At 36.4% G+C, this 144,179-nt stretch overlaps 3 protein-coding genes, 1 long non-coding RNA gene and 2 pseudogenes across 5 annotated transcripts; 2 read left to right on the top strand and 4 right to left on the bottom strand.

Moving 5' to 3' along the window:
* Nucleotides 1–19,381: 19,381 nt before the first annotated feature.
* LOC147917508 (uncharacterized) lies at nucleotides 19,382–96,599 on the bottom strand. 2 transcript variants are annotated; one of them, XR_015550060.1, is made up of 4 exons: nucleotides 96,369–96,599; nucleotides 49,309–49,399; nucleotides 41,082–41,141; nucleotides 19,382–21,061 (listed from the first exon to the last, which is right to left on the bottom strand). It is a non-coding gene; the product is annotated as an uncharacterized LOC147917508 (long non-coding RNA). The 2 variants fall into 2 exon arrangements; XR_015550059.1 differs by lacking the exon at nucleotides 19,382–21,061 and adding an exon at nucleotides 34,218–34,611.
* Nucleotides 22,461–23,551, bottom strand: LOC101393105 (olfactory receptor 4F3/4F16/4F29-like). Its single transcript, XM_004421343.3, has one exon. The coding sequence runs from the start codon at nucleotides 23,412–23,414 to the stop codon at nucleotides 22,461–22,463; it is 954 nt and encodes a 317-aa protein (XP_004421400.3). The 5' UTR covers nucleotides 23,415–23,551.
* LOC101393349 (olfactory receptor 4F3/4F16/4F29-like) lies at nucleotides 37,535–38,492 on the bottom strand (annotated as a pseudogene).
* Nucleotides 68,084–69,567, bottom strand: LOC101393599 (olfactory receptor 4F3/4F16/4F29-like). The gene has a single exon (XM_004421344.3). It carries the CDS (start codon nucleotides 69,556–69,558, stop codon nucleotides 68,620–68,622), a length of 939 nt encoding a protein of 312 aa, XP_004421401.1. The 5' UTR covers nucleotides 69,559–69,567; the 3' UTR covers nucleotides 68,084–68,619.
* A 17,723-nt stretch (nucleotides 96,600–114,322) lies between the features above and the next one.
* On the top strand, nucleotides 114,323–116,670 carry LOC101392236 (olfactory receptor 4F3/4F16/4F29-like). The gene has a single exon (XM_087424557.1). The coding sequence runs from the start codon at nucleotides 114,542–114,544 to the stop codon at nucleotides 115,502–115,504; it is 963 nt and encodes a 320-aa protein (XP_087280683.1). The 5' UTR covers nucleotides 114,323–114,541; the 3' UTR covers nucleotides 115,505–116,670.
* Nucleotides 116,671–136,658: 19,988 nt separating this feature from the next.
* LOC101393857 (olfactory receptor 4F3/4F16/4F29-like) lies at nucleotides 136,659–137,708 on the top strand (annotated as a pseudogene).
* Nucleotides 137,709–144,179: the final 6,471 nt, after the last annotated feature.

Raw genomic sequence — 144,179 nt, forward strand, 5'->3', positions numbered from 1 at the left:
AAGACCAGAAGCAGATTTTGGTCCTGATTAGGAACTATTAATATCAAATATCAGAGTAGAGCTTAAGAAGAGCTCTAAAAGAATGATAGTGCCAAAATCACGTAAACAACATTCCTGATGAATTTAAAGTCCACCTAAAAAACAGATTTGCGTTTTTAAACTTAGCTGACGGAGAACCAGAAGAACTATAGACCGAAACCAGAAATGTTATTAAGGAAGAATGTGAAAATAACAATGCCTGAAGTAAAAAGAAAAGAAAAATTGAGATAGATGACAGAAGAAACAATAAAAATTGTTAAGGAGAGGTGAGAAGCAAAAGTAAAACGTTGACAAAATCAGGGTTAGAATCCTGAATGCAGTTTTTCAATGACTATCAAGTAGAGATAAAGAGAACTACTCTAATAGCCAATGCAAAGAGATAGAAGGAAACAAGAAAAAAGGAAGAGCAAGAAGTCTCTTCCAGAAGATTCAAGAAATCACAGGGAAATTTAAACTTATATTAGGAATGCTGTATGACCAATAGGGAAGCATGCTATCTGATCACAAGAAAATAAAGAGAAGGTGGAAACAGTATACTGAAGATCTACAGTATACTGAAGTACAGAAGAGACAAAAGGATGATGGAGTCCTTTGAAAAAGATTCATAAGAGGAAGAATTCATAACTCTAGAGAGCATAGTGAGAGCTGCCCTGAAAGTACTGAGAAGAAATAAGTCATCAGGGGTAGATGGGATGTTGATATAACTATGTCAAGCTGCAGAGACTGAATCTGTCAAATTCCTAACAAGGATATGCCAACAAATAAGGAAAACAAAACAATGGTCTACAGACAGGAAACACTCAATATACATCAGAATCCCAAAGAAAGGAGATGCCAAGAAGTGCAGTAATTATAGGACCATTGCTCTAATTTCCTATGCAAGTAAAGTGATGCTCAAGGTGCTGCAACAGAGGCTTTTACTTTATATGGAGCAAGAAATGTCTGATGTCAAAGCTCGATTTTGAAAAGGGGGAGGCACACAAGATCTAATTGTGATTTTTCATTGAGTACTGGAGTGCTCCAAAGAATTTCAGAAGAGGTTACTCTATGTTTTATAGACTACAGTAAAGCCTTTGATTGTGTGGATCAGGAAAAGCTATGGGCTGCTCTGAAAGAAATGGGCATGACTCAGTATTTGGTTGTCCTCATGTGTAACCTGTATTGTGGACAAAAAGCCACAGTCAGAACAGAATATGGAGAGACAGAATGGTTTCCTAAAGTCAACAGTGTCAGAGAAGTGTGCATTTTATCTCCTTATCTACTTAATCTGTATGCAGAACATATTATATAAAAAACTGGGTTAGACACAGATGAAAAGTGAAAATTGCTGGAAGAAATATCAACAATCTAAGATATGCAGATGACATCACCTTAGTGGCAGAAAGCAACAATGACTTGAAATGACTTCTGATGAAAGCGAAAGAATAAAGTCCCAAAGCAGGACTGCATTTGAACATCAAGAAGACAAAAATCATGACCAAGAAGAACCACACAACTTTAACGTAGACACAAGCAAGACTTTGAAATTCTTACAGATTCTGTTTACCTTGGTTTGGTCATCAATTTAAATGAAGACTGCAGCCAAGAAATGAAGGGAAGACTGAGACTCAGAAGGGCAGCACTGAAAGAATTAGGAAAGACCATCAAGTGTAAAGAGGTGTCGTTAGAGAATAAGGCCAAGATTATCCTCACCCTTGAATTCCCAATTACTATGTGTGGGTGAGAAAGCTGGACACTGAAGAAGGCTGACAGGAAAAAAATTGATTCGTTTGAAATGTGCTGTTGGAGGAAAGCTCTACAGATACCTGGTCTGCCAGAGAGATGAACAAACGGGTCCTAGAGAAAATTAAGCCTGAACTATGACTGGAAGCAAAAATGATAAAACTGAAGCTGCCCTACTTTGGACACATCATGTGAAGGGGGATTCTTTGGAAAAGACAATAATGCTGGGAAACGTAGAAGGCAACAGGAAAAGGGGAAGATGAAATATGAGATGGATAGACTTCATAAAGTAAGGCAGAGGCATGAGTCTACAGGAGCTCAGTAGGACTGTTGAAGACAGGACTTTGTGGACATCACTTCATAGAGTCACCAGCAGTTGGAGCTGACTTGACACACATAACAACACTACACGTATAAATATATACACACACATGAGCATTAACAGCTGCTAATAATAGAGGGGAAAGTCATAATTATGCCTTCTGATCACCTGTAATCTTACCAGAAATGAGGTCAAATGTGTTTGGTTAAACTTCTGGATGCAGCTGTCATTTGGATAAGATACAAAGGTCAGTGAAAATGTTGAACTGCACTGAGAATCTGCAACCTGCAAAATTCAGAGCATGGGAAATTAAGCGTCAAAGGCCAGTTTTTCAACAAATAAATTAGAAGGAAAAGGAAAAGTTTAGAGGGACATGTCTGTATTAGAAGAGATTTGAAAGACATGTCAAATGAAAAAAAAATGGGCAAGACAAGCTATAGTGTCTTGGCATGCTCATTTGGGAGTTAAAGTTGTAATAAAACTCAAGGAATCCTTACTATAACAGAATCATGGTTACCGTTAAGGCAAAAGGTGGTCATGATTTGGACAAGTCACAGAGAAGATTTCTGGGATGAGATAGGTGACATAGTTCTAAATCTCGACCTGGGTGATGATTACTTTATAAAAATTGATTAAGCTGTAAATTTGTTTTGTGCCATTTTCTGTATTAAGTTTTATTTTGCAATTAAAACATAATAAATGAATAAAATCAAAGTCAAAGCATGGTGAACGAGTGGCAGCACAAAACCTCCAACCTCTAACCATCCTTGTCTGGAGACCTATATCCAACTACCACTGATAGAGGCTACTCCTACCAGTGCACACATATTTTTTTTTTTTAAAGATTTTATTTATTTATTTTTCCCCCCAAAGCCCCAGTAGATAGTTGTGTGTCATAGCTGCACATCCTTCTAGTTGCTGTATGTGGGACGCGGCCTCAGCATGGCCCGAGAAGCAGCGCGTCGGTGCGAGCCCGGGATCCGAACCCGGGTCGCCAGCAGCGGAGCGCGCTCACTCAACCACTAAGCCACGGGGCCGGCCCTGCACACATATTTTTAATGCTAAAATACAATGAGCAGGGGAAACTTGGCTCCTCTGCCTCAGGGCATAAAGTAACTGCATCTTCAGGGATTCAGAACAGCTCAGAAAGTTTCAGTCTGTTGCATAATTCTCCCCTGTGCAAAGAGTTATACAAAATGTTGCCATTGTAAAGGCAGTTAATTAACAGCACTAATCGTGCTTGGGTAGTGACCAAGTGGAACTTCAGAGACTTGGTGTTGCCAGCCAGAAATCAGTCTGTTATGGGAATTGTCTCCTACAGTCATGTTGGTTTCCCCAGGATAACTAAAGGGAAGAGTGGTTAATGGGTCACTTGGGGGTGACATCTCTTTCTGTAAATTACCATTTCCTTCTTCTACTAAGATTATTTTTTGACCATGAAGCCAAAAGAAAGACCTTGAATAACAAGGAAAGCAAATAATAATTGAATAATAATAACGGGGTGGGGAAAATTGCACCAACAATTGCAGCACTGCAATTTCCCTCAGGCTTTGAATACCTTCTTCTAACAGTAAACTAAGGAGGTTCTGGTAGATCAACTCTTTCTGTATTCTAGCTTTGAGTTTAAGTTTGTAGTGAACCAAATAAAGTAAACTGTTATAGTCACTCCCAGCCATCTGAGCTAACATAATGGTTACAGAATCATTGCTTACTGCAATAATATCATTGAATGTGACCCAATTCAACATTATATTCCTTCCACCCTGATCCAACACCCTTAGGTTCCATTCCCATACATACGTTCCAGTTTTCTATTGATATAAATATGTAAAATATTGCAATTCTTTTGGTGTGTCTTACAACTTCTCATGAATCCCACTTTGTCCCTGACTCTTTGGAGTTTTCTGGGACTTGAGCCTGATTATAGGACTAGGAGCAATGTGAAGAGGTGGGGGCAGGAATTGAGGATTATCAGTAGACCCATGTATGGCAACCAACTCAGGAGAGACCATTATACTTTTTTCAGATAAGCAGAGACAAATCTCTTTAGATAGAGGAAGATTCCAACAGTACAGGAGGATTGGGAAAACTTAGGGATTGATTCAAGTTTCCTAGTTTTATTGGAACCTGCCAATATTCCCCATCTTGATTTTCAACATTTTACACCTTCTCAATCAATCCCATAAATTTAATTTAAGGGGTAGTATGAGGCTGTGAATTCAATTTGCCTTGTAACTCAGCAATCCACATATTAGAATTTTCGTTACCCCTAGAAGACATGACCCTGCAGTTACAAAAGTTAAAAGTTTCTTTTAGGGCAGTCTTAGAGACTTTTTGGTCCCTTACTTGATCTTGAAATGAGAATTTAAAGCCTTGAACTCATCATTGTCTTTCCCCAAGATCTCCAGTGCACCTATAAACAACCAACCAAACTCATTATCCTCCATAACTTTACTAAAATATTCTGACAGCAATTACTTGCCTTCTATGGACACTCAATTGCAAGTGTCTATAGGTGATAATTGATGTAATTGTTTTGCCGCTGCATGCTAGAGACTATCAGTATGCCCTTTATTGCTCACAACAGGGTCATTAATACTTTTAAATCTAACTTGATCAGAAAACTAATTTGAGATAAAATAAAAACATTATAGAGAACTATTTTTTTAACTTAGATATAATTAACATATAACATTATACTAGTTTTGGGTGTGCAATCTAATGATTCGATATCTGTATATATTGCAAAATGATCACCACAATAAGTCTAGTTAACATCCATCACCACACATAGTTACAATTTTTTTTCTTGTGATGAGAATTTTAAGGTCTACTCTCTTAGCAGCTTTTAAATATACAAGTATTATTAACATTTTGCCCACCACCTACCCTCCCACCCACTGCCTCTGGCAATCACTAATTTGTTTTGTGTATCTATGAGTTCATTTTTTTGTTTGCTTGTTTGTTAGATTCCACATATAAGTGAGATCATACAGTATTTGTCTTTCTCCATCTGACTTACTTCACTTAGATAATGTACTCGAGGTCCATCCATGTTGTCACAAATGGCAAGATTTCCTTCTTTTTTTATGGCTGAATAATATCCCATTGTACACATATACCACATTTTCTTTATCCATTCATCCATTTATGACACCATTCATTGATGGACACCACCACTGTTGTTGCTTCTATGTCTTGGCTATTTTGAATAATGCTGCAGTGAACAAGGGGGTGCATATATTTTTTATTAGTGTTTTTATTTCCTTCAGATAAATACCCAGAGGTGGAATTGCTGGATCACATGGTAGTTCTATTTGTAATTTTTTGAGGAATTTCCATACTGCTTTCCATAGCAGCTTCACAATTTGCATTCCCACCAACAATGCACAAAATTTCCCTTTTCTCCACATTCTCACCAACTCTTCTTATCTCTTACCTTTTTGATGATAAGTACATTCTAACAGTACAAGATGATATCATATCTCATTGTGGTTTTCCTTTGTATTTTACTGATGGTTAGTGATGTTGAACATCTTTTCGTGTACTTGTTGGCGTCTTTATATCTTCTTTGGGAAAATGTCTATTCAGATTCTCTGCTCATTTTTTTAATCAGATTATTTGGTTTTTTTTTCCTTTTTTTTTTTTTACTATTGAGTTCTATGGGTTCTTTATAAATTACAGATATGAACCCCTTATCAGATATATGACTTGCAAATATTTTCTCCCATTCTGTAGGTTACCTTTTCATTTTGTTGATTTTTTCTTTTGCTATAAAGAAGCTTTTTAGTTTGATGTAGCCTCACTAGTTTAATTTTTCTTTTGTTGCTTGTACTTTTGGTATCATATCCAGGAAATTTCTGCCAGGACCGATGTCAAAGAGCTTCTTTTCTATGTTTTCTTCTAGGAGTTTTATAGCTTCAGTGTTACATTTAAGTCTTTAATTTTTTGAGGTCTTTTTTGTACATGGTGTTAGATAGGAATCCAATATCATCTTTCTGCATGTGGTTCTCCTGTTTTCCCAGCACCATGTATTGAAGAGACTGTGACAATTTCCTTTATTTGGTTGACTACAAACTCAGAACAAAGCTAGAATACACAGAATGAGGATGATCTGTCAGAACCTCCTTAGTTTACTGTAGAAGAAGGTATTCAAAGGCTGAGGGAGATTGCAATGTTGGTCACTCATTTCCTTCCATGTTCCCCATGAAAAACCAGAGGACACTCCCTCCATCAAGGCTATAAAAATAAATTCATAGAGGGAGTTCTAGCATTCTGGAAAAGCTCTATGATTACTATTTGCTGTAGACTAGGAATGACAGGCAGCACTGCCTTTGAACTTGGCTTCCTGAATTCAAAAGGGATGATGAGACACTAGAGTGGCAGTGGCCAAGTGGTAGCATTTAATTGCCAGACATAAAGTGGGTGTGGTTATCATAATTGGCAACAGAACCAAAGCAGTAATTAAAATAATTTGACCTGATAACACCTTTTGCATTGAGTAATTAATCATAGTATCTATAGGTCTTAAATAAATGGGTGGCCTATTAAAGTCTTACTTGATTTGTATGAGCAGAAAATTTCTATACTTGGTGATCAGAAATGTGATTTAAATAAGAAAAATAGAGATTCACAGCATCTCAACAATGTCTGGATTTGAGCCAGTTAACAAATACAGAGCACTTTGAAAAAAAGAGGAGATTAGGTCTCCTTGAAGAAAGACCATAGTACATGACTAAACAATGTATACTGTAAATATTTCTCATAGATTTCCTTAAATCTATGATGATTTACCAGAGTGATTGTACATTGGGGAAGGAGAAATAACTAGACTTTTGGAAAATTACTGGACACTAGCTCTGAATTTATGCTAATTACTAGAGATTTGAAATACTGCTGTGGTCTACCATTCGGAAGGGGGGCTGACAGAGTTCAAGTGGTGAATGAAATTTTGCTTGGTTGTGTCTCAGAGTGGGCCCAGTGGGTCTCAACCCACTATGTGGTTGTTACAGGAGTTCTGGAATTCATAGTTGGAATAGACACACTCAGAAAATGAAAGAATCTCTGCATTAGTTCTCTGATACACGGAATATGAGCTGTTATAGTATCAGTAGCCTAGTATAAGCCACTAGAACTATCTCAACATACCAAGAGTAAGCTAGAAACAGTACCAAATTCCTGGAGAAATTTCAGAGACTAGTGACACCAACATAGACTTGAAAAATGCAGGGTTAGTGATTCCTACTGTATTCTTATTCACCTATTAGCTTGTGCAGAAGACAAATGGTTCTTGGAGAAAGACAGTTAAGCAAGCGGTGACTTACTTGCAGCTTCGGTTCCAGATGAATTTAATTGCCCTGATACCAGGTATACAGCTATTAATCTGGCAAATGGTTTTTTCTCTTATACCTGTTAGCAAGGATCATCATAAGCAGTTTGCTTTTAGCAGCCAGAGTCAAAAATTAACCTTCACTGTTCTATCTCAGAGTACACCAGCATTCCAAGTCCTCTGTCATAATCCAATTTGCAGGGAACTTCATTGCTTCTCCATTCCAAATAACTTCATAATGGCTCGCTATATTGTAAATATGTCAATTGGACCTGCTAAGCAGGAAGTAGTAACTACTCTAGATACCTTGGTAAGACATATATTTATGTCATAGGGTGGAAAATAAATCTCAAAAATATTCAGGGGGCTGTCATTTCAGTGAAATTTCTAAGGGTACAGTGGTCTGAGGATGGCCAAGATATCTTGTACAAAGTGGACAAGTTGCTGCATCTTGTACCAGTGTATCTACCACTAAGAAATAGGCACAATTCTCTGTGTCACTTAATATTTTGGAGGTAATCCTTCATTTTGGCATGATATTCAAATCTAACTACCAAGTAACCCAAAAGATTTCCAGTGGTGAATAAGGCCTAGAATCAGAGGCGGCTTTACAGGAGCCCCAGATGGCCTTGAAAGCTACACTGACACTTGGTGCATATGATCCAGAAAATACTATAGAGCATCCATGACATAGAGGGACATTGAATGTTGCCTTTGTAATGTATCTATAGGTGAATCACAACCCCAGACCTTTAGACTTTGGGAGCACACATATGCCATTTTCTGCAGACACTAAATCTACTTTTAGATACTAATCTACTTTTAGAAACTAATCTACTTTTCATAAAGAATTTTTGGCTTGCTTATGGGCCTCAGTAGAGATTGAACACTTGAATAAGTGTCACCAAGATACTGTGCAACCTGAGCTTTCCATCATGAACATGGCACTGCGATCCACCAAGCTATAAAATCGGATGTGCACGACAGCTCTCCCTAATCATATGGAAGTGGTACATACAAGATTGAACTGTCCCTAACATCTAACATCAAAACATCTAAAGTCTCTGGATCTCAGGTACAAATACTGGTATCTTTGTTTGTCATCCTCACAACTGAAATCATTTCCTTCCAAATTTAAGAAAGGTAATAAGCTAATAAATTAGTAATAGCTCTTTTATTAATTATTATTGTTAGTGGCCCATCAACTTTTTTTCCCCCATCAGGCAGAGCCCATAGAAGTTATGTTCTGTCTTTCACAAAGTGTTCTTTACACATCACTTAATCATAGCATTGGCATTACTCTACCAGCTTCTATCCCGAATGTAAAATAATCAAGCACCCATAAATCACCACCAGGAGGCATCCTACACTTAAAGTTTCCCAGTCATGATTATATAGGTTTGCTTAAGGATAACTTTAGCAAAAATAATATATATATATATGTATGTACTCTCCCAAATAAATATTATTCCTAATGATATATGGTTAAAGTTTGGGCCATCACATTTTGAAAACTATATCAGAAATTTCTTATCCTTGGTGACTTATAGAATAAGAACAATACAAGATCCAGTTTAAGTTATACTTGAACTGCCTCTGTATCCATCCCAACTTCTAATGATACTTCCTACCATGAAGTTGAGCATTGTTTACCAATTGAGTTTTTTGTTCGTGATCTTTTATTTAATAAACTTCATTTTTTATAACAGTTTTAGGTTCATATCAAAAGTGGGCAGAAAGCACACAGTTCCCATGTAATCCCCCAAAGACACACACAGGACCCCAAACTCCCCTACCATCAACATCTCATTCGATGTTTTATACAATCAATGAAGAACATTGACACATCATTATTAACCAAAGTGCATGGTTTACATTAGTGTTCACTCTTGGTGTTGTAGATTCTATAGGTTTCCACAAGTGTATAAATGACATGTATCCACCCTCATAGCATCATACAGAATAGTTGCACTGCCTAAAAAATGCCCTGTGCACCATCTATTGATCCCTCTTTCCTTTCCCCCAACCACTGATCTTTTTATTATCTCCATAGTTTTGCCTTTTCCAGAATGTCATATAGTTGGAATCATACAGTATGTAGCCTTTTCAGATTAGCTTATTTCACTTAGTAATATGCCTTTAAGGTTCTTCCATGTCTTTTTGTGGCTTGATAGTTCATTTCTTTTTAGCACTGAATCATATTCCATTGTATGCATATCCACAGTTTATGCATCCGCATATTGAAGGGCATCTTGGTTGCTTCCAGTTTTGGCAATTATGAATAAAATTGCTATAAACTTTCATGTGTGGGTTTTTGTGTGGATATAAGTTTTCAACTCATTTGGGAAAATACCAAGGAGCATGATTGCTGAATGGTATGTTATGAGTATGTTTAGTTTTGTAAGAAACTGCCAAACTGTCTTTGAAAGTGGCTGTATCTCTATGCATACTCACCAGCAATGAATGAGAGCTCCTCCTGCTCCACATCCTCACAAGCATTTGTGTACCAGTGTTTTGGATTTTATCCATTCTAATAAGTATGTAGTGGTATAGTATTGTTGTTTTGTTTTACAATTCCTTAATGATGAAGAATGGTGTTGAAAATCTTTTCACAATCATTTTTTAACATTTCCTGTCTCAAAATTTATTGTTTACTTTTTCAATCTCTATGGAGCTATAATTGGAATTAAATAATGTGTATATTTAAATTTTATAACATGACATTTTGATATACATATATATTGTGAAATGATTACCACAATCAAGCTGTTAATATATCCTTCACCTCACATAGTTATCTCTTTTTGTATGTGTGGTGAGAACACTTATGTTCTACTCACTCTCTTGGCAAATTTCATTTATACAATACAGTATCATTAACTGTAGTCACCCTGCCGTGCATTAGATCTCCAGATCTTATTCATCCTACATAACTTGAACTTTGCAACATTTGACCAACATCTGCCCATTTCCCCTGCCCCTCAGACTCTGGAAACCATTTTACTCTCTGCTTCTATGAGTTCAAAATTTTTAGATTCCACATATAAGTGAGATCATACAGTATTTGTCTTTCTGCGTCTGGCTTACTTCACTGAGCATAACATCCTCCTTGTTCATATATGTTGTCACAAATAACAGGGGATTTCCTTTGTTAAAGCTGGATGATATTCCATTGCATATGTGTGTGTATATAAATGTGACATATATATATATAGATAGATCACATTTTTGTTATCCATTTATCCATCAACAAACACTTAGGTTGTTTTCATATCTTGGCTGCTGTGAATAATGCTGCAATGAACAGGGGAATGCAGATATCTCTTCAAGATACTGATATGGTAGTTCTATTTTTAATTTTTTGAAGAACCTCCATACTGTTTTCCATGATGGCTGTACCAATTTACATTCTCACCGACAGTGTGCAAGTGTTTCTCTTTCTCCACGTTCTCACAAACATTCATTGTCTTTTGCCTTTTTGATAATAGCTGTTCTAACAAGTAGGAAGTGATATCTCATAGTGGTTTTGATTTGCATTTCCCTGGTGATTAGTGATGTTGAGCAACTTTTCATATACCTGTTGACCATTTGTAAGTCTTCTCTTGAGAAATGTGGATTGAAGTCCTTTGCCCATTATTTAATCAAGTTATTTATTTTCTTTCTGTTTAATTATAGGTATTCCTTATATATTTAGATGGATATTAACCCCTATTAGACTTATGGTTTGTAAATATATTTTTCTTATTCCCTGAATTACTTCTTCAGTCTGTTGATTGTTTTCTTTACTATGCAGAAGCTCTTTAGTTTGATACAATCCCACTCATCTATTTTTGATTTTATTGCTTGTGCTTTTAGTGTCATATTAAAAAAAATCATTGCCAAGAACAATGAAAAGAAGCTTTTCCCCTGTGTTTTCCTATAGTAGTTTTACAGTTTATGTTTAAATCTTTAATCCATTTTGAGTTTATTTTTATTTATGTTGTGAGATAAGGATACCATTTTATTCTTCTTCACATGGTATCTAAATTCTCAACACCATTTATTGGATAGACAATCTTTTCCAATTGTGTATTCTTGGTGGCTTTGCTGAAGATTAGTTGACCATGTATACATGGATTTATTTCTGAGCTCTCTATTCTGTTCAATTAGTCTATTTGTCTGTTTTTATGCCAATACCATACTGTTTTGATAACTACAGCTTTGTAATATTGTTTGAAATCAGGCAGTGTGATGCTTCTAGCTTTATTCTTCTTGCTTAAGATGGCTTTGGCTATTGGGGATCTTTTGTGATTCCATAGGAATTTTAGGATTGTTTGCTCTATTTCTGTGAAAAATGCTATTGGAATTTTGATAGGGATTGCAGTGAATGTAGATCACTTTGAGGAGTGTGATTTTTCCAATTCATGAACATAGGATATCTTTCCATTTATTTGTGTCTTCTTCAATTTTTTTCATCATCTTATAGTTTTTAGCGTACAGATCTTTCACCACCTTGGTTAAATTTATTCCTAGGTATTTTATATTTTTTGAAGCTCTTGTAAACAATTGTTATCTTGATTTCTTTTTCATATAGTTTTTTGTTAGTGTATAGAAATGCAACTTGTTCTTGTACGTTGATTTTGTATCTTGCAACTTTAGTGAATTCATTTATTACTTCTAAGAGTTTTTTGGTTGAGTCTCTAGGGATTTCTTATGTAACATCATGCCATCTGCAGAAACAGTTTTATTTCTTCCTTCCTGATTTGGATCCACTGTATTTCTTGTTCTTACCCAATTGCTCCAGCTAATACTTCCAGTACTATGTTGAATAATTGAGAGTGGGTGCCCTTTTCTTTTTCCTGATCTTAGAGGAAAAGCTTTAAGCTTTTCACCATTGAGTATGATGTTAACTGTACACTTGTCATAGATGCTCTTTACTATGTTAAGGTATATTCTTTCTATACCTAATTTGTTGATAGTCTTTATCATGAAACGATATTATATTTTGTCAAATGCTTTTTCTGTATTTATTGAGATGACTGTATGAATTTTATCCTTCATTCTGTTAATGTGATATATCATGATCATTTATTGATTTGCATATGTTGAACCGTCCTTGCATCCTAGAAATAAAACTACTTGATTGTGCTGTATGATCTTTTAATGTGCTGTTGAATTTGGTACGCTAGTATTATGTTGAAGATTTTTGCATTTATATCTGTCAGGAACATTGGCCTATAGCTTTCTTTTGGTGTAGTGGCATGGTCTAGCTTTGGTATCAGGGTAATGCTGCCCTAGTAAAATGAGTTTGGGCGTGTTCATTCCTCTTCAGTTTTTGGAAGAGTTTGAGAAGGAATGATGTTAATTCTTTAAATGTTTGGTAGAATTGACCATGAAGCCATCTGATCCAGGGCTTTCTCTTGTTGGAAAGTATTTGATTACTGATTTAATCTCCTTACTCATTAATGGTCAGTTCAGATTTTCTATTTCTACATGATTCAGTCTTGGTAGGTCATATGTTTCTAGGAATTTGTCCATTTTTTCCAGGTGACCCAATCTGTTGGCAAATGATTTTTAACAGCAATCATTATGATCCTTTGCATTTCTGTGGTATCATTTGTAATGTCTCTTTCATTTATAATTTTATTTATTTATGTATTCTCTTTTTTTTCTTATTAGTCTAACAATAATTTTCTCCATTTTGTTAATATTTTGAAGAAAACAGCTCTTAGTTTTGTTGATCTTTTCCACGATTTTTCTACTCTCTACTTCATTTATTTCTTTTTTTTTTTTTTTTTATAGCTGTTTTTATTTATTTATTTATTTTTTAAATTTTTGTTTATTGCAGTAACATTGGTTTATAACATTGTAAAAATTTCAGGTGTACATCATTGTACTTCTATTTCTGCATGGACCACATCATGTTCACCACCAAAATACTAATTACAACCCATCACCACACACATGCACCGAATTATCCCTTTCACCCACCTCCCTCCCCCCCTCCCCTCTGGCAATCTACTTCATTTATTTCTACTCTAATCTTTATTATTTCCTTCCTTTTGCTAACTTTGGGCTTGATTTTTTCTTCTTTTCCTAGTTCCTTGAGATGTGAAGTTAAGTTCTTAATTTGAAATCTTTCTTTTTTCTTATGTAGGCATTTATCACTATAAACTTCCATGGTAGAACTGTTGATGTTGTATTCTATAAGTTTTAATGTGTTGTGTTTTCTTTTTCAGATTTTTTTTTTTTGCCTCAATTTATTTTACTTCCCTTTTTATTGCTTTTAATTTCCCTTTTTATTTCTTCTCTGATCCATTGGTTGTTCAGGAGTGTGTTGTTTAATTTCCACATATTTGTGAATTTTCAAATTTTCCTTCTGTTATTGATTTCTAGTTTCATAGTATTGTGGTCAGAAAAGATACTTGAAATCATTTCAATCTCATTAGTTTTGTTAAGACTTGTTTGGGGCTTAACATATGATCTGTCCTCGAGAATGTTCTGTTCGCACTTGAGAAGAATGCGTATTGTTCTACAGTTGGATAGAAATTTCTGTATATGTCAGTTAGGTCCATTTTATATAATTGCTCAAATTCATTGTTTCTTTATTGACTTACATCTGAATGATCCACCCATTGTTGAGAATGGGGTATTGAAATCCCCTACCATTATTATATTTATACTTATTTCTCCCTTCAGATCTGTCAATATATGCTTTATACATTTATGTGCTCTGATGTCAGGTGCATATACATTTACAATTGTTATATCCTCTTAATGAATTGACCCCTTTATTCTAATATAATGACTTTCTTTGTCTCTTGTGACAATTTTTTATTTTAAGTCTATTCTGTCTGACATAAAAATAGCCACTCCTGTGTACTTGTTGTTAGCATTTACATGGAATATCTTTTTCCTTTCCTTCACTTTCAGCCTATGTGTGTCCTAAAAGCTAACAAGAGTTTCTTGTAGGCAAGATGTAGCTGGATCTCAGTTCTTTTCCATTCAGTTATTCTATATCTTTTGACAGTAGAATTTAATCCATTTATATTTAAAGTAATTATAGATAGCTGAGACATTATTTTTGTCATTTTGCTCATTGTTTTCTGATAGTTTTGTAGTTCCATTGTTGTATTGTTTTCTTTTTCTCCTATTATCTTCCTTTGTGATTGGATGATTTTTTTTTTTTTGTAGTGGTTTGCTTTGATTCTTTTCTTTTTATATTTTGTATATTTGCTACAGGATTTCTATTGTGTTTGCCATGAGGCTTACATAACATATCTTATAATTATAATAGAATATTTTAAGCTGATAACAACTTAACTTTGGTCACATACAAAAATTCTCCACTTTTAATTCTCCTTCCCCCCCAACACTTTATGTTATTAATTTCACAATTTACATCTTTTTATCTTGTGTTACCATTAAATTATTTTAGTTAACTATTATTATTAATTTTGCCTTTTATCTTTTATGATATGGTTGAAAGTGATTTATGTACCATCTTACAGTATTAGCATATTTTGTGTTTGACTATATATTTATCTTTACCAGTAAGTTGTATATATAAATATTTCTCATCTTGCTAAGTAGGGCCTTTTTGTTTCAGCTTGAAGAATTCTCTTTAGCATTTCTTGTAAGGCAGATCAAGAGGTGATGGACTCTCTCAACTTTTGTTTCTCTGGGAAAGTCTTTATCTCTCTTTCATTTTTTAAAGAAAGATTTGCCAGGTATAGTATTCTTGGTTGGCATGTTTTTCCTTTCAGCATTTTGAATATATCATCCCACTCTCTTCCGCCCTGCAAGGTTTCTGCTGAAAAATTTAACAAGAGTCTTATGAGGACTACTTTGCTTAAGATGAGTCACTTTTCTCTTACTCATTTCAAAATTATTTTTGTCTTTGTCTTTTGACAATGTGGTTATAATGTGTCTCACTGTAAATCTCTTTAATGTCAACCTATTTGGAGTCCTTGGGGCCTCATGATATTGGATATCCATTTTCTTCTGTAAATGTTGGAAGTTTTCAGGCATTGTTTGTTTAAATAGGCTTTCTTCCTCTTTCTTTCTGTGTCTTCTTGTTCTGGGGCTCCCATGATGCATATACATATTGGTTCACCTGATGGAGTCCCATAGTCCTTGAGGCTTTCTTCACTCTTTTTCATTCTTTTTCTCTTTGCTCCTCTGCCCAGATAAGTTCAAATGATCTTTCTTTGGGTTCATTGATTCTTTCTTCTGCTTGATTAAGTCTGCCGTTGAATCCCACTAGTGAATTTTTCAGCCCAGTGATTGTGTTCTTTAGCTCTAGTATTTCTGTTTGGTTCCTTCTTCTATCATACCTATCTCTTTGTTGGTATTCTCCTTTTGTTCTCCTTTGCTTTCATGATATCATTTAATTGTTTATCATGTTCTCTTGTAACTCACTGCACTTCTTTAAGATGATTATTTTGAATTTTTGCAGAAAATTCACAGACATCCACTTCTTTTGGATTGGTTGTGGAGATTTGTTTTCTTCTTTGGATTGTGTCCTGTTTTATGATTTTTTTATATTTCTTGTAGATTTGTTTTCTTGTCATACATTTGAAGAAGCAGCTTCCCCTCTTTGTCTTTATAGACTTGTTTTAACTGGGAGAGACCTTCACAAATCAGAAGTGCTCAATATGAAGCAAGATAAAGATCAATCCCTCAGAGCATGTGCTTTAAGGCCGGAGACAAGGCCCCTTTGCTTCCTGCCCCTCCCCCTGGCGTAAAAGCCTCAGCTCTGTGCTTTTGCTCAATCACATAGAACAATGCCAGCTGTAAGAGGACACCCAACCTTGTTCTTTTTTGCTAGCTGATCCAAAAGACTGAGCTCTTTCGGTTTTTTGGAACTTGGTATGAGTGTGATACAAATATTACCAAAGACACTCCGAATTTCTGGGGATTAGCCTCCCTCTGCTTTCTTCCCTCCTTCCTAGAGGAAAAGCCTCAGTTCTGTGCTTATTCTCAAACTTGCAGAGCAGTATCAGCTGTAAGTGAATGCCCTCCCCTTTCCTGTGTTCTGACTTATCCCAAAGGACCAGGCTCTGGAGGTTATTCACTGCACACTATGAGGCAAGATAGGAACCTGCTGTATTATGGACCATAAGACAAGTCTCCATAAATTTAAAAGTATTCAAATCATACAAAATATGTGATTGACTATAATGAAAATAAATTTAAATTAATAGCAGAATAATAGCTTGAAATTTTCCATAAGAATTTTAATAGATGTGTTAAAGAAATTAAAAGGAAAATTGGAAGGTATTCTGATCTGAATGAAAAGAAAACAGAATATATGAAAATGTATATAATGCAACTAAAGCAATGCTTAAAGGGAAATCAATAGAACTATATGTCTATACTGAAAAGAGTAAAAGTCTCAGATTAATGACTCTCATTCCTGTCTAAAGAAACTCGAAAAAGAAAGAAAATTAAAAACAAAGACAGGAGAAAAATATAAATTTAAACAATCAGAGCAGAAATTAATGAAATATAAAACATAAAAAATAGGGAAAAATCAATGAAATGAAAATCTGATTCTCTGAGAACATCAAAATAAGTTGGAAAACCTCTAGCCATGCTGATTAGATAAAAAAAAGAAAAGATACAAACGACCAATATCCAGAATGAGAGAGAGGAATATATTGCAGGCCTTACAGATATTTAATAAGAAATAAGGGAATATTAGGAACAATGTTTTCCAGTAAATTTGACAACATAAATGAATGTACAAATTTCTTGGAAGATGCAAACTACCAAAAGTAGAATTTGTAGTTGAAAACCTTCCCACAGAGAAAACTCCAGGTCCACATGACTTCCCTGGTGAATTCTACCCAAAATTTAAGAAAGAAATCATATAAGTTCTAAGAAATTCTTCCCATAAATTTAAAATGAGGAAATACAGGGATCTGCCCCATGGCATAGTGGTTAAGTTTGGCACACTCTGCTTCTGCAGCTTGGGTTCATGGATTCGGATCCCGGGCATAGACCTACACCACTCATCTGTCATGCTGTGGCAGGCATCCAACATACAAAGTGGAGGAAGATTGGCACAGATGTTAGCTCAGAGCTAATCTTCCTCAGCAAAAGAAAAATAAAAAGTAAAATGAAGAAATACATTCTAATCAGGCCAGCATTACCCTGATAACGAAACTTGAAAAAGCATTTTACAAAATCCAACATCCACTTCTGATTTTAAAAACTTTCAGCAAACTTACTAGAAAGGAACTTCCTCAGCCTAATAAAGGGCATCTATGAAAAACACATAGTTAGCATATGTTTTTCTCATAAGAGTAGGTACAAGTCACGGCTGTCCACTCTAACCACTTCCAGTTAGCATTGTACCATTTCATCTAGCAAGTGCAATAATGGGCAACAAAAATGAATAAAATGATCCATACTAGAATTAAAAGAAGTAAAATATCTTTATTAGCTGACAACATGGTCTGTGAAGAAAATCCTAATCTATAAAAGACTAGTAGAGGTAATAGGTTTTGCAAGCTTGCAGGATACATCAATAAACAAAAAATCTTCTATATTTCTATATACCAGCCAAAAACAATTGTAATTTGAAACAAAAAATACTGTTTAAAACAGCATCAAAAATGGAAATATTTAGGGATAAATCAAAAAATATATGCAAGACCTGTTCACTGAAAACTATAGAACTTTGCTTAAAGAAATTAAATGAGACATGCATAGATAGACATACTGTATTCATGGCTCACTCTCCACAAGGCACAAATACATTCGTCAGTTAAGAATTATGTTTCAGGTATGATAAGACTCAAACCAATATTTAATGCCTCAAAGTTCCTGAATTTAAAATAAACAAAAGGCTACAGCATGGTTAGTGAGAAGGCCTTATCATATAATTTATGAAATCTTCATGTAAATCACTAACTGTTTGCCTACTTTCTTCATTGCTGCCTTCATGTCTTTATTCCTGAATGTGTAGACGACTGGGTTTAAAAAAGGAGTGAGAGGGCCGGCCCCGTGGCTTTGCGGTGGTTAAGTGCACGAGCTCCGCTGCTGGCGACCCGGGTTCGGATCCGGGCGCTCACCGACGCCCCGCTTCTCCGGCCATGCTGAGGCCACGTCCCACATACAGCAACTAGAAGGCTGTGCAACTATGACATACAACTATCTACTGGGGCTTTGGGAGAAAAATAAATAAATAAATAAATAAAAAAGGAGTGAGAACAGCACCAGAGAGAGCAAGAAACTTGTCCATTTGGGAATTGGGATGTGGCCATGTATACACAACCACGGCTGGACCATAGAAAAAAAATACCACAGTGATGTGAACTGACAAAGTAAAGAGGGCCTTGGATGAACCACCTGAGGAATGTTTCCAAACAGTAAACAAGATGAATATGTAGGAGATGAGAAGTATAAACAAAGAACCAACACAGATAAACCCACTGTTGACAGTGACCATGACCTGCAATCTGTAGGTATCGGAACTGAACCAGCCCACTGAAGCGGAGCGCACTGAACTTAACCACTAGGCCCCTGGAGCTGGCCTTCCCATTTGCTTTGATTAGCATTTACATGGTCTATTTTCCTTCCTTTTACTTTTAAAATATATGTGTCTTTATATTTAAAGTAGGTTTCTTATAGATATATTTAGGTATTTTTTTCTAATCTAATAATACTTGTTTTCAATTAACATGTAGGCCTCTGTGTTTAATGAAATTAATGTGGTCATTTAGGTCTACCATTTTATCATTTATTTTCTGTTTGTCGCCTCTGGTTTTGTTCTCCTCTTTATCCTTTCCTGTTTCTTTTTGAATTATACAAATTTTTTTACGATTTGACAAATTTTTATATTGACTTTGTGGCTGTATTTCTTTGTTGTTATTGTTGTAGCTATTTAGTGGTTCTCCAGAGAGTACAATACACGTACATAGCCTTTCATAGTCTACTTAGATTTGATATTCTAGTTCAAGCAAAATGTAAAAGACCTACCATTTTGTTCTCAAGACCTTCCCACTTTATATTATGGCTGCTGCATGTATTCCATCTACAAATTCCATAATCTGAATATCCCTTATCTGAAAATCTCATGACTCAATGTTATAAATTTTATCTTTAATATTTATACATAGTTTGGAGTTCCTAAGAGAAGAAAAATAATCTCGTTATATTTACTGGGAGATTTACCATTCCTGTTCCTCCTGAATTTCCACTCTCTTCTGGCCTTTATGTTTTTTTCTGAGTAATCTGGTAATTTTTGTAACATTACTCTCTATGTAGTGTGTGTTTTCTCTCAGGCTGCTTTCAGTATTTTTCTTTGTAGTTTTGTGAAGCTTTATGAGAATGATTCTGGGCATGGCTTTCTTTGAGTATATTCTACTTGGTTTTTCTGAGCTTTTTGAGTCAATAAATTTATGTCTTTTAGTATATTTGGGAAGTTTTCAACCATTATTTTTTCAAACTTTTTTTTCTTTACTAATCTCTGTCTCTTCTCCTTCTGAGATTCTATAATAGGAATCTTAGACCTTTCCATACTGTCCCCAGAATGTTTCTCTGAGAAACATTCTTTTTTAAATACGTCTTTATAATCTCTGCTCTCTAGAATGAACAAGTTTAAGCTATGGTCTTCAGAATAGATCATTTCTATTGATTTATCTTTAAGTTTACTGTTTCTGGTTTTTTTTTCATCTCCATCTGTTATTGATCCCATCCTGTAAATTTTCATTACAAATATTGTATTTTGAAGTTATAAAATTTTCATATCATTCTTGTTTATAGTTTCTGTATCTCTGCCATGAACTTTCGAATTTCTATTTATTTAAGGCATCTTTACCTTTCTCATAAATCACAGTAATAACAGTTACTTTAAAGTATTTGTCTGTCAATTCCAGCATCTTGGTAATATTGGGGTTGGTATCTGTTGATGATTTTTTCCTTTTGGAATTGATCACATTTTCCTAATTCTTGTATGTCAAGTGATTTTAGATTTTATCTTGGACATTTTGAATATTATGTTGTGAGACTCTGGGTAATGTTAAAATCCTCTGGATAATTTTTTGTTGCTGATTGCTTCTTTTAGTAGGCAATAAATTAGGTTTAGACCATAAGTTCTCTCGTACCTTTGTTGGTAGTAGTTCCAATGTCAGTTCTGCTTTCAGAGCCTTTGCTATGCCACTTGGAGTCTGCCCCACTCATGTGACACTCATTGGTTAGCCGGGGACTTTGGTAGAAGTTTATACCATAGATAAGTTCACAAAGGTCTCGTTATGCTGCTTTGGGTCTGTCCTGTGCATGCACAGCTCAGGAACCAGCCCTGGATGTGTGCTGGTGCATAGACTGAATTAGGGGGTCTCTTTCTCCAGGTCTCTCATATCTAAGAATCTTCACACACTCTTCAATATGCAAGGCCCTTTTTCATCATCATCTGATCAGAAATATGAGGCTTCTTTTTCAGCTTTAGCTGCCTGACTTCTGAGCTATAGCTCCATAACTGGGTTCTCTCCTTTGGGTAACGTTGCAAGACAAAAGAGGCAGAAAAACAAAATTATGGGAATTTCCTTTACACTGTTCAGACCACAGGGCCCCTCTCTCAGTTCCTTTGTCCAAAAGGATGGGGTACCCCTCAGAGTTTTAGTTGTGTGCTCCACTGCCATAGTTCTTCAAGAAGAGCTGCCCTAGGATATAACAGAGAGAGAAAAGAGTGGGAAAAAAGAAAAAAGCTATTATTTCCCCCACTCTCCATCTTGCAGGGGTCACTTTTCCAAGTTCCCTGGTCAGAGAGCTTGGTTTTCTCTTAGGTTTTTCCCCTGCATCATGGCAACTATAGCTCTGCATTTGGGGTCTGTTCTCAAGTAAAAGCCATGAGAAAAAAGAGGGAAAGGATAAAAAAAAAAAAAAATCCTCACCCACTTAATTGTTGCTTATTCAAGTTTTAATACCCCTCTGCAATATGCCAGCTTTTCTTTACTTTCGTTTTTCTTGCCTCAGGTAGTTTCTTATATTTTTTCCATGATTGTTCAGACATAATTAAAGGGAAAAATATGCTGCGTTGGGCTTATAACATTTGGCCAGCATTGGAAATCTCACACTGGATTTTTACAAAGCAACCACAAAATCTTCTATAAGTTGTTTTGCAAATACATGATTCAACTCTCTCTCTAATTATAACTCTTCTGGGTCATACATTTTGGGCTGCTTCCACGTATTCCTAGAAACAACTCCAGATATACAGTAAGCAAACTGCTGTATATATAATAAGCAAATAAATAATTTTAAGGGACAGATGAATGAACGAAAGAATACATTACTGGTTCATGAATCTGCATATGTATGTGAACACAATGAAACCAGTGGGTGTCATTAGTTTAAGCTTTTCAAAATTCTTCCAAGAAGGGTTTATATTACCAACAGAAAAAATATTGAGTGATCATGAGGCAATTATCTAAGAGAAAGAATAGTGAGAAAAAGGGTAAGAAGGCTGAACACAATGAAGCAGGAGAGATTAGTACTTCTCTAGTCTGAAGTCAGATTGTTTTTAAAGATTCATCTTAAAGAAGAATCTAAATAGAAAATTTCCCTGTGGAACAAGATAACTACATCCCGCGAATCATAAAGAGAAAGTTGATGGCTTATAATAGGCCTGAAGAACTTGGATGAAATATGAGTGCTTTCCAGCTTGCCAAAGGTATAAGAAAATGAGCCATTATTGGTGAAAGTAAAGATTATCAATGACAAAGTGAGTAATTAGCATCTTGGTTACCTCAAGAGGCAGATTATGAGAAAATATATGGGTAAATTGAAAAACAACAATACAATGATAATCTTGAGAGAAAAGGAAAACAAAGAAACCAGCTAGAAAGAAATGACTATAATTAGTACATATATGTGCAACCGCATATGAATCAACATAAGTTTTGAATTAAGACGTTGTCTAAATCTTCATTCTTCTTAGGGAAGAGGAGCATTCTTGAGGCATGTGGTAACACTCCAATCAATTGCTGATGCACTAAAGAAGCCAATTCTAAAATTCCAGATACAGGAATGATGATCAGGATAAAGACCTTATAACATTATTTATGAAATCTTTCTAAAAATCGCTAATGGTCTGAAAAATCTCTTCATTGCTGTATTCATCTCTTTATTCCTGAATTTGTAGACCACTGGGTTTAAAAAAGGAGTGATAACAGCATCAGAGAGAGCAAGAAACTTGTCCATATGGGAATTGGGATGTGGCCATGTATAGACAAACATGGTTGGACCATAGAAAAAAAATACCACAGTGATGTGAGCTGACAAAGTGGAGAGGGCCTTGGATGAACCACCTGAGGAATGTTTCCAAAGAGTTAACAGGATGAATATGTAGGAGATGAGAAGTATAAAGAAAGAACCAACACAGATAAACCCACTGTTGACAGTGACCATGAACTGCAATTTGTAGGTATCTGTACAGGCCAGTCTGAGGAGTCGAGGAAGGTCACAGTAAAAGCTGTCCAATACATTAGGACCACAGAAGGGTAAGTTAACAATAAATGCTAGCTGGAACAGTGAGTGACTGATGCCAAGGGCCCAGGCAGCAGCCAGAAACAAAATGCACATTCGTGGGCTCATAATGGTCAGATAGTGAAGAGGCTTACATATGGCAACATATCTGTCAAAGGCCATGGCTATGAGAAGCACCATCTCCACACCACCAATGAAATGGATGAAGAAGATCTGAGCAATGCAGCCTCCAAAGGAGATGACTTTATGCTTTTTGAAAAGGTCGTAAATCGTCTTGGGTGAGGTGACAGAGCAGGCTCCCAAGTCAATGAAGGAGAGACTGGCCAATAAGAAATACATGGGGGAATGTAAATGAGGATCAGTGGTCACAGAAAACACAATGAGGATGTTTCCAGTCACGGTTGCCACATAGAGCACAGAGGAGAACACCAGGAGGAGAAGCTGGATCTCCCATGGATGGGTCAGTCCCAGAAACACAATCTCAGACACAACCGAGTGATTCCCTCCATCCATTGATCCAGCCAACATGGCCACTGCTGAAATTATGAGAACTAAGAAAATGAGGAGGCAATTGTGATTATGGAGATGACAATATGTGATAGAATTACTGATGTTTCAATGCTCACATTAGGAACGAAAAGCATATAGTTATCCAGTTCCATTGATCCAACCAATTGGGCTGCTGCTGAAATTCTGAGAACTAAGGAAATAAGAAATTGTGATTATTAAGGATGGTAAGAGTGTTAATTATTTATGCTGCACTGTTTATATTATGAATGAGAACTACCTGGTTATCCAATTCTTCATGCTTGTAAAACAATGATGATGATGATGATGATGATGATGATGATAATGATGATGATGATAATGGTGATATAAACACAACTCAAGAGATCATATCATGATTGGAACTATCAGCAAAAGCTCTCATATCCTAAAATTAATAGGAGAAATTGGCAAGAACAAAAGTTTCACAGGTTCCTGCAGCAAGAAACAGAATATGCAAACAATAAAGTATCCTTACTGGCAAAGGGAGAGAGACAGTAGGTAGAAATACATTTATTTAATTGCCCCCAATGGGAACCTAGACAGGTATACATATTATATCTTACCCTACTTTCCCATATCACCACACTTCATCTCTCTTTTATGGTTATTTTCATATTCTTCTCTCCATACAATTTACACTCAGAGAGTAGGGTTGGGGAAAAACTATGATTAATCGGTAGATCACCATCAAGGAGTGCGATTTTTCTGAAACATGAGATGGGGCTGAATTAAAGAGACACAAACTATAGAATAGGATGTAGAGTGAGATTAAGATAAATGAAGCTCAGGAATATGAAACATCAGAACCAGGCAGGAGTAGTAAAGAGGGAGTATATGAGCTTTATCAAAGACAGAATTTCATCCTTTTTCATCATGTCAGATCAGGTTCATTGTTTTTTTAAATCTTCCCATATTTTTATTATGGTAAAAAATGCACAACTTAAAATTTACCACATTAACCTTTTTTAAGTGTACAGTTCAGTATTGCTATTAAGTATATTCACATTGTTGGGAAACAGACCTCCAGAATTTTTTCACCTTGCAGATCTGAAACTCCATACCCATTAAACAAAAACTCTGTTCTCCCCCTCCCTCCAGCCCCAGGTAACCACCATTTTACTTTCTGTTTCTATGAGTTTGACTACTTCAGTACCTCATATAGTTGGCATCATATTTGTCTTTTTATGACTGGCTTATTTCACTTACCATAATATCCTCAAGCTTCGTCCACTGAATCTTCCCATTTTTTAAAAGTTCTATCAAAACTACACAGAACTTTCTACTGGCCACTCTACTAAATAAAGTTCCCTCTGGAGCCTACACCTGGCCCTGAAATAATTTTATCCAGGCTTAATATATGTAAAAATATGTGAGATTTCACACTAGTTTCTGCTAAAGCATAGGCCTATATCACCACAAGGAATGTGAAATACACCGGCAAATAGCTTCTGTTTGCCCATACATATTAAGGTGTTTATGGCTAGCACTTGGAATTGTTGAAATACTAAGTTTTTCTTCATCAGTGCCTCAGCCTCACCAACCCACTCCCTTTTTCTGCTCAATGGGGCCTCCATTCTTTTAAAGCATTCAGCTCTTTCTTTTATTATAACCAACTCTGGTATTAGATAGCATCATGCTTACTGTGTCTGAAATCCATGCAGGTGACAAATAAATGACAAACAATGGGATATATTGGAGTATATGAGAAAGCCATTTGGCATAAAACTAATTGGGCCTAAGCTTTTTTTCCCAAAAGGGCCTGATGTGGCCATCAATCATGCATTGTATATCTGTTTTAAGTATATACTATGTCCCAAAGACAAGAACAATACCCTTAAAGATAAAGTAACTTCCCCCATGTCTTCATTTCCTTAATGATAAGTATCTCTCCCTAAGCTAGGGATTGATTGCTGACCTGTTGTGACCACCCAGCTCGAGACCACCTACCTGCTGCAGTCCTGGAATTGCTGTGCCAGTAAAGCAATCTCTTGAGTATTGTAAAAGGGACATTCCAAGCATATGTGATACATGCTCTTTGACAGTGTATTACCACTCAGCATACCCCCACTTCTTTGGAGTGCTCCATAACTTTGTGAAAGGACTCTCCTGGGCTATATGCTCCTCAGATCTGGTTTATAATACTCACCTCAATTTTGATTTATAGATTGGCTATGAATTATTTGCATCAACACAGGTACATTGTATCTCCAAGATCATGCATAGTTTTTAGCTTGTAGCCCACTTTGAAATGAGAAGAATGTGAAACTTCAGTAACACTATACGAGGGCACCAGAGCTTTCTCCTTGGCTTGATCACATGCACCTAAAGCTGATACTAAAGGGTTTCTTCCCTTTAAGGTTTGAGTATGTTTGTCTGTTTAGGTGGAGAAGAGTTGGAGGGGATGGAGAGGATTCCATTGCTCTGTGTCCAAATATCCACCATAGTCAATTCCCTGTAGAGGGTGAACCCTCTAAACAGCTCCTGAGGTTTTATTCCCTTAGAAGGTGTGGAATGCAGAAGAACAGGTTTATTGACATTATTCTCCTTTTGCAGACCTAGCTCCAGAAATTTGAAGAATCTTCTCACAAAAACATGTCAAGTTGATGGTCTCATCTATTCTAACACATCCATCTGTCACCAAACTTCCAGAAGCTCCCACTGTGATCTGACCCCAATTCTTGCTCACCATTTCTGAGCTGAGACTCTATACTTAACTAATTCAAATGAGTTTTCTGTCACCACCTGAGCTACAGTCCATAGCCTCAAGATACACACATTCTATAACCTCAAGCTCTTTAGTCCTCAGAAATCTGTGAGCTTGGGCTGGAGAACAGGGAACTATTCATGCCCTTCATTGTCGAGGAAGAGACAGAATGAAGTGGACTGGTGGGATGAAATGCAGAGATGAATGACTGAGGCACCGGGGAAAGGGCCAGAAATACGCAGCAACTGATGAAAAAACATGAAGAGTTTTGTGTGGGGCAGCATAAACACCCAGTGGAATCATACCAATACTTTGATCTCAGAGATGGCCTGGTGCAGATTGATCATTATTCAGATGAAAAACCTGAAACTCAAAAATGTAAACTGATTGCTCACAGTCACACTAGAGACAGAACTGAGGACAAGAACTCAGGTCTCTGTATTCCTGATCCAGAAAGTATAGATCTTGTAGAAAATAGCCTAAGAAAGATGAGTAAAAATTCAAAATTAAAAATGTGATTTTCAGAGTTAAAACTGACACAAAACACCAGCATTTGCACAAACTACCTATTATTTACACTAAATTATTTTGCATGACAACAACTAAATACAAAAAAAAAGTGACCAATTAAATGTTAAAAGTAAACTATATACAGAAATGAGATTATTCATTGCTGCCATACTTTGAGGGCTCACTCTTCTTGTTTTGGTGCTCATTTGGAAGGACACAACACTGGTAAAATATTTGAAGGAATATTTGTAATCCCACCATCATTTCTGCCTCTCTATATTTTAATTTCCTCAAAAGGCCATAAAAGTTCTCAATTATTTTGTTAAGCTTTTCTTGACAGTGCCGTCCATAATGGTCAGGGTTTTATTTTTTTCTAACTTCTGTAAGTCACAGACTCAATAAACTTATTGGAAAGACATAAATTGCACATCTAATAGCTACAATATAAGGTAGTCTACAATATATGCCATACAAAGAGTAGAGAAACTTATTTGTTGAATGTGTTAGAAACAAGATCAAAGGAAGGACCAGTATTATCTAGTGAGGTCAAAGATTTCAGGAAGAGGATGGAATGTCATTTGTCCTTTTAAGATGTGTGGTAAACATCTTGATCTGTAATCTATAGAGTCTTCTGCTATTGACCATAATGCTTTAAAATTTTCATTTGTATATTACCCAAAGTTCATAAGTAGGTGTGAAAATCAGTAAATATTTCCAGAATGAGAGGTTGGTTAATAACCCCTCCACACTCCAGGAGCCATGACTGCGATGTTCTCCTCTCTCCACCACCTTTTCCAATAGATTCCACATGTAGACAAGGATATTTTCCGTCTCAAATTGATGGTAACCATAACTAATAGTCTCTATCCAGAGGCATCCCACCCTCTACAAGATATATCTGGCTTAAGGATAGGAGAAAACTTTCTACTGCAAACCTTCATCCAACACTCAACTTAATTTCATGAAGCTTGGCAATAATCTGAGAGGTAGAAAGGAATAGGGAAGAGAGAAAGTAGAAAGAAAGAATATGAAAATAGAGTGCAGGGGAGGAAGAGAATTCCTCTACCCTCTGGGTCCTTCTGGCTGGCCTAAGAATTAGATTGACATGAGACAGAATAACAGGAGAAAATCAAACAAAGATTTATAACATGTATACATGGGAGAGACCCAGGAAAACTGAATAACTCAGCCAGAATGGCCAAGCTGCCAGCTTAAATATCATCTTCAGCTAAAGACAAAGGAGGATGTTGGGGGTAGTGGTTTGGTCGAAAGGGAGGAATTCAATTCACATGGAAATGGAAAAGCAAATGTTTGGTAAATAGAACTTTGATGAGAACGGGCTTAGCAAGGACCCTCAGAGTCTATGGATACCCAGAGTTGTCTATGATGATGGCCTGTCCTGGGGACAGGCCTTTTATCTTAAATTCTTTTAGGTAGTTAGGGGGAAGGTCAAAGTTTCTTTCAGTCTTTTGTTATATCAAGGGAAAGAGACACATTTTGGGGTGGCCAATTTTGATCATCAGAAGACAAAGACACAAGGAAAGGAGAAATTAGAAGAGAAATGCACTATGATGATAAAAGGAGAAATTAGAAGAGAAAAGCGCTATGAGAGAGAAAAAAGAAAGCATACGAGGACAGAGGGAAGAAGTTCAGAAGAGTCCAGATAAAAGTAAAGAGGAAGATCCACCTCTTACCTCTAACCAAGTGATTCAGTTCAAAGAGGCAAAATCCTTCAGTACCTTCCCAGCCAGGCCCACACAATTTCTGTGAATATCACATGTGATAATGGACAGATTGCTTATTACAAGGCAATGCCTGTGTAAATCATCCATAAATTATACCTGCTACTCTGATTTGAGAAGCCTACAGTAGAGCTGTGAGAAGTTTGGGCTTTGAAGTCTATCAAGCCTGATTTTGAATCCAGGCTCCACTACTCACTTGCTATGTGAATATGGGAATGTGACTTAAGCTTTCTGAGCCTCAGTTTCCTCATTTGTAAAAGGAGATAACAATACTTCCCTTGGGAGGTGTAATAGGAACTAGATGATATTATACATGTAATATATTATGTATACATATATATATATGTAAAACATACATAGTGGGTACTAATGCATTACCTACCACATTGTGTCAGCACGGTAAGTGGTACTTAAGACAAAGTAAGGACCAGCAAGCTATATGTCCCAGTTCTCAGTTCCAAGTATTAAAAACTCTTTAATTCTAAATCCATTATTCTGAGATAATCAAGTGGAGCTGGTTTCAGGTTAGGTTTTCATGTCTGTGCTGAAGTCCAGTAGCTTGAAAGGCTTCATTGGGAGTATTTCTCATAGAATAATTTGCTCCTAAGTGGAGACATTGCTCAAGGCTTGCTTTGTGAGAAGTTTGTGCTCTGACAAATAAGTCAGACTGCACCATTTACCCCAACCACTCCTCTCCCAACAGCCAAAGCCGTGGATAAATTCTCACAGAAACTATTTTGAAGCATTTCTTGACCACCTCTGGTAAGACTGGTCATTCGCATCTGCATGGGGGAGGGGGTGCTTCACTGAATTTACAAGGGTTCTGCTCATCCAGGTAAAAATTTGTATGAAATTGCCTAGAAAGAGGAGGAAAACCCACAAATACCCACTTCTGAGGAAATAAGATTTTTGCTCCCAAACGACCATTTCTTTCAAGATCCACTGAGCATTCTTCAGCCATAGCTGTTGCTAACCCTGTACAAGTAGAACACACAGAGACAGTTCATGCATGTCAATCACTCAGTTATGGATGCAGATGGCAACTCAGGCCAACGTAGCCCTACTTCTGTTTATTCCTGTTCCACTATGCCTTCTTATATAATTTTCTGTTAATTAACATGTATTTACTGAATATGTATTCTGTGTTAGTTGCTTAAAGAGACAAGGCCTATCTAATATTTTAAGTCAACATCCAACAGGCATAGAAAGATCATAGTCACAGACTTAGTAATACTTGAGTCAAGTAGAAGGAGAAAACTGCAGCTGTGGTAATCAGAGAAGACAAAGTGGAATGTGGCATTGAGAAGAGCCTTTATAAATAGTGTATATTACAATATATAATGATAGAATTTGAAGGATTATTTCAAGCAGATGGTACAATATGAGAAATGAAGGGTAAGTTCAAGGTACTCTAGGACAATGGTGAAGAGTGCAGTTTGCCTGGAGAATGGAAACTGTTTAAGAGAAGAGTGGAAAATAAGATGAGAAAGAAAGTTGAGACTAGTTTTACCTGACCTCAGGCTCTTACTTAAGATGACTGAGCATTATTAATAAATAAAGGGAAGCAAAGACTCAGGAGTAAGGATTTAATGATGAGACCAGTGCTCAAGGAAGATGATTTATTTGTCAGTATGATGGATATCCTAGAGGGAAGGAACAAAAGAGAGAAGAAGCCCAATTAAGACTGGGCTTAAGATAATAAGATCATAATAAAAGTCATAAGATAATAATAAAAATCAGAGTGTATCTGACTTAAGAAAATATTCATCACAGGACCAAAAGCTTCTCTATCCTTAGAACAGAGAAACTGTTGCTCTCTGATTTCTTACTATTTTTATCCCCCTCACCTACCTGTTTTGCCAAGGGAACTAAGAGATCAGCATCACTAAAGATTCAGATATAGTCTCTCAAAAAATCAAACAGATCCTATTTAGGATCATTATAGACACACACAAATAGCTGTATAAAACGATGTCACAGTAAGCATGGAAGCTCATTACAGCCCCAGAGGGCGGTGACCAAGTGATGCTGCAGAGATCTGGGATTGCCAGACTGAGCACTTGGCCTGGGGAATTATCCCCCATGATCGTTTCGGTTTTCCCAGTGTAGTCAAGCAGAGAAGCTATTAATGAGAGGAAATAAGAGGTTTGTAATTTTCTTATGACAAAGAGACTTATTGCCATATTCTAGAACTATTTTGAATCTTTATTTTATAGTGACTGAATATGCATTCCACAGAAAAGTTTAAAGTGACTTTTTTTATTTGTAATCATTTTATGATAATCTGAATAGTACATATTCATCTCAAAAATGCGAAAATACAGAAAAGTATTTTTAAAATCTTGAGGACAGAATTTTTTGAGCTTTCTTTAAAAAGAAAGAACATTTTGGGGCTGGCTCGGGGCGCCTAGTGGTTAGGTTCGTGTGCTCCGCTTCAGCAGCCCAGGATTTGCAGGTTCCTATCTCGGGTGCGCACTTAAGCCCGGCGCAGCAAGCCATGCTGTGGCAGGAGTCCCACATATAAAATGAAGCAAGTTGGGCACAGATAGCCCAGGGCCAATCTGCCTCAGCAAAAGGAGGAAGATTGGCAACTGATGTTAGCTCAGAGCTAAAATTCCTCACCAAAAAAAAAAAAAAAAAAAAGAAAGAACATTTTAAAGTATGAAAATAAAGCGATTTTGGAAATCAATCCTTTTGCATATTATTTTATTGACTCCTCAGAACAGCTTTGCAGAGCAAGTATCGTTATCACTGCATAATTTCAATCTATGAATTAAACCAAATTATATAGCTAATAAAACTTGGTTCACCTTGAAACTCAGAACTGAAAACTTCTTTCTTGTTCTACTCTATGGCATACATCTTTGACACAAATTGTGTCAAAGTACAGGATAAAGATGCAATGTTGCCCATTTATTTTATAGGGCAAAATCAAAATATCAGGCAAGAACAACCACCACAAGAAAGAAAATTGTCTGCCACATCACTTTTGAAAATAGATACAGAATTATAGCTTTAGAGAGCAGAAGAAAAAATGTTTCCTCTTCTCTTCCTTCAAGGCCAAAGTAACAAGGATCTTACTAAACCCTTCCTTCATTCATTATAACCCTTCCCTCCTGTACACTCAAGAACCACTCTAGCTTTCCCTCTTTCTCTTCTATATCATCCTTGTTTCTCTATTTTATCATTTCCCTCAGCTTTCACCATGTGTTATATCTCCCATCTTACTAAAATCTCTTGATCTAGCCTCCCTTTCTGGCTACTGCTCCATTTCTCTAAAGACCTTTGCAGGAAAATTCCTCAAGTGTTGTCTCTGCTCTCTTTGTCTAATTCCTCTCCTCTTGTTTCTCTCAAATCCACTCCAATCAAAATTTTCCCCCACTACCCTCACTACAACTTGTCTTTTAGTTCTCCCATGACCTTCATATCTAAATCCAATGATCAATTCTCAGACCTCGTCTTTTAATCACAGTTATTTTCCTCCAATCTTCGCACACATTTTCTTCACTTGGGTTCCAAGGCACCACACTATCCTGATTTTTCTTCTATATCACTGGTAGCTCCTTCTTTGTTGCCATTCATAATTATTCACTCTCTTTCTGATCTCTTAATGTTTGAGAATACCAAGGGACAGGTCTTTAACCTCATGTCTTTTCTCTCTGTAGTCATCTCCAGGTTATCTCATTTAGCACCATGCCTTTAAACAACATCTTTGTGTCAATCTCTTGCTTACATTTCTACCCTGTACATCAGACTTGCTTATCCAGATGCCTACTTTATGTTACCATTTGGATATACAATAAACATCTTAGATGTCATGTACACAAAATTGAGCTCCTGCTCCTACCTGCTCCTCTATCTTAAAGGATAATAAACCCACCCTTCCAATTACTTAAGTCAAAAAACTTGGAGTCATTTCCCTCACACCCAATATCCCATTAATTGGCAAATTCTGTTAGCTAACCCTTCAAAATCTCACCAGATCTCACCATCTGCGTTGCTACTCACACCACCATCTCTGTCTTCCCTTAATTTCTGCAATACACTAACATCACTGCTTAGACCATTGCTCCACATTTCCCCAGACTATTCTTAGCAGGAAAACCAGATAGAAAAATAATTTGAAATGTAAGTGATATCATGTCACCTCTCTGTGCAGAATTCTCCAAGGGTCCCCCCTTCCTCAGAGTAAAAGCCAAATTCTTTACAATGGTCTACAGAATTCCACATGATTTGGCATCCCTTTACCTCATTGAATGTTCGCCTACTGTTCTCCCTCTTGTTTACACTGACAAAGTCATACTGGCCTTCTTGCTATTTCTTGAACACACCAGGCAATTTAGGCCTTTCTACTGGCTATACCCTCTGCCTTCCTCCCGATAGCTACTTTGCTAACTCACTCACCTATATTAAACCTTTGCTCAATGACACTTTCTCAATGATGCCTACCCTGACTACCATACTTAGAAGTGCAACCTACTCCCCCACCACTGGAGTTTCAGATTCATCTTAACCTACTCTATTATATTGCTACTGCACTCGTTTCTTTTTAACTTACTTTAAAACTTGCTGGTTAATTTTGCTTATTATTTATTCTCTGCATAACTCCACTAGAGTATAAGCTCTACAATGGTAGAAGCTTTTTTATATATTTTATTTACTGGTGTAGCCCAAAAACCTACAATAATGCCTAGCAATTAGTAGGCACTTGATGTTTGCTGCATGAATAAAAAATTGAGGAGAAAGAAAGGGGGTAGGAGGAAGGGAAGGGAGATAATCACTCTTGTGTTTCTTGTTTTGATGACTGGATAGATGATAGTGGAGGAAGACACGGTTTTCAGTGATGATCATGAGGACTGTTTTTAATCTATTCAGTCAAAGGTCATATGAGGCATTCAAAAGCAGATGTCAGAAGATATATCACCTATGAGTTTAGATCTCAGAAGGGACTAAGACAATATTTTATGTAATAATGTAGTATAAACAGGTTACAAATCAGAAGGGAAATGATTATTCACTAAATGGTGCTGAGAAAATTAATAAGCAAGTTTGAATAATTTAGATCCTCTCCTATTTTTTACACCAAAAATAATTTTCAGGTGAATAAACTATTTTACAAATACATATTCATGAATATGCATTAGGTATTGCAATGGAAAAGGGCTTCCTAAGAATAAAACTATGAAGTCACAATTAAAAAGCTTCATGGAGTTGGAGTCACAAAAACTACAACTTAATAATGCAGAATACTATAGCTAAAATCAAAAAGAAAACAAATTGGGGGAAACATTTTGAACACAAACATGATAATAAAGGAGTTAGTGTCGTTAACGTATATGTGGGACTGGTAAATCAATGTGACAAAACTAATATTCTACCTATCGGGATATGGAGGAAGAACTCTTCAGCAAAAGATATTAATTTCTATTTAAAATCAGAAAAAAACATATGTGATAAATTTTTTGCCTGCCCTGAATCACTTTCCCCTTGCACTGATGGCTGTCCCCTGCCTCCCCTATTTGGGAAATGCTCCTCCTCAAATTCATGTAGTTCTTTGGAGGCTGTCAACCTGATAACCTTGGATCCTGCCCACTCGGGTGGGTATGTGATCCAGACCTGGCCTATGAGAGACCTGGCATGGAGCTAAAACAATGCAAGTTAGGATCTTTTCACTGGGTTTTAATAAGGATGCTGGGAAAGAAAATTTTCCATTTTTGATGAGATTGCTCTGCTGGAATGATTTAACCTTGGAGTTATTTGCAGCCTCTCTCCTTACCATACATAGAGAAATCCATGTGCAAAAAAGAATATCAGACCAATGTACCGAGATAAAATAAGTTAAAAGATAGAGAATGAGGAGAATAAGACAGGGAGAAAAGAGCAAGAGAAAGGGAGTGAATGAGAGAGCAAAATCTAAACATGTGAAATTGAGTGAATCCCTGGAGTCCAGGGTTCTGGCTCCACTATTGGAACATCTCCGTAACCAGAGTCAACAAGTTCCTTTTTTAAAAATATTGTTTTTATTTTTAATCATAGTAGAAAAAACCACACACATAACATAAAATTTACCATTTTAACCATTTTCAAGTGTACAGTTTAGTAGTGTTAAATATACTCACATTGTTGTACAAGAGATCTCTAGATCTTTTTCCTCCCGCAAAAGTGAAACTACACATTTCTTTTGTGTTTTAGTTATTTTAAGCTTGTTTTGATGGGATTCCTGAAACACATCATCCAAAGAGTTCAGATTAATAACAAGAGTTGAAAAGATACAAGCGTACAAAAATTGAGGAAAATTAAAATAAGACTTTATATTTTTTTGTCTTTTGAAGTGAGAAAGATTTTTAATAAGTGATCATATTCAGTGCTTCAGGATGGGTACTGTAATGGAATACTTCTCAGCACGCACAAAACTTTGGGAAATAAGGATAATGCAAATAAAGGGCTTAAAATGTTGTTATAGCCTATTAATTACAAATATATCAATCTATTAAGGGAAGTAATCTGAAAGTTAGACAGAGGTATATGCAAGAATTTTCAAGGTAGAGTGAAAAATTGAGGACAATCTAAGTGTAATTTGAAGACAATTAGACAATCGAATCTATTGTTGGATAGAAGAATAACAAATATAATATCGTCATATATTGCAATACTATGTATGTGCTTAAAATTATTTTGTACTACAAAATTCAATAATGTGAGAAAATTCTCAGAATATAATATTCATCAAAAAGGCAGAATAAAAATGTAGAGATCAAAAATCCCAGTTTTGTAAATATATATATTTACATTTAGTTATAGAAAAACGCTAGAAATAAATATAACAAGATATTACTAAAATTATCTCAATATGGTGACTTTATAAGTGACTTCTATTTTTTCATCTCTAATTTCCAAATATATTTTACATAGTGAGCATATTTTCTTTTTTCAGAAGAAGAAATCATATTTTCTTAAAGAAATAAGAAAATAATGAAGGATTTCACATCAGAAGTAAGTGAAATTATAGTCTCCTTAGGATTGGAGAGCTATATATCACTACCTTTTTGATTGTAGATGACAGAACCACAACTGAAACAAACTTAGGCAAGAAGGTGAATGTATTGGCTCATTTAGTAGCTCAGCTAGTAACCATACCGAGTGGAGGGCAAGAATGAAGCTGAATGCCCAAGACAGCTGGAACCAAGAACTTGAATAATACCAAGCTTCTCTCTTTAAATCCCATACCTCCTTGTCTCACATATATTTTTTCATTATCCCGGATTTGATTTCTGACAGCAGGAAATATGATTGCCAGCAGTTTCTACACATCTACATAAAGCAAGACTGTGACTTGCTTTCTCTCTATTCTCAAGTCCAAATATCTTGGAGAAAACTCACATTTGGCCCATCTTAGTCAGAGGCTCATACTTAGTCAGTACACTCTTAGTCAGTGCACCATTCAACTGTGGCTAGGAGATATGTTACTATGCCCTGGTTCAGAAGCCCAACCTTTGACCAAATAGTAGTAGTAAGAGAGATAAGACCTACATGTCATCTTCTACCATAACACATGGTTACTGCAAGAGAAATATACATTTACCAGAAGAAGGAGGTTGTTGATTTGGGCAAATAACAGAGTAAATATCCACTAAAAGCAGTTATTTCTTTAGAGTAAAAAGAATGACCTTTAAAAAAGTTTTACATCAATGGTACAGAAATTCTCAGTCACTATGCGGTTGGGGAATCTATCTTGTCATAGATATAGACCTAACAGAAAGGCAGAAAGAGAAAAGATTGGGAGGAATAGGCATTTTTCTAAATTAACACAAATAAACAATGAGGAATCTGGGCATCCCTACTAGATCTATCAGACATTATTTGATCAATAGAAGAAAAATCCAGTGAAATTTCCATTTTAAAAATACCAATTTCAAGTAAATTATAGGGAGGCTGAGTATAAGTGGTAGCTAGTAAACTGATATGTATGTATTGGTTTTCCAAGTGTCCAACAAAGGACTCAAAAAAACGAATGAATGATATAAGGGCAATGGAAATAACAGAAAAGCAAATAAATTATCAAGGGAGGTAAATTATGAAGTAAATAAGGATCACTTATAAGACAAAAGGAATATTGATAAACTGGTGATAATGTATGGAGAATGTATAAGGATTTATAAGGTTCAGAGTCATTTGCACTACATTTCTATTTGAGAAAAAGCCTTGGTTCCTCTTTGTTTAAATGTGTATGAATCAAAATTTCTGAATCTATAGATGCAAATCCCTCATTCCTATAGAATGGAATATAGCCATATATAAAATACTTCCCAAACTAAAACTTACTTTGCAATGACTCAAATCATGCAAATACAACAGGAATAACCTCATGTCAGCAGAAGGGAAAGGACGAACCTGGCTAGTTACACGTAGAAATAAGAATGAACCTTTAAGAACATAAAGGTTAGCCATTCTGGAACATAGTACAAGCAAGAGTTCAAAGGTAAACCTTGCAATGAACAGACAGCACGGTCCAGACAAAAGGGTGGCCTGGCCTAAGGATCCTATTTTTCTGATTATGATATCAGGCATATCCTAGTGTGGCGATACAGTCATTAAGTATCAAAATCTGATATGATTAAGTATTTCAATAATCCAGCGAACTTTTCTTGCTCTGATTCCTTGCTCATTAATATTCTCATCATCACTTGACTTTCCAGAAATTGTCCTGTAGTGAAAGAATGAGTATGGCCTATGTGGAAGTGCAGGCCACTTGACTGATGTTTGTGTAGCAAATTAATAAATTGGCACCTTGATGTATATATTTACATCTAGTATTAATTTATTTAGTGTCAATCAACTTTCCCTTATATAACCCACTCTGATACTGAAGAGACTCAATTTTGAAGTCTAGACCATGGCAAATTCATCAGGATTACGTCTCCTGAAAGACAAGCAATTGGCCTTCTCCAGAAGATACTTTTTACCACATCACATGTTTCCTTCAACATAGGGTGCAACACAATTTGTCAGTTAATATTTTAAAAAGAACCATGTTGTTTTAATCTGAGACACCTAAATATTAGTAAGGCATTTGCTATCTTATATACATAATAGAAATTTAAGTTACTCCAAGTCAGTAAGGAAACTTCATACTACTTTGTCATTTATGAAATCCTTCTATAAATAAAAAAATTGATTGCATACTTTCCTCATTGCCAATTTCATTTCTTTGTTTCTGAATGTATAGATCACTGAATTCAAAAAAGGAGTGAGAACTGCATCAAAAACAACAAGGAACTTATCTAGGTGTGATGTTGAGTGAGGCCAGACATAAACAAAGATACAAGGGCCGAAGAACAAAATCACCACCATGACATGCGTTGACAAAGTGGAGAGAGCCTTGGATGAGCCACCTGAAGACTGTTTTCGAATAGTGATCAGGATAAAAATGTAGGAGATAATCAATATGAAGAATGATCCCAGAGATATAAACCCACTGTTGGCTATAACCATGTACTCTAACCTGGAGGTATCTGTGCAGGCAAGTTTGATGAACCGAGGAAAGTCACAGTAAAAGCTGTCTAACACATTAGGGCCACAGAATGGCAATTTTATAACAAAAACCAGTTGAATCACAGAGTGCATCAAGCCAATTATCCATGCAGCAACCAAAAGCAAAATACACATTTTTTGGCTCATAATAGTCAAATAGTGAAGAGGCTTACATATGGCAACATATCTGTCAAAGGCCATGGCTATGAGCAGCACCATCTCCACACCACCAATGAGGTGGATGAAAAAGATTTGAGTGATGCAACCACCAAAGGAGATGACTTTATGTTTTCTGAAAAGGTCGTAAATCATCCTGGGAGAAATGACAGAAGAAACTCCCAGGTCAATGAAGGAGAGGTTGGCCAACAGAAAGTACATGGGGGAGTGTAAGTGAGGGTCAGAAATCACAGTGATCATAATGAGGGAGTTTCCCATCATGCTTGCCACATACAATGTTGAGGAGCACACAAAGAGGAGAAGTTGGATCTCCCAGGAATTGGTGAGTCCCAGGAACACAAACTCTGACACCACAGAGTGATTTCCTCCATCCATTGATTTATCAGCTGGAATGTTTCCAGATAAAAGAAAATAAAATAAACTAAAATAAGAATGTTAATAATGTTCTAGATTATAATGATTAGTTATTCAAGGACATTCACACTGTGAACATTATATATCCTGTCAATTCTTTCTCAGAGCCCTATCATCATCACTAAATAAGCATTTTACCTGTGGTATCTAAAGCAATTGAGTCACTTCCACATGCAATATTCCTATCACCATAGACTATTCATCTATAAACAAGAGAATGGAACAAATATGAAAACATAGTAGATGTGCATGGCAAACATTGGGAGGGGCAGGGAAGGTGGTGCAGTGCAACACAAAGAGAAAAAGAAAGAAGAGGTGGAGATGGCACTTGCCAGAACTCACTGGTTCTATTTTTAAGTTGTTCATTCTTCAGCCATTCAAGCTGTCTCATTTCTTAACCTGACCTCATCTCAGGCACATAATGTATCTTTTGTAGTTATTCGTACACCATTAACTACAATCACATTAGCAATTCACACAAATCCCACAGAGTAGAGATGAGCATAAGAGAACCTGGTATAGAGCATAGAGGTGATGCAAGAGTATGACAGGACCAAGGCAGGGTAGAATAGATATTAATGGCACAGGATATTTGCATAGTCCCCCATAAGTATAAGTGAGAGTACCTAGGAAGATGGTTAGCAGACAGGATATGGCCTAGGTGTGCAATGCAGGGGGTGGGAGCGCTATAGGAATTCAATGAAGTTAAGTAGGCCAATTTGACTTATCTGTCCAGGTTCTTCACAGTTTCTGACGTTTGTGAACCTTGGTTATATCTATTGGAGTCCTAAGCTTTTAGAGTTCACTGGGGATGAAGAAATGCACATTAATGTCATAGTTGGTATATAACCATTGACATTCTCATGTCCCCTCATCTCCCTGAGCTCCTTTTGTCCCTCTTATCTCATCTCTCTGCTTCACACCTTCCAAGTGTCTAAGATCCAATGCCAAGTCTGACTGTTCTCTGACCCTAATTCTGGGCTACTACAGGAATCTCTCTAGTTCCTATTAGTTTTTGCAGGGAATATACTATTACCACAAGGGAGATATATTCTCTTGCCTGTGGGTCAAATAATTCTGTGTCACAAACCTCCTGCTCTCATAATATTTAGATATGCTGCTAAAAGTTGGAATTGGGAAGAGAGAAAGATTGGAGCATAAACAGCAATGGGCTTGTAAAATAAAGGTACATGAAGGAACAAAAAGCCTCAGACCTGGAAACAAAATAGCAAGAGAAACCCAGCAATAGAAAAAATGAATCCCAAAGCTTTGCCTTTTAATATGTGTTTATATATGCACACATACACACATCTCAGCTGTACATGATGAGTGAAATTGGTCATAAAACTACTATCCCACAAATCTCATTAGTGATTGCCTAGTCCAAGTTAATCATTTACAAATGAGAAAATAGCGGTTCAGTGACGGACAAATGGCTAGCCATATACAGAAAATCTAGGTTTTCTAGTATACATATGGCTTTGGATTTTACATAATAGGAAAATAATAAAGTGAGAAGAGAGAGGCCAAACTCTAGATCTACTCGGTCCAAAACAGTAGCCACTAGTTAAATGTGGTTATTAAACGAAATTAAAAGTCTATTTTCTCAGTGGCACTAGCCACATTTCAAGTGCTCAATAGCCATATGTAGCTGGTGGTTATGGATTGGATGGTGCAAAACAGATTTCCAATCACTACTAATCCTTGAAAGGTAAACTGAAATCCTATTTCCTCCAAGAAAATATTCCTAGTAACTGCACTTTACATTAATCTCTCTTCTCTCTCATTCCTAGAAGTCAGGAACCTTAATTTTAACTGAAAAATAATAGTTCCCCACATACAAATAAACCACAATATACAGCATCATAGGAGAAGATCTAGGTGTTTGCTGTTGACCAAAAAGGACACAGGCGATTTCACTGGGAAATTCAGAGAAAACTTTACAAAAGAGAAAGGACTTGATGTGAGTGTTCGAAAACTTAGTAGGAGTTTAGTAAGATGAGAGGAGAGGGGAAGGTGTTCTGAGAAGGTATTTATTTAGAGCAAATCCTTTGCTACTAATCATAATTACTCAATGTTTTTTATTTTATAGATTCTCTTTCCCCAAATATATTGTAAATTTAAGGAGAATAAGAACTATTTCTTCCTGCTCTTATGTTTCCTAAAATATAAAATGAAATAACTAGCAAAGATTTCTTGATTGTTTAGTTAATAACACTTCTCTGAAATAAAACCATTTCTGCAGGTCTGTAATTTTCCACAGTTCCTGTTTTTCTAATCTACCATCTTTTTCCATTAAGTCCAGCATGCATAGGAAGTTTCCAAATTTAAAACTGAGCATTAATACATTTCCCAATCACTCCCAAGAGAATGCCTGATATTCTTGCTATAAATTTCCAGCTGGGAAGTAGGGGAACCTCACCTCAAGGCTTATTATGGTCCACAGTTTAACTTCATAAGGTTTTAGAAAACAAGAAGAAGCATGTAAAAAGGAAAAGAGAAGATTGAGAGAGACAGAGAGAGAAAGAGAGAGAGAAGAAATAGCAACCAGTATAGCAGGGAACTTACACAGTTTTTATCTCCCAGGTTCCATGATATAAGTTGTAGTCATCCTCCATGCCATTCATTCTTAAAGACAGTGAAGAAAATATAGACATTTTTTCACCATGTTTTAAAAGCTTCTGCAATAACGATAACATTTTGGAGCTGGGAAAAATACATTATTTGTATGGCACATATTTACTTAGTACCTTCACATATTTGATCTCTATAGTTACCTATTGGATGGATATGTCCAATAGTAAATTATTTTCATTTATAGATGAGGAAACTCAAGTTCAGAGAAATTAATAACTCATCCAAATACATACAGTTACTTAGGTTGGAACCAAAAATCAGTACTTCTGATTTCAAATACAGTGCTGTTTTGACTACATCATGCAAATATGGTTATTTGTTCATTATCTAAAACAATTATTCCTAAGATAAACTTTAAAAAAAGAATTCCAAAAAATGTACATCTTAAACTTACACAATGTCATATATCAATTATATCTCAAAGCTGGAAAAATAAAAATTTCCATTTTACTTAGAAGAATAGTCCATTCTACACACATAAACATTTAACACATACATAATTTAACTTACCCAATATTTCATACCTACTAGTGGCAGAGCCAAAACATAAGCCACATATTATTACTACAAGTTAAGGGGAAAGGAGAGAAGATGTTGCTGATTACAACGGAAAAGAAGAGAAATACACCAAGGTTTTGCTACCAGTAAAAGATTCAGCAAAGTCACAGGACTATTTATTCATAAAAAGCTGTAATAATTGACAGGCAAGAAAGATCATGGCTAGAGACACAAGTTTTTAAGTCATCCAAAATTTGAAGTCATGAGAAAGAAAGATTTGCTTAAAGGATAACATATAAAAGAATAAAAGAAAGTTAATAGAGGAACCATACATGGCCAAAAAAGAACAAATATGTAGCATTTGCCCTCGCCCTTATTCTATTACTATTATTAATATTTTTACATATCATTTACCTTTAAAAACCCCTGTTTCTGTGAAAACAAGAGAGAAGGGAATATCAAAGAAGTAAGTAATAGCTGTCACTTTCGTAAGCTACAGAGTGATCAAACAGGAAGAGACTAAGAAAAAGTCATGGATTTAGGGCTGAGAGATCATTGGTGCCATTAAAGCAAGCAGATAAAATCAAACGGTAGAGAGAGAATCAAGATCGTAGAGAGGTAACAAATGGTGACAAAGTGGAGAAAGCAAAATTAGAAATGACAATTTCAGTAATATAAGGGAAGAGTTTTGGGGGGAAAAGATGAGAAAATAAGGCAATATGCTATGCGTAGAAAATTTGTAGAGTGGCAGATCTCTATAAACAGTTTCGAATCAACTGTGAGAATCTTGTTGAAGATGGGCATCACGAACTTGGACAAAAGCTAGCTGAAAGATTTTTGTGACAGCATTCAGGAATGCTCAGGAACTTAATACCTAGAATTTTAGAGTAGTACATTTGTTTGGCGTAGTAAGTAGAGCAAAGTATCGAAAGAGACGGAGATCCATGGGGGCTAAAGGTCCCATTGAAATTGTCTGGTCAAATTACATACTGACCAATAGACAAGTGAAGCCAAAGATGAGTTGACATACGGAGAAAATAGAACACGGATCAGAGATCTTCAAAGCAGGGACAGTAATTGTAAAATACAGTAACTACTCTACTTTTCTCCCATTTCTTGATTCTCAAATCTGTATTTCCATTAAAAATCAACTTCAGGGCCGGACCCGTGGCTTGGCGGTTGGGTGCGTGCGCTCCGCTGCTGGCGGCCTGGGTTCGGATCCCGGGCGCGCACAGACGCACCGCTTCTCCGGCCATGCTGGGGCTGTGTCCCACATACAGCAACTAGAAGGATGTGCAACTATGACATACAACTATCTACTGGGGCTTTGGGGGGAAAATAAATAAATAAATAAAATCTTTAAAAAAAAAAAAAATCAACTTCACCTTCTTTCGTGTACCTTTCTCTACACAATTGCCCCGACCCTCCCTTCCAGTACAATCTCTGCTCCACATTCTGTTGCATCCTTCCTCTCTAGAAGCATGGGAACCTGAGGAGATTCTCCTTGTGGTAGAGGATAGTCCACCAACCCCCTTGCCCCTCTTTACCAACATCACCTACCGAATCTATCAAAAGATCAAGATGGCAGCACTGTGAGGGACTCAGAGAAGTTCTACAAACTAAATTCCCTCCTGTGCATAAGCTTTGCCCACATCCTTCCATCCACCCCCTCTAGGACAAGAAGCCATATAAAACACTGCCGTTTTGAGAGAGGCAACTAATGATCCATAGCAGAAGGTGGTGACCAAGTAATGCATTAGAGTTCTGGGATTCTCAGACTGAGATCATCAGGCCAAGGGAATTGTCTCAGGGATTGATTGTGAGGGAGAGGGAAAAGAAGTGTATATTTTTCTTATAAAAAAATAAATATTTATTATTTTATCTCTTACATATTTTTTACCTTTATTTTATGATATGACCCAGGGGTATATTTAATAAAAGAAAAAAAAAGTGTTTTCTAATTTTTAAATGGAAAAAAGTCCAAAACTTTCCTGAAGAGACAGTTGTATAACTTAGAAATCTTGACACACTTTGCCAACTAAGTCTCTTTGCGTATTCAAAGGTACAAACATCAATTAAGATTAGCAAGCATAGGGGCCAGCCCAGTGGCGCAGCGGTTAAGTTCATGCATTCTACTTCGGGGGCCCAGGGTTCGCCGGTTCGGATCCTAGGTGTGCACATACTCACTGCTCATCAAGTGCTGAGGCAGCGTCCCATATAGAAGAGCCACAACTCTAGAACTATGTTACACAGCTATATACTGGGGCTTTGGGGAGAAAAAAGGAAGATTGGCAACAGATATCAGCACAGGGCCAATCTTCCTCAAAAAAAAAAAATTGCAGAACAGAGTTAACAAAAACGATTAGCAAGTATAAGTAAATATGAAAGACTTAGAATAATGGAAAAGGATGTGAACACCTGGAGTAGAAACAGACGAGAGGAAGAGAGACAGGATGGAAACAGAGATACAGATGGAGAGATTTGCACATAAACCCTTTACTTTCTGGAGAAACAATAGGAAACTAACCAAAAGAATTCTTAGAGTGCAGCAATTTTGAAAAATATTCACCAAAAAACTGTTAATACAAGGACACATAATTAAGAAGCACAATAAGATTATTTAATTCAAAATAAGACTCAAAATGCAATTTTCTTGGATTTTAAATATACTAAAGGTAAAAAACATTAAATAAAATACATTTTAAACAATAGAGTGTAATTTAGTAATTACTGACAAATACCTTCTTCTACTCTAGTAATTTAAATATAGTTGAACCAGGAGAAAGCAAAAAATAGAATGAATTGACCATTTATAAAGGAAGAAAATTAAAAGGTCAATAAATATATAAAAAGTACAAAACTTGGAGACAAAAAGTTTGGGGTACATCCTTTCAACATTATATGAGGGCAACGGCCACCCAAGGAGAACGTCCTTAATTCATCCCATTTTAAATATTGATTAAAGAATATAGTGAAGTTTTCTTTTTTACTCATAGATTTTTTCCAGTAGAGACGCACAAAATTTCTGTTCAGTGAAACAGATAACCCTGAACATTAACCAGTTTAATATCTAATTCAGCAATTATGCTAAAATTTCTTTGCAAAAGTGCCTATAAATACCTCAACTTTATTTTTTCCAGCTTTATTGAGATATCATTGTCATACGATACTGTGTAAGTGTAAAGCATACAGTGTGATGATTTGATACACATATACGTTGTGAAATGATTACTACAATAAGGTTAGTTAACGCCTCCACCACCTCAATAATTACTATTTTTTGTGTGTGTAGTGATAATGTCCCTGAACCAAGTGGGCTCACCTCCTGGTGAGTTAAATAAGACTCTTAAATAACAGTGGAAGTTGTCTCACAAAGTAAACTGTATTTGCAGCAAATAGGAGGCCATGAAGAATCATTTCCAAAGTCATGGAGTCCCAGAAGAAAGGAAAGCAGGCTCTTTTATTTGATTGAGGAATGAATATTCAAAAGAGAGAGGCAGATATTCTCTTGCACAGGCTCAGTTAGAGAACATGCTTCCACATAATGAGGCCTAAGCTCCTCCTGGAGAGATCTTGGCATTAAAAACAAGGCAAAGGTCATGGGCATAGCTCTTGTGGTGAGGCTTGGTCAGTTTCAGGATGGCTGATGGTTACATCTCCTTAAGATACAAAAGGAAAAGACACGACTTGGAGAAACAGTTAATTGCTTCCAAACCCACTCTTGAGTTTCTAGAGGCACCTAGTCCATAACAATGACCGTTAAGATCTACTCTCTTAATACCTTTTAAGTATATAATAGAGTATTGTTAACTTTGTCACCATGCCATACGTTAGGTCCCCAGAACTTATTCATCTTTTGTTGTAGAGGTAACATTGGTTTACAACATTATATAAATTTCAGGTGTACATTATTATATTTCGGCTTCTGTATAGACTACATCATGTTCACCACCAAAAGTCTAGTTGTCAACATATAAATGTGCCCTTTTACCCTTTTGCCCTCCCCTCACCCCCCTTCCTCTCTAGTAACCACCAATCTATTTTCTGTATCTATGGGTTTGTTTGTTTATTTATCTTTCACATACGAGTGAAATCATATAATATTTGTCTTTCTGCATCTGACTTCTTTTGCTTAGCATAGAAAGGTCCATCCATGTTGTCACAAACAGCACAATTTTGTCTTTTTTATGGCTAAGTAGTATTCCATAATATATATATATACTACATCTTCTTTATCCATTCATCCATCTATGGGCACTTAGTTAATTTCCAAGTCTTGACTATTTTAAATAATGCTGCAATGAATATACGGGTTCATATATCTTTTCAAATTACTGTTTTTGTGTTCTTTGGATAAATGCTCAGAGGTGGAATTGCTGGATATTATAGTAGTTCCATTTTTAATTTTTTAACACTCTCCATGCTGTTTTCTGTAGTGGTTACATCAGTTTACATTCCCACCAGCAGTGTATGATATATAAATGCAATATATATATCACATTTTCTTTATTCATCCATCGATGGACACTAAAGTTGTTTCCATGTCTTGGCTATTGTGACTAATGTTATTAAATAATGCTATCCAATATTGCTGCAACGAACATGGGGATGCAGATAGCTCTTCAACATAGTGATTTCATTTCCTTCAGTTATACACATACAAGTGGGATTGCTGGACTGTATGGTAGTTCTATTTTTTTATTTTTTCAGGAACATCTATACTGTTTTCCATAGTGGCTTTATCAATTTACATTCCTATCAACAGTGCACAAGGGTTCTCTTTACTCCACATTCACACCAACACTTGCTATCTCCTGTCTTTTCGATGGTAGCCATTCTAATAAGTGTGAGTTGATACCTTATTGTGGTTTTGATTTGCATATCTCTGATGATTAATGATATTGAGAATCTTTTCATGTAACTGTTGGCCATTTGAAGAAGCATCTCTTCAAGTTCTTTGCCCAATTTTTGATTGGATGGTTTGTTTTACTATTGAGTTGTATGAGTTCTCTATATATTCTGGATATTAACCCTTTATCAGATAGCTGGTTTACAAATATTTTCTTCCATTCTATAAGTTGTTTATTCATTTTGTTGATTCTTTCTTTTGCTGTGCAGAAGATTTTTAGTTTGATGTTCCCACTTGTTTATTTTTGCTTAGGTTGCTTATGATTTGATGTCACCCCCAGAAAATTGTTGCCAAGATCAACATCAAGGAACATTTTTACCTATGTTTTCTTCTAGTAGTTTTACAGTTTGAGGTGTTACATTTAAGTTTTAATCTATTTCAAGTTATTTTTTGTGACGGTGTAAGACAGGGTCCAGTTTCATTCTTCTGCATGTGAATATCCAGTTTTCCCAACACCACTCATTGAAGAGGCTATTCTTTCTCCATAAAGTATTCTTGGCTCTCTTGCCAAATATTAGTTGACTGTATATCCATGGGTTTATTTCTGTACTCTTGATCTGATCTATTGGTCTATGTGTCTCTGTTTTTATATGAGTCCCATGATATTTTGATTACTATAGTTTGGAATAAAGCTTGAAATCAGGAAGTTGATGTCTCCAGCTCTGTTCATGTTTCTCAGGATTGCATTGGCTATTTGGAGTCTTTTGTAGTTTCATGTGAATTTTAAGAATTTTTTTTTTTATTTCTGTGAAAAATGCCATTTGAAACTTGATAGGGATTGCATTGAATCTATAGATGGCTTTGGGTAGTAGGGACATGTTAAAATATTAATTCTTCCTATCCAAGAACACCAGATATCTTTCCATTTATTTGTGTCATCCATATCTTGTAATTTTCAGTGTATTTCACTTCCTTGATTAAATTTATTCCTAAGTATTTTATTCTTTTTGATGTTATCATAAATGAGATTGTTTTCTTTATCTCTTTCTCAGATATTATGTTGTTAGTGTATAGAAATGCAAGTGATTTTTGTATGTTGATTTTGTACCCTGCAACGTTACTGAATTCATTTATTATAACAGTTTTTTTTGGTGGGCTCTTTGGAGTCTTTTCTTGTCAAATGGCGCTAGCTAGGACTTCCAGTACTATGTTGAGTAGTAGTGGTGAGAGTGGGCATCCTTGTCTCCTTCCTGATCTAAGTAGGAACCTTTCAACCTAGTATGATGTTTCTTATGGGTTTGTCACAAATGGCCTTAATTATGTTCAGGTACATTCCTTCTATACCCAATGTGGTGAAAGTTTTTATCATGAAAAAATGTTGAACTTTGTCAAATGCTTTTTCTGCATCTATTGAGATGATCATATGATTTTTTTCTTTCATTCCATTAATGTAGTGTATCACATTTATTGATTTGCAATTTGGCATCAAATCATCACATTGTACACCTTAAATTTACATGTGTTATACACCAATAATATCTCAATACAGCTGAAAAACATATATATAATCTATTTTCTTAATTTTAAGATTCTCTGTCTTTACTGATGGTTGTTGAAAAGAAGAAAGACTCAAACTAACCAGTTAAACTTGGAAACCATACTTGCAACAGAGAATTTCAGTTGTCCACTTAAGTTATGATAAAATATGTTTGTTGGTAGAAGTAGAATTTGTTCACTAAAGCTGTGAACTTACTTACTACTCCTGTGATAAGTAAACCAATCACTGTTAAGTTTTGTAGACTTTCTTGCTAGTCAGAAAACTTCAGCCCCTGAGTCTATTTTTCTGTTTGCAGCTCCCAAAACTAGAAGTAAATTCAATGCAAATATCAAAAAGCTCTTTTCTTTCAGAATGTGGTGTCTGCATCTTAGATAGCAACTTCCAACAGAGGGTAAACAGAACAGACTACTTTAGCACTGAATCACAGGTGCACCAAATCACAGGTGCACCAAAAACTTAAAGCTATAACCCTTTCTTTGGGGTTTTCAAAGGGCTGCCTATCTCTGTAACCAATCTTTAATTTGGGGTAGAGCCAAATCATTTTTTTTTCTCCTGTAAATTTGTTGGAAAAATTGATGAGATAATGAAAAGGAAATTTTTGCAATTACTGGATAAGTTTCTAAGGTCATGTGATGCTGTGAAAAGCTGTACATTTCCACTCACGAACTTTTATCATACTCTAAGTGTCTAAAAGCAGCTTTAGGAATTGAGAAAAGGAAATAGAAGCAATAAGGCGTAATAAATTCTGAGGAGCAAAACAAAATCACAAGCAATGACCACACTGAACTGTAGCTGGCCAGTCATGAAACAAATCACAGGAATGTTGAAAGTGGACAAGCTGTACCATCACCCCACTCTAAGTTAACAAACATTCTCTAACCTATGCCTCAATAAATACTTTAACTAAAATTTGTTCAGGGAGTTGCTACTGTAGTAGTCATGAATAAAGCCTTTGTCTTTAACTTGCCTTTGCCTCTAACTAGACTCAGTTTCCATTTTGTTCATGTGGCAAAAAAATAAATAAGAATTAAGAGACTGAAAAAAGTGTTGAATGGAAACATTTTATTAAATCCAATCCAGCAACAGACTGAAAAATCAAAGATTGGTAATTTGAAGGAAAAGTGGAGAAAAGGAGTAAGTCTGTTAAAGCCAAAGTCTATGATCTAACTCTGTCCCATTTTGGGAAAACAAAGTTTCTGAATTTTGCTGATTGGTTGGCAGTATCCCGGTAGATGGGTTAGGTAAGCACTAACCTACTGAGTTAGCTGTTGGTGTTCCACTTCAAGTGAGGTTCCAGAGTCTAGGTCGTGTCGCTCATTCAGGTCTACACAGGTGTCTGCAGGGCTAGTTGGCCAAGATAATTTTCAAAAAATTAAAATCATGATGCTCATACAAAGTCGTTAATTAATGAGGGAATAGTAAGATGTTAAAACCAGTTCAAATGGGGATTTGACTTACAGAGAATTATATTCTCTATTGGACAAAATGTATTTGCACTGTCATGAATAGAAATCATTTCCGTTGCTCTGAACAGGAAATATGTACATTGTTATCAGTTTCCTACAAGTTAATTTCTATCTCTATAGGGTTGTAAAATAGCCCATTCGAAGACAAAGGCCCATATTTCTAAAGAACCACATAATCCCAGAGGATCCCCTGGACAATGCCCAGTATTCCATTGAAAGGGCACGCAATAATCTCTTTGCCCATTTCCAAGTCATTCTCAATTTTTCCTAACAGAAAATATTTCCCTGTTACCAAGACCAAGACCTGATTAGATTGAGGTAGAGAAGCCTGTCTTTCCTCCAGCGCCGTCAAATGATGTTGAAAGGAGAGGAAAATTCTCCTCTGGGGCATCCATTGGCCAAATCTAACTGCTTCACTGCAAAGAAACTGGTCTGCAGTATTGAAAATGCTGTCCCAAGGTGATTTGGTTTGAGTGCCTTCTGCATGAAATCAAGTTACACTCAGTTGAGTCCTGAGGCCGACCCCATGTGAATCGAGTTTCTCTATTTGACCCCGATATCACAGAGATAAACAGAAACATTGTCAATGTGTTTTGCAGTGCCTTCACCTCAGACACTCTTGCTGTACAAGCAGAATGTAATATTTAAGTGGGAGGAGGAGGCTGTCTAGAAAGAGCTATCCCTATAAAGAACTGTCAAGTCACAAATTTTTGAAATGTAAAACTGTTTTGCTCCAGACATGGATATAATTATTAAACAATGCACTTACATAACATTGCCAGATTATCAGGAAAAAATAATCAAATTAAAAGTCATAAAAAAAACTGTGCATATACAGAAAGTGTAAGAATCTTATCAGAAAAACTGTAGAACAGATTATAAAAATGTAAATCTGGACAAGAAAAGTTTCTTTATTTTTTCCTCTCGATCTTTCTCTTGCTAGAAAAAATAATGGAATTCTCTGTCTTTGGAGCTTGGTGCAGCTATAGGAATAACTGTTTATAATCACAATTTTCTCTCCTTTTCCTTTCCCACTAGCCTAGCAAATCACAAGTAATAAATATCTTACTTGAGGGTTATTTCTTCCCATTTGTAACTTGTGACCTCTAGAAAGTTAAAACCCAGTAGGAGTGCAGCAGTATGTACGGTTCATACAGATAAAACACAGAAATAAGATAAAAAGTCAGAGAATATAGAGTAACTAATATTTGAATATATTGAAAATATAGAAAGGAATAGCTGACATGAGGGAGAACAAAAATGGTAAAACTAAATTACCAAATACATCATCATTTGGCTTCTAACCAGACATGACTGACTTAACAACGTAAACTAACTGACAAAATCTTTCTCATTTTAGCTTTAAAATCAACAAAAATTCTCTTCTGGCAAAGGAAATTGGATAAATGCCAAGGCTATTGATGGGAAGTGGTAAGAATGGAGCTGGAAAGTGCTCTGTTTTGATTATATTTTTTCCCTTTTTAGAATAGGAGTACACTTTAAGGGAAAAATATTAACTTTTCTTTGAAAGATAATTATATGAATGTAATGTAGCTAGACAGAATGTTTACGCGAATTGGTGAAAAGGTTTGTTTGTTTTTAAAAAAGCCTGGATGCATTTTGTAATTCTAGGGTAATTGCTGGATTTTGAGTATACTGCATTTTAAAGGTCTTAAAACTAATTGAATCATGTTATCACAAATCGAGTTATTCATTAAGATCATTAGCTTGAGGGTTTCAGGTTTGCGGTATTAAAAAAACTAAAAACTTACTGAGTGGTAACTAATTTCAATAAAAGATAGAAGCATTCTCTTACCTCAGTGACAAGACTCAAATTGATTCTTTAGGGTTAGAGATCAAATAAAAATAAGAGACAAAGAATAAACTGCAGACACATGCCAGAAAAAAGTGTCTAGCTTCATTTGAATTTTGATTTAAGGCTGCTGGCACCATGGTTTCTGATCTGAGAAAGTGAAACAAATAGCCACCCACTCCCATAGTTTCTAAAGTCAAGATGACTTTTAAAATTCACATTACAAATGTTAAAAGTTTGCACATTTGGGGACTTTTTATACTAAGTATTTTAGTTTATAATACTAGAAAAAATATGGTAATTTTTTTTTAAATTCTAAGTTTAGGAAATTCCTAAATAAAGTATTCTAAAGCACCCATTAATATATTGAAAGATTTTTATATGGAAATATCCTCCTCAAATAAAGAAATCTGCCATATTGTTAGTAAATAGTATTATTGACTTACTGCAGCAAGGGACAACACAAACAATTTTAAAATAGGACTTAATTAGGGGAAGTGAGAGCCTGGTTTTATTTGGCTTATGGGTTGACTTCACAAGTTCTTGAAGCAGACTATCAGAAAAAAGACAAATCTTTGGATCGGTTGATGTCTTAAGGCTAGTTGATGCAGGCATGACAAGGTTTTGGGCGAAGAAGGAAGTGTTATGTGAATCACAAGATATTCACTGATTGTAGTGACACAATTGATGGAGATGGTTGTTCCAGTTCTCAGTCTTGCATAACTGATAACTATGCTTTGGCCAAACCGAGGGTCAGAAAAAAAGTAGCCTCACTCCTGATCTACATCATTGTCAGGATCTCTAGATGGCATCATTGTCACAGAAACAACAGTTTGAAGTCCAATTAGGGACTGATCTCCATGCTCCTTTTGTCAAATGATGGGTTTTTGGATGATGTGATATGACAGTAGCTAAATAGCAGCATTTACAACTTTGGAAATTACTTGCAGTTACAATGTACAGAAATTGAAGAGCAGAATAATGATTAAACATTGCAGAATGCTTCAGAGAAATCATTTAAAATTACGAAACTCAGGATAAAATTACATGTCCCTGAATCTATATACCCACCTTAGTGAGCCAGGTAGAACTTTTTTTTTTTGTTTTCAGTTTAGAGATTAATTGTTCCATCTGTCTCATATATTTATCAAAGTGCAACAAAAAATGTAGGCAGTAACACAGGCCTAACTTACTTAGCTAATAGAAAGTCCTAAGCTATTTGGTTGTCTATTAAAACACAGGCTAAAATGTGTAGACTTGTCTATTGAGCCTCAAGAGCTGTCAGAGTCATTTATAACTTTGGCTAAGGTTAATACAAATTTCTGTCCATGTCTTCCAATTAATAATCCCCCTAGAGGAATCTCTACTTGGATGGATCCATAAAAAGTAAATCAGTGATGCTCTGGGAAATTCTCCAAGTTATTAGGTCCTACAACGGTTTCTTGGGAGGATGAGGAAAAAAATATTCATACCTGTTGATAAGACTGAGTGTATTACATGAGTTCCTTGTAGTATTTGGACATATCTGTTTGCAACAGAGTGGAGTCTAAGATCAGATGATATTCTTAGATGCACAGATTGGCCTGTTACTAACCTATAGAGAGAGACTATCAGCCAGGGAAGTTCAAATACTTCTGAAAGTTTGACTAATTTTAACTTGAGAATTCCATTTGTCTTTTCTATTAGGCCAGAAGATTGGAGACAGTGTGGATAGTGGAGTTTTTGTGTAAGGGATAATATCTTACAGAGCTCTTTAATGAGAGTCTCGTGATTCACCAGGTGGGAAAGATGAAACAGTAAATTTTCGCCCGTGTCAAAGCCATAGATCTTTTAACAGAGAAAGACTTTGACTATTCTGAAAACAAGCATAAAAAATACATACATATATATATATATATATATTCATATCGCCTTGCAGGGTGTAATAATAGGAAGTCAATTTGGAAGCATTCAAATGGGCTATGAGATTTTGGATCCCACATATGTCCAATCTTGAGAGTTTTGCAGGATTTTATTCTTGGAAGATGAGGCATGTATTAGAGGTGTTCAAAGTTATTTTTCTAAAATTTTCCTGGAAGTTTGATTTAGAATGATGGCCAACTTTTTTCTTACTATGGTGGATGAGCTCACATAGAATCATAGCAAGATTCTACTTTAAATCATCTAGGGCTACAAGACAGGTTATCGTGGAAATTCCAGAGATTATCTTCATGAAATTTACATCCATATCATTGTCAATATTCTTTTTTTGATGTTGGAAACTAATTTTGGCATTCTGCAATGACCTTTTTGAACTCTTCCAAAGTCCCCTTTGAGGGAAGTATTACAGGTGCAAGCACTTTTGTAAAGACTTGATACTATTACTCCCTGCTCTATAAAAAAGGTAAGAGGATTTAACTTTCATTTGTATGACTGGCTTTCAGTGTTTGCCTCTAAATCAGCCTGCAGGAAATTCTTGATGACAGCTCCAGTTGGTCTCACTCTTATTTTGAACAGTAACTACCCAAGGTTAAAACTGGAATCAACCAGTCCAAAGTATTTCCTCATGAATTATGCAGAGAATTAGGGATTGCCATTATAAGCTCCATTTTTAAAGGGTACAGCAATTGCTTGTGAAAGCATTCTAGTATCCCCAGTGGTACCAAACTCAGAGGTTGACCCAAACTCATTCAATGAATGAAGGATCTGTAGACCACTCAGATATACTTTCCTTTCAGGGAGGATGATAAAATGTATAATGATCTCTGGATTCACCAAAGACACACTAAGAAAAAGGCAATACAATTTTGAAACTAAAAATAATGGTCATTAGAATTCTTTTAGAGGTCAAGTATAAGGCAAATAAATTACCACCAGTGATTATGGTTTACGTAGGCTAGCAAAATGCCTTTGTCAACATCAAAAATCTATGAAAAATACTGAGAATTAACAGATTTTTTATGTTATTTGACTATTTTAGTAGCTTCTTTCATTATTACAGCATTAGTTACAAAAAATATAAAAATTACTGATAAGTGCAAGAAGATAATAAAAAACCACCTATATCCACCCCCCAGGGAGAAATATCACTATTAATATTTTGGCTTATATACTTCCATTATTTTAAAAATAGATCAAATTTTAAATCTTGTTTCGTTACCTCCTTTTTCACTTATTAATCTTCTTGAGCAACTTTCCATGTTATTAAATATACATTATCTAACAGCTGAGCTATATGTATATAACATAATTTCACTATGTTCATAAATAATTTATTTAACTCAGAATTGTTTTACCATCAACAAGGAACTGACATAAATATAAGGGAAAAAGCAACTGGATTTTGAGCAGGGGAACAACAAAATCTGGCTTACACTGTTAAAGGATCACTTTGGCTGCTGCATTGTGAATAAACTTCTGGGCCTCAAAGATAGAACCAGGGAGATTATTAGAAGCTATTGCAATAATCCAAGCAAGAGATGATGGTGACTTAAATCAGAGTGAGAAGGGTAGAGGTAGTGAGGAGTGGTTATATTCTGGATACATCGAGATGATGCATGGTGAAATTTCCAGGGCTATAAATAACCCTGGCCATTTGGAGACTCAGAAATAGTACACAGCAGTGTGGAGGGTTCATGTGAAAATAAACAAAAAATATGCCAAATCTACAAAGTTATGAAAGGTACTGATAGAACAAATATACAATTAGTTACCAAATTTAGTAAGGATTCTAGAACAAAGAGGCATTTGAAGCTTTAAGAAGGGGGTCTGAGGGAAATAAAAAGTAATATCTCACACAGAAAGTGGAAAGCTATGGAACTCAATAGCACAAATAGTGGTGTAGGCTGAAAATGCTGTCATAACCTAGCAGGAAGTTTTGAGTGAAGAGGGCAAAATATTCACCTTATTTTTTAAAAAATCTAAGTTATTGGCCTCGCTAGACAATGTGTCCAAATTATCAACCAAAAAACATCCAAAAAGGTAAATAAAGAGCAAAATACTAAAGCAAGAGAAATATTAATTTCTACCACTAGTTAGAAAAATCTCAACTTAGTCATTTTCAGGCCTGCAAGTGTCCAAGACACAAAATGTCTCCTTGCTGTGGTTGGCTACATTGACCAACTAACCAAGGGCAGACCAGATTGCACTTGAGCAAAGATTCAGATATATTCATAAAGAGTATATTAGCTGCTTATACTGCAACGAATGGCAAATGGTACAGGGAAGTCATTCCGTGTTGTGTGCGTTTATCATTCCAAGACATCTAGAACTGTGATAGACGTCTGCGTGCACTCAACTGAAGACACAGAGAGACGAATATTGGAATATTACAACCAAGTATCAGTTGTATCTCTATTTGAGAAGCTTACCATGCATCTTTAAGTTAGGCAGAGAAGAAGTTCCTCCTATGTAACATCTCTTTATAGTATATAGCCAGGGTGAATTAAACATTGAGAAATATTTAGCTCTGAAATTAAAGAGCTAATAATTGTCAAGACTATAGTAAAACAACGCTGCTGTCATTGAAACCTACTGATTATCAGAAATCTTAGCAAAAAGGAAATTACAAATTCCCACTTCCACCCATAGCCAATAGGTAAAGAACTCCTATACTCAAAGTTTTATAGGACTGAGTGAGGAGGGAAAAAGTATTTACAGCAGTATTCAAACGATTCCTTGAGCGCTAGCATTAAAAATACATAAAGAACCGTGATATTCCATCAACACTCTCCAAAAGCTGAAGGAAGATATGCTTCAATCTAGAATTTAAGAGAAAACAGCACTGGAGTATCAATAAATGAAATGATGTAAGCAAAAGAAATGTAACAATAAGGGACCTATATTAACTGCTGTGTGAGTAAATCAGTACATAATCTAATATCCAGTTAGATTTAGTGGAATATTATCTATTTTAACTATGGCCAACCTTTGTTTGTCATATAAACCACCAAAGGTCTGAGCTTCAAAAATTACTGTAGAGAAGTAATAATAACCTCAATTAAAAATGATCAAAAATTTTTGTTAAAAAACAAACATAGGGCTCCCCCAAAAATCTATTTTGCTGAATTGATGACAAATTCCAGTTCTTCCCATCCTGATCTATACACTGGTTCATCATGGTAACTCGTGGTCAACTTCTTTTGCACTGTAGTGCCTTATTATTCCATGTGCTAGATCCTCATCCAGATAAATTATTCAGCCAAATAGCTAATTAGACCTTATTGTTGCTTTTCCCATAATGTAGTTTCTGTTACTTTTCTTAATTAAAGGCCATTAAAGTTACAATGACCCTTTAACATTTGCTCTCTGAACACCAACGTTTGTTTTGTAGATTTACATGAATTTGGTCAGTCTCCCAGAAGAGATTATTATCATTTTAAAGTTTATAGTTCAAGAAACAAAAAGAATGACTATCCTACTAATAAACCCCATCAAAATAAACCAGTAAGTACATGAAGTGAACTTCTGGTTCAGCACATTTAATACATCTATGGCATATCTAAATTTTCTAAGACATACTATTTGAGAATTCAGTATCTCTCTTGTTTGGCCATTCTTATGCTTTATCAATTTGACAGTTCAAAACTTCCTCCCTGCTTCCAACTAAACTTTCTAGTTCTTTATTTTAAGCCTATATCCACTTGTCTATGCTCCGTGAAAGTGAAATAAATATGTTATCAAGAACTCTTATAGGTACACCCTTACTGTGCTTGAATTAAGCAACCAAATTAAGTTGTCCCCTCCTTTCACCTTTCCTCTTAAGATCAATTTCCATACTCCTGGATTCCTAAATTTGTTGTTTTCTCTGAACCTTATCTAAATCTATTTGACATTGTGGTGGCCAAAACTAGAGAAGGAGTGAAAAAAAACAACTAAATGCCAAATAAAAATAGATCATAGCAGAAGAGTTAATTCCCCTTTAATACCACTAAAGCATTTTTTTCTACACCACAGGTGAAAATGATGGTAGATATATAATTAGACATGCATAATTAGAAGTGAAGTGCATCTCAGAAAGACAGTTTACCAGTCAATCCTTCTCCAAATTCCATGTGCATCATTTGATTTTAATACCAAGAAATACCACAGAAAACTAGTCTCTAGTGGATTTCTTCCTTTTTAAACTTTTATGTAAATACAAAAATAAAACAGAGCAAGTTGTCTTGACTTCTACCTTTCGTGGGTTATCAATGTCCCTCCACTGTAATGAAAAAGATTTATGAGATAAAAAGTAAATAAATCCTTTTCTAAGTCATCATTTGAACCCCCAAATCCCTTGCCAAATCAACAACAATGTGTGCTGACCGTGGCTCTCCTCCATAGCTTTAATTTCACCCTGGAAATCTAATACACACGTCTAGGACCAGGAAAAGTCAAAGTCAGTTGTTTGCCTTTCTCCACAATCTACAGCCCCTTATATACTCCCTAATGTGATCTATTCCTTCTTGCCTACATTATAACCTTCCAAACCACAAGCAAGAATCTATTTGATGTCTACAAATGGATATTCTGCTACTAAGACTATTTTTCTGAAACTGAGTTTAATAGATCAAGTCCATTTTTTTTTCTATCGTTATCTTCACTTTTCATCTTTCTACCTACCAGTTCCCAGACCACAACATCTTCAGCAAACTAGAAAACCATAGTGATTGAGCTTCTGCTTGTGCCACTGCTACCATATAAAAAGCTGAAAGAATTTAAAAAGGTAATTAATACACAGCACTGGAGAATAGTGACCAGGTGCTGCTGAGGAGACCTGGGTTTGCTAACTTAGCTGATGTGGTCAGGGGAATTGCCCCTCAAAACCAATAGTTTGATAAGAGCAAGTGAAAGAAAAATCTTGTAATGAGTCACTGGAGAGGAAACAAAACTGAGACTGGATGCTTTAAGAGCATCACCTTTGACAATTTTACCTGTCAATTCTGACTCAATCACTGGTGGTTTCAAATGAGGCAGAATTCCCGGGGGGTGTGAAGACATTTAATCAGAATCATGTGGCTTTCACTATAAATTTCAATCAGCTTAAGCAAATTTAATGCTGAATAGGCAGGAGAAATTGCTTGAACTTCTTTCACATTAAAGAAAATAGCATGGGAGAGATTGACAGGATGGACTGTTGTTCACGTTGGGTGGTCAAAGTAACTGAGATCTGAAGGATGAGGAGGTGCCAGTATGGGGGACAGAGAGACATGAAGAATATTTCTAGCAGAAGGAACAGCAGACAAGGCCTGGATGCAGGAGAGAGCCATTCCTCTTTTCAAATTCAAAATCTGCTCAAAGCTCTCCTTTTCCAGAAGCCTCTTAGGATTGACACCCAGCGCCTATCAATTATTCCATATCTTTTCGGCACTTTCAGAATCTCCACCCAAGCAAACCCAGCAAGAAAATAGGCATAAAAATAAAATCAATGAAAGATTTACTTTATAAGAGAATCATCCCATTGAATAATCCCTTTTCAAAAGGGACTCCTTCCATAGATAAGAAATAACGTCCAGCACAGAGTAGACCCTCAATAAATGTTTAAGAATGAATGATTATATTGATTAAAATGAAGGAAACAGATGTCCACAATTCACTTTGAAATGCGTCAAAAATGTACTGATACACAGCTAGATGGATATATGTATGATAAAGCTTGTTTTTGCCAGTTTTATTGAGATATAATTGACACATAACATTGTATAAGTTTAAGATGTACAACATAATGATTTGATATATGTATTTATTGTGAAATGATTACAACACTAAGTTTAATTAACATCCATTACTTCACATACAATTTTTTTTCTTGTGATGAGAACTTTTAGGATCTTCTCTCTTAGTAACTTTCAAATACACAATACAGTATTGCTAACTATAGTCACCATGCCTGTGCATTAAATACTCAGAACTTATTTATCTTACAACTGGAAATTTATACCTTTTGACCACTTTTACCCATTTCACCCACCCCTACCCTTCACCTCTGGTAACCACCAATCTGTTCTTTGTTTCTATGAGTTTGGGGTTTTTTTAGATGCCAAATATAAGTGAGATCATACAGTGTTTGTCTTTCTCCGTCTGATTTATTTCACTTAACATAATACCCTCAAAGTTCATCTATATTGTCACAAATGGCAAGATTTCCTTCTTTCTCATGGCTGAATACTATCCCATTGTGTATATAAACCACATCTTCTTCTTCCATTCATCTGTCGATGCACGCTTAAGTGGTCTCCATGTCTTAGCGATTATAAATAATGCTGCAATGAACATGGGGATATAGATATCTCTTTGAGATAGTGATTTCATTACCTTCAAATATATATTCAAAAGTGGAGTTGCTGGATTGTTGGTTAGTTCTAGTTTTAAGTTTTTGAAGAATCTTCATACTGGTTTTGTAGTGGCTACATCAATTTACATTCCCACCAACAGTGCAAAAGTACGTGTTCTATTGTCTTTTTGATAATAGTCATTCTAACAGGTATGAGGTGATACCTAATTGTGGTTTTGATTTGCATTTCCCTGATGATTAGTGATGTTGAGCATCTTTTCATGTACTTGTTGTCCATTTGAATATCTTCTTTGGAAAAATATTTACTCAGGTCCTTTGCCCATTTTTAAATTGGATTATTTGGATTTTGAATTGTATGAGTTTCTTATATATTTTGGATATTAACCCCTTATCAGATATGTGGTTTATAAATATTTTCTCTCATTCTGTAGGTTGCCATTATGTTTTGTTGATTGTTTTCTTTGCTGTACAGAAGCTTTTTAGTTTGATATAGCCCCACTAGTATATTTTTTGCTTTTGTTGCTTGTGCTTTGGGTGTCATGTCCAAAAAATCATTGCCAAAACCCATGTTAAGAAGTTTTTTCCCTATGTTTTCTTATAGGAGTTTTATGGTTTCAGGTCTTACATTTAAGTCTTTAATCCATTTCAAGTTAATTGCTGTGAGTGGTATAAGATAGGAGCCTAATTTCATTCTTTTACACATGAATATCCAATTTCTCAGGATTATTTATTGAAGAGACTGTCTTCAGATTGGTAGACTCTCTCCAGTGAGTTAATGGTAGAATCTAAGTGGGGGATATGCAGGTATTCACTAAAAAATTCTTTCATCTTTGTAGTATGTTTGAAATGCTTTCAAAATAAATATTACAGAAGGAAGGAATATATCTAATAAAATGATAATGTGTTACCAAAAATGGTATACAATGTACAATCTCTAAAATGACACCTAAAGCCATTAGAAAAAAAAAAGTCCATTAGATTGTAAGTCCCTTGAAAGCTAGGATTTAGACATGGAGTTTATTCATTCAATCCATTTTTGACCATTTCCCATGTGCTAGTCCTAGACAAGGTGTTTAGAGCCCAGTGAGGAGACATATCCATGCAAACAAAACATTTTCATCTAAAGTGGATAATAGCTGTACTAATGCATGTTCAATGCAGTGGGTAGGAACATAGAAACGAGAACTCCTAAATCTATCTGGGGGTATCTGAGAAGACTTCCCAGGGGAAGTAGCATTTGAGTAGAGACTTAAGAGCTTGAAAGAGGAATGGCGGATGGGGATGAGGGTGCCTGGGAAGACATTTCAGCAGGAATTAACAGCCTGCAGCATGAGATATGGCATGTTTGGCATGTTTGAGAAACTGTAGTAATTTAGTACTTATGGAATATTACCTGCAGGGTAAAGAGTGGTAGGAGAAGAGACAGAGAACTTTTAAAAAATATTGTGCCCACCCCAGACCAATTAAATTAAAATCTCTGAAAGATGGGCCAAGATTCTCAGTATTTTTCGAAAGCACCACAGGTAATTCTGTTGCACAGCTACTGTTGAAAACCACTGTTCTACTCTATGCTCTTCTTTGTACTCCCATGGCATCTATGCATACTTTTATCACCACACTTATCTCATGACATTGAAACTGTTTCTCTCTCAATGTCCTACAGAGTAGAAGCTCCTCAATGGCAGGGATGTTTTCTTATTTTTCTCTGTATATCTCCAGTGCCTTGCACATTTTCTGTCACGTAATAGATCTCTATACATATTTATTGAACTGAGAAAAACTGAAATATGTAGGATAAAATTAGACCAAAGCTAAAATCCTGACCTCTCCCAATGTCTCCCCAAAGGCCATTCATGTCCATGACCTACAAACTCCCTTTCAAGTACCTATGAACATAGAGCATATGCCTTATGAAACAGACCTATAATCAGTCAGCTCAGGGGTATATTATCCTTAACCCCTGGAGTAGTCTGAAACAGAGATATTTCAAACAATGTAATCATCTGTTTCATTTTAAATGGAAAAAAGTGTATAATATATTAGAGTTAATAAAATATTAATTTTTAATATGTACAAATCATACTTTGAAAACAAAATCTCACAGAATGACTTGATAGCAGGAAAAATCATTGATTGATATTTTTAACTTACAAAATAATTTTTAATTGTACAGAAAGCACATGAATATATTCTCATTTTAAAAATTAGAACATTACAAATAAGGCCAAAGACCCTTAACCCTTAAGATAATGACCCTTAACCCAGGGCGCTACTCTCTTCCTAAAGGTAAACATCATGTCGTATGTATTCTTCCAGAACTTGTTTATGCTTTACATTTACATCTGTTTACCTACGTAATGCACATGTGTCTAGTTTATTTCTTTTCATTGTTTTACAGATATTTCAAGGTATTAAGTCCAGTTGGGTAGAGATGTCATATTGAAATGGGTAATTGAAGAGAGTTGATGGAAAGAATTATATACAAGAGTTTGGGCATGGTTATGAGAACCAACAAAGGACTGTAAAGGAACCCAAAGCTGGCAAGAGCAGTGAGCTGTTATCATCCCTGGAGCTACAGAGAGATGGTGAAGGAGTGGTTTCTAGGACCACAAGTAAAAGCTATAACTGCAGAAGAGAGTGATCCAACAGGAAGTGTGAACAGGAAAATGACACAACATGCTTCTGCAGCTTATCAGAGGCTTATAATGTATCCTGTAGTACAGCATGTCATCATCCCATGGTGTGGTGCCCCAGCTAGTGTTGTAACTGCACCCCAGCAGGCCATTCCACTAATCTATCAAGTCAGTCAATTGTAAATGATAGAGCATGTAGCTAGACTAATGACCTCCGTGTGTGTTAAATTCATAATTATACTTCATTTGCTGTAAAATGTGTCCCCTGGTCAGATACAATGTTGGGGAGATAACATGGTAATTGATAAGGCATTCTACAAATCTGCAAATGAGGAGGCTGACAGACATTTTGAGGGTGTATCACTCAAAGTTTGGTCAGAGAAGTAGAACCACTATGAGTGATTTAGAATAAGGGATTACTTATAGAGATTAGACTTTATGCAATGGTGGAAACTGTTAAGCAATCTATGTATGACTGCTGCCACTGAACCTCATGCTAGGCCTGAAGCCTACAGAACCAGCAGTCTGGTAGGGAAAATGGACAGGAAGTGGAGGAGACCAAGGACAAGCTAGAATTGTGTCTGTCTCCCATTGCTTCCAATTTTGAAGATGCAGGTGACCTACTGAATAAGCTGATGCCCTTCATCATAAAGATGCACTTACACCAGGCCCAGGACGTGGAGGAACTGAAGGTGAAGATACAGTAGGAGCTAGAGGAGCTGCAGAGCCAAGTTGCTGTCCCACACCAGCAAGGTGAGCCAGTAACATGAATGAGTTGTAATGCTACTTGCCCTATACTGGCCTTCAGACCAAAAATTGCTACTGTTTCACTTCCATTTTCTTCATTTCACATAAACGTTTCTTGTGGTGAACCCTAATATGGAAATACACATGGAAGGGAATGCCAAAAACATAGTTCTGGTTTAGGTAAATGATACAGTATGAAGCCATGACAGCTGACTAGTAAGGTAAATCCATTGTGAAATATCTATCTATTCCTGATAGGATAAATCATTGCATCTTCCATGATAAAAGAGGTCCAATGTAATCAATGTGCTACCAAGTAGTTAGCTAATCTCCCCAAGGAATGGTGCCAAATTGCTTTCAGCCATTGGCATGTTGGGACTCAGCAATGGTAGTAGATGAACCAACTTTGTTGAAAGGAAGTCAACAAATTCTGCCCAATTTCGTCTCATATTTTGCCTTTGTCAGCCTAATAATCTTATGATGCATTCACATACATGTTTCCCAGACTCTAATCAATATTAGCAAGATCCTAAAATTCTTTTAGTTAAAACTGTACATTACCAGAGCAGTCCTTGTACTTCTCTGTCCAGATTATGTTGGGACTTAACTCTTGTTATGGTCCTAAAGAGAACTGCTCAGGTAAAGCCAAAACTATGTTTTTATGCAAGGAAAGGCTGGTTCATTCAGACTTGAATGGAGGTGCTGCTCCACCAGCAAAAAGGGTAAGGTGTTGGAATGTCAAGTGGCGGATATTTAGTTGTATGTGTGTTACATGCCTTGCGTTTCACTTGAACTTCATTCTGTACAAACACGTGATGATTTGAGTAACTGTAGTGTAACTGTCTGCCACATATGATCAAAGTCCAGTATCTTCCAGGTGACGAAGATATACAGGTATTCCTCAAAATGTGAGCCAACCATTCCCAGAGTACCATTTTGAGGATCTGTTTCTTGAGACTTCTTTTTGTACAAATACTTAAGCTAGGATACCACCAGGAAAAAATTTCACATTCAAATGAAGTAAATGAGGAAAATCTAATGTACAAAGGTATAAGCAATATTAAAGGAAACCAAGAAAGAATGGTAAAGTATCCAGGACTAGCAACAACAGGGAGCCATTACTAACCCCAAAGCTGAAGGGAAATGGGAGGGAACACGACCATAAACCAGAGAAAGAACTGTAGCAGTAGAAGGCTACTAAAAAGAGCTGAGGGCTTTGATGGAAGAATTGGGTGCAGTAATTGCCAACACAAAGCTCAGAAGGGAGGAAGTGAGGGAATAAATATCCCGATTTCACTTTCTTCTTATCCTCCAAATCCCTGTATAGCCTCCATTAGCTACACTCAAGCAGAAGCCAGAGGGCAACAGCTACTAGTTGGTTCAGTGCATAAAGTTTGGTTTTACAGGGCACAGAGCAGAGTGGACATGATGAAAATTAGATATGGAAGGGCAAGTAGAGAATAGCCATCAGAACAGTTTAACTCTCTCCCATTAGTGGACATTTGGGTTTTTCCAAATGTTTGGGCAACAACAAATATTTTTACATGTCTTCTTATACATGTGTGCTAGTGTTTCCATAGGATATATAACGAAAAGTGGAGTTTCTAGGAAACACTGTATGCATAGTTTCATTTTTAAATATATACTGTTAAATAGTCCCAGGACCACATGAAAGTTCATGACCACCACTGTTTAATTGGTCAATGGAAAGAATACATTCAGATATCTAGTCATAGGAGATACTTACCAATTAGAGCAAAGGATAATTTACATTACCAAATGGACACAGCTTATTGATGCCTTCCTTTCTGCTGAGTTGGTGGAGCTCTGACCAGTAAGGAGTGTAACTACCAGATCAGAGGAGCACTGGATGTCATCATTATAGGGCATCTATCCCTTATGAACCCAGGAATATCTCAACAATATCTTAGTCAATAAACTTACACTCTAACTGTCACATCATTTGGGCCATTTTTCTGGGTTCCAAGACTAGAATGCCACACTATGCACAAAGCCAAGAAACTTTCCAGCCTAGGTCTTGTAAATTATATCTTGTCTCATACAACATATGTGCTTTCAGGCTAGAGAATTTTTTAATTTGAATTTCCCTGATTAATAGAAAAGTTTGACATTATTCATTCTGACTTCTTTATTTTAAACTTCTTAAATGTCTTAAAATATAGACTGCTTCTATGTCTTGTATATCAAATAATTGTATCAGTTAGGGTCCCACTGGAAGAAAATGCCCCATTAAAATGGAGGAAATGAGGGAAATCTAATTTACAAAGGTATCAAATATTTTTATAAATAAGAGGTAATCTGACTTGAGCTTTTCTTAGGTGTTGTCTCTTATAAGATCTGAAGTGGTCACTGTGCCTCAGCCTATTTATAAAACACTGGGCCAAGTCAGAATCATGGAATTGATGAAATCAAGAGGTCATGAGGAACACTTACAGGGGGATCCAGTCTGTCTTAGTAACTGATTCCATCAAAACTTGATTGGAACCAGCTTACCCTATTGTTGGTATCCTCATTAGTGAGTTAAATAAGTAATTGACACATGATCCTTTTATATGAGTTATGTTTTTAGCTTTTTGAAAATTATACTTTGACTGCTCTGAAGGTCCCATCAAGATATCCAAGTGGACTTACTTTTTGGAGCCAATAAACTGTTTCCCAAGGAATGTACCTCAAGGGATGTTTAAGCCCAGGCATGACTCTTGGTTCCCATATTGAATCCCAAGCAGCACTAAAACGTTATCTTCACTGACACTCTGATCTCTGTTTTGTGTTTTATGCTTTGGTGATGTTTTGTTTATTTGTTTTGTTTCTGGTTCTTGGCCAAGTTTGGTTCCAATCCTGGTTCACACAGTGCTGATAGGTTCTTCCTCATTGGTGGCAACAGAGATTGTGAACTTGGTTCCAGGATCTGATCATTTGGTAATCTCTCTTGGGCTGGTGGGGACCTATTTTCTATCAGATGAGAGATGATAGAGAATTTGACTTGTTAGTTGGATTTTCTTTTCAATCTGTTTGTCTTATTTCCATTGGAAGGAGATAGAAGTTCCATTTGTGATCCAGTGTGAGATTTTGTGTATTAGCCTATACTTTTAGTTTTTTGGTAAACCTAAGTCTTGATCCTTAGCTGAAATTCTAGAACTGAACCTAGTAGTTTTATGTGTGACTGTGTTTCTGTAGTTGAGGAGCCTTTTCTTCTCAGTGTATGAGTGTGAAATATTTTCCTACTTCAATGATATATTAATAAATTAAATCTAAAGCCTCTTGAAGGAGTTCTGTTAGTATGGCTTTCTGGAGGTTGATAAGTGCTGTCTTGAATCTAATATTTCACAAATTCCTTAAAAATAAAGAAAATTGAACTTCTGTTTTATTCATGCCATCTTTTTCAGAAAAACTTTCTCATAGAAATTATGACTCAGACCATTTTTATACAAGAAACCAAATTCAAATAATCAAAATAAATTCTGGGACAAAAGACTGGTTTTATAACTTTTTTATAAAATAGCTGTAGGTCTTCTCCCTGATCTTACAAGAAAAGAGTATAAAGCAAGAATTTAAAATTATGCAAAATGTAAAATTATGTGTTCAATCAATTGGAATTATAACTCTGACAGTTTTATAGTGAGTCCACTGAAATATAACTTGTAAGATTCTTAGTTATTTTAAGATTTTGGTTTAGTTTTAATAAAGTAATTAGTGGGATATTCATTAGATAATTTTTAAATAAGATTAAGTATTGAAACATTGGTTATGGTGTGTGTATCACTTTACATATAGTTTCATAGAGTGTCTCTAATTTTGGATATGTTAGTAAATGTGTTCATCTTGGCTACTTTAAGAATAACATTTACTCCCTTTAAAAAGGTGTAAATACCAAGTCTGTGCCAGTAGGGGGTTATATTTTGAGTGTTCCTGAGCGTTGTCAATCTACTAAAATAATTATATGACAGACAATTTTCAATTACCACCTTTAGGTTGACAAAGACTCTCCTTGACCAAATGTTAGTCAGGCTCCTCTGAGCTCTCTTCTCCACTAGGTGTCAACCTGGGGCCCATCCTTGCTGGGCTTGCATAGCTCAGTTTTACCATCAACCCTGCTAAGTCGGTTTAGAGAGAAACCCCCACCTTTGATATCTGATAAAATTCCTAAACCCATATTCCTGATATCTGATCACCATGGGCTGTCCTTAGCAAGAATCCTGTTAGGTCAGTTTAGAAAAATTCTCCCTACCCTTAATGTCTCCTCCTAGCAATTTCCATCCACCAACCCCGTCCCCCCAATGCTCTTTGGCTATCAATTCCTGCTTGTTCTAATCAGATTGAGAATTGAGCCCCATTCTATACTGAGATCTCTTTTCCCCTATTGCAATAATTCCTGATTCAAATCAGTTTTTACCACTTAAACTACTGTCAGACTCTTTTTCTTTTTTTAACAGAATATTGTCTGTGAAATAAACGTTAGTAACTTTGGTTAAAGTCATAAAATAGGTGATTGAGACTGTACTAGAAGTAATTATAGTCAAAAACCACGATTGACTGTGCAAGGTATTAGGATGGGTTTTCTTTTTTTTATGATGGGGGAAAAAAGGATAGATTTATCCTAAGATAAAATGTCTAGTTATTCCAGCATCTAAAAGAGGAGAGTAAAAGACAAAACCTAATGGAGCTACAAGGCTGCAGAAGGTTCAAGAAATAAATTTTATTTGCCCTGGCTAAAGTTGTACATATATCTTCAAATAATGAGTCTGAAAAGAAGTAATGATATATGTTAACATTTTAGCAAAGTTTGCACAGCTCAGCTTTCAAGGGTTTATTTTTAAAAACTTAGGAATGCTTTACCACCAAATACTATATTGAAGCAAGACTAGAATTTGTTTTTCTCTCGGTTAGAATAACATGACAAATTTATCCTAGTACATTCATTCTGCTTTTGACTAAAGGCAGTAAATGTTATGCTTTACCTTCTGTAATCTTCCTAGTTAGCAGATATTCTTTAGCTCACAAGCACAATTTTTTGTGCCTTATGCTAACTTTATCTGCTCTGTTATTTTAAAAATATAGTTAATTGACTACGACAGAGCTAAAATTCCTTCCAGTATATATTTTAAATATATTTTCACTCTGATTGATAGGTAGCTATGCTACAACCATTATTGTTCTCAGATACCTATACTACCTACACTACTGTTGTGGGTTGATTTGTGTCCGCCAAATAGATATGCTGAAATCCTAACCCACAGCACCTGTGAGTGTGACCATCTTTGGAAACAGGGTGTTCACAGGCATAGTCCAGTAAAGATGAAGTCATACTGAATTAGAGTGAACTGGGAGATATTTCTCTCTGTTCTGGTTGCCTTTAAGAAGCCTGACCTTTTATGTATTTCTAAAAATTACTTCTTATAAATATTATTCCTTAGAAATTGAGGCCCAAGATTACTATAATCTTTGGTTTTAAATGTAACTCTCTCTTTGTAAAAGTGAATGTCCCTCCCTCCTGAGTGAAAGACAAAAGAGACTCAATATCGGCGTGTAAAATCGAACCAAGGTAGGACAAACACGAACTTCTCTCTGAGTTTGACCATCAATAATGAATGTCAATAATCAATGAAGGCTCTTCATAATACAGGCATCACTTAAGAGATCTTCCTGTAATTCACTAGCTGTCTGCACAGTCTCCTCATTGCCACCTTCATTTCTTGATTCCTGAATGTGTAAATGATAGGATTCAGGAAAGGAGTGAGAACTGCATCAAAGATGGCCAGAAACTTATCCAGATGTGTAGAGGGAGATGGCCAAGTATAGAAAAATATCAAAGGACCGAAAAACAGGACTACCACAGTGATGTGAGCTGACAGTGTAGACAGAGCCTTGGATGAACCAGCTGAATAGCGTTTGTGAACAGTGAGAATGATGACGATATAGGAAATGACCAGTATGAAGAAGGAGCCAACAGAGATGAACCCACTGTTGGCTGTGACCATGGACTCTAGTCGGTCAGTGTCTGTGCAGGCAAGTTTGATGAACCAAGGCAGGTCACAGTAAAAGCTGTCCAACACATTTGGACCACAGAAGGGTAAGTTTACCACAAAAGCCAATTGAACTATGGAGTGGATAAGGCCAGTCATCCAAGCAGCCACTAAAAAGAAGATGCACATTCTTGGGCTCATGATGGTCAGATAGTGGAGAGGCTTACATATGGCAACATATCTGTCAAAGGCCATGGCTATGAGCAGCACCATCTCGACTCCACCAATGACATGTAGGAAGAAGATTTGAGTGATGCAGCCACTAAAGGAGATGACTCTAGGCTTTCTGAAAAGGTCATAAATCATCTTAGGAGAAGTGACAGAAGAAACTCCCAGGTCAATGAAGGAGAGGTTGGCCAACAGAAAGTACATGGGGGAATGTAAGTGAGGGTCAGAAGTCACAGTGAGTATAATGAGGGAGTTTCCTATCATGCTTGCCACATAAAATATGGAGGAAAACACAAAGAGGAGAAGTTGGATCTCCCAGGAATTAGTGAGTCCCAGGAATACAAACTCCACCACCACAGAGTGATTTGCTCCATCCATTAACTTTGTCAGTATTGTTACCTGAAAATGTAAATTATGATAATTATTTTAATAAATTGAGAGGTTGAAGTTATGAAAGCCTATTTCTACTTTAGCATTAAAACTGTCCTAATATGCTCATGGCCTCTGGAATGTGATCACAGAGAAATTGGTGGCTGCCATGTGGAACTGCTCTCTGCCACCAAGTTGTCTCTACATTTAATCCCCTCTGCTTCCTTCCAGGATTGAGGCCATGATACTATTCATGAGGTACAAGATGGTCAACATGAGCAATAGGAATTCAACCCCAAACCATTTGATTTGGGGTTCAAAACTAATATCTGGCCCGAGTCACATAGAGCTAATCACTATTTCAATCTCTTCCAAGCCTATAAAACTTCATCCAGCAGGCAGAACCTTCTTCTCTTCCCTCCTAGTCCCCAATTCTGGGAACATATTCATCTTAAGTATTACTTAAGAGTTTACCAAATCTATGAAGTCTTGCTTTATTATTACTAGCATTCATTTTACTATACCTTGCATTATAGTGAACTGAATACAGTTCTAACTCGCCAAGTAGACTATAAGCTTCTTGAAGACAGGGAGTATGACTTATTCATATTTGGACTCCCTGAAGCAATGAAAAAGTGGTCCACAGAGAGATATAGTTTCATGAATTGTCTATTACCATTTGTATCATATTAATACAGAAGTTGAGAGTGAGTATTTAGAAACTTCTCTAGCAATTTGACATTATAGTGACAACCAAGTTTCTGGTTTTGTTTTTTACAAATGTTAGTCCATGAAATATGGAAATTGAAGAAAAAGGCTTATCCTTTAACACAAGCAATTTGAGAAACACTGTCTTAGGGTACTTAGCATATGATCTGAAAAGCTTAAAACGTGAAATACATCACAACATAGTGGAAACCATTTTGTACAAATGTCTATATAAGGACTGACCACATTCTCCTGTAATTATTTACTCTTAGTTAGAGAAACAACAAAGCTTAGTAAGAAGAAATGGGTTTTAGATTTAGATTAATGAGATTTATACTGACAGGTTGATCTGGGCACGTTACTTCAACTCTTAGAGCCTCAGTTTATTTATTTACGAAGTTGTAATTAGTAAAATAATGTATCTTAATCATATGGCTATATCAAATTTTCAGTAAATATTGTTTGCTTCTCTTTATTTCACTTACCCATAACAGCAATCAATCCATGAGACATAATGAATGAATGAATAAGAAAATAAAATACTATTGACCTTTAGGGAGCATTGAACTTCCATATTAGAAAATATATTTCAAAAAGTAATTATGAGTAATATAATATTCACATTTTCTTAGTGATAGAAATTAAACAGTCTTGTATAAGTTTAATTGATTTGCTCTCAAAGAACACTGTATTTCTTGATAGTATTTAGCACATATGTAGTTTATTATTGGTTTAATTTTTCCTTCCCAACTGGGCTGCAAGCCCCATAAAGTTATGGACCACATCTGTCTTGTTCAATCCAATGTATCAAAAATTTAGAATCATAAGTAGATATTTGCTCAAAGGGTAAATAAAATGTATTTGCCTAGGTCAGAGACTAACTTTGTAAGGAAAGAAAGTCAAGAGTCAGAGGAATTCAGGAAAGTAAAAATTTGTCTGAAGGAAAACCAAAAGCAGGAATAGGATTAAAAGGAAGTCTTCAATTTAGTCACAGAGACTGAAATCAATGATATCAACTTAGGGACATACTGGTAAACTCAATATCCCTGATTTAGAAAAATCTCTAGTCATTATAGATCAGAAAATAAATATCCAAATGTGTTAAATAACTTAACCAAAACTGTAAATTTACTTTGTGTAAGAGCTTTTGCTAGATCGCAAGTCCACTGACTCTAAGATCAATCCTCTATCCAATTCCCTGCTTCCTTTCATTTATCTGTGACTTCCGAGGATACAACATGGACAAAAACATGTCGCAGGATGATGATAGAAATTGTTGGGGGAAGGACGAGTCCTTCTTATAGCTGACGACTGCCACTTATTGACATACTGCTAACTGCTGCCTTGGCCTCCATGATTAATCATTCCCTGACAACTGTCTATCAACTAATTATTATACCTCAGTGTCCCGGGAAACTTAGTAGTTTGTTAAAACATTTGTTCCTATTCTAATTGTTCAGGCAAATACTCTTATTTGGGACAGATGGTTTTTGGATAGACTCATATTATTAAAGGCCAGTTTACTCTGTTTCACTCAACCTTTCTTTCTCCAGAGGGAACTGAGACCCCTGAAGAGGATCAAGTATGAGCTAACCACTTAGAAGCCTCCATAATGGTGCTTGTATTCAAGTTCTACCTTCTTCATGAAATCACTCTTGACTCCTCCAACCTGAGTAGTTTTCTGCTTCTAGTGTTTCATTTTAACTCTCCAAATGTATTATAGGGTTATTCTACCTATCACATTTCTTTATAAGCTCCAAAGTGCCTAGAAGAGTGCTGGAGGACATAACAGGTCCTCAGCAGAAAGCTTGAGTGCCCCAGTTGAGTCAAAATATTTTGAGGTTGACCATCAATCTCAGTGAGAGTGCAGGGACCCTAGACTCCATCTGAGACCTCACCTTAAAGACAGATTCTGCATATGATTGTGCCATTCTTTGAATTTATCTCTATTTTAGCTCTCACAACATCTTATAGCAATTCTATTATTTTTTAAAGAAGCTCCATGGGATAATGAAATGAGTACAGCGTTCAGTATCTGAAAAACCATATTTCACATTCTGTCACCTAATTACTTGGTGACCTTGGGTAACACACATTTCATCTCTGAGCCTTTTTCTCATCTGTAAAATGGAGAAAATTAGTCTACAGAACTGAGAACGTGAAATAATACATGTCACCAAATCCAGTTAATTCTTTCTCTTTAATGCCTTTGGTAGTGGAAATAGCCTATATATCCACAATGAGGTTGTATATAAGTAAATTATTATAACTTAATACAATGGAAAGAATTATTTGGAAAGCAAACTGAGTGAATCAGATTTATGTTTGTCATCACAGAAAAAAATCTCAAAAATATAATATCAAATGGAAAACATTAAATTATAAAATATGTAAAGTGATATAATTTTTCTAAATTTCAAAAACACTCAATAAATATTAAATATTATTAAATATAAATACATATATAACAGTATAAGTATAAAAGTTTGAACAAGAACGATATCCAACAACCTCAGAATAATGATTTTCTCTGGGAAGGGAAAGAGGAATCTGAGAAGACGAGTAATTTCAATTATATTTGTAATGATTTACTAACAAAAAAGGAAAGTATGTGTATAATGACAAAGAGAAAAAAGACAAAGTCCACTTTAAGCAAGAGACAGTATATGAGGTATGATTTGCGTTACTTTCTGGATCCACTCTTCAGAAACCCTATAATTATAAACAACTTACAGTACTGTCTGCAGGTGTCTTTTAAGCACTCAGTCTCTTGGAAAACTTTCTTCCTAAGTCTTATCAGTTATACACATCTAGCTGTGAATTTATCTGCGTTTTGGCTCTCGAATCCCCGTCCACTACATAAGAACTTGGAATTTGAGGAAAAGTGAGTTTAAAGGAGAAAGATCTATAAATATGGACCCTAAAAGAACAACACTGAGTGTTCTTTAGTTATCCTGGAAGGAGTACTGGAAATAAGAATGTTTGAAGAAGTTAAAAATAAATTTTCCCTAGAAGTACTAAAAGGAAGAGAAATGCGCAACCAAATATTGGAGAATATAGAATGTCACAGGTTGATGTGTGAAACTGACAAGTCATAGTTTTAAATTCACTTGAGGCATAGTCAAGATCTAGTTTTCCACCCTGAGCAATAGTCATACATAGGATTCTAGATGGAAACACCAGAGTATGAAGTTTATTCACCTAGAAGTCATCAAATACCTACAATCAACCTCCTGGTTGATTGCGTTATGCAGCCGTTTCTGTTATAGAGTAGTTGTGCTCAGAGAAAGTTTTTAAATGTTTTTTCTTAAACACAGTAATTTTAACCATTCATTTTAACTAATTAAATATCCAATATATAAAACAAAAGGCCTAGTCCTTTGCATTTTATTGTGATTAATCCTTTTTCTTGACCCATGTAGAATTGATCAATCTCCAGAAACAGATTCCTAGACATTTAATCCTTCATAGATGAAGGAAATATTGGTAGGTGAGAGTCCAAATAATAAAATTATCAAGCTGAAAGGGAACTACAGACATCTCCTAGGGGTGAGAATCTAAACAATCATTTACATGAATTTCATTTTCAATCTAAAAATATTGAGAGGTAAGTCTCCCTAGTTAAAATATCCTGCATATTATCATTCAAATTGTGATAGAATCCTTCTTCATATCTAAGTAAAAGTCTGCCTTCCCTAATTTAAGACCATTTCTTTTACTTTTTATAACTGAATGAAATACAAATTATTTTCAACATCCCTTTCAATGAACTTTACATGTACACAAACTCAACAAAAAAATCACCCCTTGGCTTTCTGTTTCTAAGGCTCAAAGACGCAATCCCTTTGATATTTCCTCTTAGGACCTTTTTCTCATCTGCCTTCCCCCTCCAAAAAAAAAAATCACATTCGTCAACTTTCTCTAAACTATTCCGCATTCTACTTAAAGTTTGGAGACAAAGTTAATGCAAAACATTCTAAAATTCTAAAGCACATAAGAGAGCAGGAGAACCAATTTGATCTCCTGGTAGTTTTCATTTTGTTTGTAAATTTTCATCATTGTATTTTAAGGTGACATTTACATTGAAAATAATTTACTCAGCTTTGAGTTTTTGAGTGTCTCTTCTATTCAGGTATCTATAAGATTCTTTTCCATCTTGAAAATTTTACAAGTACCTAAGAAATTTGCTTCCCTTTTCACGGAAGATAATCAGTTTATACTTCATCTCTTTTGAAAAGCTAAGGAAGAGTACGAAAACCCCTTTTTTCTTAGTTTCATGTGTCATCAATTTTTATTACCTGTTTATCAAATTGTAGAGGGTGAGAATCATTCATATAATCATAACTGGCAACAGAGTGCTTGATTCCAAACATTGTAAAGCCCTTGACTTTTTCTAATATCTTTCACATCACCCTAACACTGTTATTCTGGTTAAAAGGTTAGTTAACCTTCTCCAAAACGTCGATACTCTTTTTCAAAATTATTCTCCACTACTAGTCAATTTGTCTAACACTGCAGCTACTCTCTTTATTGTTAAATTTATTTTCAATGTTTCATTTTACCTGTATAAAGAAAAGAGCATCTTTACGGAGTCTTAGATTTTCCTATTTTCTCTAACACAAAGTGCCATAAAATTTTGGAATATGTGGAAATGAAGCTAGTTAACAGCTCTATAGAACAATGATCAAGTGATACCACAAACATAGGCGTTTAGAAGGAGCTCACGGGTCAAGGGACTTTACCCCTATGGACATACTTGGTTTGACCAGAACAAGCAAAGTTTCTAAAAATTCATAATAAGGCACTAGAGAAAAAGAGGAAACAACACATATTTATCTACAAAGAAGGATAGAATATACCGTACTCAAGATCTTACTTTGATTTATAACTTTCAAATATTTCAACATATGGATTACAGGCTTCAATTTTTACTCTTGCCTTAGTCCCCACAAATGTCAGAGGCAAGCCCTTCTCTGTCTGCTAGTCCATGATATGGGGAGACCAAACTGGTCAGAGGCCAGTCTCAGCTATGTTCCCTTTGGAAACATTCTTCTCTGTGGCAGTAGGACCTCTGAACCTACTAAACCAAAGGTCACAAGAATAGGAACCATAGATTTCCTTAGTAAATGATTTAGTCCTGTAGTTAAAGTGACTTTTTCTACCTTGGGTTCATGTATTCTTACCACAGGACAGAGGGCATTATATATTGGCCACTGGATTAAGATATGTACGGCATCAAATAGATAGCATCTTAAACTTGCAAGGTGTTCGCCTCCCAGTTAGTACAAAAGCAAAGCATTCACCAGGCCATTCCACCACTCTATCAGTGAGCTGTATCTGGGTTACGGAGCATGAGTAAGTCTAGTGAATGCTATGGGTAAAGCCCATGGTCACATCTCACTTCCTAGAAAAATATATCCAGATGCAATATTGTATATGATGACATAGCAACAGATAAGATAGTAAAGGTATTTTATGAATCAATACATGGTAGTGCTGACAGAAGCACTGTGGGTAGGAAAGACGAAGCAGTACTCACAATAAATAAATAGATAATTTATATTGTATAAATGTATTCTATATTATCACATGTATTATATATATCATAAACAAATGTATTTATAGGATATTTTATATATTTATAATATATATATATTTTATACTTTATATATAAAATATATTATGTATAAAATATATCTAAAATACACATTTATACAATGTATCTATATATGTAATATTTATCCCATGAAGTAAGATTAGAAATAGAGAGATAGAAATACAGATAAATATTCCTATGAAGATAAACATCTCCCCATTTCATAAAAGAAGGGTTTAACGCTATTCAACTTGCCACAAGGTAGACAGCTAGTCATATCAGAATAGGGGGAGGTATGGTACTATGTGGGGTGTGGATTATTTATTTATTTCTTTATTTATTTTGTGAGGAAGATCGTCCTTGAGCTAACATCTGCCAATCCTCCTCTTTTTGCTGAGGAAGACTGACCCTGGGCTAACATCCATGCCCATCTTCCTCCACTTTATATGGGATGCTGCCACAGCATGGCTTGACAAGTGGTGCATAGGTGCGCGCCCAGGATCCGAACCAGCGAACCCTGGGCCACCGCAGGGGACCATGCGCACTTAACCGCTTGCGTCACCGGGCCGGCCCCCAGATTATTTATTTTTATGTTGGCAGTTTGGGCACTCAGTGATGACGGTAGCCAGATCACTGTTAGTGAGGGGAAATTCATGTAGTTGAATCTATGCAGAGACTTCAACTATGCTGCTATGGCCTCTGTTTAGTACCATTTAAGAATGAATTAGATATTTAACTAGTGTGTGGTACCAATGAAGCAGTACTAGGAGAGTTGGGAAAAGAGGCTGATTTATATCACAGAGGCAAGTCATCTTGTTCCTATACAGTGAATAATCTCTCGTAGGCTTTTACATGGATATTCTCTGTGCCTTTTATGAAAAGTCCACCCACATACATTTCCCGCGACCCATCTCAAGAAATTTAAACCCTTATTTTTTCTTAGACCTCATACAAACAAACAAACCATTAGGCCCGCTTACAAATCAGTGAGATCTATACCACAGGCCATCTTCCCGTCCAAGGGATGTTATACAACTAAAGATATTCCATGAGGTTCTTCCCATTAGAATGGTTTTCCTTCATCACAATCCTCAGGGCAATTTCTGAGTAGTGTTTGATGCAGTGGTCATTCACTTCCAGGTAGTGCCGGCATAATATGTATACATATTCAGAAACCAAACTCATGTTTTCTCTTCTATTGTTAATCAGTTATAGAGAATACTCCAGGTGAGCACAGAAGGATGTGGTGAAAGAGAAGAGACTATGAGAGTCTGAGCCTCCTGTTTTTAGAAGCTACTTTTGCCTTCCAGATTGTCTACAGAGCCTTTCCTTGCACAAGAACCATCTCAAAACTGGCAGCCTAATAAATTTCCTGATAAATAAGTTGGAGCAACACACTCAAATATGGCTTAAGTTGCCTCCAAAATACAAAGGAATTCACCAAGGATTGGGCCTCTTTCTCTGGTGGATATTGCAATGTGAGACAACTTTAGCAGAACTATCATGACATGTTCTAGACCACATGGAGATGTCACTGATGCCAAAGTTCCCTGAAATTTTGACAGATTCATTTCATCATCTGGCACACACGTATCTTAGTAAGGCTTCTAGGATTCTTAATATTTCTAGCTCCTAAGGTCTAATTAACATGATGTTATTAGAGTAATGGATCAGCATAATATTCCATATGATACCAAAATCTTCAAGTACCTTCTCTGACAATAATATGAGAAGGGTCAGAAAAATTGCATCAAAGGTTGGATTCCTGGAGAAGCAGATTCTGTGATGAAGATCAGTGTGCAGGAATTTTATTAGGGAGCAATATCAGGATCAATTTTATTTGGAGGTAGGAAATTAAGCAGGATTAGGCAGAGGCAGAAGTTACACAACAGCACAGTTACAACAAGGCCCCAGTCAACTCTGCAAAGAGCTCTGAACCTGGCATGACCTTTCAGAATTGTCCCAAGTGGACTGTTAACCAGTCATTGGATCCAAACTAATACAGAAAGGGGGAATGGCCTTGGATATGTCAGCTCTCTTTAGCCATGAACCTTCCAAAGAGAGCAGAATGATGAGATACGTTGGACAAAAAATCTCCCAACTGTTTGAGGAATAAGTTTTCTATCCTGAAGAGGGGATTTGGGTGACAGAGCATAGCACACGTGACATGTAAGCCTAACACTTGGATCTCCTTGATTCATTTGAATTCTAGGAGCAGCTCCTTCAGGACTTTGGTGAACTTCTTTTTCTATGGCCATTTTATGAAAAGAAGGTTAATAGGATGGAGTACAACAGTTGATCCTGAAGTGGGAAGTGAGATCACATCTGGTACTCATATCCTTCTTCTACTATAGACGATTCGTTTGTTGGCAACTCTGCTGGCCTAGATGCCTCACCTGATAAATGACCCAAACCCTGATGCACGCTCCAAGCCCCTGTTTACTATACTCTTCAGCACGTATGGCCGCTGTGTTTGTCCATTTACAATCAAAATTGGCTAAATGAGTTCTAAAATTCATCTATGTGGATCAACTGGTGCCAAACTATATCTTCCCTACTCTCACTGAATGACAGTAGCCTTACTTCTTCCTAATGATCAATTACCCTTGCCAGGATAGGGATTACTTTCCTTCCCTGTTTGTTCTTGGTGCAAGAAGCCTAAATTTCCTGGGCAATAGCTATAGACAAAAATTTAATGGGACTCTTGTGTCTCTGATGAAAATTTTTTCTCTTATTATTGAAACCAGGACTTCTAAACACATAGTGCCCAGAGTTCCAAGGAGGGAAAACTCAAATTTGCCAACCAGACCTTGGTTCCTAGACCCATGTATGCTACCTAATGGGGACACAGCACCAAATAAAATTATTTGTTGTGTATACATACACAGTAATGCCACTGTGTACTCAAAATACCATCTCCAAGCTAATGGTTGAGATACAAATGCAGTAAACCATTCTCTTGCTCTTTTTTGCCAGTAGATTCTGGGTGGTGCTGAATGATGGAGACAGCAGATCCAATGTCATATGCCAACTTCCATGTCTCCTTTTCTTTAATGTAGATACTTAGTATGATATGATGTTTATGGGATGCCATGTCATATAAATTACTCTGTACTTTTGGGGGAAATGGTTGCTATAGAACCACAGAAATTTGCATTGTGATTATCCTATTGATGCTTCCTATGAACTTCACATCTTATCTCTTCTCACCAACAATTTTTGTAATTCCATTGTAGTCCAGGTAGTATGGCCCAGGCAGTAGGGCCCTTAGTACAGAGCCTGGAACTGCAGAAGAACTTTTTCCAGATATGGGCCGCAATAAAAGCTGACAGACTTTCATGTCATCTGGTATACGGGTTGGAGTGGTATTCCTGGATATAGACTATGCTTCCTCCAGAAAAAGAACAAGTCATACTCTTTAACATAGCAGATGTACCATTTTACATTCTCATCAACAGTGTGCAAGGGTTCCAATTTCTTCACATCCTTGCCAACACTTGTTATCTTTTGTTTGTCTGCTAATAACCTTCCCAAGAGATGTGGGGTGACATCTTATTTTGGTTTTGATTTGCATTTTCCTGATGAATAGTGATATTGATCATCTTTTCATATACCTGTTGGCCGTTTGTATATCTTTTTTGAGGAAATGTCTATTCAAGTCCTTTGCACATTTTTCAACTAGGTTGCTTTTTTCTTTTGAGTTGTTTGAGTTCCTTCTTTATTTTGAATATTAATCCCTTATCAGATATATGGTTTGTGAATATTTTCTCCAATTCTATAGTTTGGCTTTTGACCCTGTGGTTGCTTTTTTTGCTGTGCAGAAGGTTTTTAGTTTGATGTAGTCCTATCTTTCTAATTTTGCCTGTGTTGCCTGTGCTTTTGGTGTCATATCAGAGAAATCATTGCCAAACACAATGGCATGAATTTTTCTCCTATGTTTCTTCTATGAATTTTACAGTTTCAGCTCTTGCATTTAAGTTTTTAATCTATTTTGAGTTGATTTTTGTATATGCTGTAAGATAATCCAGTTTCATTCTTTTGCATGTGAATATCCAGTTTTCTCAACACCGTTTGTTGAAGAGACCATCCTTTGTCTATTGTGTATTCTTGACACCTTTATCAAAGATCAGTTGATGTATATTTGTGGGTTTATTACGGGGCTCGTTCCATTGGTCTATATGGCTGTCTTTATGCTAGCACTACACTTTTTTAACTATTGCAGATTTGTATAATATTTTGAAATCAGGAAATATAATGCCTCCTGCTTTGTTCTTCTTTCTCAGTATTGCTTTGTCTATCAGGGTAACTTGTGGTTTCTTATGAATTTTAGGACTGCTTTATCTATTTCTGTAAAAAATGCTGTTGGAGTTTTGATAGGGATTGCATTCACTCTATGGATCACATTGGGTAATATGGACAGTTTAACAATATTAAGTCTTCCAATCTATGATTGTAGAATGTCTTTCCAATTATTTATGTCTGCTTTAATTTCTTTCCTCAAGAATTTGTTTTCATTGTACAAGTCTTTCACCTCCCTGTTTAAATTTATCTCTAAGTATTTTATTCTTTTTTATGCTATTATAACTGTGACTGTTCTCTGAAATTCCATTTTGGATTGTTCACTGCTAGTGTATAGAAACACATTAGAATTACCATATGATCCAGCACTACCACTTCATGGTATGTATTCAAAAGAATTGGAATTAGGATCTTGAAGAAATATATGCACTATTGTGTTCTTTGCATCATTATTCACATTCCTCAAGACATGGAAACAACCTAAATATCCATCAACATGTGAACCGATAAAGAAAATGTAAATACATACAATAGAATATTATTCATCCTTAAAAAAAAAAAGGAATCCTGTCATTTGCAACAACATGATGAATCTTGAGGACATTATACTAAGCAAAATCAGCCAGTTATATAAAAACAAATACTGCATGATTCCTCTTATATGAGGTATCTGAAATAGTCAAACTCATAGAAACAGAGAGTAGAATGGTGGTTTGTAGATGCTGGGGGTAGGGTGGAATGGGGAGTGGTTAGTCAAAGTTTCAGCTCTACAAGATGATAAGCACTAGAGATCTAATGTACAGCATAGAGTCTATATAGTTAACAGTACTATATTGTATACTTGGAAATTTCCTAAGAGGACAGATCTTATGTTAAGTGTTGTCACATAATAATAATAATAATTATTATTATTATTATAATTATAATAATGAATAAAGAAGGAGGGAGAAAACTTTTGGAAGTGATGGGTATGTTTATAAAATAGATTGTGGTGATAATTTCATGACTGTATACTTAATTCCAAACTCGTCAAGTTGTGTATACTAAATATGTTCAGCTTGTTGTATGTCAATCATACCTTAATAAAGTGGTTTAAAAATACATAGGGAGAGTAAAGCCTTTGGAAATGATGAGTTAAAGTGGCCATGACTTTAGCCTTTAAGTCTGTTATATAAACGGAGTCCACAAAATGATATTACAATTCAGATTTGTGGGTGAGGAAATAAAGCAACAGATCAATGTTTGGGGTTATTTAGACAAAAATTTGTAATCCTCTACTTCCTAATCCTATTCTGGAGTTACTAACAAATGATGCATTTAACTTGGAGTTACTGGGAAATAGTGAAATTTGCAGAGAAATATCTGAATCTGATCATCCTAGAAATTTCTCCACTAGTGTGTTCTTCCTGAGATGGGTAGAAAGATCTCAGGACATTATTCAGAATTATAGGCAGATGTACAGGAATGGACGCTGGAGGTGCATGCTCGCAAAATGGTTGTTTTTAATGTTATAAATGCAGGAAGATTTGTAGAAGACTGTTGTTGCTAGGACCTGAAAAAAGTTGGCTAGTGACTGTAAAATCCTTTTCTTTTGGAGTTAAGGAAACCAAGGTACAGAGAGGATAAATAGTTTTACTGAAGCTAAGGCACAAGTGGATGGCAAATCCAGAATTAATATATTTAATCTTTGGCTCCTTGGCAATCCAGGTTATTTCCGCCATACCAAGCTTCTACTGCTTTGATATTCCAACATTTGCATTCAGTCTGTGGCCCAGGAAATCATAATATATCAAAGCTACTTTCTTCAACATTGTCCAAAATTCTTTACATTTTACTCCCATTGGACTCAAATCTTCTGCTCTTACTTTATTCTTTGGCTAGGGACAAACAATCAAGACATCTCTGCAAATGTCACTAGAATAACTTCTCCATTACAAAATATGAAGTCATGATTTGAGTTCACTCCTCCTGCTGTTCTCTATTTTGGTTGGGAGTTTATCTGTTGCAAACTCCCTGTTGGATAACATAATTGTGTCATTTCTTCTGGTTGATTCGATTCCACCAGTCACTGTTGTGTGTGTTTTAATTTGAAGTTCTGATGTATATTCAAGACCATTTCCATTCTTCTAACCTACCTGGACTGATGTTGAAATGATCACAGAGTTAGAGCACCACAGAACACAGAGCTCTTGCCTTTGAAATGTTGTCATCACCTGGCATAAAAAGCCGTATGTAACACCTCCATAGCAGGAAAAGCAGCTAATTAGCAGCATTGAAAATTTACTTAAATGCTGCTATAAAGACCTGAGATTGCCATCCTGAGTACATTTAGCCTAGGGGTTGTTTCCTATGACCACAGAAATCTGGCATTGGAAACCAAAGGTAGAAGTTGTCCATGGGTCACTTGAGAGGAAAGTGGAAGAGAACTAAGGATTTTTTGAAAAATTATAGATTTTTCTCTTGTTACCTGCTTGTTTTTCTTATTTCTGAAGGAAGAAACTCCATAAGAGCTAATATACATACCTTCAAGCAAGTGAAAATAATGCTTATCATCTTCATATGAAGGAAGAGAGGGAGAGAAAGAGGAAGAAAAACAGGCCTCCAATTTGGCACCAGAATTTGATCCATGTTCCATTAAAAAGGATAACTAAATTAGAGGTGATAAGATATACAGATGGTCCATCTACAGTTAGGTCTTTATTATGTGTGTGATGTGGAGAGGTGAAGAGGGTGTTATAACAGCAGCACAAGGGGATGAACTCAAAATGCTAGTGGAGCTGGGATGAGGCAAATCACTAATAGTTCAATCTCTTATAGGTCAAATTCTTAAAAAGAGACATCAACACAGCCAAGAACATCCTCTGGTTATGTTTTATATCTTTACATTGAAAATATGTAGAGAGTCAGTGAAAAGGGCTGTTGACGAAGTATAATCATACAGAGTACTCTACATCAGTTATCTATTGCTGTGTAATAAAGTAGCTGAAATTAATTACATTTTACTTGCTCATAAGTCTGCAATTAGGACTAAGCTCAGCTGGGCAGCTCTTCTGCTGGTTTCACCTGGGCTTTCCCATGAGGCATCAGTTATCTGGCAGCCTGACTGGGGTTGGAGGATTTAAGACGGCCTCATTCACATGTCTAGGGCCTTAATGCTGGCTATTACTGGGCCTCTCTCACCAAGGGGTCTTTAATCATGCAGTATTCTTACCAAAACTCCTTACAGGGTGGCGAGGAACATCACAAAAGGACAAAGGCAGAAGCTTCAAAGCAAACTATGTCTAAGTTCCATAATTCGTGCAACATGATCTTTGCCACATTCCACTAGTGAAGACAAGGCACAAGACCGGCCCAGATTTAAGGTTGCGGAAATAGACTCTTAGTAAAAGGAGGTGCAAATTATGGTAGCCATATTTTCCAATCAGCTAAAGAATCAGTAATTACCCATTCTGATTGTGTTGTTTGGCTAAGTCTCAGCTGGAAATAACTTTAATATAGGGACCTGAGATATGTCCTATAGGGCTCTAAGGTGTTGTTGCTCCAACTTTCACAAACCCAAAGGTGCATCAGCTCTCTTCCATTCCTAATTTTACCTTCCATTCAACAAATTTATAATCATTAATTATAATTTTCTTAATGATTTTATATCTGATACTATATAAGAGACTAGGTTAAGCCACATGACCTTCTAGAGCCTTCAGTGTCTGTGATGGGTCAGGCTTTTAGTTGTCAAAGAATATTCAGGAACACTGAGACAGAAACACAGTCACGTTACTTGATTTGAAAGGAGCCTAGAGGTTCTGTGGAAAAGAAACTTTAAACATCAACAAATGAGATCGGACGTATACAGAACTGTCTAATGAACTTGAGGTGTCCAAAAGAGGGTGGTCTGGTGCACCTGAGAGAAAGTCATCAGGAAAGAAGAGATATCTGGCAGAGTAGGCTAGACTAAGTAGCAAGTTCTGGTGTTAGAGTGGGCAGTAACTCCATGTACAGAGCAAAGGTTTGCATGACCACTTCCTAACACAGCCACTCTACCTCTTCCCACACCTACCCAGATTCCTGCATGTCCGTGTGTGCTCTGGAAATGACAGAGCTGTGATACAAGGAAAGATCTGTGAGACCAGGGTCCAAATCTTTTCTGTGAGAATCCCTTCCCACAGAAGAGGCTATAAGGAGAACCATGAATCAAGCACAGGGCCAACAGTCCAGGGCAGGCCCCCAGCATTTCAGGCCATGACATGTGGACAATTCAGAGATCAGCTGTTGAGGAGAGGTGGGCAATGACCCAAGCAGATGACCATGGGCCACAGATTGGCCTCTGTCCTTGAAGCAGAAGAATGGCTACAGTGTGGCCATCAGAACAAAGAGTCTGCTCTCGTTACATGAGGACTTTCCCATCTGACTACTCGAGAGAGAATATTTGAGGAGGAAAACCCAGGAAAAGGTTAAGTTTGTGCTTCTCAAGCAAGCCAGAGAAATGAAACTTGGAACATTGGGTAAATGTGACACATTTGTGTTTTGCAGGTCCTGCATTCTGATATTTTGATGTCTTATTTTTACTTTCTTAACTTGATTCTGTGCCTGCTTATTAAATAGTGTGTGATGTTTATTAAAATGTTGAATATCTAGATAAATATTTTACTTACCCCAAACATTCTCTTTACCAACTGAAAGATATTCAAAGCCTAGGTTTACAAAAATGTAGGAATCAATAGAGTGATGGTTTTCCTTATAAAAACCTTTATTTATAGCTGAAAAGAATTGTGGCCATCATTCATACACATATCTATGAAGAAAGCATACTAATCTCTCCATTTTGATTCTATATATTCCACCTATTAGTGCCTTATGAAGCAGAGATGCACAAGTACTGATTATTATTATATATGGCAGCTACGATTATTAAGTGCGGCCATAAGAAATCAGTGGACTTTTGGGAAAAGCCCACTTTCTCTTTCATTATTGCCAGCTGGTTCACTTAATAAGCGAACATTCTACTGTAAGCAAAGCAAATTCACAGTAACTTTGCCTGTTCCTTCAAAATAAATCCTGAATCCAACAAAGTTTAGCATGTATGTTGCTGTAACCATGGGCACAGACACTGTTGATTTGCACATGGGTGACTGAAACAGCCCCTTTTTCCTACTCTTACCCTTTAAATCTATCCCCAGATGGAGTCAGAGTGATATTTCTAGATTGAAAGTGACATCTTGTCATTATTCTGCTTGAAACTCTCCATTGGTTTCCAATAAAAAATTTGGGGATGAAAAGGGAAAGCAGAAAATGAGAACACTGAAGACTACATGAGGGCCAACGATGAAGACTGTGTAGCCACTTTCACACACCTAAACTTTCTCCTGAGGGCAATGTGGAGGCATTGAAAGTTTAAGCAGGGAGTGACATAGTAAGATCTTCACTTTAGAAAGAATATTTGATGGTTGGGTGGAGAATGGAGAAAAGGGAATCATTCTAACTAGAGAGAAATTCATTAGGAGATTATTTCAATAGTTTGATTATAGTCCCTGCGCTAGGAAGGTGTCAATGAATAATGAAATAATTTAAGAGACTTAAAAAATATTTTAAAGGTAGAATTTATAGGCATTGGTAACTGATTGGATGAAGAAGTGATGAAGGGAATATTTTAACTGGGTGAATAATAATGCCATCCACTCAGATGGGACAGTGGTACAGAAGGTGGTTTTGAAGAAGAAAGTGATAAATTCAACTTAGGACAGGTTGATTTTCAGTTAATAGTCAGGCGCCCAATTGGCAAACTCAAGTAGACAGCTAGATACATAATATATGGCTGTCACTCAGCAGAGATATCTGGGCTCAATATTTATATTCTGGTGTCATAAGTACATAGGTATATATGATGCGAAGGAAAAAGAAAAAAAACACCCAAGGAGAGTGTTCAAAATGAAAAGAAATTTGGCCTAAATAGGGCCCTAAGGAATGCAAGGATTTAGGGCATATTTAGAGTAACAAAAACTGACAAAGAATTCCTAGAAGAAATAGTGCCAAATGAGAAGAGGCCAGGGACAGAAGGAGGAAAACAATGAGAGCGTCAGGGGAAAAGACCATTTTCAAGAAGACAAAGTCATCAACAATGTTGAATTTCATTCAAAAAATCAAGAAAGAAAAACACTGGACTAGTATCAAGGAAATAATTAACCAAGACCATCAAGCAAGAATAGTAAGGTCACATATGTCAGCATCATGGCATAGTGAGTTGTTCCCTTTGTCTCTTCCCTGTAAGTTACAACCAAGCAGACATCCATTGACTAACAAAGGACTCCCTACCCACCACAACAGGTCACCTCAGAGGTCCATTTATCTATACATCCGAAGGTGGGAGGACTGGACCCCTAGGAAGCAGTGGAACTAGGGAAGAAGCTCAGTCACTCTCCCTTGGCTGCAGCAATCCAAGGCACATCCTAATGCAGTGGCTCACATGCCTGTGAGCAGAGGCAAGGGCAGCCTGATCAGAGTGGCTGCCTACAGAGTGGTGGGGACTGTGGCCCAGCTCATGCAATTCCCAAGGAGAAGTGGAAGTGACAGCTCAGCCCTTGAGGTTGCTGTGGAACAGTGGTAGATGAGGCAGGAGCAAGAAAAATAGGCCCTACCCACCCCAGGGGTGTCAAATGGAACCTGCAACCAGAGGCATCAGGAATCATAGCATATTTGGTGACCCATCCCCCAGTGGTGGCACCCCTGAAGCCAGCAACATGAGTATCACGGATGCATACAAGTCCCCAGGTCCCTGGGCCTCCAACAGCAACAGTGACACATGTGAACCCAGCACCCCTGGTGACAGTGCAATCAGCACCCCCGGGAAACTCAGAAATAGCAACACAGGAGGTGCACAGGACAGCAACATCCAAGTACATGGAGAGCCAGTGGAGGAACATGAGACCCAGGAGAACCCCAAAACAGCAGAAGTGCTAGCAGCCTGGTGAACCCAGTAGCATCACCTGAGACTGCAGCAACATCATAAGCAGCAAAGCACTAGTAACCCCACGGGAAAAGCACCATAAGAAGCGTACTGATAAAGCCTCTAGAAGAGGCAGTAGAGGGTGGAAAGTGCAGGCTCTCAAATACATTCAGAAGCAGCTCTGAACCAATATAACCAAAGCTTTACGCAAATAGGAAAAGGTGGTTACTATCACACATGCACTGGCAGGAGATCAATTCATCAAACACCATAAGGAACTACAGTAACACAGCAAAACAGAACGGAAATGAAAACTCTCCAGAACCCAAACTTGAAATCACAGAAGATTACAATCTAATTGACAGAGAATTCAAAATAGTTGTCATAAAGAAACTCAGTGAGTTACAAGAAAATTCAGAAAGTTCAATGAGCTCAGGAATAAATAGAATTATTTCTATTCAATAGGATGAATAGAAAGAGTGCTTCACCAAAGAGATTGAAACTCTTAAAAAAAAATCCAAACAGGAATTCTGGAGATGAAGAACACAATCAATGAGACAAATAACAATGTAGGAAGCATAAACGAGCAGATCCTATGGAGGAGAGGATTAGTGACCGCAAAGATAGAATCTTAGTAATAATTCAGGTGGAAAAGGAGAGAGAATAAGATTTTTTAAAAAATGAATAAGTTTTTCGAGAAATATCTGACTTAACTGGAAAAAGCAATATATGGATGATATGTATCCTAGAAGGAGAAGAGAGAGAGAAAAGAGCAGAGAGCTCATTCAAAGAAGTAATACCTGAGAGCTTTCCAAACCTGGGGAAGAAACTGGCCATGCAAGTACATGAATCTAATAAAACCCCTAATTACATCAGCACAAACAAGATCTTCTCCAAGGCATATAAGAGCAAAAGTGTCAAAAGTCAATGATAAATAAAAAATATTAAGGGCAGCAAGAGAGAAGAAAATAACCTACAAAGGAACTCCTATCAGGCTTTCAGGAAATTTCTCAGCAGAAACTTTACAGGCTAGGAAAAACTAGACTGATGTATTCAAAATGGTGAAAGACAAAATCTGTCAGCCAAGAATACCTTATCCAGCAAATTTGTCCTTCAGATATGATGGAAAAATACAAACTTTCCTAGAAAAACAAAAGCTGAGGGAGTTCCTTGCCACTAGATCTGCTTTACAAGAAATGATGAGGGAAGTCCTCCTACCTGAAACAAAAAGGCAAAGTTTACAAAGCTTTGGACAAGAAGATAAATAGACAGACAAAATCAGAAAATTGCAGCTCTATATCAGAATGGGTTAGCAAACACTTAATTATAAAATAAAGTATACAGGGAAAGAAAGCAGCAAAAATATCTATAACCACTTCCATTTGGTCACAAACTCACAATACAAAAAAGACGAATTTGGAGCCAGCCATGATAGCCTAGTGGCTAAAGTTCAGCATGCTACACTTTAGGGACCTGGGTTTGGTTCTTATGTGTGGAAGCACACCACTCGTCTGTCAGTAGCCATGCTGTGGCAGTGGCTCACATAGAAGAACTAGAAGGACTTACAACTAGAATGCACAACTATGTACTTGGGGTTTTGGAGGAAAAATAAGAGGAAGATTGGCAACAGATGTTAGCTCAGGTGAATCTTTCTTAGCGAAAGAAAAGAAAAAAAGTCTTTAAAAAAATTTGTGACAACAAAAACATACAATGAGAAGCAGAAAGGGATGGAACCTGCATAGGCTAACGGAGATAAGAGGCTGTCAGAAAATAGACTATCTCATCTATGAGATCTTTTATACAAACCTCATGGTAACCACTAAACAAAAAATCAGAACAGAGTCACAAATCATAAATAAAGAGAAACCCATCACAGAAAACCATCAACCTGAAATGGCAGACAGAAATACAAGGGAAAAGAAGCAATGGAAATATAGAACAACCAGAAAACAAGAGATAAAATGGCAGTATTAAGCAGTTATATATCAATAGTCTCTTTAAATGTAAATGGATTAAATTTGCCAATCAAAAGACACAGAGTGGCTGGATGGATTAAAAAACAAGACCCAACAATATGCTGCCTCCAGGAGACACGTCAGCTCTAAAGACAAACATAGGCTCAGAGTAAAGAGATGAAAGAGGATACTCAAAGCAAACTGCAAGCAAAAGAAAGCAGATGTTGCCAACTTATATCAGACAAAGCAGACTTTAAGATAAAAATGATAATAAGGGTCTTTGATAGACTATCATATAATAATAAAGGGACATTCTACCAAGAAGACATAATACTTATTAATGTATATGCACCTAACACAGGAGCACCAAAGTATATGAAGCAACTATTAACAGACCTAAAGGGAGAAAGCTACACAATTGTAATAGGAAACCTTAACACCTCACTTACATCAATGGTTGTATCATCCAGATAGAAAATCAACAAGTAAACAGTGGCCTTAAATGAAATAGTAGACCAGATGGACTTTATATATATATATATATATATATATATATAGAACATTCCATCCAAAAAGAGCAGACTATGCATTCTTCTTATATGCACATGGAACATTCTCAAAGACAGACCGTATGTTGGAAATAAAGAAAGCCTCTATAAATTTAAGATTAAAATCATATCAAGCATCTTTTCTGACCACAGTGCTATAAAACTAGAAATCAACTACAAGAAAAAAGCTGGGGAAGTCACAAATATGTGGAGACTGAACAACATGCCACTGAACAACTATTGGATCAATGAAGCCATCACAGGAGAAATTTAAAAAATACCTAAAGACAAATGAAAATGAAAGCACAACATACCAATTCTTATGGGATATGGCAAAAAGCAGTACTAAGAGGGAAATTTATAGTAATTCAGGCATACCTCAACAAAGAGAAAAATCTCAAAAACACAAGCTTACCTCATACCTAAAAGAACTAGAAAAATAATGAATTCCTAAGTCAGAAGAAGGAAAGAAATAACAAAAAGCAGAGCAGAAATAAACTAAATAGAGACTAAGAAAACAGTAGGAAGAATCAATGAAACTAAGAGTTAATTATTTGAGAAGATAAAAAAATTGACAAACCTTTAGCCAGAGTCACTTAAGAAAAACAGAGAAGACTCAAATAAATCAAATCAGAAATGAAAGAGAAGAAATTACAATGGACACCATAGAAATACAAAGAATTATAAGAGAATACTATGAAAAGCTATACGTCAACTAACTGGATAACCTAGAAGAAATGGATAAATTCGTAGAACATACAGCCTAGCAAAACTGAATCAAGAAGAAATAGAGAATCTGAATAGACCAATCAGAAGCAAAGAGATTGAAACAGTAAATAAAAATATTTCACAAACCAAAAATCTAGGACCAGATGGCTTTCCCAATGAATTCTACCAAATATTCAAAGACAATACCTATCCTTCTCAAACTATTCTGAAAAATTGAAGAGGAGGGTAAGCTTCCTAATTCATTCTTCAAGGGCAACATTACTTTAATACCAAAACCAGACATGGACAACACAAAAAAAGAAAATTACAGACCAATATCACTGATGAACATAGGTGCAAAAATATTCAACAAAGAATTAGCAAATCAATACAACGATACATTAAAAGGATCATACATCACCATCAAGTGGGATTTATTCCAGAGATGCAGGGATGGTTCAACATCCACAAATCAATCAAGATGATACACCACATTAACAAAATGAAGAATACAAATCATATGATCCTCTCAATAGATGCAGAGAAATCATTTGACAAGAATCAATATCCATTTATGAAACAAACTTTCCATAAAATGGACATAGAAGGAAAGTACCTAAACATAATAAAGGCCATATATGACAAACCCACAGCCAACATCATACTCAATGGAACAAAATAGAAAGTTATTCCTCTGAGAACAGGAACAAGACAAGTATACCCACTCTCACCACACTTATTCAATCTTGTACTGTAAGTTTTAGCCAGAGCAACTAGGCAAGAAAAAGAAATAAAAGGGATCCAAATGGGAAAAGAAGAAGTGAAACTCTTACTATTTGTGGATGACATGATCCTATATATAGAAAATTCTAAAGAATCTACGAAGAAACTATTAGAAATAATCAACAAATACTGTAAAGTTGCAGGATACAAAATCAACATATAAAACAGTTGCATTTCTATACACTAATAACGAGCTAGCAGAAAGTGATATCAAGAATACAATGCATTTACAAACACAACAAAAAGAATAAAGTACGTAGGAACAAATTTAACCAAGGAGGTAAAAGACTTGTACACTGAAAACTATAAGATATTGTTGAAAGAAATAAAAGAAAACATAAAGCAATGGAAAGATATTCCGTGCTCATGGATTGGAAGAATAAAAATAGTTAAAATGTCCATATTACCTAAAGCAATCTTCAGATTCAATGCAATCCCAGTCAGAATCCTAATGACATTTTTCTTGGAAATAGGGCAAAGAATCCTAAAATTTATATGGAACAACAAAAGATCCTGAATAGCTAAAACAATCCTGAGAAAAAATAAAAAGTTGGAGGTATCACACTCTGAATTCAAATTATACTACAAAGCGTTGGTAATCAAAACAGCATGGTACTGGCAGAAAAACAGACACACAGATCACTGAAACAGAATTGAGAGCCCAGAAATAAAACCACACTTCTATGGACAGCTAATTTTTGACAAAGGGCCAAGAATACACAATGGAGAAAGGAAAGTCTCTTCAATAAGTGGTGCTGGGAAAACTGAACAGCCACTTGAAAAGAATGAAAGTAGACCATTATCTTACATCATATACAAAAATTAATGCAAAATAGATTAATTACTTGAATGTAAGACCTGAAACCATAAAACTCTTAGAAGAAAATATAGGCAATATGCTCTTTGACATCAATCTTAGCAGTATCTTTTTGAATTCCATGTCTACTCAAGCAAGGGAAACAAAAGAAAAAAATAAACAAATGGGACTGCATCAGGTTAAAAAGCTTCTGCACAGCAAAGAAAACCATCAACAAAATGAAAATACAACCCACCAGCTGGGAGAAAATATTTGCAAATCATATATCCAACAAGGGGTTAATTTTCAAAATATATAAAGTACTAATACAACTCAACAACAAAAAAAAACAAACAACCCAATCAAAAAATTGGCAGAGGATATGAACAGACATTTTTCCAAAGAAGATGTACAGATGGCCAACAGGCACATGAACAGATGTTCAATATCACTAATTATTAGGGAAATGCAAGTCAAAACTACAATGAGATATCACCTCATACTTGTCAGAGTGGCTGTAATTAACAAGACAAGAAATAACAAATGTTGGAAAGGATGTCGCGAAAAGGGAATCCTCATACACTGCTGGCAGGAATGCAGACTGGTGCAGCCATTATGGAAAAGAGTATGGAAATTTCTCAGAAAATAAAAAATAGCAATGCCATATGATCCAGCTATCCCACTACTGGGCATTTATCCAAAGAACATGAAATCAACAATTCATATATATTTATGCATCCCTTCGTTCATCACAGCATCATTCACAATAACCAAAACATGAAAGCAATGCAAGTGCCCATCAACGAATGAATGGATAAAGAAGATGTGGTATAATATATATATACAATGAATACTACTCAGCCATTAAAAAAAAGGACAAAATTGTCCCATTTGTAACAACATGGATGGACCTTGAGTGTGTTATGCTAAGCAAAATAAGTCAGACAGAGAAACACACATAGCGTATGATTTTTCATTCACACGTTGAAGAAAAAAAAACACATTGATAAGAACAGATTAGTGGTTACCAGAGGGAAAGGGAGTCGAGGAAGGGGGAAAGGGATAAAGGTGTACACATGTATGGTGATGGATATAAACTACACTATTTATGGTGAACATGATGCAATCTATATAGAGAATGAAATATAATAATGTACACCTGCAATTTACACAATGTTAGAAGTCCATATGACCTCAACAACAGACAAAACGATTACAGGCATACCCTGTGCTTGGTTCTCTGGAAGCCTTGAATAAATGCTGTTTGGATTATTAAAAAAAAGTTTGACCCCTTCATGATTTAAAAGATTTTAATAAAATTGCATCAGCAAAATGTCACGGTGGAATGAGTATGCACTTTGGGATTGGACTGTTCCACCATTGGACTGCCACTTATCTTCCCTGGGCAACTGTTTTCTTATCTTTGAGCTGAGCTCCTTTCCATAGTTCATTTCAGGGAAAGCATCTAGTACAGTGAAATTGCAACAGTGTGTACGTGTGGGGTGGGGAGAGGGCCAGGGAGACTAAAAGTGAAAATTGAGTTTGGTCAAAATTACCCTTGAAAATTCCCTTTAGAGGTGAAATACTGGCAGCCAACAGTGCTGTTTTTTCCCTGCAGTGTCAGAACACTTTACTATGTCTTCTCGCGCACACCAGAGGAAGAAGGTGGCTTGCACATGAGGACTGTATTATTAACATACATGTGTGTGAGCACACACACTTTCTAAATCCAAAAGATGCTCACTACAGGCAGAATGTGAAAACTGATGTGGGAAAAGTAGATCCATATCTCCCATTTCATCTCAGACTCTCTTGGATATATACTTGCACTGAGTGGAGCGACATTCAAAACCAGTCTCACTATGGAAAAAATAATTTCCCCAAATGAGTAAATTTGGATTCACACAAGTTTAAAAAATTTATAATGCATCTCTGCTTGGGACCTAGTGAATATACAATCCATGCCTTTGTGCCTGTCCTCTGATCACACACACCCAAGCTAGTTCTTTGAAGGCAAGGAATGTGTTTTAGTCATTTTATATCACCAGTGGTATTTCTCCAGGAGAGAACAGTTAACACAGCTTCTTCTCTCTGCTTCTAAACAGCCCTGGGCTTGCAGTCACTATGCGCTACTGAATAACCATGGCTTAACTTCCCAGAGCATGGATTTACGAGATCAGGGAGGAAAAGATAATAATCATCTTGGTAATTTAAAACATTTTAGTAGTAAAATAAAATGGATGTACTATAAAGTGGAACTTTTTAAATTTGCAAGAATGGTTTAAGTAAAACACAAGACTGCAGGGAAATTCCAAAAGAAATAAAAGACTGCACATTTGAACAAGCCCCCAGGCTGCCGTTTCTTTTCCTTTATCATAATTTTCCGTCTAACCTACCGTCTTGGTCCCCTTCCGCATTCAATAATACAATTTTGCTTCACCTTCATTTTTCTAGCAATTTTCTTTCTGATTAAAAAGTGTATTTAACTTCTTTTTTAAAAAATATCTTTCTTGCCTTCTGACTAGACTATGTCTTTATGTAAACTATACACAGAATCTCATATTTTTTTTCTGAATGAACCAGTAAATCCTCTTCTGATTTTGCTAACTCCATTTCTTATAAATTCAATAACAGTCAAGTTTACTATCATTACTTTTGATATTGTCATTTGTTATTTTTTTGCTATTTGAATTTCAATTGTGAGAAAGCACCACTTATATTCTCATTTCATAGTATATTTTCATTGTTATTCCTACTTCATGGAAGCCTTAAAAAACTTTTGGCTAGAAGTGTTTTCTTCTTTTAGTGATCAGAAGGGATTATTTTTCTGCCCATTCCTATATAAATTTTGAGTAGTTAGTTCACGGTCCATGACATGGAGGTTTGGTTATAAGTCATAAAATGGTTAATACAACTCTTACTTAAAATTGTTCTGATAACTGCAGGTTCCTAGTTTTTATATGCTCGATTTCCTATTTCATTACTTTACTCCACATAATTTATATCTATTATTCTTTTCATCTTTATCTTACCCCTAAGGCTTAAAGACGCTGCATATAGATTAGTTGAACGAATAAGTGAATAAGTCAGGAAACCTTCCAAGCATTATTTCTGAGCTGCTTTTCAGTCAGCACAAAGAATTACGATATATGAAACCTGCCCCACGTGTCTTAAAACAAATTGGAGGAGATAAAACCCACGCATTTTTACTCGAAAAACACTGAAAAATTACTATGATAGAAATTATAGATGTAAAAATTCAGATGAAGGAAGATGTCAGAATACTGAATAGAGATTTCCTGAAGGTGGAAATTGAACTAGAAGCAAGCAAGAGTGTTTGACACTTCAGAGTTTGATGACTTATAGCATTTTTTAAAGTGTTCTTATATTTTATAGAGAAGGAAGAACAGTCCAAAATTGCATTTTATGTCATGAATATGAACTCCACAAAGGCAGGAATTCTTGTCAATGCTATACTCCAAATGTCTGGAATGATGCCACGCATTCTGGGCACTCAAAAATATGTATTGAATTAATGAACAGAAGCCATTCAGAGAACCACTCAGGAGTGAATTGTATACCTACTTGTCTAAGAACATATTGGGTGGCTGATTACCATAGGTTCCCTGTCATCAGTGGACATTGTTTGTTCAGACTTGGTCCTTGATGTAGTTGGAGTCAGAAGTCACTTACATATAGTGTCAGGAAAAAAGTCAGGATACACTATCCATCCTTCCTCCTTCAATATCTCTTCGATCTTCCTAACAGGGTATCTGAAATGCCCTCTGTCAGATTTATTGCTTAGATTTAATATTTTTCTTTTTTTTTCTAAAATACTGGTTCACATGTAAGAAAGTTGTGGTATACAAAATCATGGCCCCCAAAGATGTCCATGTTTTAATCTCTGGACCTGCGAATATGTTACTTTTCATGGCAAAAGGGACTTTACAGATGTGATTAAGAATTTTGATATGCAGAGGAGGCGGAGTCAAGATGGCAGTGTAAGCAGACTGGGAACTCACCTCCTCCCCCGGACACAGCCAATTTACAACTACTCGTGGAAAAATGACCCCTGAGACAGAACTGAAAACTGGATAAGAGGAACTCCTGCAACAAAGGACAATCCTAACTGAGGTGAAAGAAGCAGAAACTCCCTTCTGGAGAGGAAAAATGCCGCCTTCACAAGCCGCCAGCGTCACGGCCTCCGGGAGCAGCTCACAGGTACGCAGCCTCCCTGGAGACGCGGGGCCCTGAGCCGGGGAGCACCCCCACTGTGGGCATTTTGTGGACCCAGCACAATTGAGACCAGCGGCATAATATCTGACTTTGCCTGCTACTAAAGCATTAGGGAGCACCCCCAGAAAACCCGGTTCACAAAGAAACTAAAACTGGCTCTTAAAGGGCCCGCGCGCAAACTCACCCGTTTCAGAAAGCATCCTAAAATCACCAGAAAGAAAGGTGCACAGTGCTGTGGTGACAAGAGACTCACCTAATAGGCCCTGAGTGCATCTCGGTGAGGGGTGAGACCTCTCCAGGGACTGGGACATTGGCGGCAGCCATTGTTGTGGCCTGGTGTGGGCGTGCTGACACAGACGCCATTGGAGTTCTCCCTGAGGCCTGCTAGCCCAGGGTCTGCCCCACCTGCTAGAGCACTGATTTAATCCAGCTCAGCCAGGGCAGGCAGCCCACCCTAGAGACTGGCCCCACCCAACAACAAGCCCTCAGGCAACTTGTGGGCCTGCATAGATTGGTGACTGGATTCTCTGCAGCCTGGCAACTGAGCTGACTTGAGCAGGGCAGGGTGTGCACAAGGAGTGGGTGGAGAGTGTGGGGTGGTGGCGGAGTGTGTGGGGCTCCCGCCGTGGAGAGACGGGGTCCGCTTGGGGAGGTCGGGGCGCTCACATGGGGCAGGACTGTGTTGACTGTGTGTGTGGACCTGTGGGCGGCAGGGCTTGTCAGCTGCAGAAGACTTGTGCTTCTCAAAGACCCACATAGGAGGTTTGCCCCACCTTCCAAAGCCTGAAACAATTGGGTGCTCCTGTGCCTGAGGCCAGCCCCACCCAGCTGCAATCCTCAGAGAGCTGACAAGAGACCTAATAGGCTAGAGGCTTACAGCAATTGTAAGGCCCTGAGCCTAACAACCTGCCACGCTAGGGGCCTACGCACTTAAAAGAAATACTGCAACACAAATGTGGTATTAGAACTTGCAGCCAACTGTGCTGGGGCTCCCCACACCTGATAAAGAGACTGAAGGTCCCACAACAACTACAAGCAGCTGAGCATTACAACAGCTGGCCAGGAGCATAACTCAGCCTCCCTGGGCGCCTACAGAGAGAGCAAACAGGCCACAACAGAAGGACACACGTAGCCCACATAGGGGTCAACCCTGGAACATTGAGAACTGAGGGAAGCAAACTGGAAGCCTCTAAGGCATCACTTACATAAGGTCACCTATCCAAGATCAGGAGACGTAGCTGACCTACCTTATACGTAGACACAAGCACAGGGAAAGAGGCAAAATGAGGAGGCAAAAGAATACATTCCAAGTAAGGGAACAGGACAAAACCCCAGAAAAGGAACTAAGTGAAACAGAAATGAGCAACCTACCCGACAGAGAGTTCAAACTAAGAGTGTTAAGGATGCTCACTGATCTGGGGAGAAGAATAGATGAACTCAGTGAGAATGTCAACAAAGAAATGGAAGATATAAAAAAGAACCAATCAGAAATGAAGAATACAATACTGGAAATGAAAAATTCATTAGAGGGACTCAAAAGCAGAGTAGAGGATACAGAAGAACAGATCTGTGAACTGGATGAAAGACTAGAAGAAATTACCCAAAGTGAACAGGTAAAAGAGAAAAGAATTAAAAAGAGTGAGGACAGTCTAAGGGATCTCTGGGACAACATCAAGCGCACTAACATCTGTGTTATAGGTGTCCTGGAAGGAGAAGAGTGAGACAAGGGGCAGAGAACCTATTTCAAGAAATAATAGATGAAAACTTCTCTAACCTAAGGAAGGAAACAGACATCCAGGTACAGGAAGCACAGAGAGCCCCAAACAAGATAAACCCAAAGAGGCCCACACCAAGACACATCATAATCAAAGTGTCCAGAATTAAAGATAAAGAGAGAATCCTAAAAGCCGCAAGAGAATGTCAAGTTACATACAAAGGCAACCCCATAAGGCTATCAGCTGACTTCTCAGCAGAAACCTTACAGGCTAGAAGAGAATGGCACGATATATTTAAAGTGCTAAAAGGGAAAAACTTACAGCCAAGAATACTCTACCCAGCAAGGTTATCATTCAAAATGGAAGGAGAGATCAAAATATTCCCAGATAAGCAAAAATTAAAGGAGTTTGTCACCAAGAAACCAGTGCTACAAGAGATGTTAAAGGGACTGATTTAAGGGGAAAAAAGAACCACAAATAGGAATAATTATCTATTTCCATGATTAGAATGTAATGGATACAAATGCACAAAAAAGAGGTTAGATATGATATCAAAAACATAAAAGGAGGGAGGAGGGGAGTTAAAGAGTACAGCTTTCAGACAGAGGTCAAACTAAAGTGACCATCAATTCTGTATAGAAGAAGAAAGGAACAGAGTAGGACTACTAAAACACTGAGAAAAAAAAAAAGTTAAAAAATGGCAGTAAGTACATACTTATCAATAGCTACTTTAAACGTCAATGGACTAAATGCTCCAATTAAAAGGCATAGGGTGGCTGACTGGATAAAAAAACAAGACCCATATATATGCTGCATACAAGAGACACACTTCAGACCTAAAGACACTCACAAACTGAAAGTGAAGGGATGGAAAAAGATACTCCACGCAAATGGCAATGAAAAGAAAGCTGGGGTAGCAGTACTCATATCAGACAAAATAGACTTTAAAACAAAAACTGTAAAAAGAGACAAAGAAGGGCATTACATAATGATCAAGGGAACAATCCAACAAGAGGATATAACACTTGTAAATATCTACGCACCCAATGTAGGTGCACCTAAATATATAAAGCAATTATTAACAGACATAAAAACAGAAGTAGACAGTAACACAATAATAGTAGGGGACTTGAACACTCCACTTACACCAACGGATAGATCATCCAAACAGAAGATCTATAAGGAAACATTGGCCTTAAATGACACACTAGAACAGATGGACCTAGTAGGTATATACAGAGCATTCCATCCAAAAACTGAAGAATACATGTTCTTTTCAAATGCACATGGAACATTCTCCAGGATTAATCACATATTAGGTCACAAAACAAGTCTCCATAAATTTAAGAAGATTGAAATGATACCAAGCATCTTTTCTGACCACAACAGTATGAAACTAGAAATCAACTATAGGAAGAAAATCAGAAAAGCCACAAATACGTGGAGATGAAACAAAATGCTACTGAACAACGACTGGGTTAACGAAGAAATCAAAGAAGAAATAAAAAAATACCTGGAGACAAATGAAAATGAAAATACGACATGCCAGAATTTATGGGATGCAGCAAAAGCAGTTCTAAGAGGGCAGTTTATAGCGATATAGGCCTATCTCAACAAACAAGAAAAATCTCAAATAAACAATCTAACCATGCACCCAAAGGAACTGGAAAAAGAAGAACAAACAAAGACCAAAATCAGTAGAAGAAGGGAAATAATAAAAATCAGAGCAGAAATAAATGAAATAGAGACCAAAAATCAATAGAAAAACTAATAAAACCAAGAGCTGGTTCTTTGAAAAGATCAACAAAATTGACAAACCTTTAGCTAGACTCACCAAGAAAAAAAGAGGGAAGGCCCAAATAAGTAAAATCAGGAATGAAAGAGGAGAAATTACAACAGACACTTCAGAAATACAAAAGATTATTAGAGAACACTACGAAAAGCTATATACCAACCAATTCGACAATCTGGAAGAAATGGATAAATTCTTAGACTCATACAACCTTCCAAAACTGGATTAAGAAGAAGTAGAGAATTTGAATAGACCAATCACTAGTAAGGAGATCGAAACAGTAATCACAAACATCCACAAAAATAAAAGTTCAGGACCAGACGGCTTCCCTGGTGAATTCTACCAAAAATTCAAAAAGACTTAATACCTATCCTTCTCAAACTCTTCCAAAAAATTGAGGAGCGGGGGAAGCTCCCTAACTCATTCTACGAAGCTGACATTACCCTGATACCAAAACCAGACAAGGACAGCATAAAAAAAGAAAATTACAGGCCAATATCACTGATGAACATCGATGCAAAAATCCTCAACAAAATACTAGCAAATCGCATACAACAATACGTTAAAAAGATTATACACCATGATCAAGTGAGATTTATTCCAGGTATGCAGGGATGGTTTAACATTCACAAATCAATCAACGTAATACATCACATTAATAAAATGAAGAATAAAAATCACATGATCATCTCAATAGATGCAGAGAAAGCATTTGACAAGATGCAGCATCCATTTATGATAAAAACTCTGAATAAAATGGGTATAGAAGGGAATTACCTCAACATAATAAAGACCAGATATGAGAAACCCACAGCTAATATCATCCTTAATGGTGAAAAACTGAAAGCTATCCCTCTGAGAACAGGAACCAGACAAGGATGTCCACTGTCACCACTCCTATTTAACATAGCATTGGAAGTCCTAGCCAGAGCAATCAGGCAAGAGAAAGAAATAAAAGGGATCCAAATTGGAAAGGAAGAAGTGAAACTGTCACTATTTGCAGATGACATGATATTATATATAGAAAACCCTAAAGAATCCACCAGAAAACTTTTAGAAGTAATAAACGAATATGGTAAAGTTGCAGGATGCAAAATCAACATACAAAAATCAGTTGCATTTCTGTACACTAACAACGAAGTAGCAGAAAGAGAAATTAAGAATACCATCCCATTTACAATTGCAACAAAAAGAACAAAATACCTAGGAATAAACTTAACCAAAGAGGTGAAAGATCTGTACACCGAAAACTATAAAACATTTCTGAAAGATACTGAAGAAGACACAAAGAAATGGAAAGATATTCTGTGCTCTTGGCTTGGAAGAATTAACATAGTTAAGATGTCCATACTTCCTAAAGCCATCTATAGATTCAATGCAATCACTATCAAAGTTCCAACAACATTTTTCACAGAAATAGAACAAAGAATCCTAAAATTTCTATGGAACAACAAAAGACCCCGAATAGCTAAACGAATCCTGAGAAAAAAGAACAAAGCTGGAGGTATCACACTCCCTGATATCAAAATATACTACAAAGCTATAGTAACCAAAGCAGCATGGTACTGGCACAAAAACAGACACACAGATCAATGGAATAGAATCGAAAGCCCAGAAATAAACCTACATATCTATGGACAGCTAATCTTTGACAAAGGAGCCAAGAACATACAATGGAGAAAAGAAAGTCTCTTCAACAAATGGTGTTGGGAAAACTGGATAGCCATACGCAAAAAAATGAAAGTAGACCCTTACTTTACACCATACACAAAAATTAACTCCAAATGGATTAAAGACTTGAATGTAAGACCTGAAACTGTGAAACTTCTAGAAGAAAACATAGGCAGTATGTTCTTCGACATCAGTCTTAGCAACATCTTTTCAAGCACCATGTCTGACCGGGCAAGAGAAACAATAGGAAAAATAAATAAATGGGACTACATCAAACTAAAAAGCTTCTGCACAGCAAAGGAAACCATCAACAAAACGAAAAGACAACCTAACAATTGGGAGAAGATATTTGCAAACCACACTTCTGATAAGGGCTTAATCTCCAAAATATATAAAAAACTCATGCATCTCAACAACAAAAAAACTACCAACCCAATTAAAAAATGGGCAAAAGACCTGAACAGACATTTCTCCAAAGAAGATATACAGATGGCCAACAAACACATGAAAAGATGTTCAAAATCACTAACTATCAAGGAAATGCAAATCAAAACTACAATGAGATATCACCTCACGCCTGTCAGAATGGCTATAATTAACAAGACAGGAAACAACATGTGTTGGAGAGGATGTGGAGAGAAGGGAACTCTCATACACTGCTGGTGGGAGTGCAAACTGTTGCAGCCACTATGGAAAACAGTATGGTGATTCCTCAAAAAAGCAAGGATAGAACTACCATATGATCCAGCTATTCCACTGCTGGGTATTTATCCAAAGAACTTCAAAACACCAATTTGCAAAGGAACATGCACCCATTGTGTTCATTGCAGCGTTATTCACAATAGCCAAGACTTGGAAGCAACCTAAGTGCCCATCAAGGGACGAATGGATGAAGAAGATGTGGTATATATACACAATGGAATACTACTCAGCCATAAGAAACAATGAAATCCAGCCATTTGTGACAACATGGATGGGCATTGAGGGTATCATGCAAAGTGAAATAAGTCAGAGGGAGAAGGTCAAATACCATATGATTTCCTTCATTGAGTAGTAGATAATAACAACAATAAACAAACACATAGGGACAGAGATTGGATTGGTGGTTACCAGAGGGGAAGGGGCGAGGGAGGAGGGTGAAAGGGATAATTCGGCACATGTGTGTGGTGATGGGTTGTAATTGGTATTTTGTTGGTGAACATGATGTAATCTATGCAGAAATAGAAGTACAATGATGTACACCTGAAATTTTTACAATGTTATAAACCAATGTTATTGCAATAAACAAAAAATTTAAAAAAAAAAGAAAACGAGGCTACAACCAAAAGTAAATTTCCAAGGGGAAATTTGTTAACCCACCAAGGAAACCCATGCATCAATGGTGAGTTAATTAAATCATGTTTGATTGTATCAGCCAAACAAATGCGTCCAGATAAAATAAACTTGTTTAAGACTAGTATTAGCCATTCAGCGAGAGCAGTTGCCTGCAGAGTTGGGGGTGTTGGAGATACATCAATAGTCAATTAAAACACGAGGCAAATTATTTCAAGTAGTTTCCTTTGGCTGTTGATAAGTCAACAGATATTACTGATACTTCTCAGTTGTCATTTATTTTAGGAGTCAATGCTGAGTTTGAAGTCGCTGAAAAATTAGCCTCTATGAATAGTCTGTGTGGAACTATTATAATGGATGTGATATATTTTTGAACAAGTTGAGAAAGCACAAATTCAGTACAACTTTAAGTGGAATCTTCTAAGATATGTTACAACTGATGGTGATAAAAATATGTGTAAGCAGTAAAAACCTTTTCTTTTCTTAGGGAAGGGAGACTGGATGCAGGGCAAGCAGAGCAACAGATGTCCAACTGCAGACTCTCCAGAGCTGCACTGATTAGCTCAAACATCCTCCAATCCGACCAGGAACTGCTCATAATTTCACCCTCTACTCCTTTGCTCATGCTGTTCTCTCTATCCGAAATCACAGTAGTACCTGCCCCATTGTATGTATTTGCCCCAAAGCCACACATCCTTCAAGGTCCATTGCAAACACCACATCCCCCTGAATGCCAATTTTGATTTTGCAAGTTGGAAGTACTCTCTCTTACTGTCAGACACCTCTCCAGGTGTTTTTGTTTTTTTAAGATTTACCAAAAATAATCTTGTTAACACTTTCAAGAACACAATGAGATCTCATGAATTCAGACCACATTAACCATCATGATTCATGGACTGAGAGTATATTTACACTGGCATTACCCATTTTTTAAAAATGCATATACTTAGGGGCCGGCACGGTGGCGTAAGCTGTTAAGTGCGCGTGCTCCACTGCGGCGGCCCGGGGTTCGCCGGTTCGGATCCCGGGCACGCACCGACATACTGCTTGGCAAGCGATGCTGTGGCGGTGTCCCATAGGAAGTGGAGGAAGATGGGCACGGATGTTAGCCCAGGGCCAGTCTTCCTCAGCAAAAAAAAAGAAGAAGAAGAAGAGGATTGGCAGATGTTAGCACAGGGCTGATCTTCCTCACAAAAAAAAAAAAAAAGCATATATTTAGAAATTAAACATATAAACCTGACTCCAAATTAGTGTTTCTTGAAGTGATTTGAACTCCATGATCTTCTCATCCTTTTCTCTACCATCTTGGTCAATGGTCCATGAACACTTGAAAAATATTTTCTCAATAGCACTATCTAGATATTGCACAGGCCACAATTGACATGGAAAATATAAAATATAAAAATCTTATAAATATTTATTTGGCAGAGCAAGGGGCATTTGGAAGTAAGAATATTTATGAAAATCCTTAGATAGATCAACAGGTGGCTCCAGGATAGCTTCAAGAACAAACGGTCTTTATATTTTTGGTAACTTTTTTTCTTGTATTGTTTTCGTATTTGCTAAAACCCAGAATACACTTGTTTTTCATTTTTCAACCTGCCCAAATGCACGTGTCTAGAAGAGAAATATCCAATTGTGTGTGTTTGGGTCTGTCTTATTTTTCTGTATATGGAAGAACAATAAAGATGACTTTCATTAAAAAGTAATTAAAAGATATTTTCATGAATCTTAGGACTTCATCTTCACCTCAAGCCCTGAGCTAGGAAAATAATCTGATAAAGCTTATTTATTCATGAGGGATCTCTTCCCCTGGGTGACCCACTAACTGCCTCTTCTTATGTTGCTCTGGGAAAATCAATCTTATTTTAAGAGACCATGCCCAACACAGGCTGAAGTTCCACTGGCCTTCCCTGTTCTATTTGGTACCACATTTTACTACCCTCTTATTGCTAATTAGCTATCTCTTTCTACTCTGGGGGAATTTCAAATAGCTCCATATGCCAGGTGTGATTTTTCTGAAGATGCTGCTATTTCAGATCTGCTAGAAAACAGGTGGGTGAGAAGGATAGACAGAACAGATTCAATGAGATTATTGTGTTTTGTCCATTAAGATATTTTCCTGTAACTAAGGCACAATTTGAAATTGCCACTGGAGATTTCAAATTGCAATTTAGTTGCGGTATGGGAGAAGAGGGCATTCAGAAGAGAAAGTTGAGAGTAGTAGTTGAGTCAACAGACAGGGTTTGAAAAATACTCAGCAGGGAATCTACCTTGGTCTTTAAATAGGGACAGAGAGGGTGTCAGGTATTCAAGAGTAAGAAGCATGATGTGGGAGAGTCAGGCATGATCCAGCAGGACTGTAAATAACATTAGGATGTATATGGCATATTTAGATTTAGCTCCTGATTCAGATTAGTTTGGCGGTAAACATCCACTCCAGAGCTGGTAATAGTATTTGGTCTTGGTTGTGGAAGACAACTTCCATGTGCACCAAACAAATAGAAATATGCAATTTAGGCAGTGTTTGCCAGACAAGCAGGAATTGCATGCTTTTCCTTCCTGCACTGACCATTTAATCAGTTATTACAGTAAGTGACTGAGTAGAAAAAATCTGAAGTGATTACTGAGGTCAAATATTCTGTCTAATTCATTCAAGTGGACTCCAGGCTTCCTGAAATTTTCAGAGAAACTTGATATCTTGGTTATTTGTACATCCATCTTTTTTTCATTCAACAAAAAACTCTTCTTCAGCTTCTGTTATGTTTTCAGCATTGTCCAGGGTGCTGGGAATACAGAGAAAATTATACAATTTCTTTCCCCCATGAGCTCACAGCCTGGTGTGGGAGGTAAACTCAGGAACAGAAAGTTCCACTGCATCACGGTGCAGCTGGAGCAGGAATAACTGAGAGGTGGAAAGGGAAGTAAGGGAGGAATGTTCTTTAGGGAAATGTCTCCTTAGAAAAGAAGTGGACAGAATGAGGGAAACTTTGGTTTCAAATTAAGGATCTGCCCTTCCCTATGGCAGAATAAGCTTTTTGTCAAATATTTTCTGAGAAGGAAAGCTCAGGTCCTGTCTCTCTGAGGTTAGCTTTTCCTTCTAAAGCCTTTCACTGGCTGTGTGGCTAGGGCTCTTTGGAATTCTAAAGACGTAAGCTAGTTTTTAATTCTTTTTCTGTATTTTTCTGTTTGGGCATGTTAGTCTCTAGTCTCAGAACTTGAGGGAAGTTTCTTTCTTTTTTCTTTTCTCTTTCTCTTCTATGTGGTTCTTTTCATCACTCTGTCTTTCTCTATTTCTAACTCCTTTGCTTAAATTTTCTTGTTTTCTTTATCATATTTTTTCCTCCCTTCCCCTTACCATCTTTCAACCTCTTCTCTTTGTATGCTTCCTTTATCTTCATCTTCTAAATTATGTTATTTTAAACAATTACAAAGGAATTAATTCAAATTAGTTTAGCAAACACTTATTGACTTCCTAGAGCAGACAATTCTGCCCTCTGAAACTATCCTAGGAGCTGAGGATGAAGACAGAGATGAATAATGCAGGAGCCCTGCCTTCTAGTGCTTGGAAACAGAAGAAGTAAGTCCTACACATGTAACTGTACCACGGGGCAAATAGTGCTAGGATAAGTATGAAGTGGTATGAGAAAGGAGGGGAACAAGATTTTTTTTCTAGCGAGGAGAATTGGGGGCTATTCATGAGATGCATGTTGTTTAAACTGGGCTGTGAAAAATGAGCAACATTTCAAGATAGATGAGGCAGAGTATTTTATGTGGAGGGGATAGTTTGAACAAAAGGAGGAAAAGAGAGTTTCAGAGATGGTGAAGGGACTGATAGGTGAAGATAGGGAGAGATAATGCTGGGGCCAAAACACAGAGGCCATAGAATACTATGGTTTTCTTTAGCCAGTGGGAAATCACTAATTTTGAGTATAGTAGAGGGGCACACCTAGTGTTTTTGGAATATTTATCTTTTGTAGAAGTGCTGGGGTGGACAGACACTGGGAACTGGGGTTACTTTGAGTTTTGCAGGACACTTGAATTTCCCATCTCTGGCTAGTCAATCTTCACTACTGTGTCCTCTTGTAGCTCTGATCTACTGGTTCATTTCCTATTTCTTATTTCAGTGTCTTTTCCTTGCCTCCACTCTTGGATACCACTCTATCCCAATCAGATTCCAGATAAAGCATGGAAAAATTTATTTTTATCTTTCTCAAATACTCAAACTCAAACTTGATGATCTTTTCCTTGGTTTTTGGGTTTTTCCTTTATTTATTTGATGGTGATATGATCAAATGAAAAAAGGGACAGTAGTAGGCAGAAAAGATTTTATATATCTGCTTGAAAATCTGAAGTTCATAAAACTCATTGACAATATAGCCAATAAAAGACACACCTTCTTATTTCTAGTGCAGTTAAAATTCACCTGTCACTACTTCAGTGTTCTTTTCGCTATGACAAAAAGCCTTATGTTAGATAACATTTCTTTGTATCATCATACATTCTTTTCCCTTTCCCCTCCTGATTCAGAACAATACATGACCCTTTTATTTTGCAAGCCTAATCCTTCTTATCTTTATTTTTGATTCCATCCATGTCTGCTAGTCTAGAACCTTATGATCAATTACCTATGACTCTTATGCACTTTCACATTCTCCTCCACTGATTCCTATGAAACACTTATTTCTCCTGTTTATTTAGTTGTTCACAAGTACTTTTATTTTGGACTTTCTTTATGTATTCTTCTCCTTTTTATTTTTAAATTGTGTACTTTCAATAGACTAACTATCTCAACAACATGCCTTACCTTAATGCTGAGCAATCTGAGTTCTTCTCTCTGTTATTCGTTCATTCATTCCATAAATATTTATTGAGCATATCTGATATGTTAAGAATGTTCTAGACACTGGGAATACATTAGTGAAGAATTCCTAGAAGGTTCTTGCCTTCAAATACCTATTTTCTTATTAATGATCCCAGAAACACTGAATTAATCCTGATCCTCCTTGACTCCATTGCAACACCCTTCACCTTCTTGACATAATCTCATATTTTGGCTTACAGAGCCCTGAACTCTCCTGGTACCCTGGCACCCTTTCTCTGCCTGCATCACTGTTTTTGTTTCTTTTTCAAAGCCTTTAAATCTTGGGCTTTTCTAATAGCATATCTGACCTTTTCTCTAGATACATATTTCTTATGACTTCAATTATCATGTATATACAAATGGTTTTTACATTAGCCTTCTAGCCTTAGCTTCTTTTAAAAAAACACTACTTTACATAAATAAAGTCCTTCTCAACTTAAAAACCCCACCTGGCTATTCCTCCACCATAGAGGATTTCATCCTCCACAGCCTGGCTTTCCAGGGCCTCTACAATCTGTTTTCTACATATCTTCACCTTTTATCTCCTACATCCCTTTTACACAACCTTTTGTTAAAGCCAAAAATGTCATTCTTCTCTCCAAAAAACTGCTTGCTCACTTTCACCCCTGTATCTTTGTACATGCTGTTTCCTCTCTCTGGGATGGCCCTATCCATCTTCTCCTCTTCTTGTCGTTTTCCAAAAATTATGAATATATATTCTACAGACAGAATTGTGTATAAAACATACGTGTTTATTAAAAATAATAAAATGAACTTCTGCACACTTATCTCCCAGGTTAAAAGACAGAGATTTTCTAGTACCATAGATAGTGCCCATTTCTCTATTTTTATTCCCTTCCCTCCTTTCTACAGTTAACTATCGTCTGATTTTGTGTTAATAATTCCTTGCTTTTGGTTTTTCTTTTTATCATCAATGTATCCAAAGTAGGCAAAGCAAAAAGAAAAAAAAACACATTGTTTAAAGATGTGTACTACTGGACACTGGTACCTGGGTGTCCACCTTTCACTTCAAATGTTACATGTCTAGACCAGAATCCATCATCTCCTGCTCTCCCTGCCACCAGCTTTCCCTTCAGTGATGGACATGCTGCCCAGCTGTGGGTGGTGCCATCAGCACACAGCCTCTAGCTGTCAGCTCCCTGGTGTCTGCTTCAGCATCAGAAAGCCTTGAGGGTCACCCCCTGCCTGGAGCAGCCCACATGAGGTGGATGACTGAGTGAAGGGGGAGTATAAATGCCCAGCTATTTCCACCACATGTGGAGTAATTTGATGGAGTAAAACTCAATCCAGATCTCCACGTGGTAGGGCTTTTTCGGGTCTGCATTATAGTTAGACTTCTTCCTTTGCCCAATCCTGCTTCTGTCTTCGCTTGAAGGTGCTGACCTCTCATAAGCATCTTGGACCTTAAACTCAACCTCAGTGTTTGCTTTTGGGGAACCCAAACTGCTACACTGCCCCTTTTCCTCCTTTGGCAAAATCATCTTGTCAATTTTGCATCTAAATCCATTGGTGACATTGGCCTGAAATTTTTTTTTTTTATATTGCTTTCATCAAATTTTAGTACCAACATTATATTACTCTCATAAAATAAGGTAGGGGAAAAAGTTTTCTCTCTTTCTGTGCAATTTCTATAGAATTGTAAATATTGGTTCCTTGAATTTTTGGTAGATCTTGTCATTGAAACCAGACTTGTGTTTGTGGGCAGATTTTTAAAATTAGATTTAAATTCTTTAATTGTTTTAATGCAGTTATAGGATTATTTAGGTTTCCTATTTTATCAGTTGTGGTCCTCACAGAAAACAGCACAGTCAAGTAGAGTACTAGAGAGAAGGTTAGTGATGAAGAGACTACTTAAAAGGCAAGGATAGGATTAAGAGACACCAGTAAGAAGTGGTGAAGCTCCCCAGGTTGGTTGCTGGAACCTGTAAAACAAGTTACAGAGGTAGGAGAGGGCTGCCCTTTTGGAGAGAAATGCAGCCATTGCCAACCTGAGGCCTGGAGGGGACTAAGTCAGGGGAATAAGCTCCTTATCTTTCACTCTCTCTTCCTGGCCTCCCATTTCTTGTCAGTCCCTGCCAGTGACCAAAACCAACCAACGGCGGAGCAAGGGAGCCCAGTTTGCACAGTCCTTAAAGGTCAGCCCCAGAGCAGAGTGGAGAAGGGGGACAGTGGATCTACAATGTCCAGCACAGTGCGTTTGGGTAAGTTATGTTTTTCTAGATATTTGCTCACATTATCAAATTTTTGAAATATGTTGGCATAAAATTGTTCATTATAGTCTGTTATTATGCTTTTAATGTCTGTAACATCTCTACTTATGTTTCTCTTTCATTCTTAATATTAGTTCCATGTTCCATCTTTCCTTTTTCCTTGATCATTCTCATCAGAGGCTTATCAATTTTACTTGTCTTTTCAACGAAGAGCCTTTGTTTTTGCTGATTCTCTGTAGTTTATTTTTTTTATTTTATTTTTTTTTTAAGAATTTATTTTTTTTAATTTATTTTTTTTCCCGTAAAGCCCCAGTAGATAGTTGTATGTCATAGCTGCACATCCTTCTAGTTGCTGCATGTGGGACGCGGCCTCAGTATGGCCGGAGAAGCAGTGCATGGCTGTGCGCCCGGGATCCGAACCCGGGCCGCCAGTAGCAGAGCGCGCGCACTCAACTGCTACGCCACGGGGCCGGCCCTGTAGTTTATTTTTGATTTCTATTTCATTATTTTATATTTTTTGTGATTTTTGTTCTTATTTTTCCTTTTTATTCTTTTGCTGTTCTGTTTACTAACTTTTAAAGATGGATAGTTAGCTCATTAATTTTTGAATTAATTTTAACTCATTTTATCTCTAATATAAGCAGTTAGACTATATACTTCTCTCTAAATCCTGCTTTAGATGCATCCCACATGATTTGGTATATAATATTTTTATAACTCTGTTTAAAGTATTTTCTAATTTTCATTGTAATTTCATATTTAACCCAAGAGTTAGTTAAAAGTGTATTACTCAATTTTAAAACACAGGGAGATTTTATAGTTATCTTTTGGTTAATGGTTCTACCTTAATTGCCTCAAGGCTGGAATGTGGTTTGCATGGTAGCAATCTTTTGAAATTTGTTAAGATTTGCTTTATACAAGAAAACCGTATATGGAAAAAACTTTTAATGTCTATATTTGCTTGAAAAGAATGTGTGTTCTGCATATATTGAGGACAGGGATCTATATAATTCAATTAGATTAATCATGTTTTCAAACCTTCTCTATGTTGATTGGTATTTCATCAGTTTGTCCTATTGTTCACTGAAAGAAGTGTATTTCACTCTCTCACTATTTCCACAAATATACAGGATGTCTATTGTTGTAGCTCTGCTAGTTTTTTTCTTTATATGTTTTTAGCCTATGCTATTATGTGTATACAAGTTAATATTTGTTATGTGTTTTTGTGGAATTCAATTGTTTACATTTAGAAGCGATCATTATATTTAGTAATGCTTTTTGCCATAAAGTTGATTTAAATAAAGTTATTATTAACCACATTAGCTTTCCTTGGTTAGTATTTGCTTGGTATACATTTTCCATACTTATAATACCAACCTTTCTATCTTTCTATTTTCTTGTGTTTTAAATATGTCTCTTATAAATAGCATATTGTTGAATTTTAAAAAAAACAATCTGACAATTCATTTTTTTTAAACAGGAGAATTTAGTCCACTTATATTTATGGTAAGTTCTGCTTTATTTTGATTTATTTTTATCATCTTATTTTGTTCTATTAGTTCTCTCATTTCTATGTTTCCTTCTTATATCTTGCTTTTTCTTGGATTTAATATTTCCCATTCTGATTCTACTTTTTTTATCCACTACTAGTCTGGAAATTATACATTCTATTTTTATTCTTTAATGATATACTGGAAAATTAACATTCATGTTTAATTTATTAAAGTCTAATACAGACCTATCATAGAATACAGTGTGAATAGTGCTTCCTGAAGTTGTGCAACATGGTGACTCTGAGGACCTTATATATTTTAACTCTATTTGCCATCCTCTCAGTTGACATCCTAGTGCTGATGTGTGTTTTATTCTCTCTCTTTCACTTTTTAAATCCCACAATATAATATTAAGTTGTCTTATGCAGTCTTTGTTTATTTAGATTTGGCCACATATTTCCTTATCATTCCTTCTTTCATTTCAGAACTTCAATCTGGGGTTACTTTCTCTCTTCCTGAAGTACCTTCTTTAGAATTTTCTTTGGTTATGTTCTTTGATAACCCTGTTTTTTGGGTTTTTTTTTTTTTTTTGGTTTGTTTGGGGGGAGTTTTCTTTGCTGAGAAAGATTCACCCTAAGCTAACACCTGTTGCCAATCTTCCTCTCTTTTTTTTTGCCTCCCCAAAGGCACCGTACATAGTTGCATATTCTAGTTGTAAGTCCTTCTAGTTCTTCTATGTGAGCCACCACCACAACATAGCAAGTGACAGACAAGTGGTGTGGTTCTGCACCTGGGAAACGAATCAGGGCTGCTGAAGTGGAGTGCACTGAACTTGAACCACTAGGCCATCAGGGCTGGCTTTCTGGGATTTTGTTCTTGATCCCTCCATCATGTTAGGCCTTGAAAAACTAAGCTCAGAATCACTTGATTTGGACTAAGACCTTATCGACAAAAGTCAGCTTCACGGCTCTGCTTATTTCTCTGAGCTCTCACCTTTACTGAGTTTTTAGCCTGGGTTTTTCTTTTATTTTCTTGACATTTATTGATATATTTAATAAGATGATAATTTTTACCAAGCATTTTTAAGTTTTTGGTGGAAGATTTGTTTAGATAGTTCTGCTATATTGTCAGAAATGAAAGTCTCCCTCATTCTCTTGAATAAACATTTGCTGAAGGCTCAAATCCTATTGCCTGAAATTACGTTAAAACCTAAAAAGTTCTTTGAGAATCACAAATGTAGGGCATCAATGTGTTTTTTTGTGCTCGAAGAATCCCTCCAATGCACTAGATTTTTGAACATATCTGTCACAAACAAGCAGTGGTAAATAATCACATGTTTTATTCATGTGTATGTCGACATCTATATTTCTAATTTCTACCATTCATCAACATGTATTTCTTACTTCTGTGACCATTAGTTCTGTGGTTGTACACCAAAGATAATGTCAAGTTATCATTAAAACAGTAAAGAATCCATAATTAAAATGAGGCATAGTTCTACAACATTCCATTTTTGTTTAACACATTTAAAAACTAACTCTTCCAGAGGAAGGTAACTAGGACTCTAAGTGAATTGAGTCCAATATCATTTGATGAATTTTTAAAGGAAAAGAAATATTTTGGTCATAAAAGAATGCCTTTGAATAGATATGAAAGCTGTCTTTAAATATTTGAAAAGTTGCATATTGAAGATGGATTTGATTAGTTCTGCATGACTTCAAACGACAGGACTGGGACCCATGGTTAGAAGTTAAAGAAAGCAGATTTCTTCTCAATAGACAGAAGAGTTTCGTAATAACTACAGATGTCCAACAATAGAATGAGTTGCCCAGAAGCTAGATTTTTTACCACTGGTGACATTGTTCATGGAGAGTGTGGATGACCACTGACAGAGAATTCTACAGAGGGAGTTTCTAATCTCTAAGAATTGATGATTCAATGCAATTCTTGATGATGCTTGCTTCTATGAATTTCTGAATCACAAATTGACCCTTAATATATTCTATTGTGTATTACTGTTAATTTTTTTCTATTTCCTCTGATTTTAAGTCCCTTGTGATTAGAAACTTTGCTTTATGTTTTTCTGTTTCTTCAACCAAGTGCAATACTCTACTCGAGTGGATACTGCTTTTGATATAGTTATTGATGTTTGCCTCTATTTGGAACATATATAAGGTGGCCTAAAATGAGTCTCACTAAATAGACTTCTGATGTGTCCTAAACCATAATGGAGATGCCCAAATTGTCCATAGACCAGTTCCTAATCCCAGTGAGATCTCAAAATAACTGGAACAGGGGGAAAGAAAGGTCAGTCTCCAAACTCTTTAGCATTTTGAAGTCCCTGTGGGCTAGGAGAAGCAACAATTTATTGTCATATAATATAGTACTTACTACATTCATTTTCTTTTTGTTCCCAGGACTCTGTTGAGATTCTTTTTTACATTTCTCACTTGAAGTGGCTCCCTCAGGTCAGAGGAGAACCCATGGTTCTCCAGAAATTTTAAACAGAATCAGTAATAACAGAGGAAGTTGGTGGAAGACGGAGTGAGATTAGGACCAGTGTCAATTCTTTGTCAAATCTATTTAAGTGCCACTGTGGTCATGTTTGACTAGATGAAAAGAGGTGATAGCTAATTTTCAAAAGTTTTGTATTCTTTTAAATAGCCAGTGTGGTGGCTTTGTATTGTGTCAGCTTTTTTGGATTGAGCTACATTCCCCAGAATTCCCATTTCTGTTATGTTTCCAACCAGATTCAGCTGCAAGAGAGATTCTTTGGCAATTTTTGGAGGGCAGAAGTGAAGCTGCAGCCATATTTCTAGCTCACACATGTTATCATTTCTCTGCTGGCTTGTCTCACTGGTTTGAGGCAGTGGCCGGGACTGCAAGTGCAGTACCTTCCTTGGGATCCTTCTTGAGCATCTCTGACTCATGGGCCAGGTGTGTGTTTAACTCTGTGGTGAAGGACCCCGGGTCCTGCAGTATGCTCTACTATCAAGGTCGGAGACAGTGAGCACTGACTCTGGTTTTAGTCTGTCCTTGCGGTCTTTAGCTCTTGCTTGTGGGTTCTAGTTTATTTTTGTTCTTCCTCATTTTACATCCATCTTCTCTTCCTGACTGCCTGTGCTGTGGACTTCAAGCTACAGCATCAGATGCAAGGACAACAGACTCGCAGAGACTGCTGAATCAGCCTCCATGATTATGTAAGGTTGAGTCACTGTCACAAATCCCTGAGTATATTATCTGCTAGTGGTTCTGCTTCTCTAAAGGAACCCTAATTGATACGGATAGTAATTCCAATTTCTCATTTTTACTGTTCTTTTAGGCAAATATGAAGCCCAAAGTGACTGAGACCATGAGGGGAGGAAATCATTCAGTGATGTCTGAGATTGTGTTGGTGGGACTCACTGGTTATTTGGAGATACAAGTAGTCCTCTTCCTGGTTTTCTGTGTGTTCTATGTAGCGGGTATTTTGGGAAACCTCCTCATTGTGCTCACAGTGATCTCTGACCCTCACTTGCACTCCCCCCTGTACTTCCTGCTGGCCAACCTCTCCTTTATTGACATGTGGGTTTCCTCCATTGCAGCTCCCAAGATGATTTCTGATCTTTTCAAGGAGAGAAAAGTAATCTCTTTCCAAGGCTGCATTGCTCAGGTGTTCTTCATTCATGTTATTGGAGGAACTGAGATGGTGCTGCTCATTGCCATGGCCCTTGACCGTTATGTTGCTATACGAAGGCCTCTCCAGTACCTGACCATCATGAACTTCAGAACTTGTATTTTACTCTTGGTGGCTTCCTGGACCATTGGAATCATCCACTCATTGATCCAACTTGTGTTTGTTGTAAAGTTACCATTCTGTGGCCCCAATGAAGTGGACAGCTTTTACTGTGACCTTCCTCGACTTATTAGGCTTGCCTGCACAGACACTTACAGATTGGAGCTCGTGGTCAATGCCAATAGTGGTTTCATCTCCCTGGGAACTTTTTTCATTTTGATCATCTCCTACATCTTCATCTTGGTCACTGTTTGGCAACGTTCTTCAGATGGCTTGTCCAAGGCCCTCTCTACACTGTCAGCTCACATCACAGTGGTGGTCTTATTTTTTGGTCCATGTATTTTTGTGTACTCATGGCCATTTCCCACAATGCCAGTGGATAAATTCCTTGCCATTTTTGATGTGATTATCACCCCATTTCTGAACCCCACCATTTACACTTTTAGGAACAAAGAGATGAATGTGGCAATGAGGAGAATATTCAATCAGGTATTGAGTTTCAGGAAGCCGTTTTAAATGATTTTGATATCAAGAAAGACAAACATCTCTAACACTCCCTGGCCATGCTGCAGACATGAATCCAGTGAAACACAGCACCATGGCTGCCTTACTTATGAGTTTAATTACCAATGTCCAGGATTTTCTTAATGTGTTTTCTGCCCATAACCAAGGAGGGTATGGTATTCTTCTCTCTTATGCAATGTGATGGAATAAAAAGTGTTAATATGTGAATGTTTCCACATTTTTTTGCCCCTCCTTGATATGGAGGATTCTGGACTGGTCTCTTGTATCTTTTTTTCCTAGTCTGTGTTCTGAGGAGGATCTTCCCTTGCCAGACTGATTTTCAGAGTTTGTGATGCAAAATCTGAAAAAAAGCACTTAGGAAATATGACAAAATTTGTAATTACTTGTAGTTTTTTTTGAGATTCTGTAGTGAGATGTGTGGGAGCAGTTGTAATATGTGAAGAAAACAAATGATAAAAAGGGGATTTTGAAGAGATATTGTCTATCTTTAACCCTTTGATATATATTGCCTTTCAATAAATGAAAAGAAAGAGCTAGAATTATTTCGAATTATTTTTTACTTTTTTTCACAGCATTAGCCTAAAATTGGATCACTGGGTTGTAGCTTCTTAAGCAGTTCAGCTAGTGCATGTAGTTACTATGAATTAAGCCTTATAATTACTCCAGTTCTTTCTAAAGCTGTCTTCCTGTACTGTCAGGGCTTTTGAAAAATGGGGGCCAGGTAATACTCAAAGACAAAGGTCTATTTAATAATTCTGTCTAGTGCTGATCCTTGCCCTAATTATACTGAAATCAGCAAGATTCTTCAGAGTTATGTTAACCCTTTTTTTTTTTCAGCGAAAAAAAAGCACAGACTCTTGGTTACAAGCACAGACTCTTGAGCTAGACTGCCTGACTTCAAATCTTAGCTTTGCTTTTTACTAACACACAAATTCCTTAACCTCTCTTTGCCTAAATTCAGTGATCTGTAAAAGGGAGATAAGTTGAACCATGTGAAATTTCTGATATTGGACTGTTTTTGGTTTACAAAAATGGCCGTTCATTATGGTTAAATGTACCTTCCTCATAAGGTTATAAAGATGAATTAATATTTGCAAAGTGCTTTAAACAATTCTTGGTCTATAGTGTTATATAAGTGCCCATTCAATAAAATGAAATGAAATATTCAAACCACCTCTATGTTTTGTTAACTTTTCATGCTGTCTATAAAATATTTCTTTCATTTCTAACTCCATTCATCAAACATTGATCAAGAACTTGCTCTTTTCCTAATGGGACTAGAGTATTCTAAACGATAAATTTCATCAAATATAGAGACTTCAAAATGCCACAATTCAATTTTCTTCCTATACTTTCTTTCTCTCATGTTCAAATTTCCTTCTTATGTGCTATGCCATAGTTCTATGATGCTTGTTTTGGTTATCTATGGGGCTTTTTAATGTGCTAGAAGAAGTCACCAAGCTGACTAGCTTACAAAAAAAATTACATAAATAGAAATTCAATTAATCAAAAAAGGTTTTGAATGTTCACCGTGTTCTAAATCCTGTGTCAGGAACTGTAGAAAATTGTCTTAGAAGTATACAATTCAATAGTAGGAAGGGCAGTGGTCTCCGAGGCAAAAAAAATCACTACAGTTAAGTAAGAGATGCGGTAATATGGGCAGACTCAAAAAAGTCTGAGTAGAGGGGATTCATGGATTTGTGAATGTTGTGGAACGGGGCTAGAGCCCACACTAACCAGACTTCTGAGGTAAGTGCAGTCCTTGGGAAGGAGAGAAGCTCATGGACAGCTCAGGAGGCTAAGGACAGGTTGGCATCGCAGCATGATGGGGGATGAATACCTACTCTACCTCATTGCCTCACCAGGGCCCCGAAAGCCTGACCAGATCTGGCCTTGCCAACTTCATTGACCCCTTATTTGCTCTTTTTAGCCATTTTGGACTGTCTGTTACTTGAATACAGCACGTTCGTGGGCTGAGACCTGTACACTGGCCCTTCCCTCCATCTGCAGAGTGCTTTGCCTGGATATATGCAGGGCTGCCTCCTTCTCATCATTCAGGTTTCAGCTTGAGTGTCTCCAGAAAACTGACTCCAAAAATCCCTCCCATCTAAAGAAGCTTCCTCTCGCCTTCCCACTCCAGTCATTCTCTATCGTATGCTTTGTTTCATGTCTACATAACTTTATCTCTATGTGAAAGATTGTTTTGTTAATTATTTTTTGTTTGTCTCCACAAGATAAAAAAGGTCCATAAAGTAGAAAACATAATTTTTTGTTCTTTATACCCAGCGGGCTGCCTGGCCTATGGTGGGAAGTCAATAATTATCTGTTTTTGTCCAAAGAGCAATGGTAAATAAAAGCTGGGAAGGAAAAAGAAACAACTCTTTCCTTCTGAATGATAAGGAATGAAAAGGAATGGGGAAATCTAGTAGATTTAGCACAAATGTTAAAATAAACTTATTTAGGTGAACAAACGTGTGGAGTCTAAAGTACATTTTTAGGTTAAATAAAGATACACATAAGGAAGAAAAAAAATAAAAATATTTTCACTCAAATATCACTGTCAAAATTTTGGTATATTTCTTTTTAGATTTTTCCTTACACATTTAAAAAGTTATACAAACCAGGATCACATTGATCTACAATCTATTTAATAATATGACACGTAAGTCTTTTCACGCTGATAAATCTACTTTTAGCATGTACTTCTTGGTGGCTATATGGTAATCTAATGTATGGATATAGCCATATAACTTTAGTCAATTCTTCATTGCTGACATTCAGTTATTTCCAATTTTTAGTTGTCAATAGCTCTGCTATAAACATTCTTTTGTTGTCAATAGCTCTGCTATGAACCTCCCTATATATGCATGGCTTTGATTTCTTCCTCAGATAACTTAATAGAAATGAAATAGCTGTGCCAAAATGTGTTTGTAAGGCTTGATTTTACATTGCAAAAGTACTCTTTAAAATGGTTGGATTGTCTTAAAATTTCATCAGCAACAGTGAATCAGAGCACTAGTTGCTCCCACGTTTGCAAACAATGCACATATAATTAATTTGAATCTCTGCAAATTTGAAAGATAAAAAATGTTATCTACTGATCTAATTTTAAAAATTTCCTACTTGTTATGAAATATTACGTATTTACAAAATACATAACATATATTTGAGTTGAAAAGCATGCTATGATAAATACCTGTGAGCTCATCTATCATTGCATACACTCTCCCATCTCCTATCCTTTTATCCTGCCTCCCACTCAGAAGAAATTGCTTTTCTGGATTTTTTGTTTTTGTTTCTTTTGCTGTTTTGAAAAATGATGTCCAGAGGCAATATGTTATTTAATTTTGCACATTTGTAAAGTTTGCGTACAGAGTTTCATTCTGTATGAATATTTTGCTTTTTGTATTTTTCCCTCAGTATTATGTTTCTAATATTTGTTTGTGTTCTTGCATATAGCTGTAGTTTATTCAGTTGGACTTCTGTTTAATATTCCATTATGAGAACACACCACAATTTATTTATTAATTCTATTGTGATGGACATTTCACAGATTTTTTAAAATAGAACAGAATGCATTCTTGTACCTATCTTCTGATATACATGTTCCAGAGTTTTGGGGGGCATGTTCTTAGGATTATCATTTCTGGGACATAGGGAATGAGAATATTCAACTTTATACAATAATGTCAAATTATATTCCAGAGTGGTTGCAGTAATTTCTACTTCCAGCAATTACTCCATTCCTACCAACACTTTCCATTACAATATTTATTAATTTTTCCAATCTAGTGAATATAAAATAATATCTTATTGTGGTCTTAGTTTGCATTTTTATGATTATTAATAAATATTTCCTTCATTAAGAATGATGTTTGCTATAGATTTTTGGTGTATATTGTTTTCAGGTTAAGGATAGTCCCTTGTAGACTTTGTTAGCTATTTTTTTCTTTTAAATTATGAATGGGTGGTTAATTTCATCAAATGCTTTTTGTTTGCATCTATTAATGATCAATTTTCTCTTTAATTTGTTAATATGGTTACTTATATTAATATATTTCTAATTTTAAGTCAATCTTATACTCCTATGACAAATCCAATTTATATACTGCTAGATAAAGTTTGCAATTTTTTTTTTATGATTTCTGTATCTATGCTCATGATTGAAATTGGCCTCTAATTTTTCTTTTTCATGTTTCTTTGACTAGTTTTAGTATAAAGTTATACTTGTCTCATGGAATACTTGGAGGAATATCTCTCTGTTTTCTATCAAGGAGAATTTATATAAGATTACAATTATCTGGTTTTTCAAAGTTTGTAGAATTGCTTACTTAGTAAAACTATCTGAGCTTAGTTTTCTCTTTGGCAATATATTCTAATTATTTGTTCAGTTTCTCCAAGGATATAAGACTTTTCAGGTCTTCTATTATTTTCTTGAAAGAGTTCTGATAATTTATATACATATTTAAAAGATTTGTCAATTTCGTACAAGTTTTAAAATTCATTGACATAAAATTTTTTCATCGTAGCAGTTTTATTACTATTGTTTTTAAAGATATGTCTGTATCATGTAGATACATTCCCTTTTTGGTTCTCTCTACCTCTCACTCTCTCTGTCTTGCTCATGTGTACAATTTTATGAGTTTGAATATACACAAACACCTGTGATACCATCACCAAAATCAAGGTAATAGACATATACAACACCTCCCAATTTCCTTGTATCTCTTAGCTTTTACTTTTTTCGTGATAAGAGCACACATGAGATTTACCCTCTTAATGAATTTTGAAATACACAATATCTTATAGTAATCTTTAGGAACTATGTTGTACAGCTGATTTCTAGAACTTATTCATTTAGCATAATTAAAATTTTATTCCCACTGGAAAACAATTCCCTTTTTCCCAGCCCCTGGCAACCACTATTGTATTCTCCACTTCTATAAATTTGATTTTAGATACCTCAAATAAGTGGAACCATGCAGTATTTTTCCTTCTGTGAATGTCTTATTTCACTTAGCTTAATATCTACCAGGTTTCTTCTTGTTGTCACAAATGGCAGAATTTCCTTCTTTTTTATGGCTGAATAATATCCAATGAACGTAAATATCACATTTTCTTTTCCATTCATCTGATAATGGACACTTGGGTTGTTTCCATGCCTTGGCTATTGTGAATAATGCTGCAATGAACATGGGAGTGGAACAATCTCTTCAAGTTATTGATATGGTAGCTTTATTTTTAATGTTTTTGGGAAACTCTATACTATTTTCCATAATGGCTATGCCAATTTACATTCCCAGCAAAAGTGTAGGAAAGTACCAATTTCTCCACATCCTCACTAACATTTGTCATATAGCCATCCTAACAGATGTGAGGTGATATCTCATTGTAATTTTGATTTGCATTTGTTTGATAATTAATGATGCTGACGATCTTTTCATACACCTGTTGATCATTTGTATGATCTTGAGAGAGAAGAACAAAGCTGAAGGCAACACACTTTCTGATTTCAAATTGCATTACAAAGTGACAGTAATTAAAACGGTGTGGTACTGGTATAAAGACAGACATATAGACCAATGGAGCAGACTAGAGAGCCCAGAAATAAATCCATGCATATACAATCAACTGATCTTTGAAAAGAATGCCACGAATACACAATAGGGAAAGGATAGTCTCTTTAACAAATTGTGTTGGGAAAACTGAATACCCACATGCAAAAAAATGAAATTCATTCCTAATTTCCAGCATACATAGAAATCAGCTCAAATGGATAAAGACTTAAATGTAAGACCTGAAACTATAAAAACTCTTCAGAGAAAACTTAGAGTAAAATCTTCTTGACATTGGTCTTGGTAATGATTTCTTGGATATAACATCAAAAGCACAGATAACAACAGTAAAAATAAACAAGTGGGACTACATCAAACTAAAAAGTTTCTGCACAGCAAAGGAAACAATTAGAAGGGAACAAAGTAGAAAGGCAACATATAGAATGGAAGAAGGTGCTTGCAAACCACATATCTGATAAGTTAATTTCCAAAATATATAAGGAACACAAACAACTCAATATGAAAAAAAACAAGCCAATTAAAAAATGGGCAAAGGCCTTGAACAGACATTTCTTCAAAAAAGACATACAAATATATAATTTTGTCTTGCTTGATCAAATTAACAAAAAGATTTCTAGATATTAGTCTTTTCGAAGAACAAACTTCTGGCTTTGTTGGTCTGCTCTATTGTATTTTTATTTTCAGGAGCTTTGATTTCTGCTCTTTTCTATTCTACCTTCTCTAAATTCATTTTATTCTTTTTCTAACTTTTTTGGTTGGAAATTTAGATATGCAACTTTTTGGCTTTCTTCTTTTCTCATATATGCCTTTCCATTGAAGTACATGTAGGCTTTCATACCTCACAAGGTCAGTTCTAAGTATTTTAAAATTCTTACAAAGTTTTCATTGAAACACAAATTATTTAGAAGTTTTAAATTTGAAAATGTATGAGAATTAGGACTTTTATAAACTTATAACTTGATAGTATTATTATGAGAAATTTAAATCTACCTAACATTGATTCTTTGAAGTGTGTTAAGACGTGTTCTCTTCCTTTGTTGGTTTGTAATTGCTCCATGTGTGTTTGGAAAAACTTTGTATTCTTTGATCATTGAGTACAGAGTTCCATATATTTCATTTAGATCATGATTGTCTATTTTGATCATTATTATTGTTCATAATTGTTCAAATCCATCACATTGCTACTTTTGTCTACTTGACTTATAGATGGTGTAAGAAATGTATTGAAGTTTTCTATTACGTTGGAAAATGCTGTTTTTAATTAATTTTTGGTTTATATATTTTGAGATTATTATATCAATTATATACAAGATTAGAATGTTCCTGGTGAAATTCACTTTTAATTGTGCAGTAGCACTCTCTGCTCCTGATAATGCCTTTTGACTTAACTCATATTGTCTGATATAAATATAGCCATGCCAGTGGTTTGTGGTTTATTTTTTTTTTTAGTATATCATTTTACTACCACTTTTTCCGTATCTTTGTGTTTTCAGGTATATGTCTTGTAAATAGCAAATAGATGGATTTTTAAAGTCCATGTTAACATTCTCTATGTATATGCAAAGCCCAGACAATAGCTTTACTTCACTGATTTCTTATAGGAGCTGTTCATTGGTAGAAGCTGTGTCTATGAGGTGTGAACCATTTGGATACATTGAGTAATTGAGAAAAATTATTCTAAGCTACATGAGAAAAAAAATTATTCAAACATTTTTTAATGAATATTCATTAAATATTGACTACATGTTCTTCACTGTGCATCACTGTTTGCTTACCTTTACCCAGGTTACGGCAGGGTGTGGTGGTGGTGTTGGAGCCAATCAGTTGTAATTCTTTGTAAGAGTCAATGTGAGGCAATAACACCTGAAAATTGATGGTAATAATGGAAGGAGAAGAAAAGGTGATAGGACAATGAAAGAAAAGCATAAGAATCTCTTTCATTAAACGTGGTCACAGAAGGCTTCTGGAAAAGGTATATTAGTTTTAAAACTTTCTGACATAACAATTCCTCTTATGCTCCATTAGTTAACACTTTTTAACTTGACAACACTCTGATGAAAAATGTCTGTAGTCTACGCCTGAGATTTGGGTCTCATGGGACTGAAAAGCATCTAGGAAGCCAAAATTACTAAAGTAAAAAGTAGCTTTATGTCCTCTGGTTTCTCATTTGCTGTTACCTCCGTGTTCTCATTAAAGGGAGTATTTTTGCCATGAAATCTCTAGTTAGTACTAGAGTAGAGTAATACTCTTTCCCTTTCCAGCTGCTTCTCAAGCATTCTAAAGTGTTGCATTTCTTAGTCAGTTACTTTTATTGGCTCATTTTAAAGCAAAAATATTTCTGTACATCCAAGGCACCGTTAAATCTGGTACCCAGTAGCTACTTTTCTTTCTTCTGTTCTTTTGTCCTCTTTATTCCCTGGGTCCAGTGGGATCAGAGTCCACACTGATTTTCCCCAGGAAAATCCAATCAAGAAAGGGCTGGCTATTCCCAAGACCATGATTTGGTCACCAGTATTCAAGGTTGCTAATTAGAATCTCTTTTACTTGAGAAAAACAACATTAAGCTCTTTGCTTGGAAAAGGTTACAATATCCCTCAGAATGTGAAATTGTCCTCCCCTGAACCTAGAAAAATGCTCCTACTTCAAATGCTATCATGTAAAACAAATGTTTTATAGTTTAGCAGACTGAACATTAATCCAATCTATCCTTGGGTCTCTCTCCAACTACTGCTCAGGAATTATTTCTTCTCTTACCTTAATCTACAGTTTTATTGTTATTCAACATATATGTTACACACGTATTCTGGGCAAGGCACAGAGAAGAGTATCAAGATGAGTAAGCTATGGCTCTTGCTAAGAGTTTGGGGGAAGATTTTTCCAAGGAGATGGCACTAAGCAGAATGGTGAATGAAGGGTGGGATTTTGACTAGAAGACGGTGTTCCAGGAGGAGGAAACAGCATTATATTTTCATCTTTTCTCTTTCTTATTGCTTTCTATTCTCCTTTTCAGTATTTTCTTTTAGTTTTTCGTGGTAGATAAATTCCTAAGTGATTTTTTAAGTTTCTGTGGTTTTATAAACATCTAATTTCTGTCATTTTGGTCTCAGCATCCATCAAATTAACTCTTATTTTTCTCTTTTAGAAGTTATAGCTTTAATATAATGGAAGCTTTCTATCTTCTCAGAAAATTTGGAGGGAATTGATCTACTATCTGAAGAGAATAGATTCTTTGGTCTAACTCAGGTAAGAGAAAGTTCTGGATCCCACTGGCTTTCTTTGCAAACAGAATTAATGACATATTCATTCTTGAGTATGAGTCATTTCTAAGGCTGAGAGAAGATTCATCTGTGTTGTTTTTGATACAACACAGATCAAGCAGACAGTGGAATGCAGTAACTACAATTCCTATGTGGAAATATCGCCATAAGGAGCTAACTTCAGGTATAGGCAACATTTCAGTAGTTGAGTGCCAAGTTATTGATGTCTCTTTCTGGGGTGTAAGGAGGGTAGGTTGAGAGTGGGAGAGTTATAGCAGCTTGGAATAGTCAGGAAGCATGGCACAGTTAGGGAAATGTATAACTAAAATAAAAATATGACAGTTAAATTTATATAAACCCAAGTAACTGCATTGATTTCCTTTGAACGCCTCATGTAGATGTGGTTCAACATGTAAATGATTTAACTGAAAAAGATCTGGAAAGGATAATTCTGGAAAGGAGGAATTTAGAAGAGGGCCAGAATGACATAGTGGAGGTCTTGGACAGCCAGAGGACAGTATGAGAATGGTAGATAACTGAGCAGGAGTAGAAAGCAGTTTGATGAGAGATGGTAGAAGAGCTGGAGATGAAGTGATAGATACCAAAACACCAGTTTCCCTTCTATGAAATTCTGTCAAGTACCTTGGTAGTAAAAGCTCCTTCTTCATGCCTTTGAAGTTATCTTTGACTTTAGGTTTTCAGTGACTTACAGAGTAGTACAGTAAAGAAAGTCAGAACTCTGGAGTCAACTTGTTGTTTAAATTAATACTTTTTCTTTAAAGAGAAATACATATGCAAAGCAGAAAATTTATAAAATCATAAAGAAGAGAAAAAGTCACCCATATCCCCTTCATAGAAAGATAGTGTCAGGGAAGAGAGAGAATCTCCCTCAGCCCTTTCCCTTAAGGTTCTTATGGCTGGCCAAGTAATTAAAAGACAGGTTAGTAGGAGAAAATAATAGCAAGTTTAATAACATGTATAGATGGGAGAAACCAGGAAAACTGTGTTTCTCAACACAATAGCAGAGATTCTCGTCTTAAATACTATATTCAGCTAAAGATAAAGGAGGATGTTGGGGGTGGAGGGTTTGGGATTTCAGAGGGTAAGAAGACTATTCACATGAAGAGGGAAATGTAAATGTTTGTCAGACAATTCTTTGCAGGGTCACCTATAGAAAATGTGGCCGGAGAGACAGAAATCACAGTAATCAAGAGTATGTAGATTTAAGTCCTCTTTTTCTGTCCTGATAAGAGTTTCCAGAGACAAGGTCATCCCACCCCTCTTCCCACTACACAGAGGAAGATACCTCTACAAACTTAAATGTTTGGTAAACAGAACTTTGAAAAGAATAAGCTTAGTGAGGGCTCTGCCACTCTGTCCAGAGCCAGAGTTAAATTCCTTTAGGCAGTTAGTGGGGGACATCAAATGTCCATCAGAGAACATAATCAAGGTAAAGAGACATATTTCAGGGTGGCCAATTTTGATTTCCTATAATAGCAACTGTTAACATTTTGACATTTTCTTCAGGTATTTTTTTATTCACTTGCATCTTTACAACAATTGTAAGAATCGAGTTTGAATTTGACACTTAGCTGTGCAAAATTGGGCAATTCGTTTAATCTCTGAGTCCTGTTTTTCTAATCTGTAAGATAGCGATCATATTCCTCTTTCCTACATTCTTCCCTTATGGTACAACAAAAGACATGAAAGGTTTTTAGACACTGTAAACTTTCAGGAAAAAAGTAAATTAATATTATAAATTTTGGTATTTATATTCTCTAGGAAATGATTACTAAACCAAGATAAAGAAGATATAGCAGCATTTATGGTAGGACAGAACTTGAAGAAATTGTTTTAATTGCAATTATGTGAGAGAATAGGAACATTCTCAATTTAGATGAGTTTATAATTCATATAGCTAATCATGAGGACTGATGGTGTTCTAACATGCAGCATCTTTATTTCCAGAGGAGATAGTATAGCTATAATAGATAAAATTACTATAATATATAATATATGTAATATTAATATCATATTGATGTTTTCTAAAGCTAATATGAGATCAGAATTAGAAGTATGACCTGCAATATTGAGGAAATAATTGTATTATATTTATAATTAGATAGACTTTTATTAAAGTTTTATAACCAAGATTCATTTAGCACATTAAGGAAATTCAAATGATGTGTAGGTAGTTAAGAGGATCAGAGAACTACTATGTTAAAAAGAGTTGAGAAAGGAGATACTATTAATAATAAAAACTTCTAATTTATTCTGTATATCATAAGATTAAGGAGAGATGTAATAGTGTTTAAAAAAATATATATGGCTGAGTTATTGACCACTAGATTTAGTTGATGGCTCCTTTGGCATTTTTCACGTGTATAAAAGATCAATTTTCTATTAGCGCCATGGAGTCATTTCCACCTCCTAGTGAGCCTGTGTAGAGCAGAGCACAACCCTGCCCTGTCTTTTTGTGCCATCCTCTCATCTTCCAGTGCTATATCAGACAATACTGTGGTGCTATTCATTGCCAGTTTTCTCAGAAGTGGGCGGCCATGTCCTTCTTCCTAGTCTGTCTTAGTCTGGAAGCTCTGCTGAAACCTGTCCACCATGGGTGACCCTACTGGTATTTGAAACTGCAGTTGTATGGCTTTCAGCATCCCAGCAACATGCAGCCACCACAATAAGACAACTGAAAAATGGGTAGTATCGTTCGCTGGCCAGAAAACAAACCCAGACCTAGGCAGTGAATCTTAACCATTAGACCACCAGGTCTGGCTATAAAAGATCACTATCTGGTGGATAATATTAGCTTCCATCTCTACCTAGGATTCAGCAGAAGCAAATGGTCCTAGAAAATCATCCTGAGTAAGTTGTGTCTGAGGGTTTGTAAAGGAGTGAAAACAACCATTTATGAAACCCTCAACAGTATGCCCAAAGCAGGTTTTAGAATTTACACATTTGCATATATTTAAAGTTAAGTTGTGCATTGTGTATTTAAGCTTGATCCGCCCTTTTGCTTCTAAGCTACAAAGATTTAAATCCTTCCCTATGTTAAAGACTCTAGTTAGAATACTTATTTGAAGAGTTATCTTCTTTAGGTCAAGCCTGTAGAATAGACATTGCCAATACAGAGAGGTGACAAAGTCTTTGCACATCCTACTGTCTACAGTACTTCTCAGAGTGTAAGAAATGGTGAACACTATGAAATGATGCAAAGAGATCATAAGGATAAAAATTTAGCTACTCTGAAGTATTTGGTGATCTTCATGAGACTGGTTTCAAGAAGGTGGAGGGGACAGCAGTCAGAGTGCAAGGAATTAAGGAGGAGGTCATTGATGGGTGGTAGAGCAGAGAATATTAAGGGGGAATAAATATTTCTTGAAAGTAGGAGATAGCATCCTGGAAAGATGATATGGACTCATATTACAGCAGCACATTCTAAATTAGGAATTTGTACTTTCAGAAGGAATTGTAGCTATATAATTCCAAAGTGCTACTCAGGAAGAGTAATCCGATAACCATGTTCAGGTTAGATGGGGAGAGATCAGTTGTCCTGTATTGTAGGATTTCAGTAATGGTTAGTCAAACAAATGGAAGATTTGAGAAGAGCAGGATGGATGAGATGCTTATAATATTATACAGAGCAGATCGGGAGGAAAAGCTGCATTGGGGAGTAGATGATTATGAGTTTTGTTGTAGTCACGTGAAATTTCAAATGCACGAGATCAATATATAAGCATGTAGGTGATAGTGCTTAGCAGGCTATGGGAAATATGACTATAGTGTTTAGGATACAATTAGGAGATTAATGATATATCTACTCAGTATCAACTAGCATTTAAATGCTAGCAAAAATGCTAGACCCTTTCATATATTGCCTTTCATGCACTGGTCAAGCTTTTGGGGCTGTTATAATTCGAATACAAAGAAAGCTCGTTAGGAGAAGAGAACAGGCAAAATCTTAGTGTTATTGTTTATATGGTGAATGAAGGATGAAATACTGGGGAGTGACAAAAGGAGGAGATTGAGATTTAGGATTACCAGGAGAGTTTAGCGCCACTAAGGATGTTTATAATAACATCGTTACAGCTAACAGTTATTGAGTTTTTGCTGTGTGTCAAATATTGTTCTGAACACTTTACTTATAGCAATTTTTGAGGCCAGAGCTATTATTACTCCAATTTAACAGAGGTGTAAACTTAAAGGCAATAAGATTAAATAATTTATCTAAGGTCAGGGTAAGTGGTAGAGCAAGCGGTCGAGACAAGTTTAAACCCAGCAGTCTGCCTTGTGATTCTTCTTTTTAACCAATATTTTACATCTGTCTCTCGAGAACAGTAAACATAAGAAGGAAAATGAATAAACCAATTTGAATAAACTACATAATACCCAAATTTGCCTATTTGGAAAGATTAGCAGGATTGGATTTTTATTTTAAATTCTAGTTCTTTGCTATCTTGTAGAGAAAATTTCACTTGTTTCAAGATCAGCCTTCATTGTGACAGAAAATATTTGGGATAGATTAATTCTAAGTTTGGAGCCTTAAAAAAATCAAACTCTCAAATGTCAGCTTTTCTTTAATTACTTTACTACAAAGCCATAAATAAGAATATTATTATTAAGAATTATAGTTTACTTAAAACCCCAATGCCATGATATTTATTTATTTCACAGATTTTTAGGTACTTTTCTATTGTTAAGTTATTATTCCAACAACACTTAACATGGACTCTAACACTGTATATAAGGTGGCATTTACATCCCTGGAGAGATTAGAAAATGAAAACAATATCAGACTAGACTGGATATATTGAATGAATCTTGGAATGAGATGGTTAGTATAGATGATTTTTGAAGGTTCATCTCAAGTATTATAATTTTATGTATAAAACACATATTAAGCATATGTGATATTAAGCTGATGTTGGATACAGGTCTGTGAGAAGAAGTAGATGCTAATTTCATTAAAAATAATAACATGTAAAAGGTCCCCAAGGAATATAAACAAGACCCTTTGAAGCTGAACAATTCATATAAATTTAAACAGAGGATGATTATTTTTGAAATCCAAATTTGAGGCTGCAAAATTAGGTGCAATGGAGATCTTAAAAGACATAGTATAAAGATGGAAATCATGAAGGGAAAGGAAATAGGGAGGATAGATTCAGGAGGCATAATATGTAAAACAAATAGAAGTTCCAGAAAGATAAAAAGGAACTGCTTTAATATAAATGGGAAAAGAGGTGAGAAGAGGGGGGAGAAAAGTATTTTATTTTATTTTTTTGTCTTAAACAATAAACATCTATTTCTCACAGTTCCAGAGGCTGGAAGAGTGAGATCAGGGTGCCAGAATGGTCAGACTCTGGTGAGAGCCCTCTTTGGGGTTGCAGATTGCCAACTTATCATTGTTTCCTCACATAGCAGAGCAGAGCGGGGAAGCAAGCTCTCTTGGTGACATTTACAAGGGCACCAATCCCGTTATGGGGGCTCCATCCTCATCTAATCCTAATTACCTTCCTTCCTAAGTCCCCACTCCTAATACATTCATGTTGGGGGTATAGGGTTTCAACATATGAATTTTGTGGGGGGCACAAAAATCGGTCTGTAACACTCACCCAGGCATTCATTACTACTTCAGTGATGGGTAAATCTGAGCCCATTGTCTTCCTTTCAAGTTTGCTAACTCTTCTTGATCCCCAAAAGGAAATGTCATTTCAGAGCAAAGAGCCACAGTAGCTTTGAGTAAACCCATCTCATCTCTCAGATGATTCTTTTTTACGCTCATGGTGAGGATATTTGCTTGATAAAAGAAAGAAATCTGGTTGTTCTCTCCACATTAAGTAATCATTCATTCTTATAATGAAGGAACCCTGGAAAAACATCCCTTCACTCATTAGCTTTTAAAACTGCCTGGATGTTTTTGAATTCTGAGGCTATATGACACTTTATGCTAATACATTTAAAGGAAAACACATTTCATCTAATCAGGCGTTGTTTAGACACCCGCCGTCTAACACTGATTCCTGTATATCCTTCATCGCTCTGTCTCAGGCAAAGCATTGGTTGGTTCTTTTTTTATTCATTTTTTTCTTTTTCAGCAAATATTTGTTTTATTTCTTAAAAATTTTTTTGTTCTTTTTTTTGTGGTAACTTTGGGTTTATAGCATAATATAAATTTGGGGTGTACATCATGATATTTCAATTTCTGTGTAGATTACATCATGTTCACCACCCAAAGATTAATTACAATCCATCACCACATACATGTGCCTAATTGTCCCTTTTGCCCTCCTCCCTCCCCACTTCCCATCTGGTAACCACAAATCCAATCTCTGTCTCTATGTGATTGTTTGTTATAGTTTTTATCTTCTATTTATAAGTGAGATCATATGGTATCTGATTTTCTCCTTCTGACTTATTTCGCTTAGCATAATACCCTCAAGGTCCATCCATGTTGTCACAAATGACCAGATGAAAAAAGTATTTTAAAAGTGTCATCTTAATTGGCATTGGGGGACTGTAGGAAGGAACTTGAACATATTGGTAGGGAGAATAGTTGACATCTTATTTTAAAATAAGAGTAGGGAAATGTATCACTGGAAAATGGACTATAAACGTGAAAAAAATAAGAACGTATACTAAGACCTCCATGTTAACAAGGAGGTGATGAAGTGAATACCATCTTACTAAAACCATCAAAAGCGAATATGAAAAAGTTATCTCTTTTTCTTGATGCCATTATTATAAACCTAGAGAATCCAAGACATTTCAGTAAAAACCCGTTATACCCAATAACAGAATGTAGTAAGGTGGCTATATAGAACAGACAAAAAGAAATAACTTTTCTCCATTCTAGCAAGAAGAACTTATAAACAGAAATGCCAAAAGATAAAATGCATTCATAATGCCAAGAAAAAGATCTTGTGCTGCCTCTTTTTACTTTTAATTTTTTAATTTAAATTTTTAAATATTTGTTTTTAAAAAATTACCTCACATCTATTTAGTACTTTAGAAAGCACAATTGTAATCTTACACTCTTCCCTATTACAAAATTTTAATTTGAGGCTTGCCTGGTGGCGTAGTAGTTAAGTTCACATGCCCTGCTTTGGCTGCCCAGGGTTTGTAGGTTCTGATCCCACATGCCGAGAGACGCACTGCTTATCAAGCCATGCTGTCGCAGACGTCTCACACAGAAAGTAGAGAAAGATGGGCACGGATGTCAGCCCAGGGCCAATCTTCCTCAGCAAAAAGAGGAAGATTGACAACAGATGTTAGCTCAGGGCTAATCTTCAAAAAAATTTTTTTAATTTGCTTCATCATCTTGTTTTATGTATACTTTTACCCTCTTTTCATCTCTTTCCTCCAATCACTCCTATCTCTTTTCTATTTCTGAGGCTCGTTTTTGGTGAAATTTAACGTAAGAGTTTCAAATAAGTAGTATTTCCATATTCCTAGCTTGGGAATTACTCTTCCTTCTGGATCCATCATTGCTTGTGGTGGAAGATTCTGTCTCTGAGCCTGGGGTGGAGTCATGTTCCACAGAGGGAGGCATATTGCCCTGGGTACTACAGGCTCACACTCTGTCCATGCTCTTTCTCCCATGTTCCTAGCTTCTAGAGGCGATGTAATCTTTCCTTTTTTTTTTTTTTTTTTGGTGGTGAGTACTTTAAAAATCAAGTCTCTTACTTCCTTGCTCTCTTTAAAATGTGGTATATTTTTCCTGCACCAACTCTTTGTAGGAGTTTCATGTCAGTGAGTGAATGGAGTATGTTCTACCTTAGTAGGATTTTTTTTCTCATTAGCTAAATTTTTTCCTTTCTCTGTGTAAGATTTTTTTCCCCTTTACTTCTATAAGCCGGTGGAGTGAGTCAGGCAGTTATAGGGCTGTACATAATGTAAAAATGTTTTCTTTTCTCTCTCCTCTTCACACCAAACAGATATATTTTTTATTACAATTTGTATTTACTACTTCTATAATTAGTAAAAAAAAAAAAAAATGCCAAGATTGAATTGTATTTATCTTCTAAATTTTCTCTTTCTTATGTTTGCTAAGTCATATATGCAACAATAGACCTTCTATGTGATACTTTTTCTTTGACGTTTATCTCCTCTTTTTGTACTCTCTTACTTTCTCCCCTGAATCAATGGGAATACTATAGCTGTATATGACATAGGAAGCTTTGGAACTGGAAGGGGCTGTAAAAATCATTTTCTATAGCCTGCTTGTTTTACAGTTGAGGAAGTAATACTGTGAAGATATGAAGTGAGTTATCCAAAGCTATAGAGTGAGTTTACTGACTAAACTTGAATAGAATTTAAGTCTTCTTATTCATAATCCATGACCAAGTTCAACACACTACACTTGTCTCTGACTTAAAAGTATTATTTTTAGTGTGAAATTATGGATCATGTAATACAATCTATAGCTAAATAGTTACATATGGATTATGAATATGCTAGCTTTTGATTATAGAGAAGAAGAACAGGCTTACAAATAATTAAAACACACACACATGTACATCCTGGGTGTTTTTATCAAGTTTCCTGCTTTACCTGCCAAGGTTTTTTATTGGAGTTCATTTTAGTATAAATATAAGAAAATTATATTTACATATTCCTTGGAAATCCTTCTTTAATCTTACTCATGAGATAAACATTTCAAAGTAAGTAAAGAAAATCGTGTCTCCTAACAAATTTTTTGATCTCTTTTTCCTCCCTTTTGTGACTCATTATCAGCTTCCTCTATTGGTCCGTCAGGATTCTGGGTGACAATTCCCTTGGATAAATGAACTCATATTGGTCATCTCAAGTCTCTGCAGTATCATTTGGTCAGTACTCTCCTGTGTGCAAATTAGCCGTATCTCCTACAATAATAGCATTTTTTTTCGCTATTTGTGCATGAAGTAGTGCTAGTTTTAACCAGGGGAAGGTTGAATGTGGTTAACTCTTTGGAAACAATCATATGTGAGGTCTTTAAATGAGTAGGTTGGTTGTAAATATTGAAATAGCTTAGGGATATGGTGTACAATGCTGAACTCCCCAAACGCCAGTGTTGGATAGATCTTTCTGGTGATGGGATTGTTTTATGTAGAAGCTAAATGTTAAGAATTAAGTGTTGCCTTGTGTGATAGAATCGCTTTAGTTGAGCCTAATAATCAAGAATCAACACAAATGAGAAGAAAGAGGACATGCAGTCAGAAACTCAAATTACTTTTTTTTTTCTTAACCCATTGCTACCCAAGGTTGAAACCCCAAAAGGGGAATCAAAATGGTTAGGGGGCAGTCTTGTAAATGGGCATAGAATCTGACTTTGTTTAGTTCTGAGTTTTATTTCATTTCTTGACGTGGAGACAGAGCACCTTTGTTTCTCTATTAGTTAGAGAGTGGTGAGAGCTGAGTCTCCTCTATGGGAAGCTAAAGGAGTTCACGTGGATCAAGACAATGGCAATCTGGAAACTCAACTAGAATGCTCTGAGATGCAGGTATTATATAGATTTTCCTTCTCCTACCATGGTTATTTAAACAGCCAGGATGAATTATACACGCGTTTGAAGTAGCCTAAGAAACCCAGATGCTTATGAATACTTGAGGACAAAGCTTTTCTCACATTCTCTGAGACTTTTCTAAGTTGCTGAGAGTAGAACATGGGGCATCCAGAAAGGGACTAAGGTGTGTCCTACAATCAGAGTTGTGTGATAAAAAGCAAACTGTTCTTTGCATACTGGTAAAGAGGCAGACCAGAGTATCCATATCAGTTCTACCACTTACTGTTATAACATGATTCCCTTCTCTTTGTCTCAATTTCCTTCACTATAAAAAGGAGCTAATAATACCAACTTTTATGGCTTTTGTAAATATCAAACAAGATAGTGTTTATTAAAGGAAGTATTGTGGTGTCTTGCACATGGTAGTTACTATTTTTGTTTTGTTTTTGTTTGCTATTATTTCCGCAGGTAGCTCATCAACCACGGCTCCATACTGGGAGATGTTCCCTAATTATTCTCAGTAATTCTTTAAGCTCAGATATGAAGCTGTGTACCCAAATAAATTATATCCATATCTTAAAATGCAGCATAAGTCTTGATTTCTTTCTAAAGACAGCCTTGATCACCCTGGACCATGGATGTTCTTCTGCTTCAAAAATTCTATAATCAGGGGCCAGCACAGTGGCATAGTGGTTAAGTTCGTGTGCTCTGCTTGAGTGGTCCAGGGTTCACAGGTTCTGATCCCAGGCGTGGACCTGTGCACCGCTTATCAAGCCATGCTGTGGCAGGCATCCCACATATAAAGTAGAGGATGTTATCCCAGGCCCAATCTTCCTCAGCAAAAGGAGGAGGATTGGCAATGAATGTTAGCTCAGGGTTAATCTTACTCACCAAAATAAATAAATAAATAATAATAATAATAATAATAGTTCTATAACCATACTACTTATTAGACATTCTTTATATAGTACATTTTTTATTATATATCTTTTTGTGTGTGCTAAAATATAAAAGCCTTAAGGCTAGTGAGTATTTTAGTAATGCAGTATGTCCATAGTAGCCTGGAACAATGCATTATGCATGGTAGGCTTCTAGTAATTTTTTGTTGATTAATTACAGATGGTTATGATAAAGGGAAAAATAAAGGATATAGCAAATTTACTGAGTCATATAAATAGTGCAAAAGGAATTAGAGAAGAGAGAGACTAATATGAAGAGAGGCCTTTCTATGGGATAAGGGTCTTATAAACAACTGCAAAGAAGGGAAAAGATGGCAAATATGGTAGCTATCTAATGCAGAAAATACCTTCATTTTGATGATCTCCACTACATACTGGGCTAGCATTGTGTTATAAAATCATAGAAATGTTAGACTTGGAAGAATTACTTAGCATCACCCTCCTCAGCCCCTTTATTTTGCAGATGATGAAACTGAGTTCAAAAAGTGAGTTGAATAATTAGCAATACTGTATTGCATATTTGAATGTTGCTAAGAGAGTAAATCTTAAAATGCTCATCGTTAGAAAAAAAAATCTGTAACTGTGTATGGCGAAAGAAGATGTCAATTATACCTCAATAAAAAAATGAAATTCTGAAACATGGTGCAAGATAGATGAACCTTGAAGATAGTATGCAAAGTGAAATAAGCCAAACACAAAACGACAAATACTGTATGATTCCACTTATATGAGGTACCTAGAGTAGTCAAATTCATAGAAACAGAAAGTAGAATGGTGGTTGCCAGGGGCTGGGGGTGGGAAGATTGGGAAGTTGTTTTTTAATGGATATAGAGTTTCAGTTTGCTAAGATAAAAAGTTCTGGAGATGGATGGCAGTGATGGTTGCACAAAAATGTGAATGGGCTTCATGCCTCTGAACTGTACACTTCAAAGTGATTAAAATGGTAAATTTTATGTTCTGTATATTTTATCACAATAAAAATTTTTTCTTAAATAGGAAAAAAAAGGAGTGAGTCGAGTGTGGAAGGGATGGGAGAAAGAACCTACTCAAGGTCCCACAGACTTAGGGATTGGACTTGATCACAACTCTTCTGATTCCAAGTGCAGTGTTCTTTCCGCCATTCCATGAACCATGAAGAGTGAACACGGCGTGGACAATGATCTGCAAATGTCAATAACATAGGATTTTGCTTGCTACATTGCATTAGCTCATCCATGCTTAGATTTTGCAGCATAAATCTCTCTTCTGGCTTGTCCTTACTCTATCATATGCTGTCACAACTCAAGCTTTGTGATCACTTCCACTCCCTGAGCTGGGCAATAGCTGGACACCTTTAGGGTTTCTGCATTAACTTTTCCGTTTATGAGGAAAAGGTGAATATGGTTTGATACAACTGAAATAGCATGAGGCTAAATATGAGTGAGTATTAATGAGACTGGTGGCCTTGCACATAGGAGGCAATCAAAGGGGTAAGGAGAATGAAGGTCGTCAAAAATTGCCTGAGGTTTGGGCACCTCCATGGGCAGGAGTAACAAACACTGAGGGAGAAATCTGTGAGTTCATTCCATTTCCTCTTTCTTGTCTCATGTTATTCCAGGGCATTCCTAGTCTGCCTCTCATAAACGCTTAATTCAGCAAAAGATTTTGCCTAATTTCTTATCAAAACCTAGGAACTTTGCTGGAAGCTGGAGAGTTAGAAGCAGTGCTTTGTAGCAATGAGTTACTGCCCATTTTCTGCAACTACAGTTTAAGGGGTTATATTAGAGATGTTTTGGCTACATGAAGTAAAGCAACATTTTTTCTTTACAGTTTGAAACTCACGCAGTCAGTAACTTTCCACAAAGTTGATTTCCTCTTTACTCTCTTTTTCAGGTAAAATTCACATCAACTCTGCTTGCAGAGACAATGGATAGAGCCAATGACTCTGTGGTGTCTGAGTTTGTGTCCCTAGGACTCTCCAATTCATGGGGGATCCAGCTTCTTCCTCTTTTCCTCTGTGTTCTACACAGCAAGCCTGATGGGAAACCTCCTCATTGTGTTCTCTGTGAGGGCTGACCCTAACTTGCACTCCCCATGTACTTCCTGCTGGCCAACCTCTCCTTTCTTGACCCGGGGGTTTGCTCTATTGCAGCCCCTAAAATGACTTATGATATTTTCAGAAAACACAAAGCCATCTCTTTTGGGGATTGTATAACTCAGATTTTCTATATTCATGTTACTAGGGGCACAGAAATGGTGCTGCTCATTTCCAAGGTCTTCGGCAGATACATTGCTGTATATAAGCCTCTTCACAATCTGACCATCATGAGCCCATGGATGTGCATTTTGATTTTGGCTGCAGCCTGGATCCTTGACCTCATCCACTCAGTGGGTTAACTGGCTTTTCTTGTAGACTTCCCTTCTGTGGACCTAATGTATTAGACAGTTTTTACTGTGACCTCCCTCAACTTATTAAACTTGCTTGTGTGGAGACCAATAGACTGGAGTTCATGGTCATAGCCGACAGTGGACTCATCTCCGTGGGATCCTTCTTCATACTGATTATTTCTTACATCTTCATTCTGGTCACAGTTTAGAAACACTCCTCAGGTGGTTTATCCAAGGCCATCTCCACTCTGTCAGCTCATATCACTGTGGTGGTTTTATTCTTTGGGCCATCAATCTTCTACACCTGGCCCTTCCCCTCATCACACTTGGACAAGTTTTTTGCTATCTTTGATGCAGTCCTCATTCCTTTTCTAAATCTAGTCATCTAGACGTCCAGGAACAAGGAGATGAAGGCAGCAATGAAGAAACTCTGCCGTCAGCTTGTGAGTTACAGGAAGATGTCCTAAATACTCTACGGATTAAAAAACAAAACAAAACAAAACAAAAAGCTCTATCCTCAATAACAACAGAGAAAATAAAGTCATTGAAATTTTATATCTCTTTTAGTTTTATGTACTGGGTTACATTTAGGCATATATGCGGTTGCTGTGGATCTTTACTACCCTAATTAATAAGGATGAAAGAGCTAACATTGGAGACTTCTGTATTTGTCCTGTCTTGAATTGAAAGGTCATCTTGCATTATTCCTAATGTTTTCTCAGATTCCATAGGAAGCCTCAGGCTTCACTATAATCTGTAACCACTTTTGGTCATGGGATTTTCTTTAATATCTGTTCCCATATACTTAGTACTATGTATAAAATGAACTATGTGGGCAGACTAGTCTGTTTTCTTCAAGCCGTCTGTGGGTGAAGGGGAATGGACTACTAACAACTGAGCATCTCTACATTCCAGGGCTTTCACATATGTTCTCAACTGAAGTTCATAGAACCCTTGAGGTAGGTTTTGTTATTCCCACTTCGTAAATGAAGAAGCTTCAACCCAGAAGTCACATGCCCAGAAAATGATTGAGTTGGGGTTCAAACCAAATCCTGTCAATTTCTCAGTCAAATTTTGGTTGCAAGCAACAGAAACAAGAAGAGAGGAGTTATTTTCATGAAGAGGTATTTTGTGGAACCCAAGAGCAGAACCATCAGGAACTAGAATGGAATGGGCACAGCATAAGTGACTAAAGCCAACCTTCTGAGGTTGTGTGGTCTCTCATTTGTATTTCTCTCTATGTCCCACCTCTGTAGCTATATCTCTTTAGTTTAAGTGGACAGCAGAGTCTGACCAACATTTATGAATCCTCAATTTCAAATTTCTAGGAGAGAGAATTTGATTGGCTAGGGGGAGTCAGGGCCACCAAGGCTCAGGGCCCTTTCTGTGATTGAATTCTAGATCTCATCCCTGTCTACTTCCTCAGGACCCTTGCTCTGTCAATTACTCCCTCTCAGTTCTATATCTTTAATCCATCATTTCTATTGGTTTCTTTATGTCAGTATTTAAATAAGGCCACATCTCTCCTGTGCTTAGAAACACAAAACAAATAAAACTTCTCCCTTGAATCTCCTTTACTTCTAATTTTGGATTAATTTCTGTAGTAGTTTCCTATGGCTGCTAAAACAAATTTGCACAAACTTGGTGGATTGAAAGAGTAGAAATTTATTTTCTTACAGTTTTTGAGGCCTGAGGTCTGAAATCAGTTTCACTGGGCTGAAGTCAAGGTATCAGCAGGGCCATGCTCCCTCCAGATGCTGTAGCGGAGAATCCCTTCCTTCCCACTTCTGTCTTCTTGTGGCTGTAAGTGTTCCTTAGCTTGTGGCAGCATCGTTCCAATCTCTGCTTCTGTGGTCACATCACCTCCTTCTCTTCTGTCTGTCTTGAATCTCCTGCTGCTTATCTCTTCTAAGCACACTTGTGATTACATTTAGGACCCACTTGGATAATCCAGTATAATCTACTCATCTCAGCATCCTTAATTTAATCACATCTACAGAGATCCTCCCCTCTTTATTTTCCACATAAGGTAACATTCACTGGGTCCAGGGATTAACATGTGGATATCTTTTGGAGGGGGGCATTTGTGGCCTACCACAATCTCTGTCTTCCTCATTTACAGGCAAATACCTCGAGAGAGTATTACACCCTTGCTGTGACCTTGCTATTCTTGCTTGCTAGTCTGGGTTAATGATTTCCTTGATACTAGTCCAGTGTTTTTCTTTCTTGATTTTTTTGAGTGGAATTCAGCATTGTTCATAACTTTGTCTTTTTAAAAATGCTCTTTTCCCCTGTTACTCTCATGGTTTTCCTCCATTTGTCCCTGGCTATTTCTCAGTATTCTTTGTCACCATTTATTCTGTGTATTGTTTCTCAGTTATTGTTCCTCTGACTATCTCCTAAATCCTGGCATTCCTTAGGGCTCTGTCTCAGGCCTATTTTCTTTTCATTTTAAACAATCTCCTTTGGTGATTTTATCTTCTTCCTTAGCTTCAAATATACCTGTGTACTTATGACACCCAATTATAAATATTGAGTCCAGATATCTCTGCTGAGCGACAGCCATATATTATGTATTTAGTTGCCTGCTGGACTTTGTCACTTGGATATTTGACTAAGAACTGATACCCAACCAGTTCCAAGTTGAATTTATCACTTCCCTTCTCAAACGCAGCTTCTATACCACTGTCTCATCTTAGTGAATGGTACCACTATTCTTCCAGTTAAAACATCCTCTTCACCCAATCAGTTACTAAGGCTTATGAATTCTACCTCCTAAATAATTTTTGAGTGTCTTCAACTATTTCATTAGGCAATGCCACTTTTCTAGGTCAGGCATCATTATCAAACTATTGAAATAGTCTCCTAATCAATAGTATGATTCCCTTCTATCCATTCTCCACCCAGCCACCAAATATTCTTTCTACAGTGAAATTATTACCACATCACTGCCTGCTTTAACCTTCAATGCTTCCCCATTGCCCCCAGGAGAAAAGTTAGAGTCATGAATGTGGCTATGCATCCTTTATTATCTGGCCCTTGTGCAGTCTTCAGCCTTCTTGTTTTCTACTTCCCCTTTCATCTTAAGCTTTTTTATTGGAAACTACTGAAGAGTTTCAAGCAAAGGAATGACAAGATGTCACTTTCAAACTAGAAATATCACTCTGACTTCTGTCTGGGGATGGATTTAAGGGGTAAGAGTAAGAAAAGGAGGCTGTTGCAGTCATCCAGGTGCTAATGAACAGTGTCTTTGCCCAGGGTTACAACAATGCAGATGCTAAATGTGGTTGAATTCAGGATGTACTTTGGATGAAGAGACAAATTTACTGTAAATATGCTTTGATGACAATAGAACGTTCACTTATTAAGTGAACCAACTGGCAATAGAAACTAACTAGAAAATGGGCTTTTCCTGAAACTCCACTGATTTTTTATGACCACAATTATTAATCATAGCTGCCACATATAACAACAAGCAGCAGTTGTGCATCTCTGCTTTATAAGGCACTGGCTAAGTGGAATATATAGAATCTAAAATGGACAGATATTAGTATGCTTTCTTCATAGGCATTTATATGAGTGATGGCCACAAATGACTTAGCCATAAATGAAGGGTTTTATAAGGAGAATCTCAACATATTGATTCATACCTTTTGTAAATCTGGGATTTGAATATCTTGGTTGGTAAAGAGTTAGAATAATATTTGGGGTAAGTAAAATATTTGTCTAGGGATTCAACATTTTAGTAAATGTCATCATACACTACTTAATAGGCAGGCACAGAATCAAGTTAAAAAGTAAAAATAAGACAATCAAAACACCAGGCTGCAGGATCTGCTGAGCACAAATGTGTCACATTTACCCAAAATTCCAAGTCTTCTTTCTCTGACCTACTTGAGAAGCAGAAACTTAACCTTTTCTCAGGTTCTCCTTCTCAATTATTCTCTCTAGAGTAGTCTAATGGGAAGGTCCTCAAGTAATGAGAGCACAGCCTTTGTTCTGATGGCCATGCTGTAACCATTCTTTTTATTCAAGGACAGAGGCCACTCTGTGGCCCATGGTCATCTACATGGGTCACTTCCCGCCTCTCCCCAACTGCTGACCTCTGAGTCATCCACATGCCACAGCCTGAAACACTCTGGACTGTCAGTCCTGTGCTTGCTTTATGCTGCTTCTCACAGAGATTTGGATCCTAGCTTCACAGGTCTTTCCTGGTATCACAGCCCTGTTGTTTACAGAGAGCACAGGGACATGCAGGAATCTGGGGTGGTGTGGGAAGGGGTGGAGAAGCTGTGTTAGAGGGGGGCCATGTACACCCTCACTCTGTACCTGGAGTCACTGTCCATTGTAACACCAGGCCTTTCTGCTTAGCCTGGTGTACTCCACCAGATGTCTCTACTTTCATAGCGACTTTCAGATGCACCAGATCACTCGCCTTTGGACACCTCAAGTTCTTCTGTATATATCCGATCTCATTAGTTGATGGTGAGAAGTTTCTTTCCCATAGGACCTCTAGGCTCCTTTCAAATCAAGTAATGTGACTATGTCTCTTCATCAGTGTTCCTGAATATTCTTTGACAATTAAGAGGCTTGTCTGTCTTGGACACAGAAGACTCTAGAAGGTCACGTGGCTTAACCTAGTGTCATATATAGTATCAGGATATAAATTCATTACATAAATTAAAATTAATTATTACAAATCCATTGAATCTAAGACAAAACCAGGAATGGAAGAGAGCTGATGCTCTTTTAGTTAGTGAAATTTGGAGCAACAGCACCTTAGAGCCCTACCGGACACCTATCAGGTTGCTATATTAACGTCATTTCTAACTGAGACATAGCCACACAACACAACCAGAATGGGCAGTTATGGAGTCTTTAGTTGATCGAAAAACATGACTACAATATTTTGCACCTCCTTACCAAGAGGTGGAGTCTATTTCCCCAACCTTAAATCCGGTTTGGTCTTATGACTTGCTTTGACCAATGGAATGTGGCAAAGATGAAGTTGCATGAATTCCAGAACTTAGGCATAGTTTACTTTGCAGCTTCTGCTTCTGTCCTCTTGTAATGTTGCCCACCACCCTGTAAGTAAGCTTGCACAAGACTACTCAATGACATGTGAAGGAGGCCATCTTAAACCCCAATCAAGCTGCCAGATAACTGATGCCTCATGGGAAAGCCCAGGTGAGACCAGCAGAAGAACTGCCCAGCTGAGCTTAACCCTAATTGCAGACTTATGAGAAAGTAAAATGATACTGATTTAAGCGACTTTGTTATACAGCAATAAACAACTGATATAGAGTACTCTGTATGATTATAGTTCGTCAGTGGCTTTTTTAGTCTCTGCATATAGTTGATGTTATGCTATAAAATATGATCAGGGACATTTTCTGTTCTGTTGATGTTTCTTTTAAGAAGCTGAACTATGAGAGATTGAACTATTAGTGATTTGACCTATTAGTGATTTGTCTCATCCTAGTTCCACTAGCATTTTGAGTTGATCTCTTTGGGCTGTTGTTAATAACACCCTCTTCATGTCTCCACATCACACACGTAATAAAGAACCAACTAACTGTTGATGGGCCATCTGTATATCTTGTTACCTCTGATTTAGTTATCCTTTCTAATAGGACATGGATTACATTCTAATGCCACATTAGAGGCCTATTTTTTTTCATCTTTCTCTCCCTCTCTTCCTTCCTGTGAAGATGATAAGCATTATTTTCACTTGTTTGAAGGTATATACAGGCATACCTTGGATATATTGTGGGGTCAGTTCCAGACAACCACAATAAATTGAATATTGCAATGAAGTGAGTCACATGAATTTTTTGATTTCCTAGTGCATATGAAAGTTATGTTTACACTATAGTGTAGTCTCTTAAGTGTTCAATAGCATTATGTCTAAAAAAACAATATTCATACCTAAATTAAAAAATACTCTATTGCTAAAAATCTAACTATCCTTTGAGCCTTCAGTGAATAGTAATCCTTTTGCTGGTGAAAGGTCTTTAAAAAATATGGTATCTGTGAAGCTCAATAAAGCAAAGCACAATAAATGAGGTATGCCTGTATTTTCGTTTTTACAAAGTTTCTTCCTACACAAATAAGAAAAACAAGCAGGTAACAAGATAAAAATTTGTAATTTTCAGCAAAAATCTCTAATCTCTCATCCTCCTTCCCCTCAAGTGACCCATTAACAGCATTCCCCTTCCATTGCTGTGGCCAGATTTTTGTGGTCCCGGGACACAATTCCCTTGGCTAATTGTACTCAGGATGGCAATCTCAGGTTTCTATAGCAGCATGTAAGTAACTTTTCAAGGATGCTAATTAGCTGTGTTTCCTGTTATGGAGGTTTTACCTATGGCTTTTTATGCCAAGTGATAACAACTTTTCAAAGGCAAGAGCTCTACATTCTGTGGTCCTCTAACTCTATGATCATTTTGACGTTGGTCCAGGTAGGTTAGATGAATGCAAATGGTCTTTCATGCAAATCAGAACTTCAAGTGGAAATATACGCAGCAGTGAAGGTGGGGAATCTAATCAACTAAAAAAAATGAACCAATTCTGTTATTCAATAGAAAGACTGTGGCAGATAAACTCACACCCAAAATATGGAAGACAGCAGGATGAGAGGAGTCAAATCATGACTTCATGTTCTGTATTGGAGAAGTTATTCTAGTGACATTTGCACAGATGTCTTGAGTGTTGGTCTGCAGGCAAAGAATAAAGTAAGAGCAGAAGATTTGAGTCCAGTGGGAGTAAAACATAAATAATTTTGAAAAATGTTGAGGACAGTAGCTTTGATATAATATGATTTCCTGGGCCACAGACTGGAACCAAATATTGGACCATTACAGCAATAGAAGCATGGTGTAGTGGAAATAACCTGGATTGCCTGGAAGCCAAAGATCAAATACATTAATTCTGGATTTGCCACCAACTTGTTCCGTAGCTTCAGCAAAGCTATTTATCCTCTCCGTACTTTGGTTTCCTTAACTCTAAAACAAAAG

This window comes from Ceratotherium simum, chromosome 3 (assembly GCF_057802395.1).
Source record: "Ceratotherium simum simum isolate JZ-2026a chromosome 3, ASM5780239v1, whole genome shotgun sequence".
In the NCBI taxonomy this organism is placed as follows: Eukaryota; Metazoa; Chordata; class Mammalia; order Perissodactyla; family Rhinocerotidae; genus Ceratotherium; species Ceratotherium simum.

Excerpts from the sequence above, each read along its gene's own strand:
- LOC101393105 (XM_004421343.3), bottom strand. The coding sequence starts at position 23,414 with ATGTTGGCTGGATCAATGGATGGAGGGAATCACTCGGTTGTGTCTGAG.
- LOC101392236 (XM_087424557.1), top strand. The coding sequence starts at position 114,542 with ATGAAGCCCAAAGTGACTGAGACCATGAGGGGAGGAAATCATTCAGTG.
- LOC101393599 (XM_004421344.3), bottom strand. The coding sequence starts at position 69,558 with ATGGATGGAGCAAATCACTCTGTGGTGGTGGAGTTTGTATTCCTGGGA.